Source organism: Sylvia atricapilla, chromosome 20 (genome assembly GCF_009819655.1).
Source record: "Sylvia atricapilla isolate bSylAtr1 chromosome 20, bSylAtr1.pri, whole genome shotgun sequence".
NCBI classification, from domain to species: Eukaryota; Metazoa; Chordata; class Aves; order Passeriformes; family Sylviidae; genus Sylvia; species Sylvia atricapilla.
The window spans coordinates 2,877,321-2,988,974 of record NC_089159.1 but is presented as its reverse complement, the minus strand read 5'-3'; the positions used below and the strand labels follow the sequence as shown (position 1 = coordinate 2,988,974).

Here is a 111,654-nt window from a genome sequence, read left to right as displayed (position 1 = left end):
AGACTGTAGTTACAGGGACTGACTCAAAATTTATTTTTGGAGTGGTCTACATGAACTCATGTGTGTGGAAAGAGGGAGCTATGAACTTCTCAGGGATCTCCTGTGAAACATAGAAAAATAATACAGAGATTGTTAGAAGGGAGGCAGGTACCTCAAAAGGTGGCAATAATGCATTGTAAAGCTCGTCAATTCAGGGAGACCCCCAGTAAATATTACAAATAGCCTGGCTGACAAATTGGCCAAGGAAGCTGCCAGTGGGGACATCCTGTTGTCCTCACCTAAGAAGTACCAGGATTTGGACAAGGAGGCTGCTGATTATCAGACTGAAGATGAGAAGTTGACAAAATTGTTAAGTTATGAAAAGAATCCTGAAGGATGGTGAATTACACCCAGCAAACATAATAATTCCCCAACACCTGATGATGAAAATGGTGGAGAAACAACAGGAGGTTGCTCACTGGGAAATAGAGTCTATGGTAGAAGTATTGAAACCTCAATTTCAAGCATAGGAATGATTAGTATTATAAAGGCATTGTTAAAAAGTGCCAAACCTGTTTAAAGAAGAAGGCACAATAAATTAGACAGCTTACACTTGGGACTGTGTCTAGAAAGGAAATAGTCCAGGGGACTATTGGCAAATAAACTTTGCAGAGCTTCCTCCACAAAACAGGTAGATACCAGTAGATACTTTTTCAGGATGGCCAGAAACTTTTCTTTGTTGCACCAACAGAGCTGGTCAAGGCGGTAAAGACTTTGTTCAAAGAAATTATCCTGAGGTCTGGACTGCCAGTAGGAATGTCATGACAGAGGTTCACATTTCATTGCTGAAATAGGGCAAAGGCCAAATCAAACAGTTGGACTGAAGTGAGACTTGCACATTCTATGGAGACCTAAGTGGAGCAGGAAAGCAGAAAGAATGAATCAAAGCTTAACAGTAACACTGTGACCCAGAAATGCTGACCTAATTTGAAAAAGATGACAGATTGCACATTGTTACTGGTTTCCCTCAGCTGTAATTCTCACAGCTTCCTTAAGCTTGATCCTGCAGGGGTGGGGTATCTCTACACATGGGTTTTGTGTATAAAGTGATTATACAGCCGCATCTGGACAGTGGGGAAAGACACAGGGACACTGGAAGTGGGACTGTCTGCAGAGACAGGTGGACCCTCTGGAGGAGGACGTGCAGAGGATATTGGAGATGGATTGCTAGGAGTGGATGGGGCTCCCATTACACCAGGGACCCACCTCTGTGGAGGCCTTGAGTCTGGGTTTGAAAAAAGGTGTCTGCTAGGGAAAGCAGGAGCCTCCCTTGGAATGGAGAATGTAAACCCCCTCTCTCCAAATTATCATAACTTTGAAATTAAGGGGCTTTCAGGCAGAGATATAGGAAAAGGAGTAACAATCCTTTACTAATAAGCAGGTGTATAACAAAGTAAACAACACCACTGGCAGCAACAAGAAATAAAAACAAACAAAAACCCCAAACAAAACCAAAAACAACAGTAACAACACAAAACCCCCCAGCACGAGGCGCAACCCAACCCCGGGCAGCGGAACCCCGGCGCTGTCGCTGTCCCTGTGTGCAGTGCCGGGCGCGGCCGGCAGGGGCGCTGGCGGCTCCCGGCGGCCACGGCCCGTGCCATGGTTCCCCCGCGGCCGCAGGGGGCGCTGTGGGCGGGCTCGGGCCGCGCGCGGCGATGGCGGCCGGGCTGAGGGGCCGCCGCGGGCGGCAGCGGAACCTCGGGGCGGCGGCGGGAGCGGCGGGGCGGGCGGGCCCGGGGCGGCGAGCCGCGGGCGGCGGGAGCTCGGCGGCTGCGGCCGGAGCCGTGCGCTGCCTCGGCGGGCGCGGGGGCTGTGGGCGGGCTCGGGCGGCCCGCGGCGGTGGCGGCCTTGGCCCAGGCGGGAGGGGTGAAGAGAGGCCTCGCTCCACAGAGCCCTGGGGATGTCGGTCCCGGCGCCCCGGCAGGACTCCTGGAAACAGCGGGCTGTGGGTCTATGGAAAACTTTAGGGGAAAATATTTTGTTATCCTTCCTTGGTTAGTTTGTTTGTCCCCTCGCTATCCTTAGGGTGAACTTGATGCAAAAAATTTGAATAGGGAGCAAATGGTTACTTAAAAAAAAGTGATTTGCTTTAGGTAATGGCATTGCTTGCTGCCAAACTCAATCGTGTCCAAAAGGAAAATCACTGAAACAAAATGATCAAATTGATAAGGCAAACTGCTCCAAGGCAAAAGGGAGACACCTGCCTCACAGACGGCAACTCTTGCAGAACTTTCTAAAAGCAGTGTTACTCTGTCTGCTGACGGTCTATCAGAGTGTCAGGAAAATTAATCCACAAACACCAGAGGTTTATGACCAAAAAGGAGACAGAGGAGTCCTACAATTTTCTTCGAATAAAGGGAGAGGCCATAGGGCATTTCACTATGTGGTCTCTCCAATTTTTGAAGGAGGAAGCCTCCTTTTATCCTAAGTTCTCTTTCCCCATTGGCTGAGGTACTTGAGAAGTACAGACTCCCTGAAAGCCTAAGACCCTCTTCTAATGTATAACCTCCCCCTTTGTGTCTTCCTTGTGTCAATCAGTGGAATTCCTTATAGAATTTATTGTTCTTCCCATTGTTTCTTTCATCTCTCAGTCTCCGTTTTTATTTGTCAGCAGACTTACAGTGTATTTGTAAAGACAAATCTCTCATTGCATTTATCAATCAGTGGAATCCTTCACATTGATTAGTTTCTCTCTCAGTAGGTAGCTTTATTTACCAGCATACCCACGGTTTGTTTCTAAAGACAAGTAGACTGAGATATTAATTTTTAAGAATTAAGGACTTTAGTTAAACTAGATATTGCTGTGTAGACTTCCCTTTGCTAACTAGATATTGTTGAGGTAAACTTCCCTTTTTTTAACATAAGCCGGATTTAAGGAACTGATAAATCAGGAGACCTGTCAACTTAATCAATAGACTCCAAGAACACAATGTGATCATAAATCAGATAGTCTTGAGAAAACAGGATCCAGGTGTCACCAACACTAAAAGGTTAAAAAGGCAAAGCGAAGAAGACACATCTTACTTCATCATTTTGAGACCCCCCTCCATAAGAAGGACCACCGAACCATTTCAAAGAACAAACTACGCATGCTTAATTGCTTTTTGGCTAATTACCATACGAGTGGGGAATGGGATGGACCAGAGTTATGAAATTGCATTTGTGTTTTGGGTGTTCAACACTTTTGTACATAAAAAGACCCTGTGATCATCTGTAAATTGTGGTGTGTATTCGGGAGCTATCCCGCACGCTGCCGGGCGTCGTAATAAACATACACTTTGTAACTTCAAACTGTTAGAGAGTCTTTGTCCGTCATAGTTGGATATCGGTATTAGATCAATATCCATATTTTTTTAACAAATCGAGACAAGTCCCTCATTCCTTTCAAGAGCAGACCTCACTGAAGACCTGTGGGGAACATCAGAAGTGGTGCAACAAGCACTTCATAGAATAAAAGCTAAAGCTCCACCTGAATAAGTTGCTGCAATTAACTGTTTCACTCAGGCATATTTTGCTGGGGAGTTTGTTTCTCTTCTCTTTTCCAGGAATGTCAAACATCCCTGCATCAACGAGAAGGAAAACAGTTTGAGAGCAGACACACTGCAAGCAGCAAAATCACACTTAATGTGATAACCATTCTTCATGAGGACTCTGTCACTTTGTGTTAGCCACAAGAGGTTCTTACTTCCTTTTAATAATCGTTCCAGTAGACCAAATTTTCACATTTCTTTTATAGTAACCTACCAATCCGTAAGATGGATCTGCATGAAAACAAATGAAATTTAAAGTGCCACCACAAGTGCTTGCAATTTCAGTTTGATAATGTTTGTAATTTGATTGTGTTTTCAGTTCGAGTGACTTGGTGGGAGATCAAATATTAGTTAAAGCATCCTACATATTACTGAGTTTGATTTTTGTCTTACTTGTTTTGTCTTTTTACTAAAAAATGCTGTGGCTAAAGGTCTTAGGGATGCATGTGGGGTAGTATGTGAGTTCGGAAAGGTGGGAGGAAAGAGGTTTTGTCAACTTGAAGGGAAAACTCTGTTTATGAGAGCTCAATTACTCACATCTTGGAGGTGGTGAATTTCCCAACGGAGGTAGAAAGAAGTAAGAGCTGTTAAGGGACATCAGGCAGAGGGCTCAGAAGAGACAATAGGTAATCAATTGGTCAATGGAGATGTTCAAAAAGCAGCACTTCTGCCAGAGTTCTCTGGTATCCTCCCTTTGCTCCCCGTGGGCCAGCTGTTGCCAGGGGAAAAGGGGGGAGTGATGGTGGTGTCTTTTCCACCAGAGGACTTGGAGATAATTAAAGGTGGTAGAGCTGTAGAAAGAGTGGAGAATTGATTTACAAAGGACAGTAAACAGTAGATGCCAAGAACTTTGAGCCTGCAAATACTGAGATAGCTCCATGGGGCAAGTCCTTGGGACTCTCAAAGGACTGCCTTGACATTTTTTTTTGTTTTAGCAAAACGAGCTAAAACTGAGGGCTGCCTGGCTAAAGTTAACAGCCAGCCTGCAGAGGACATTGCAATGCGGGGGAAATGACCTTGGGCTATGCTTCCTTTCCAAGGATGTCGAGTGTATTTTGCTGAGATGCCCTAGGTAAGAGGGCTTAGATAGTGTAGTGATAAGGCAGCTGGCAGGGTGGTCAGAGGAGTTTCTAGTCACTTCAGCAACCATTTTCTCAGTTAACAAATGATTTCTGAATATGGGATTGTGAAGGCAGTGGACTTGGACAAGGGAACTCATTTTGCAGAGTGGTACTTCAAGGGATTATGGCTGCTCTGATGTCCTCTTCAGTGGGATCTCCATACCCCCTGGCACCCTGAGAATTCAGGTCAAGTAGAACAGATGAAAGGAGAAATAAAGAAACACCTTTAGAAGCTAGCGATAGAAACCAAGATGCTATGGATGTGGCTTCTGACATTTGCTTTGGCAAGAATAAGGGCCAGACCCAGAGGAGATATTCAATTATCTCCCTTTGAATTGATGTTCATAACTCCTTACCCTTTTAATTCTCAGCATGGGGGGGGGGGGCACGTTGAGAAGTGATGTATATTTAAAACAATATGTGGCTGTGATACTGCCTCATGTGAAATCTCTTTGATAGAAAGCCCAGTTAGCAGAGACACTGCCTTTGGACTTTGCTGTCCACAACATCTGACCAGGAGATTGGCTCCTAGTTAAGGAGTAGAAAGAAGCATCATTGGTGCCAAAATGGACCTTTCCAAGTATTACTGACCACAGAAACAGCCATCAAGACAGCTGCACATGGGGGTGAGATATTAATTTTGAAGAATTAAGGACTTTAGTTAAACTAGATATTGCTGACGTAGACTTCCCTTTACATTTTGAAGAATTAAGGACTTTAGTTAAACTAGATATTGCTGTGTAGACTTCCCTTTGCTAACTAGACATTGTTGAGATAAACTTCTCTTTTTTTAACATAAGCCGGATTTAAGGAACTGATAAATCAGGAGACCTGTCAACTTAATCAATAGACTCCAAGAACACAATGTGATCATAAATCAGAGAGTCTTGAGAAAACAGGATCCAGGTGTCACCAACACTAAAAGGTTAAAAAGGCAAAGCAAAGAAGACCCATCTTACTTCATCATTTTGAGACCCCACCCCATAAGAAGGACCCACCGACCCATTTCAAAGGACAAACTACACATGCTTAATTGCTTTTTGGCTAATTACCATACAAAGCGGGGAATGGGATGGACCAGAGTTATGAATATGCATTTGTGTTTTGGGTGTTCAACACTTTTATACATAAAAAGACCCTGTAATCATCTGTAAATTGTGGTGTGTATTTGGGAGCTATCCCTCACGCTGCCCGGCGTCGTAATAAACATACACTTTCTAGCTTCAAACTGTTAGAGTGTCTTTGTCTGTCATAGTTGAATATCGGTATTAGATCAATATCCATATTTTTTTAATAAATCAGGGGACCCATCACACTTGGGTCAGGGTCCCTGAATCCCCAGGGATGTGGACATCTCAGCTGAAGGAGAAGGACAGGAGGCCGTGACTGGCACTCCACAGGAGTGGACAGGAGCAGCAGCCAGAGTGTTGATACCAGGTGAAGCTGCATGTGCCTACCCACAGACTGTTTGCTGGAATTGTCTGTATGGGCATTGTGATAAACGAGTTCCACTCTCTTTTTAAAAATTTACAAGTTTCATAAAAAAAATTAAAAATAGACAAATTAGGAGACAGAATGAGCAAAGCCTCTTGGCTGAGGGGGCTTGGCACAAGGTCAGCCCGTAGCCCACCTCATCCTTTTAGGACTTGTGTCTTTAAGGAGCACTGTGTTGAATATTTAATAGATGTTAATCAAACATTCTTCTTTTGATCAGTTTTAAGTATTCCCGACTATCTTATCTAATAGATGTATTTTGTGGGTGGCTCCACTCAGTCTGGTTACATGTGTGTAAATTTTCTTCTGAGGTTCTTTGGGTTTTTTTTCATTTGGATAAGAAACCAGAAAGTTAATGGGTTTTTTATAAAGGGTCACAAGGTTACCCCCCCTCCCATAACTTCTGGCTTGGTGGTTTAGAGGTTACAAAGAAGAGATAAAAAAACACAAAAAACCCCCCTCAGTCTTAACTCTCTGGTATAATCAGAAAATACACATTCATTACCCTTCTAAACTCTTATTAATAAAATATAGTACAGTGTAATTATACTTATAGTACTCATGTTAATATTTGCAAAAAGCCAATTATATAATATACATTTTTAACAATGCAGATCTTAATGCTTGAGCCATGTTTCTCATTTACTACTGTTCAAACTCTTGGTTTTTTGGAGGGGGTGGGGGGGTGGTGTTTATGTGTTTACAAATCCAATAACAATCCTCATTAAGAGTTGCAAAACATGAAGCCATTTTGATCCCAGGCAGATGGCAACTAAATGAAGTTTAATTAAAGAATGAGAGCTTTGATTCAAATAATTAAAAAAAAATATAGTGCACCGAGACACTAAAGAACAGCATAAACAGCATCTGTGCTTTTATTCAGAAGCCTGAATGCATTTTTGAGGAATCCCTTTGCGATGCCTTCCAGAGCAATCCCAGGTTGAGGGATGCAGCTCGGCAGGCAGAGGGTGCCTCCCCAGGATTCTACTTCCTCTGACCCTAGGGAAAGGCTGGGGAAGTAATTGTTATAAATGCCTATTATAAAGTTGGCTTTTCGTAAGACGTGTGCTATATGATTAATAACTTTGTGGTAAAGATACAAGTTTTTATTTCTGCTGTTAGTAAAGGAAATTAGGCATAGTGGTAGTAGTTGATATAGTACTTACCTAAACTGTCTGTTTGGCTGGGATAACATCCAGTGAACATGTAAAGAAGACTCTGCTATTGATACACCAACTATCAGCATCTCCCATCTGAAGAAAGCACGGACCAAGGCCCAATCTGGAGGTGATGATGAACACAGCCAATGAACACGCAGCTCTAAAAAGGCAGAGCCAAGGAGGGGCCATGCAAAACAGTCCCTGGAAAATGGAAACCAGTTTATGGAAAAATATGAATATTCAACAGACTGCTACAATAGAAAGGGCATTTAAAGAAAGCCTCTGAAATAGCAGGGTGTGGTCTTGGCTAAATGCCAAGTCACCCATCCAGCCATACTTTGTTTTTTTATCTCCTAATTGTCTTATTTTCTATTAAACCTATTTCTTAAAATTTATATAGAAAGCAAACCTTGTTTTTCACACCAGCCATTTCTATTTTGGAGAAGTAGAACTATGAAAGATGTAGTCTGGGGGTCTTTGAGGGTCTTTGGTATTTCCTACAAACCAATTCTGCTAATAAGGTGTTATTAGCAAGGTAATGAAATAAATCTACTCTCTGCATTTTAGCTGTGGTTTGAGGATTATCCTTGGTTACTTGTATGTGTTGATTGACACAGAGAGATACAGAACAGTAGAAAGGATCCCAACCTGGAGAAAAACCAAATTTCAATTCTTCTGAGGACCCATGTCATAGCAATAATGGTCTTAACCAGCAGAAAGCAACTGGCACATATATCACTCAAAATGAATGATTGTGATTTTGTGTAATCAAAAGGCACCTTCTCTGTCCCCAGAACAATCCATGCCTGCAGGGCAACAGTCTGGACACAGCTTCTGAATGGTGTCCTGGCAGTGAGCTTCCTTTCCCTAGGCAAGTAAACTCCTCTGGTCTTCCAGAAGGATTTGCTTCAGTAACTTTTAAGCAGAGTGTACTTATGACATCTAAATCTGTATGAAATGGTCAGTATTGGCTGTGTGTGCAGGAAGGTGCCAACTGGCAGATAGCAGTGTGCAGGTATGGTGGAGCATGAAGTTATGGATGTCTTCTATTGAAAATGCCACCTAAACAGCAAAGGGAACTGACAAATTGATATAGTAAATAGTTGTGGCTGCTTAGAGAGATTTGGTGTTCTTTGTGCTCAACTTCTTCACCAGTGGTTGTTCACCTGCACAGGGTCTGCAAAAAAGGAACTGTCCAAGTACCACAGGGTGAAATCCACTGGTTTTTAATCATTTGGGAATGATTTTTAATCTTTTAAGGGTTTTGAAGTGTTTTGGGGCTTGGGATTTGTCTTTCTAGGCTGCTGCAGAATGCTTCTGTCTCCCACAATGTAAATGATCAGGACAGTTATGTCCAACTGAACAGCTGCAAGGAGCCACAAGATCCATGATATCTTGAATCACTCAGATTATTTGTTTAGGCTACTCTGGTCAGGGTTTGCAGCTGGGTAATTGTTTTGCACAAGTCCACAGCCTTCCGTGATGGTACTAGAATGGCCAAAGCATATCCTGCAGGGCCCTTTTCCAGCTTCTGAGCTTTATTCCCTAGATGGATTTCTTGCTATTTATTACAACTAGGAGGAAGCTGAATGCTTGCATTTCTTTACAAATAAGATTTAAAGATGTAGTGTTTGGTGGCTAACTCTTGGCCAACTCTAAAACACAGTCCACATTTTGAAAATATATCAGCAGTTTTGGGAGTCTACACACCGTAAATAAAATGTTATTTATCAAAATGATAGTTTGATTTAACATATTTTGGTTTTAATTGCCGTACTTTTTATTTGGATCAAATTTTGAAATTATCATAGTCCTTCAAATGGAAAGCTTTCCATCCACATTTACTACACTGAACTTAAATTCGAAGGAAAGGAATAGTGATGTCAGACAAAACATTTCACTCTTTTTTCCCACGAAAAAAGATCTCATAGATAGCATTTATTACGCTTAACGCCTTTGAAAATGAAATAAAAAAACTGTTGTGCTACGAAGGTCCTAATTAACCCCAAGTAATGCTTTCTGCTGGCGGAGGCTGTTGCTGCCATGGTTGGTTCTGGAGAGCTGTTCAGAGTGCCGATGCGTACCAACACGGCGCTGGGTGACTCCCGGGACCCTCCCGGCTCCCGCAGCAGGAAGGGCCGTGCCCGGCCGGCGCCCTGGCGCGGTGCCCGGCGGGAGCACCGGCCCGAGACTGCGTCTCCCGGCGGCCCCTGCGAGCGCCTGCGCCGCGGCGGCTGCGCCAGGCACCATCCCCCGCCCGGCGCGGCGCTGGGGTCGGCCCGACACCGCGCACGAGGAGCGGGGCCGCGCAACGCCGCCGAGAGCCCGCGGAGAAACCGCCGCTGCCGCGGCCTTTCCCGCGTAGCCGCGGGACGTGTTCAGCAAGAGGGACCGGGCTGCCAGCCCTCCGCAGCGGGTGAGTGAGGGGGCAGTCGCGGGGCCGGCGGGTGGGGCGAGGGCCGGACGGCGGCGCGCGGTCCCGGGGGCTGCGGGGCCGTGAGGGGCCGATGGGGCCCGGCGGCCGGGGCCGCTCCCTCAGGGGGGTGCGCTCGCTGCTGCCGGCCCCGCCGCTGGCAGTGGGGGGCGCTGCCGCCGCGCCGCCGCAACGCCGCCTTCCCATTGGCTGGCGGGGCGGCGCGCGCGTGCGCGGGCCGTGCGCGTGGCGGCGGCCGTCGGGGCTCAGGGGCGGAGCGGCGCTGGAAAATGGCTGTGGGGGAGCCCGGGCCGGCCTCGGGGCCGCGCCTGCGGGCACAGCACCGGCTCGGTCCGGTCCGCTCCTGTGTGCCGCACCGCACGGCCGTGACGTGTGCAGTCCTCAACCTGTCCTGCGCCCAAGGCAGGGACTGGCACCCAGGCTCCATTCCGCTGGGTAGAAATGGTGGAATCGCATAAAGCTTTGGATTGGAAAGTATTTAAAAAGTCATGTGGTTCTGACACCTTCCACTAGACTAGGTCGCTCCTAGCACTGCCCAGCTTGATGAGGAACACTTCCAGAATGGGGCAGCCACAGCTTCTCCGGGCAGCCTGTGCCAGGGCCTTACCACTGATGCCCAAAAGATAGGCCAGAAATATATCCCCATGGACCGATGTCTGTAGAGCAGGTATTTGTTTATTGCAGCGCTGGTGCTGAGGAGGATATCTCCACCTAACTCAAGTGGAGATATCTCTCCACCCATGTCAAGTGCTGTGGTATATTTGTACAGTAAGTATTGCTTAGTGTTCACTATGTCACTATTACATCATGTTTTTGCCAGAACTAATTTACATGCTGTGATCTCATGGTTATCAGATAGTTCTTTTGCACTGCGCTTGTACCTCCCCAGTTTGGGGGTCACCGGTGGTCTTTGATGGAGGCTTCCGAGGTCTTCTTCATATCTCTGAACTTCTCAACTTTGTCTTCAGAGCATGCACCGTTACAGTGTTCTTGGGCCTATCTGGTCCTAACCAGTCTAAAGGCTTTATTTTGTGGGAAATTTGCTTTACATTTGGCAATTTCTCATTAGTGCTATACTTATATATCTCTAAAGCTATCCACCTATATTTTTTAGTTATTTTTTGTCTATTCAGCATTAAGCAACTAGTTAGCTATATAAACGCCATTACATTGTATGGAAAGTTATTTATATCAGGTTATACAGGTATAAAAAGCTGTGATTCAGGTTATATTGATGTCAGGTTACATAGATATATAAAAAGTCACTATTTTAGTTATACTGATATCAGGTTATGTAGATATATCAGGTTATATTGGTATCTTGTAACTCAAGCGACTTATATAGGCATCACCACCTCAAATATCCAGTCTAACCCTGCCTTCTGTCAGTGTGAAAGCCCTTCCCCCTAGTCCTGTCTCTCCAGGCCCTTGTTCAAAGTCTCTGTCCAGCTCTTTTGTAGGCTACCTTCATGTTCTGGAAAGCCACAGTTAGGTCATCTTGGGGCTTCTTTTCTTCAGGCTGAACAATCCCAATTCTCTCAGCCTTTCCTCGTATGTGTGTTGTTCCATCCCTCCAGTCATCCTAATGGCCCTGTGTGTGACATTAGAGCCACCAGCAAAGAGCAACTCCAGCTGACAACAAAGAATGGCTGCAGAAGCCTGTCAGCCTGGTGTTAAAGAGAGGTTGGCCTATAACTGTACATCTGTATGGACATATAACCTTATTAGCCTCTCTTGGCTTCACGACAGAGTTTTTAAATGCAAAATATTTTTGGTATCACCTGTTGTGTTGCCATTTCTTTGTTTGCAGACTTCTTTTACCAAAGATTTGGTATCTAAGGGGCTTGAGCGAAACATCTGCATGGTGACTATTTCATGAATGCAGCTGCCCCTGTAAGTTAATCATGTAGCTAGCTGAGTTGTTGGTGTACAAGTCTTTCAGTCAGTATCTCACAATAATGAACAGACTCCTTTTGTAAATATTATTTTTTTCTGCTTGTTTAACTCTGCATTTAAGATAACAAAATCCAATAAAGCATTTTAAAGGAAAGAAAACAGTAACTAAACTAAAAAAAAATAGACTTATTATTCTGCTGTGTAAATTAGATGGCATAAAAATTTGTCTTCTAAACAAACTGGAATTGGGGACCCTAGGGACTAGTGAGGTGCCACTACTGGTAACCTTTTTCCATATCCATCAGGATGTGAGAACTTTTTCATAGAAATTTGATGGAAGCTTGCGTTCCTCTGAAAAGATTGTGTATTTGTAATTTTCTGACACATTCCCAAACGCCGGCTTGTCGAGTTGACTTTTATTTCTGGTCTCTGGACTTTTTATTCTGGATGAGGAGACCCTCATAATACAATTGAGCAATGTTCTTCCTTTAATGCAAGGAAGAGCACATGTAATTCATTCCATGGAAATCAGTGTTCTGATTCATTTGGTTAAATGTAATAATAAGAACAAGGGGTAGAGCTGCAGGAGGAATGAAGTGACCAAATGGAGGGGACTTGTGGGATGATTGAAGAGATGGAATTTCCATGGTTTGCATCAGTGAAGCAAATTTTTTGATCCAGAAGAATGAAAAAGGTTTTGGTTGTCCTTAAACCTATGTTAATCTTATGTTTGCTGTTTGTGACCCTTGTAGTATAGAAATACAAAAGACCATCTTGCACTAGTGAGGACAGCAATTTCTGTCTCTGAAAAATGTGTCAACAGCAATGCTGTTATAATTAAAGAAATACCAACAGAGTTTAGATTAATTAACTTCTCAAATATTCTGTTTGTTGATGGATACACAGAACTAAAGTAATTATTGGTGAACCTGGTCATCATGTTGACTAAGTAAATAAAATTACACTGGTAAAGACAGGAATTATCAGATGGTCAGGTGTGCTGTGATCAATTTTTCATTTTCTTTACATGATTCCAGTGTAATTTATGAATGCCTAGATGCTGCAGTAGAACGCTTCAAATAGCAGCCCCCTGTTCCATGGTTGTTTTGCTTTTGGTTTTTGTGTGTCAGACAAAGCAATTCTAGAGAGGGTATCTGTTATGTCTGGGTTTCTCAAGGTTGGTGCGTCTGCCTTGTGTGAGTTCAGGAGTGATGGAAAGTTTTTCCTCTATCTTGTCCCAAGTATTGCAAGTGTTCTTGTTCTGAACAGTAGAAGCCATCAAGAAGGAGTGCCATACATATTTGTATGTATGTTTGTTTGGAGTGACATGACATGATCTGGCATGAGAGACTGGAATTTTAAAAGTTAATGCATCAAACAACTGGCCATCTGCAAAAGCAGCAGGTGCTTTGCTGAGGCCTGGTTTTCACTTCCTAACCAAAGGGAAGGAGAGTTTTTGAGAGTGTGGTGATTAAACCTCGGATCTATATAAGAAAAGGTCAGGTGCAGAGAGAATGCACATCTGCCACAGGAGGCTGACTACAACAAATCAGCCGTGTTTAGCGACAAGCTGGATATTCATCCAGATGGGGAGAAGGCTGATAAGAGCCATCAGAGACCTTCAGAGTGCCCAGACTCATTTCTGAGGCCTTCCCACAATATAATTGTGCAGGACCAGCAGTGTTACAGCAGACGGAAAACGGGAAACCCCGGGATCCCCGAGGCCCTTCCCGCTCCCAGGAGCCTCTCCGGGCCCCGTTCGGGAGCCGCCCGGCGCCCACACGGGTTCGTGCCGCGGCCCGCGCCCGCCGAGGCAGCGCACGGCTCCGGCCGCAGCCGCCGAGCTCCCGCCGCCCGCGGCTCGCCGCCCCGGGCCCGCCCGCCCCGCCGCTCCCGCCGCCGCCCCGAGGTTCCGCTGCCGCCCGCGGCGGCCCCTCAGCCCGGCCGCCATCGCCGCGCGCGGCCCGAGCCCGCCCACAGCGCCCCCTGCGGCCGCGGGGGAACCATGGCACGGGCCGTGGCCGCCGGGAGCCGCCAGCGCCCCTGCCGGCCGCGCCCGGCACTGCACACAGGGAGCGCGCCGCTCGCTCGGCACAGGGGAGGGCGCGCCGCGCTTCTGCTGCTGCTGTTTGTGTGCGGGGTGCGGGCTGTAAGGGGCTGCTGTGCCCTCTGCCGCACTCTGCATGGAGCGCCCTGCACTGAAAAGTTATAACTCGGAGAGAATGGGGTCATACTCTCCATTCCAAGAGAGGTTTCTGCCTTCTTTGGCAGGCACCTGTCTTTATAACTAAGACATATAATATAATATAATATAATATAATATAATATAATATAATATAATATAATATAATATAATATAATATAATATAATATAATATAATGTAACCTGTCTTTATAACTAAGACATATAATATAATATAACGTAATGTAATGTAATATAATATAATGATGTATACTTTTATATATATGTGTGTGTGTGTGTATGTATATATACACACATACTGATCTTTCACTGTTGTTTCACTCTAAACTGCCTCAGGAGGTCTGTTAGCATAAAACTTTTACCCTGCCTTCAGTGGGTTGTAACATTTGGTCTTTTTGTCCCTTTAAAAGGAAAATTCAGGCATGTTTTTAGTGCTGTATCGTGGTGGTCTTCACCTTAGGTGGTATGCTGGTTGTAACTGAGATAGGTAGTTTTCTTAGTAGCTGGTCTAGGACCCTGTTTTGGATTTCTGCTGGAAACAGTGGTGATAACTCAGGGATGTTTTCATTTCCCCTGAGCAGTGTTTGTACAGAGCCAAGGCCTTTTCTGGTTTTCTCCCCAGCAGTGAGGAGGCCGGAGGGCACGAGGAGTTGGGGAGGACCCAGCTGGGACTGCTGACCCCGGGGCCACCCCAGACAGTGTGGTGTCATGCTCAGCATACAGAGCAGGGTGAAGAAGGGAAGTGTAGGTCTGAGAGATTTTTAGTCTGCTAGCAGCTGCTAACATTTTCCAAGGAAAAGTTTCTCAAGAAACCTTTTTCTCAAAACAATCTTGGTAAACAACTGTCCTTTCTCAAAACAATCTTTGTCCAGCTGGTGTTTGCTGTTTTTCTGGTTTAACCAATAGCATTAGAGAGGTGTCGTTCCTATTCACCAACCATGTTAAGTCTGTATTGGAACACCTTATAAAAGGTAGTAAGAATTTAAACAGTAAAGCCTTCTTTTCTATGCACTTTGCCTTCTGAAAATATCTGGGGTCTTCTGTGTCCTACAGGGACAGGGAAGGATGGATATTCAGAGTGATGGCCTTTGTTTTTCCAAGTCACTGTTAGATGGCATTGAGCCATGTGCAGCCCTGGTTCATGCCTGAGATGTTTTGGTTTTCTGAAATTCTTTTCCCAGGGAATTTTCTGTAAACAAGAGAAATGTTTTTGTAGCTGTAAACTTTGTTTACATTCTTTCCCTAGGAGGGACTTCTCCTGATGTCCCTCTGGTCTGACCAGTGTGATTTAAGAAGTTTGTCTTTGTTTCAACAATCAAATTCGTCTGCGTAAAAAAGTATAAGGGAGACACATCCCAAAAATAAAGGAGTAATTTTCAGCCTTCAGGTTGGAGTCTTGTGTTGTTGTAGTGTACAGCAGCATCAGCCGTGCTGTCCTGGTGTCTTGGTTCAAGACAATTTTAAGAGATAGACAGTCTAAATGAGTTACCTCCACTTAGTTTTGGTCAATCCCTTTTACCAATTAAGAGAAAATGAATATGAGCAGAGATAAGTGAAAAAACAACCGTGTACTAATAAGCAACAGGCAAAAAAAAACCAGTAAATAATCATTAGCTACAAAATTGCTAAATATCACTAATTCCTGGGAAACAAAGAGACACCCAAAGTGGCAGAAATACCCTTTCCAAGATGGTGCCTGCCACAGGTGACCACGTGTAGGGAGACAAAGGGAAAATGGTATCTGACCCTCCCCCAAGAAGGTGGCCTTCACAGGTGACTCTGTGATCTGGGAGGCAAAGGGAAAGGGTGGTGGCAAACCCTACAGGGAAGGTGAGAGCTTACAGAGCAGTTCTAGTGGCAGATAAGAGTTGCTCGGGGTGTGTGAGATCAGTGTGTGTTGCTGCTCACTAAACCTGCTAGACTCTGCCAGTGTTGGTTCTGCTGCCTCAGGTCCCTGCTCCGATGGTAGGGGGAGAACTGACTCTCCACGCTGAAAAGCAGTGCCTCACCTTGGATCAGCTTAGGTTCATGCTGCTGACAGGTATTGCAAAATCCATTTGGAAATGGTTTCTGATTGCTCAGTGCAATCAGAACTGAGTGCAGTTTATAAACTCAGAGCAGTTTATCTGAGTTACTGCTGTTGGGAGCCCAGAAAAACTCAAGGGAAACAACCCCCTCATAAGCAAAGCTTCCACTTTGAGCAAATGGTACCAGGCAAGAGAGAGCTCTTTACCTGAGCCAGAAACCACAGACACTACACTCCAAGGTTCAAGTGACAGTAGCAATCTTTGTTGTTCACAGCTCACATTTATATAGTTTTCAAAAACTGTGCATTCGATTCCAGTTGGGTAACAACTTGTTACCATCCTGTTCACTGGCCAGCAGCTGCCTGTGTCTGTGCTCGCCAAAGATTGGCCAGCACCTGGTCCTTGCAGTTAAGTCCTTCTGCTTTTCAGTGCTCTTTACTAAGAATGTTGACTTCCTTTCTTTCATGGGTACAGGCTGATGCAGTCAAGGTCAGGGTTACTTGTGTCTGTGAGGCCTTCAGGCCAGCTGTTAGCTGTTACAGTTCTCACTTTTTTTTTATTACAAAGGCAGTTTCTGTTGTCCTCTGTAGAGCCCTTTGCAGACAGGATAACAAACACAATGAGCGAAATAATTATGATAGTACAAAAATGATAAGCCCAGTTTGACTGGGGTTTTTTACCCAGCTTGATGAACCTAACCCTTCTAGTAATCTATCCCAGAAAATCTTTCAGACAACACATGCCATCAAATTTTTCACAGCCATGTCCATGAGCTAACAAAACAAAATGAACAGCAGCACGATTTTGCAAAGTAGCATGTTTTGTGCTATTTATATCTAGCCAAAGCACTCAAAATTAAGAAAGTTTCATTTATCTTTTTTTGCTACAAAAGAAGCCAATGTATTTAATTCAGAAATTATCAGAGGTTAAATTCTGCTTTCCTGTTTCAATTTGGTCTCACATATCAGGTCCTGGTGTATAAAAAATACACATCTTTCAGTTGACAATGTCCCTAAAATGTCTAACTGTTGGGGATTAAGCGAAGCAACAGGTAAATTGTCCTCCCAACAATCCCGTAGTTTATACAGTGGGTTGTGGTATTACAACTGTTCTGGCAAGAGTGTTGCATTTTGACAACATTTTAATTACTTTTGTACTTTATGTGCCATTCAAGGGTACACCTGCTAAGCAGATGCAAAAAGGTTGTTTTGATTATGCCATAGATGCACAAAATCACGCTGATTCAATGAATGGAACAACGATACCCAAACATTGTTACTGTTCCACAGTGTTGGCTGGTGGGCCATCAGGGAGGTGTTACTGGTTGTGATCCAGAGCAGAACACAGAGCAGGGTGCACAGATGGGGAAGGTACCCATCAAATGCTGGCATCTGTAGGAATACAAGCATACCAGCAGCCCCAAGTGACAAGGTCCCAAAGACCTTCCTGCTTGCTGGTAATGAGGTCCCATACTGCAGGGTTGGGCAACTGGATGTCACTAGAGGTTTGCAGTGACAGAAGATAACTTAACAGGGGTTTAGGAATCTGGCAATATCACCAGATGCTTTAGCGTATACAGGGATTTGGCCACCCTACTCTGCGTGGTTTCACCACACATTCCCCTGTTGGTTTTTCAAGGATGCGCTTCCACGTTCCATGGGCATGCTCAACAGTGGCAAAAGGATCCATTCTAAAATGTAGAGTGGGTCAGACCACTGAGTGTGCCACTGACCAGTGATACCGTAGGGTACAAATCAATAATAACAATAACAATAAACACTCTAATACAAACTTCAGGACATATCTGATGAACTTGTCAGTTTGTTATGGCCCACTCTACTGTTTCAAGGGTGGTTTTTGTTTCCAGAGTTAATTTCCTTGAAGAAGTTAACTCAAGGTCACCTTTAAGAATATTAAACAAGGTTGGTAGTTGTGGGGCGCTTTACCCTAAATAGAGCCGTACCCGGTTGACATACATATTTGTCAAAAGTTTTTGTGCATCATTCAGTGTTTGAACCTTGGAGCAAGGGTCCTGACTATTAGGAGGTCAGACAGAACAGATGACACATCTGAACCAATACGGCTTCCATGTCAAATTCCTCTTTATTCTCACAGCGAGTTATATAGGTTCACCACATAGTTTACAGTTACAGGCTATACAAAGAATCCAACAACCCTTATTATATCTAAGTCTTAAGGTGGCTAAAGTGTTAGAACTACAATTCTACGTTTAGAAACCCATTACTTCCCAGAACACTTTAATACAAACTGTGAATTTCTAACTGCGTCACTGTGGCCTATGGGCTCGGGCCCACAGGCTCTGCAGGTCAAAGGGCCCAGTCTGAAATTGCTCACCCTCAATCAATCCAAATATAACACTCTAAAAACATCCCAACACCCACTCACAACTGCCATTAATTTAATATGTTTCCAAAAAGTGACAGGATCATATGCTGAGATAGTAACTGATATTGGTTGCATGGTAAAAATACCCTCTTTAAGGGTATCTCCACTCCTCTCCTTGCAGTTGGTTATTACCTATCACGTCGGGGTCACCACATAGTGCAGTAGAGACAGACACAACACTCCAAGGTTCAAGTGACAATGGCAATCTTCATTGTTCACAGCTCACATTAACAGAATTAACAGCAGATATCCCCGTGGGGGTAGTGGAAGAGTGAACAGAGAACACCAACAGTGCTCCCCTGAGCGGAGAGAAGAAACACTGCTCCACCTGGTTTTTAACAGCTGGTTTGTTATCAGAGAAAGCAGTTACCCCCTCCCTTCTGGACTCACAACTGATAAAGAAAAATCACTCCAGCCAGGTTTTAGTAGATGGAATAGAATAAATTTGTTTGTTTTGGGTTGGTTTTTTTTTGGTTACAAAACCCAAGGCACTGCAGCTTTGGATGAAATAGCAGGAAACATGAATGACTAGAAGAGCAAGCACTTTCTCCTGTTAATTTGCCTATTTGTAGAGGGCTGTGTTCTATAGGATTTTGAATTTATTATTTCTTTGCTTCCGTAAGAGGGGCTTTCATTTTTTTGCACTGTTGTATGTATCTGAAAAAAGTTTTTCCTTTCATTTTACAGGAGCAAAATGGCTCAAACTATTGCACCAGCAACATCCATCCATGATGAGGAATCCTTGGAAAGCAGAGTGGTGGTTAATTTTCTCATGTCAGGACTTGAGTCAGTGGTATGTAGAGAAGTTAAATTTCTGCATCATAAATCTGTCTTGGTATTTCCAGGATTATATCAGTATAATGCTTCCCACTGGGCAGCAGGGAAGGTGGATTGTTGTGTCTGTATCATATTGTGCTATCAGTAATGTTGTTTCTTCTTGTGATGTGGTTGTTTTAAAAATTATTTTGTCAAACAATCAGGAAATATTTATTGATAGATTAGGTACAACGTGGTTGAAAGGCAAGAGTTCTGCTTTTTTGTCTATACAAGTCTATATAATTTTGCTAATGCATCTACAATGCTTTTAAGATTTCTGATGAATAGTGTTCCAGAGGTGTAAATTTTGCTTTGCTACTGGCTGGTATCATGTTGCTCACAGTACCTTCTGAAGGGTGGATGCTGGCAGCAGTACAGTAATTGTTTTACATCATATCACATACATTTTTATTAACTATATCTTAACTACAATAACAAAAGCTTTTTCTTTTTCTTTTTTATAGTGTAAAGAACTTGCCAAGTCCAAGGCAGAAATTGCCTGTATTGGTATATATGCAAGAAATATTTTTGTAGTTGGAACTGAGAGAGGAAAAGCCTTTGTCAACTCTAGGGAAGATATTAAGATGGATTTTACAGAATACTGTAAGTTTCATGTTTTATTTTTGTATGTCACAAGCTGCATAATGTATATTGCATAATATTGGTAACTTTGGGAGCAAAATTCTGTCTATCATGGCTGCATGCTGTAATTATATTGGCTATGGCAAATCTAGCTGTTTAGGAACATTAAATGAACAGTAACAGTGGTCTTTTCTGGAGTGTTATTTCTACAGTGGTTGGAAATGTTCATTTTCCCCCTTGTACCTTGTTCCTTCAGTTCAGTATTGTAATGGTTTTAGTTTGCCAATTTGAGTTTCCTGGCCAATGCACTAAATAATGTGGTGGGTTAAGTGCCCTCTAGAATTACTTACTCATTCTCTGTTGTGCAATAAGAATTAATAGGAGAGCAAAGCAGGCTCAAAACAGAACTAAAAAAAAAAATCAGAATAAAACTTCCAGAGCACTTCTCCCCCCACAACCTTCTTTTTTTTTTTTTTTTTTTCTACTGACAATGTTCAGAGACAAAACCTTAGGACTTAGGTCAGTTGACCACCTCTAAACTAGTCTTTCATCAGTTCTCTTAGGGAGAGGAGTCTTTATTGCCATGTCGTGGAGACTTCAGAACAAAAGTGTTCTCTCATGGCTTCAATTCTCACAAACAGCAGCCACCCAGAAATCTGCATTCGTGAAGTCCCTCCCTTCTCATGGAGCCTTCCCACAGCTACGTTCATGGGCTGTGTCAAACTCATGGAGTACTATTTTAAGGAAACGTTCTCTTCATCTGTCTCTGAGATCATCTTTGTCTCTAGAAACAAAGGTCTTCTTTCCCTGGGGGCAGAGGGTCTTTCATCACTCTCATCTCTCTCTCTGTTCAGGCTTCTCATGAGATCACAGCTGCTTCAACATCTACTTGTTTCAGAACAAACGCCTTTGCTCATGTCTGCAATTTGAGCTCTCCATCTCCCCATACTGTTTCCATGAATTAAAGGGATGTTTTAGTGTATCAAGTCCATCACCATGACCTTGCAAAAGAATTTCAGCCTAAGACTAAGGCATCTCCTCATTCTCCTCCAATCTGGGACTTGACTCTTTCTTCACTGACGTTGGTGTCTTCATGTTATTTCTTTACATGTCTTCACTCTGTCCTTTTTTCTCACTTGACAGAGGATTAATGTCCTGCAAGTTTCATCTGTGCAATGAAAGAATTAATATCTCACCCAGGGCCTGTAGATGGTCAAGATGGTGAGTGGTGGCCAAATGCTGATGGATTTTAGGCCACACAGGAGGCTGTGCCAGGATCTCAGGGGCCCAGCCAGAATGGCCACAGCTGCCCATGGCTCAGTTACCTTGCTACCTTAAGAAAATGTGTTAGGAGTTAATAACAACAATGCTTTTTAAAATTTTAGTATGATTGTGTAGCAAGTGTTGAAAAACCAGTCAACAGGCATTAATTATTTAAAACCGAGTCACATAGTGTATTCTTCTGGGCTCTGCTTAATGAAGATGGCTGTGAGCCCTATGTTACAGTGAAATAGACTGTTTCAATCAGAGTAGAACTGCATGTGCTTGTATCCAGAGCATGTGGCTTGGGTAACCTGCAGTATCAGATATTCTAGGCCTGTGTAAATTTGTACTGCATATAGGAAGAGCATGTTCTTTGAGCACCTGCTCATATTGAGCATATGGACATGTGTAGATACTTCTGCACTGTAAACAATCAAGATCACATTGATCTTGCTCTAACAGTACCTTTTCATTTGAGTTTCTGTCCCCTGCTAAAGTGTATTGTGTGTTCAGTTGCTCTTGCATGGTCTTGGCAAGATGAAGTGCTTCTGGATTGTCATCTCTGGATTGCTGTGAAGTTTTGGGTTATCAGCTATCCTGAACAGGTGACTTACTCCTGGAAAAATGCTGTTCCCTTCATGTGTTCATCATCTTGGCAGTTTCCCTTGGGCTCTGTGGAATTCATTCTCATTTGAATGCGAGCTGGAGATAAATCATATGACAACCAAAGAAACACAAAACCCAGAAGAAGCCTTATTTTCCCCAGGCTGTATTTCCTTATCAGAAGGAAACTTTCAGAAGAGCATCCTGACTCATGTGAAAAACGAGTTCCACTCTCTTTTTTAAAAATTTATAAGTTTAATAAAAAATTTAGAAAATGGACAAATTAGGAGAGAGATTAAGTGAAGCTTTTCTTCTGAGAGGGCTTGGCACAAGGTCAGCCCATAGCCCACCTCACCCTTTTAGGACTTCTGTCTTTAAGGAGCGCTGGGTTGACTATTCAATAGATGTTAATCAAACATTCTTCTTCTGTTTGATCTGTTTTAAGTATCTCTGATCATCTTATGTAATGGATTTATTTTGTGGGTGGCTCCACTTAGTCTGGTAACAAGGGTGTAAATTTTCTTCTGAGGTTTTCTGGTTCTTTCCATTTGGATAAGAAAACATAAAGTTAACAGTTCTTTTAATGAAGGGTCACAAGGTTACCCCCCATCCCAAAACTTCTGGCTTGGTGGTTTAGACGTTACAAAGAAGAGATAAAAAAACTCCCCAGTCTTAACCCTCTGGTATAATCAGAAAATACACATTCATTGCCCTTCTAAACTCTTATTCATAAAACATAATACAGTATAATTATACATATAGCAGTCATGTTAATATTTGCCAAAAGCCAACTATATAATATGCATTTATATCACTCAGAAGCACCTTTTTGGTCACCTGTTCTGGACTAAAAGATATTTACTCAGCACCCTGTGTTCCATCCCATCTCCCAAAGAGACAATTCTTCTCCAAGAGTCCCAATGGCCTCTGCTAGCATTTGCACTGGTACTGGCTGCTGCACCATTAATAGGTGGGTTGCAGGGAAACTTAATTCTGCTAGTTCTGCAACTTCTGGCATGTCTCCCAGTCATGTTGCTTTTTTATCTGGTGGTGTCAGGGCTTTAGGCTCACTTGCCTGAGATGGGGTCATCTTGCACCTGTAGGTGATTCATCTTGGATAGGTCCTTTATTTTTGGAGCCTTCATTTCTCTTCTGATGGCCTTGGGTTTCCAGACTGATCTTAACAATGGAGCTGGTATGGGCCAGAGTTTGAGTTGAAGTCTTGCTAGAGACTTTGAGCCAGGGTCTTTCACTCTTCTTACCTGTACCTTCATGTCCACCCAGCCACAGGTTGTGAGAACTTCATTGTGGTTTCAGGAATGCTCAAAATCTGAGTGTTTTTAATGAACACTGCCATTCCTCCTGCTCAGGAAAAATGAATGGAATGCAGTTCTTCACAGCCTTTATGGGAAAGATTGCTCAGCTTTGACTCCTCAGTATGTTTCTTTGGTATGAGAATTACTGTTTCCTCTTGGGTGTACTCCATCATCTGCAGGCAAGTAAAGGAGTAGTCTCTGGCCAGCAGACTGCTGTGTTTTTTATGCTCCTGAAGCTACAGAATAATTTGGAAGGTGAAGAAAGCGTTAAATTGTAGACATAAATAGTAAATTAAAGAAAAACTATAAGACCCATCAGAGGATTAACATTGAGAAAACACTGGTGGATTTGCATGTAGGATGTCACTGGTCCTATTTTAAATGCAGATGGGGACTGTATCTGTAATGTTTGCTTTAGCTTTGGTCTTCCAGTGCACTTCAAAATGAGTTACATTTTACAGAATACTAGCAGGAGAAAAAGAAGTCACTGAATAGTTGCGTTTTAAAGGTGTGACTGTCAAGACATTTTCCTATTGTCCAGTCAGAGGTGTTTTACACCTCTGTAACTCTCAAGTTTTCATCCTACCTGTTTAGTGATGTGTTAATGCTAACCTACCTGTCTCTACTTGGGGTAAATTAGAGAACAGTTTCCTAATGTTTTTTGTAGGGAGAGGTGTGGGCAAGCTGTATAAGGGTATCTTTGTTTATTTAATAAAATAACCCTCAATGATCTCAAAGGTCTTTTCCAAACTAGTTAATCCTGTGATTCTGTGAAAAAACATGAAGCTTCACATGTTCTTGCTGGAAAGTGGGGACACTTTTCTACATTGTGTCTGCCACCAACACTTCAGGATAGTGTTTTCTCCATCTTATGTATCTTATACTCTTTATTTGAAGCAGTAGTTCAAAGTTCAAATCTGTTTCTGCCCCACTCCTAGCTTTTGTGGGAGTTCTTCTGTTGCAGCTGTAATTGCTTGATAAATAAGCTGTGCTGTGTTAACCTAAACATTTTTGGATTAAGTTTAAGTCACTTTCTATTTTGTATTTGCAGAAATGCTGCTATGAGTTAAATCAACTACAATTTAAGACTTGCCCAGTTTATTCATTTATTTATTTATTTATTTAATAAATCATGTGCTTAGGAGCTAGTTTAAAGATAACATTTCTAGCATTCACCAAACAGCTGCAAGTAATAAAAATAAAATCTAAAGAAATCATCTTTCTTACTGGAGGAGCTGGGTGGTTTTTTGCCATTGTCTCCATATCAGCTCACTTAAATGATTCAACTTGCAATCCTCTTTTGCCTAACTTTTGCAGTGCAAATAATGTAGTTTTTGTGCTGCATATTTTTCACATATTATATATTTATTATCTGAATTCAGCATTAATAGGCTAGATCTTCATGAAGGACATGAAAAGAATTTTCCTGTCTTTTAGCAGTGCCTTGTGACCCATGATACTCTCCCTTTTCTACCACTTACTTTTCCCCAACTTCCTGGATTGATTACAGGGTTTTACCTAAAGTGGATGGTGGCCAGCCCAGCTAGCCATGCATTTTTATAGTCTCATTTGCAAGCCCTTTCTCATGGTATTAGGGTTGAATTAATCTGCTTTTCTGAAGTTTTACATTATTGGCAGTTTCTCTTGATTTATGAGTCAGTTCACTCCTTTTCCCAAGTTCTCAAAATAAAAAGAAACTTGTATTTTCAAAACTTGTGCTACCTAGTTAGACACAAGTTATTTTGCCTCTGGTAGATAACACAGACAATAGAAACTTTCAGTTCCCCTGAAGTTGCCAGATAGAGCTTAAAGACTATCTAGCAGAAAGAGATAAAAGAATGTAAAAGTATCCATGCAAGATGATAAACACAGCTGGAACCAGTGGGAAACAGATAATGGGGATCATAGTGGCTTTTTTGGACTGAATTATATAACAAGAAGCAACAGGAAATGCCTAAAGAAAAACTCAAGGCAAGGTCATCATTGAGGGCACTCAGTGAGTACGACCACCAGAGACCACTTTGGATGACCCTGTAGGTGCATAAAAAAACTTCCCATAGGGAGGCAGATGCATGCAAATTAGTTCTAGAAAAAGTGATGGTATTATCTAGAAAATACATTGTAATACATATGTTTGAACATGATGGAATAAATACCCTGTTGTAAAGTTTTAGGACACACATTTGATTGGGGGATATACCCTCTGAGTGTGTCCAGCGCTGTAATAAAAAATGCCTGCTTTCTGATACTTCAATTTATGTTAGAAAGTTCATTTTCCATCTGGTTTTGGTGTCACCTCCCTTCCTTTGAGGTGCTTTCTCTGCTTTCATCATCTGCCTCTCTTCCCTGTAGATGTGTTGCATGTGGTGTGCCAGTTGGGATGCCTTTTCCAGCACTGTTAGCTCTAGCCATGCCCTTGCTCTTAAGTTGCCTCTCTGAGTGCCTGCACCGGGGTCACATTCATATTCTTAAAATTACTTCTTGTTTTTCTCTCCATGTGAGATTGAATGCTACTGGATGAAAAATCTTCTGATGTTCTAAGATGCTTTAACTGTCCTGGGACTGACAGTTCTTTTGTTAGATGAGTCCTGAGCTCTTTCAGTGTCAGATACCCAGTTGTGCCAGCTTTTCTCTGTTGAGCATCTCATCTTCAGGTCTTTTTTGGGGGAAGTTTCAGTTAAGTAAATGGTTTTTCTGATAAAGCTTGATTTTTTTGCTTCTTATTCTTTGGTGAGATGAAGACAGTGCTGGATTTGTTGCTTGTCTGTGGTGTGGCCCAGCAGGGCATTCTCTTCTCTGCAGGAGAAATGCAGCTTACCTCCTCCCAACACAGCTCTGTGTTTTGTAGGAGTGGGGACAGCTGGGAGATTCCTTTTCCAGCTGAGTGGTGTGCTGGACTGTCAGGCCTGGAGGGAAGGATATTCTGAAGAACTAAAACACCTGAACAGTCGAAGAAGATAAGAGACACTTCAGCGTATATTGACTCTTCTTGCAAAATGAGGGTTGGCAGTTGTGTAGTTGTAATCCTGCTGGATCCAGAAGAGTAGCCAAACGAATTCTGCAGGATGCTCACAACTGTGCAGAATACTGTTCTTTTACCACATAACCATTCCTCCCCCTTTGTGTGCCATTTACCCTGTAAATACAGCCACCTCATCTGTCTTCTGCACCAGATCTTGTTGCGTATGTCCTAGGCATCCCTTTCCAAATGTAGCCCAAATCCTGCTCGGGGCTCCAGTAATTGTGGCAAGGGCTTTGGAAGGGCCTGTGAAGTTGTGTAACCTCCAAGGGTTCGTGTGTCCATTGGTAGTGGCAGGAGGAGTGAATGCCTGCTAGGCTGGATCAGTTGTGCAGAGCTGTTAAAAATCTTGCTGTGTTTGAAACTTAATCTTGTTTGTGAGCCTTGATTAAAATGGGCCAACAGTTGTTGGAGGGATTAGGGAGGCAGATGCATAATGTGATCTTAAGAAAATGTGTAAAAATCATGTAATAAAAAAATCCCGTAACTGTTTGTCTTCTAGTTAAGAAAGAAAATTTCTCTACCTTCTCTATCTACTTTTCATTTTCATACAGATTAGGCAGTGTTGTCATCTTAATTTTGGTTTGTTTATTATTTTTAGAAAGTGTGGGTATACACTTTCTGAAGCTGCTGGCAGTAAAGTCATTTTTAGTGAATCAGTTTCTTACATGGGAAAAACGCCCACTCAAAAAGCTACATTAGATGTAGCTGTAAGTGGAAACGGATGTCTTATCCCAAGTCCACAGGCAAATCCTAGAAGCAGTCATTGATTAAGTACCTGTGTTGCAGGTATATAACAATATCCCAGTTTTGCATTATTTTTCATGTTCTGATAGGCTCTGTCATACTTCAGAGAAGGCCAAAGTTTCAGGCCTGAAGAGCTGGCAAACTAAATGTCACATCGAGGTGGGTTTCCAGGGCATGAAGCAGGTGTATGATCTGCAGAGGAAGGATGAGATTCTCTTTGAAATGAAGATACGAGTTTTTAAGATGATTAATGTGGTTTTGCTAAAAGCACTGCTGCTTCAGCTCATTTCACAGCCCATTTGTAATCAGTTGTTCAAACCGATGTTTGTTTTCTTGTGTCAGTGTAGAATTCTGATGCCAGCAGTCCTGGTGATGCACACCGCAGTGTTTCAGGCTTACTGCTGTGCTGGCTCCTGGGGAAGTCATGACACAGCTTCAGCACTGATCATGCTCTTGCACAAAGGAACACAGATCCCCCTTGCCTTTCCTTCCAGGTAGGCAAGCATATCGCTGTTGTTAGCCTCTGGTTTTGCTGGATGATTCTCAGTAAATCTTAGCAAGAATTGAATTGTAAGAAAGGAAAGCTGTCACCCAAAACCATCACTTCGGTTTGCATTTAAATACTGGAAGTGTTCTTGCTGCTTCACTCCTTTTGCAGTGACTTTGGCTCAGAGACTAGAGCAAGATGTAGGGCTGAAATCTTCTCTGTTTTGCCTGATGATAGCTTGTTTGTAGCTCCTCTTACTCAGCAGCAAGAGGTTTGTACTTAAAATGTCTTTGAAAGAGATGTCCTGTCATGGCAAAAATCAGATCCCTTCTGTAGAATGTTCTGTGAAGCACATACAGAATAAATAAACAGGGACATGAGAGAACTGCTACGTGAGATTTCATACACAGCACTAGAGAGCTATGGGACCCTTCACACTGGCATTTTTCCTTTTCCTTGGTGATTCTATTGATCCTTCTTTTCTTGGCAGTTTAGCATTTTATTTTTACTGTATTATCCTCTTGTGAGATTAACAGTGTTTTCTACCTCTTCATGCCAAAAAAAGCCTTTTTGGACTTGTCTCTTAATTTGTCATTCATATTCTTCAGAGGGTTATATTTGCAAATATTGTAGGGAGGATGTAATAATTCTGGTGTAAATTTATATCAGCTCATTGCTTATATACATGGATATGTGCATTTGCTTCTAATACAAGTAAATCCTTAAAGTTTCCTGGCAGGATTCCTTCTTGAGAATCTCTAGTCTAAAGTGGAGGGACTAGGCACTTCTAATAATTTAGGATTTTATTTTATGTTTGTCTTATTTTTATGAATAACTGCCAGGTGTTACAGAAGAGGACAGGCCTCCAGAACTGCAGAAAAGGAATGCTACACCACCTGTGAACAGACAGACAGTGGACACTAAGGAGCTAGAAGCTCTTAGAAAGTCTGTGGAGGACTTCTTCTGCATTTGCTATGGTGGGTGCTTTAAATTCTTCTGAAAAGCTGTTCTGGATTTTTAAGTTTTTATTCCATTTGGGAGGAAAAAATCTGCATGATCTTAGCCTTCCAATTGCACTGCTATTTTTAGAAACTTTTAGTAGCCATTTCTAAAACAATCCACATTGATATGTTTTGTGGAATGTGATTGAGATTATTGCACAGTGCATATTAGTGCCAGCAGTATTTGGTTTTCTGAGAAGATTTGCATCCACACTTTACTCTTGCTCCAATCCTGTCCAAAGTTACAAAGTTTTATGAGGGACTCATCCTTTTGCTAACTTCAGCAGTTTCGACATCAAAACAATCTCCTCTTTTTTTTTTCTAGGTAAAGCTTTAGGAAAGTCAGTGATGGTACCTGTGCCATATGAAGAGATTCAGATGAGCCAGTCTGTTGTGACAGTACAGGGCCTCCCTGAAGGACTCACGTTTAAACATCCATCAAATTATGATGTTTCTGCCCTGAAAAGGATTTTGGAAAACAAATCAGAGATCTCATTTAGTATCAACAGGTTATTTGCTCTCTTTCTTGTGCTGGTCTGTCCAATTTGGTTTTGTACTTAAGTAAAATTAATTGTAATTTTTAATTAAATACATTGCAGAATGTTTCTCTTACATGGAAATTTTCTCTGTAATGTACACTACCAAGTAATTAACAATGTCTTTGTTAAAACTGAGTTTTTCTTCCCATGTTTCCACAGGCCTTTCCTAGAACCAAAGATACACTTAGGTAAGTTAATGCTTATTCAGACTAAACAGAAAAAGATTGTAATTTGAGTGTAGATAGCAATATATATAGAACATTTGGTCATGTCAATAAAGTGGCAAACTGCAGAATTTCTGGACTGTGAGATGCCTTACTTACGGATCTATAACCTTTTCCTCTATGTGTTTGCAAGGGGCAGCTCATTAGAGATGAAATTCATTCTGTTTCATTCTTTGTCTTGACTGAGTTCATCCTATTTCATTCTTTGTTCTTATACTGAATTTAAATTTAATGTGAATTGTATAGTATCCTAGGACAAGGAGATGTGAACTTATGAAGGACTGTTTTCAGTTTTTAGAAGATGCCAAGACTTTCTAGTGCTTGTGTTCCACTACCCAGCTGATTTTGGCATTTATATTTGATTTTAAAAAGTAATTTAATCTTCTGAAGTGGCTAGGAAGTAGCTCCTATGAAAACCTTTATATGTTAGAAATTCTGAGCTAGAGTGAGTTTTGTAAAACTCTAGAGAGATTCACTTCCAGCTCAGGAGAAATCCCTTCTGTTCCATTTCTGGTATCACGTTGCTTTACGTGATAAATGCATAAGTGTGAGGATTTGTTCTATGAAAATGATGAAGCAATCTCTGTAGGAATGTAGTCAAAAAGGAAAAGTTTAATTTCTTAACTGGAAGAGCCAGAAGTTGATGCTTGATTAGTAAAATTAGAGATGTGCTGCCTATGCTCAGGTTGAGGACTAGAGATAGAATATTATGGAGATTCTGGTAATAATCCAGTTCTATCAGAAATAGGAGGTAGGTTTTCAGTGTGCTCAGTGCTGTGATGGTTTCAGTTTAACCATGTGGAAACACAAATGAAGTGCAGTGGGTTTGGTTCCCCAATCCAAGTTTCCTGGCCAACACACCAATTACCTGTTCAAAGGCCGGAAGCAAGAGGGTTTTTCCCAGGGTTTGTTCATTTTTAAATGTGATTTCACAGAGGCGTGTTCAGCTTTCTTAAGTGGTTTAACAGGATGTCAATATTCAAAACTGGCCAGCTGATTGGTTCTGTTGGGTCAAGAGGAAATTGTCAGCAGTCCTCCCAGAGAATCACTTCCATAACTGATGGACTTTTGTCTTTAACTGAAAACCAAGCTGTGTTAAACCATGACAGTCCCCACCCCTTGTCTCTGTGAATATACATTTAAAAATTTTTATCAAAATTACATTCAACATGCAACTTCTTCCTAGAACAATAAAAACTACTAAACTAAACAGCAGGAAATTTTTACACCAATTTCCACCTCTAGACATTTCATTGCAATTGCAATATAAAATTTCCACTATCATTGTACTTAACTTTATGACCTAAATACTTGCTTTGCTCATTATTTCTTCCAAGTAATCTTTATCTCAAAGCTATTATCAATTGCCGACATTCTCCACCAAAAGATTCCAAATGCTGCAAGCATTTTGTGTTTAGGTACATAGATCTCTTTCATTATCTGTGAATAAGGAAAATATGCACATATGCTTGTAAAATGTGAACAGGCTTTTGCTTTGTGAAATCAATGTTACAGTGTTTTCAATTTGTGTTTAAAGTTAATGGAGTACAGGAAATTCAAATATTGTTTTTTAACTTCCAGGAGCTGATATGACAGATCCTTCACATACAATTATACCTCCATCTGGAAGGTGAATTTAAAATAATGTAGATTCTTTTAATCAACTATTTATTTTCATGTTGTTATCTTTGTTTTAATGTGCCTTTTCTGCCCAGCTGGCCTTTGAATAACTTTTGCTTACTTGGCATTATAAAAAGCATGAAACTCAATCTTCTCTTTCTTTTGATCATGATTTGTGAGGAAACTGTTACAAGTTAAACAAATGGCAAAGTTTCTCCTCAGTTTAATTAGCCCAATAGGTGTTCTTAATTCACAATCTGTTAGTCAGGGATAAGTTTGCCACGATTTATGGTACAGCAGTGAGGGAGAACAGATGTAGTGTTGCTTCCTTCCCCCTCCTCAATTTGAAAAAAGTGATTTTATTTTTATTAGTAAATGAAGTTACTGTATCTGTAATACATCAAAAATTTGTTAATGTGAAAACAGGGATCAGTTTTCTATGCTTCTGTTTGCCTCTCATTAAATGCTAAACATGATTTGAATATTCTGTATGCCTCAGAAAAATGTAGGAATAAGAGATTGCTGGCAATTGACTTGTGAAAAATCAGATAAGCTAATATGCAGAGTTTTTAAATTTTATGTTCTTGTTAGAAAAAATTCTGAGAGATTGATTTTACTTAACAAGCTGTAAAGCTTGAAGATGTTCCAAGAAATCTGAGGGGGTTTTTAAAATAATATCATTCTGTTTGATTTGTTTATTTTTATAGTTGTCCTCCTGTTAAAGTGAAAACGGAATCAAGCAAGGATTCTGGTACGTTCAAACTTTTACCTTAGTTTGCAGAGAAAAAAAAAGCCAGATTCTGTTCAGAAGACTGAACTCAGGCAAAGATAGAAAGCTCAAAAAAAAAAGAGAAAGGTATCAAAAAGACATCCTTGGTGAGATGGAAAAACTTTTCTTTCCTTGAAACTGCCCATTTTTCAGTTGGAGTTTTTATCAAATATTGAACCCTAGCCAAAGGCTTCCATTTCAGGAGGGAGGAAATTTGTAAGCTTCTTCCCACAGACGAGTGAGCAGGAGCTTTTCCAGGACTTTCAGCACAATGAGTGATAAAATGTATTTTTTTCCTGTGGTAGCATGCAAAGAGGAAGGAGCTTGTTTTAAAAATATTCTTCAGATCTGAGGTCACATGTGCAGGGAAGCCTAGTTTGTAGGGAGGTATTTAATCCTACATCCTTTCTGGGGGTTACCAAACTGAAACATAAAAAACCAGCAGGTCACTTTGATACCATTGTTTTAGCTCAACAAGTGTGTAATGCTTTCTTTTCTCTTTTCTTTCTTTTCTTTTTTTCTTTTTTTCTTTTTTATTAGAGATCAACGTGGATCTTGGTGGGTGCTTTTCATTGTTTTCTTCTAAGAATCTGCTTATTACTACATTCCATATTTGATTCCTGTGTTGCTTCTACAGGAATTTCCTCCAAAACGCTGTCAGTAACAATAAAGCAGGAAAGAGATGATCCTAGCTACTATCAAGTTAATACTCCAGGTAGTGATACCACTTTTCATATGTGTTTATCTCATGAAAGGATTGGTTGCCCAAGTGTTGATTTCCCCATGCCTCTATTTTTACTAATTTTTGGTCATCAAACATTCAATTACTTAGCTCTGTTAGGGTACAGCATTTCCATGCTGCCTGTCATTTGAGTTTTCATGAAGAATACCAAAAGACCTAAAGAACAACTTTGACCCAAACCCATATGTGTGTGTTTGGTCTGAAGACATTCCAGGAATCTTTTGAGCTGCCTGATGTATTTCTCTGGGAGTACATTGTGCAGACTTTATAACTCCAGTGACTTTGTTAAACAGGAAATAAACCTTTATAGTGATGCTTTCTAGAGCACTGCTTGATTTTTTTCGTGGTCATACAGTCAGCCATTCTATGATTCTATGATTGGAAGTGTATCAATCACTTCTCTTGTATGGAATGACCAATATGTGTCAAAATTGTATTGAAAGGTTTATTTATGTGCACAAAGCATAACAATATGAGGCCCATGGCTCAGCCTCCATGTATATTTTGTCTCCCACTGGCTTTGCCTCACCTCTGTTATCCAGTTATTCACCTTGGCTAGGAGGAAACAGAAATAGTTTTATCTTTATGTTGACATGAACTGTAATAAAGAAACTATGATTATAAATATCAATATAAAGTAACACACCCCTTAAATTTGTAATTTCAACCTTTGTGTATTTGTTGATAGTTTGAATAATACTAAGAAACATGGGCACACTTGCCCATGAAGCTGCCTCACATCTCTCAATGACAGTCACCTGTTCAGCAGTGAAGTGCAAAACAGCACATCCTTTCATTTGGTAATATTATATATTATTGAGATAATATTTTGTGTGTGTTCAGTCATGACGAGTCTTGAGACTGTTTTCTAATGTGCTTTAAAAACTAACTGTGGAGTTGTGGAATCAATATTTTCATCCTGGCATATTTCAAGTAACAGACAAGCATCATTCAGAGGGGTCTCAACCATGGCATAGCCAAGTGTCACCCTTTGAGTGCAGAAGCAGAAAAGTGTTAGGATTATCTGCTCTTTGTATGTGTACCTTGCCCAGCCTTGCAGGCTTACAGGCTGGGCAAATGAGTGGTTTACCAGCATGATTTAATGTAGTGAAAGTAGATACTGGTGTGAAGACAACCTAATCATTGTTCCTTCCAATCCCAAGTCTCCTCATTCTTTTGCTTTTCATCCCCATTGTGTTTTCCATTTCATGCGTGTAAATGATGTCAGAATTTGGCCAATAGCCCACAGTGTAACTCAATGCCATCTGAAGAGAGTCTGCACTTCAGAAAAATTGCTTCTTTACAAAATAGGATCTATTGCACTCCAGTGTTTGTCTGAGCTGAAAAATCCAAGTTATGCAATATGCTTCCAGAGTGAAATCTAAGCACATTTGACAGGGGGGATTTCTGTTGCCTTTCACAGAACTCTAAGTCTTCTGATTGATGAAGAGAAATATATATCTCTGATAAAGTGGTGCTCGATTAATAACTCCCCCTCTTCACCTGCAGTGTAGTTGTCCAAAATGGCATTTAAAACAGGACAGAACTGAGTATATTGGTAGAAGTGATGGGGTGCTGTGAGATAAAAGAGGTGTTTTCTCTTTCATATCAAAGTCCCATATTAGGTCATACTGACTTAACAAGTAAAGCAGCTTTCCCTTCATTCTTTGAGTAGCTACTATTCTGATTCAAGCCAAATCAGAGAGCTAAAAATTCTGGAGGCACACAGGTGTTTGTGTGTGGGTGGTTCACAAGAAGTGAACCATACATAAGTGAGGTTATTCTGAGGGGTGTTCCTGAGAAATGACATATTCTGCCCCAGCATTGCCTTTGGAGTGATGTGCTACAAAATAAAGAAAATGGATAAGGTAATAAATTTTGCTAAAATAACCTACAGCAAAAGCCAGGCTTGTCCATTTCCAAGAAGAAATTAACTTAAGTGTTAAGAGAACAGCAATCTGCTTCAGGCTTCCTGGAGAAAATGATTCACTGATAAAATTTCATGGTTATATTTTTTCTCTAAGTGCTTCCTCTCAAAGATCTGTAATGCTGATCAAAGTACTGCATGCCTGGGTGGCACACTAACTCTTCCTGCTTATCAAAGAGGGAAAATTATATCTGTAGGTGGTTGTTCTTCCCATCTTGGTAGAAGGTTGCACCATTTGAATGTTACCATGAGTTAATACTGAATTACTAAATGTAGAATTGTTTTAGCAGTACACTAAGACAACTGAGAAATAGGGACTTCAGCCATCTAAAACTTCATGTGGGTGTATTGACAGAGAATAGGGGCAGTTTTCTGTCAGTGGGCACTAACACTGTCTTAGGTTATAATGTAAGATGTAACCCAACGGATGTATTCTGTGACCATCTTCATAAGCTGTTAAAACTGGTGGAGCAGTTTTCCTTATCTCTGCTCCATGACATATCCCTGATAACTCTGGGGCCTGTCTCTGCTCCTGGGTCATCAAGTCTCACTGCATGACTGATAAAACTGCATCACCCCATTGTGAGATGCTCCACCCAGGGGGAGGAGCAAGCATTCCTACTTGCATATAATCTGAGGTTTGGAACACTGTGTTGCTGTCACAACATGTATTTGGCACAAAGATAATGCAATACAGAGAATACTGCAGAATATATGGGTAGAACAATCCTGTCAGGATTTCTGAATTAAGGAATAAACCCAAAACTATGTGCATATTTTGGGATATTTGGTTATAGTGGGATGCGTACTTCTGTGTGTCAGTGCCTTAAGAATGATAATAATTGCATGTTCACAGGAGTCCTTAGGAAATGACAGATCTGACTGGGTGCATCTGCTGACTATGCTAATTTAAATAAAAGCAAATTTAGTCCATGGAGACATTTGCAGCACACCCAGGGGGGTTGTGTTTATTCTCACTCACCCCTAACAGTTGCAGATCACACTGTTGGTATGAGCATTCTTTCTGGTGAGGCTTGGAGGGCCAGCAGTGTCTCTGACTGTGCCTCACTCCTTTTCCTCCCTGTTTTTTCCCCATCTTTGGACTACGGTCTCACTGTGCCAACACCAGTCTTTGTGGAGCTCTATCTTGGACAAAATCAGGGAGCCCCTCTAAGTAAACAAATAAATATTAAAAAAAGAAAAAAAAAAAAAAAAAAAGAAGGAGGAGGTGGAGGGAAACACCTTCCCCCAGCAAAGAAAAGTGGCAGGAGCAGATCTAAGCAGCCCTTGCTGAAAGAAATGTGTGCCAAGCAAAGAACCTGGCATAGGTTCCTTTTGAAATGCTGTTCATTTTAAATCTCTTTGAAAATCTGAATAATCAAATTAGGCAGAACTGTTGAAGTTAGCATTTTTGAAACCACCTAATTATCATTATTTTAATACTTAAATATTCACTTATTTGATACTGCATATGTTCTTTCAGTTGACTGAAATACTTAAAAAGTCTGATTGTGACAATAATCTTTTCTGTATTTTCTTTCTTACTGTGAAGGTGAAATAGAGTTTAGAATGTTTCATTGCCTTATTAATTAACAGTAACTTTTCTGTTGTGGAATTATTAATACTCTTGCTGATACACTTATGAACATCTCTCTAAGCAAGTAGAATTTCTGGTCAGCTGTATGAGTGTCTGCAGATTGCTTTTGCACATGAACACAGAAATTACCGGATTTGCACAGAACAATTAGTTCAAATTGGTCAGTTCCAGTTATTCCTGTTTGTCACACAGAGGCAAGTTTTCCTTGTGCTGTGTCTGTGGTATAGAATGGCCTCTTGCTCAGTGTGGTGTTGTCTGTGCTGTAAGCTGCTCACCCTTGTAGCATAGCTGCAGGAAAGCCACAGCAGTAAGCAGCAGGATTTTAATATGTTAATTTAATCTGTTAAATGTAGTTTCTGTGCTGGTTTCTCCACCAGTCTTCTTTAACTGATCGGTCTGTAGTCTTCAAAAGAACTGTTGTAATGAAAAGTAAACAGCCTTGGAGTGTCATAAATTACTTTAATCTCTGTGAATATATGTATTTAATGAAGGTAGGAATTTTGAAGTCAAGAAATACTCCTTAGAAATATAAACTTCAATGAACAGGAAAAAGATCTAGCTGATTCACGGAGGAAAGGCAGAAGCATCAACATTTCTTTTAAGAAATTAGTTTTTTAGTTGAAAGCCTGCTGTTCAGCATGAGTCTCTTGACTGTTCAATAGTCCAAGAAATGTGCAATGCTGCCACTAACCCCATTTTTATTCTGTTGAACCAAGTAAGTAAGGATTTATCAATATTTAATATTTAACACAGTCTTTCCAAAATTGAACATCACAGAAAGTATGAAGTGAGTACATACTATATGAAATGAAAAGTTAACGGTAAATTCTTGTATGTGCTGGAAATACATGTTTGTTGTGAGACATCCTTAAAAACTGTTCTCTCTGTTCTCCAGCAGGTCCTTCCAAAACATCAGAGCTAGATGACAGAATTGACCCTGGAAAAAGTTACAGAGGTAGATCTTTTGCTTGTATTTTTCCTCACATCTGTTTTAGAAATTAAATATGTGAGTTTTGCTTTTCACAGCTTTGCTACTTGATTTGCCATAAAAGTGAGGGTATTGGAACTTAAACATGAACAGAAATTAAAATTATGGTTGCTTTAATTTCCAGCTGTCCAAGTAGAGAGACATGTAGACAGGAACTTCATTTCTTCCTTTTTATCACACTAAAGCACTAGTTATTTGGATGAATTGGTATGTTTCTCAGGTAATTCAGTCTGTTTCATGATGGCTTACAAAGTTTAACAAAACTCTGTTTTATAAATTGTGAGTACAATTGAAGTATTTTTTCAGTTCGGTGTGAAGTGAATGAGCACATAAGGAAAAAAATAAATGGAAAGTCTGTGTTAGGGGAAGCAATTCCTTACTGAAACTCCATCGAAAAACTCCTTTTCAAAAAAATTGTGCAATTTTTTTCAACTGTTTACAGTTTATATTAAAAATACTAGTTTTGCCATTTGCAAAGACTAGGAAATATTAACTTGAATTTTACACCATGAATTTTGTTGTAAATCAGAATGTTCCAGGTACCATGTGAAAACAGCCTTCTGAGTGTTGTTCATGTAAACAAAAAAAAATCTGGAATTTCTCCTGTGAAAATTCTTGCTTTTTATAGTAGGGATTAAAAATAGTGAATTTTTTTTACATATTTTACTGTGGTAAATTTTTACATTATATTTGTAAAAGAAACCACCAGCTTGGTAAAATACTCAAGCATAGAGTGATTTGAATGAAGATACTTTCCAAAATGCAAAAACACAGCTTTACTCTGCAGGAATAACTAAAATCTGTTTCTTCACACACAACTATTTAATTTTGATAAACTTTCTGATATCATTAGCTTCACTTTGTTTAACTGTAGTGCAAATAAATTTAAACTGGTCTTTCTCACACCGAATGTTGATCAGCTAATCCTGTTTATATTGTTGGTGCACTCTCCAAAAACAAAAGCATTGTGATCATGAATTTCTCTCCCATGTTTCATTGTTGGCCTTGCAGCCTGTTATAAAAATCATCACAGCACAGCAACCATGAGTGTGTACAGATGTAAAATTGACATGTGGACACACAGCCTTTGTTTATATTTCCAGTAATCCTGAGTAAGAGAGGGGAAAATAGTTATGATTGTATTAACCCTAGAAAGCCCAGACAATGGAATTTCCTTCTGTCATAGGACCAAGTGTGCACTGCTGCATGTGCAGGTTAGCAAGTGTAATGCTCACCTCCTTGCCTTAGTCTGGAATTGCTGAAAGGCCCATGGTAACATCTCTTTGGTTCTATTTGTTGCATGTTGTGAGTGCAAGGGGCTTCTTGGACAGTGTTGGATTAAATGCAAAGGCATGTAGTGTTTGTTTGAAAATCTTGTCCATCATTCAAAAGTCCTGTTTTTCTCTTTCAGATTCCCCCCAGCCTGAGTCAACAGAAACAAGTGAAGATTCTGAGGCTGAGTTCAGTAACGGAGGTCAGTTCTCCAGGTCAATGATTTTAGTTAACATTTTTATATCCAAAATGTGTTTTCCAAAGCCTACATTATCTGACGTTGAATGAAGAGTATTGTGTGCTGGTGTTGACTGTCGTTTGGATTGTGCACTCCTTTGTAAAGAAACTTGGTGGAGAAGTAATGGAAAACCACAATATACTGGAGCATATTTGACTTATTGAGCTGGTTTTGAGATGATGGCAGACAGAAATTTGTATCTCTGGTGTAATTTTTAAGCATTGGTAATGAGATCTCCCAGTGGAATGCTGTTACTTCCAGTTAGCTAACGAAGGTAGTCCCTCTCTGCACAATTTATTTTGTGCTTTTTTTTGCTGTTGCGTGGTCTTTTTGCAATCATGCAATGTCCAGTCATGTTTCAGAAGACAATGTTGTTTTCCTTAGGAAGTAGAGAAGCATCTTTGCATTTTGCTGTCTTGTGCTTTGCACAGGCCCTTTTGAAGGAGCAAGCTGTTCCTTCACAGGTAGGAACAGGAGCTTTCTGAAGTTACTCAGGTAATTTATTGCAGAATTTGGTGTCCTGATAATCAGAGTTCCTTCAATCTGTTAGAGTTTTTTAAAACTCAGAACAGTTCCAGTGCTGCCCAGGAGTTTCCTGGGAAAAAAAAACAGTGATTTTTTGTGGTTGTTTCTTAAAGATGATGATGATGAATTCATGCCCCCTGACAAGCAACTGGAGAGCACTGAGTCAGCTAATGCAGCTGCCAATACTGCGAGAAGAAAAGCAGGAGAGTCCAGTTTTGGTAAGATGAAAATAAAGATGATTTTACCACACTGATTTTTTTTATGAAAATGTTTTGGGTAATTTTGTGATGCAAAAAAATGTGTAAAAACGTGTAAAGTAGAGTAATTTATTTTAAAATCCAGGCCTTTTTAAGCAGTTAAGCATTATCTGTTACATTCCATTGAAGTTTATCAGATTTAATTCAGTGAACCACCATAAACCACAATGTGAGCATGTCATGGTTATATAACGATTTTCTACCTCCCATTCAGCTGAGTCACTTTCCCATAGTCCTCTTCTGCTTAGGTGAAGTAACAGGCCTAATCCATGATTTTAAAAGGGTCAGGGAAGCCCTTATTTCATAAGACATTACCTAAATGTAACAATAAATTACCAGAATTGACCTTTTTTTCAACAGAAATATTTTGAAAGATGTTGCCTAGTTGAAATTGTACATCTTCTCCAACCATTCTCTTTTCATATTTCTGTGTTGGCTTTTATGATTTTTGTTTTGGTTTGGTTTTAATCTCCCAAATCACATTACTCTGGGGCTTGCTGTATGCAAATTGTGATGGGAATGGTCATTATTTTAAGTCATGAAAGGCATTTGTAAGGTGCTGGTCCCCCAGAGTTTATTGGTTTGATGGGATGTGAAAAGTCCATCATTGTGCAGGTGACTTTGCTCTGAGCACGAGGCTCTGCAGCCTGAGTCGTGTGTTTTTGAAGGCAGCTGTTGCAAGCAGCAATGCTCCTCCTTGCAAATCCCATTAGTTTTGCTTTGAAGGTAGCTATCACTATAGTTAAAGGTACCAGTACATGAAACTCAGCAGCATTTCTCATGCACTACACATGCTGACTGCAGTATTAACAGAACTCACTTGAGCAGAGAAATCTACGTAGTTTTGTTTTCATCAGCATAATGCCATGTGCTTGATACCTGATCATGAAGAAGGAGCATGAGGAAGGGGGAGTGTGATAAGAAATGACTGAGATTCAGGCTCTGCCTTGGTTTATCTGGAATTTTATAGCTTCAGATGCTGAGTGTGGTCGTTTGAGTCAGACTGAGGTTTGGCAACACACCTTTTTCTCAGACCTGTTGTTCTTCACAAGTTTCTGTAAGAAAGGTGTGGAAAGTTGCACCTAGTTTTGCTGAATGTAATAAATCTGTTGTGCATGAAGGCTGGTATTTGTGTTAATGTGTAGAGGCAGTGGCTAAAAATTAACAGTAAGGTAACAGTCTAACTTAAATTTCATTTCTGGTTTAAAAAGGCATAGAGAATAGGCAGCCTTGTGTGGATTCTGTAAAATGAAATTATTTTTTGTCAATCCTCACAAAAACAAGTCAGACCAACAAATGAGGGCAGTGTTTGGATTTTACAGAGTCTTGGGTTTAATCTGTGTCTAAGTATAGAAATATATAGAAGAAGCTTTTAAAGCTGTTCCAGAGGTTTGCCTGAAAGCTACAGCCAGTGATGCAGATTTGCACAAGTGATTGTTTCCTGGAAAGAAAACCATCAGAGGTCTGACATTTTGGTTTATGTTGCTGGGGATTTTCAGTGTTTTTTCCCTCCAGTAACCTTGGCAAGATGGTGAAAAAGGGAAGAGGCAAAGCTATAGTGTGCCTGGAATCTGACAGGTTAGCTGTAGCTGATGAAGGTGTCTGAGGTGGTCTTAATGAGATTGGATGAGTGTGTTAGTGTGGGAGACACATAATCACGGAATGATTACATGTGGTGCTTTATTGAGGAGCTCTGGGAGTCGGGGTAGAGACCCAAATCCAACTCCAACAAGGGCTCAAATGCTATACAATCTTATACCCTTTTGTTATACAACTCTAGGTTAATGATTAAGCCTCCCATTGTTTTATTGTATACACCCAAGCATGAATTTTGGTAAATATCTTCCCTTGTGATTCTCACAATTCTGGTTTAAGGTAATAATCAAGTTCAGCTCCCAACAATCGTTACAATTATATCATCTATCATATGATGATTAGGTACAGTTTCACCCAACCTAGTAGAGAATAGATTTATTTCTAAGATACACAGGCCTAAGTACAGATCATCCTAATCCTCCTTCCCCCTGATTACCCAGGCAAAGTCATACTTGATTTGGTTAAAACAATAGCATGAAAGCCCCATCCTGGTTGCAGTGAACCTGAGGTTCTATTCCCCAGCTTTGCTGCTACAGAAATCATTTTAATTTTAACCCTATACACTATCAAGTGGGCAGCACAGTATGATTGTAATTCAGCAATCAGAAAGTTGAGGTTATGTGTGTCAGAAGAAATTGTTTGAAAGGGCACAAAATCATGATTGAGAAACAGGAGACAATGCTAGTGAATGACATTTAGAAATGGGAAGAAGGCTTCTTACGTAGGAGCTATGTCTATTTACCAAAGATCAGTAGAGACCTAGAGATGATAATGGGTTGGTAAAAAACACTTCATTGTTTAACATCATTGGTTTACTGTGTCTTAAGAGGAAATGTCACATTAGAGTTTTCTTCCAAAACTTTGTTGCCGGCTGTTTCAGGTTATTTGCATGAGTCCCTTAACTATGAGTGTTTGTTTGTCAGGGGTTTGGTGCTGGACTGTGTGGACCACCTTCCAATCTTGTGGCTATAAGAATGTATATCCTTATATAGACTGTAAACTGCTGTATATTTTAAACTTTTAAAAATCTTTTCTAAACCTGTCAAAAAGGTTCGAAGTGATCAGTTAATGTGACTGGCATTTTTATGACTGTACATTAGGTTCATGTTTACTAAAAAAACTCCTAATTCTTTCCTTTTGTAGTACTTCGCATTTGCTAGTTATGTGCCCAGCACTCACTTGGAATTGGAACAAAACACGATACTGTTTTCCATGAAGAGGATGATGTATTTGACATAGTTCAGATATGCTCTGGTTAAGGTGTCCCAGTAGATAAAGCTGAATTTCTGCTACACACCACACACATCATGTGAAGAAAAACCTTTGAAGCAAAGATTCCTTTAAATTTGCTCCCAAAGTGATACCAAAATTCAGCTTACAGAGATCTGAAAGAAGATACTCTTGAAAATGCACTGGCACAGCTTTACTCTGCAGGAATCACTGAAATATTTTCCTTCACATACTGCTACTTAATTTTGATACAGTTTCTGAACCAATTACCTTGATTTTCTTTAATTGTAGTGGAGTTAAATTTCTTTTTCTCACACCTAGTGTTGATCAGCTAATCCTGCTTGTCTTGGTGCACTCTGCCCTGACAATAGAATTGTGATCATGAATTTCTCTCCCATGTTTCATTGTTGGCCTTGCAGCCTGTTATGGAAATCATCACAGCACAGCAACCATGAGTGTGTAGAGATGTAAAAAGACACATTATCTGTGTGGACACACAGCCTTTGTTTATATTTCCAGTAATCCTGAGTAAGAGAGGGGAAAATAGTTATGATTGTATTAACCCTAGAAAGCCCAGACAATGGAATTTCCTTCTGTCATAGGACCAAGTGTGCACTGCTGCATGTGCAGGTTAGCAAGTGTAATGCTCACCTCCTTGCCTTAGTCTGGAATTGCTGAAAGGCCCATGGTAACATCTCTTTGGTTCTATTTTGTTGCATGTTGTGAGTGCAAGGGGCTTCTTGGAGAGTGTTGGTTTAAATGCAAAGGTATGTAGTGTTTGTTTGAAAATCTTCTCTGTGATCGTCATTCAGCAGTCCTGTTTTTCTCTTCTAGATTCCCCCCAGCATAACAATTTGGAAACAACTGAGAACCCTGAAGTTGAGGTGACCATTGAAGGTCAGTTCTCCAGATCATTGATTTCAGTTGACATTTTTATATCCAAAATGTTTTCCAAAGGCTACATTACTTGGCCCTGAATGAGGAGAATTGTGTGCTGGTGTTGACTGTCGTTTGGATTGTGCACTGCTTGCACAAACCCAATAAGTACAGTTCATTATTTCTTTTGGAGTTTTGAAATTTAGGGCAGTTCCAGCGCTGTCCATGAGTTCCATGCCAGAAAACCTGATTTTTTGTTGTTGTTGTTTCTTAAAGATGACGATGACGACTACCTGCCCTCTGACAAGAGACGGAGCAGCACCAAGTCGGCCAATGATGCTGCCAATACTGGGAGAAGAAAAAGAGAAACGTCCCATTCTGGTAAGATAAAAATTAAAGATGATTTTATCTCCCTGCTTTGTTTTATGAAAATGTTTTGGATAGATTTTGATTGAAACAATTCAGTATGGTTGTAAATTAACTCACTTCTGGTAATTTTTTTGGTCCTTTTTGAGATAATTTGAGAAGCTAACAAAATTTAAAATACACCACAGTTTTGGAATTTCATTTAAGAGGCATGGGCTGTGTGTAGATTTATTGCTGCAGTGTAATCCTGATCATGGACTATGTCTGTTTTTTGTTATTTGATGTGATGATGTAGGTAGACACACAGGAAACTGAGATATTTTGGTTGTGTTCTTTCATGATCCCTTGTGTTGGGTTCTCCACAGAAACTCATCTGTACGCTTCAGTTTACTGATTAAAGCTGCTTTACCCGTGGTATTTTGTGGTCCTTTACCTCTCCTTTATTCTGTGGTTCAGTTTGGTTTATTGACACTTTAATTTGTTTGCTTTTGTAAGATTCTGTGAAGTCTGGAATATGTTTTTTACTTTATATTTTTGAAGGCAGCCATACTGTTTGGCATGAAGGGAATGATGTATTTGACATAGTTCAGATATGTTCCAGTTAAGGTGTCCCAGTAGATACAGCTGAATTTCTGCTATACACCACACACATCATGTGAAGAAAAACCTTTGAAACAAAGATTCGTTTAAACTTGCTCCCAAAGTGATACCAAAATTCAGCTTACAGAGATCTGAAAGAAGGCACTCAGATACTCTTGAAAATGCACAGGCACAACTTTACTCTACCAGAACAACTTAAATATGTTCCTTCCTGCGCTGCTACTTAACTTTGATATAGTTTCTGAAACAATTAGCTTCACTTGTTTTAACTGTACTTCAGTTAGGTATAATTTGCTCTTTCTCACACCGGATGTTGATCAGCTAATCCTGTTTGTATTGTTGGTGCACTCTCCAAAAACAAAAGCATTGTGATCATGAATTTCTCTCCCATGTTTCATTGTTGGCCTTGCAGCCTGTTATGGAAATCATCACAGCACAGCAACCATGAGTGTGTAGAGATGTAAAAAGACACATTATCTGTGTGGACACACAGCCTTTGTTTATATTTCCAGTAATCCTGAGTAAGAGAGGGGAAAATAGTTATGATTGTATTAACCCTAGAAAGCCCAGACAATGGAATTTCCTTCTGTCATAGGACCAAGTGTGCACTGCTGCATGTGCAGGTTAGCAAGTGTAATGCTCACCTCCTTGCCTTAGTCTGGAATTGCTGAAAGGCCCATGGTAACATCTCTTTGGTTCTATTTTGTTGCATGTTGTGAGTGCAAGGGGCTTCTTGGAGAGTGTTGGATTAAATGCAAAGGCATGTAGTGTTTGTTTGAAAATCTTCTCTGTGACCATCATTCAGCAGTCTTGTTCTTAATTTTCAGATTCCTCCCAGCACGACTCTTCAGAATCAAGTGAAGATTCTGAGGCTGAACTCAGTAGCGAAGGTCAGTTCTCCAGGTCATTGATTTCAATTTCTTGGCCATTTTTATATCCAAAATGTGTTTTCCAAAGGCTACATTACTTGGCACTGATTGAGGAGAATTGTGTGCTGGTGTTGACTGTCATTTGGATTGTGCACTGCTTGGTAAACGCAGTGGAGAAATGTTAGAAAACCTGGTGGAGAAATGGTAGACAACCACAATATACTGAACCATACTGGACTTACTGAGCTGGTTTTGAAATGACGGCAGACAGGCAGTTTGAATCTTCTGCATATTTTTCAAGTGTTGGTAATGAAAAATAGTCATTGAACTGAGAAGATGTTCTAGCATTCATATATTCTGGAGAACACATTGCTTTATAAACACACTGTAGTTCTGTGTAACATTTGCAATTAACACTAGCTTCTGGGATGAATGATACTGGAACAGAAAGGCTGTGTTTCAGGTGATATAAGTGAAGCCTCGATGTTTCTGTGTAATTTGTCCATTTCACTACAAAACATGGATACTGTCTTTAGATATCTCCTAGTAGAATGATACTACTTCCCGTTAGCCAAAAAGGGTATTGCCTATCACACAATTTATTTTGTGCTTTCTTCTGCTGTTCCATGGTTGTTTTATGATCATGCAATGTCCAGTCATGTTTCAGAAGACAACATTGTTTTCCTTAAGAAGTAGAGAAGCAGCTTTGTTTTTTGCTGTCTTGTGCTCTGCACAGGCCCTTTTGAAGGAACAAGTTGTTCCTTCACAGGTAGGAACAGGAGCTTTCTGAAGTTACTCCGGTAAGTAATTTATTGCAGGATTTGATGTCCTGATAAGTATTGTTCCTTATTTCTGTTAAGAGTTTTGAAATTTAAAGCAATTCCAGTGCTGCACATGAGTTCCTTGGATAAAATAATCAGATTTGTTTTTTTTTGTTCTTGTTTCTTAAAGAGGATGATGATGAGGAGTACATACCCCCTAGCAAGAGACGGAGGAGGAGGTCCGCTAATCCAACTGCCAATAGTCGGAGGAGAAAAGCAAAATGGTCCAATATTAGTAAGACAAAAATTAAAGATGATTTTATTTCCCTGCTTTGATTTTTGAAAATGTTTTGGGTGATTTTGTGCTGCAGGAGTGAGCTGTTAGTTCAAGCCTTCATTTCAGAGCCATGGACTCGGTGTAGATATATTGCAGTAGTATAGTCATCATCATCACTGGTTACCTCTGTTGTTTTTCTTACTTGACTTGACAACGCAAATAGTCACACAGGAATTTGGTATTTTCTGATTGTGTTCTTTTGTGATCCTTTTTGTTGACTTCTCCACAAAAATGCATCCATGGGCTTCAGTTTACTCTGGCTAAAGGTGCTGTCCCTGGAATATTTTTCCATCCTTTACCTCTCCTTTATTCTGTGGTTTCGTTTATGGACACATTAATCTGTCTGCTTTTATAAAGTTCTGTGCAGTCAGAAATAAGTTTTTCCTTTATGTTTTTGAAGGCAGCCACCAGATTTCATATGGCAGTGAAGGAAGAGATGTGGAGAGCATTTGTTAGAGCATTTGAGATGGGAAATGTGTTTTGTGAGGACAAATTAACATCATTGGATATTTTTCCACAGAAATATTTGGAAAAATGTTGATTAATTGAAATTGTACATCTTATCCAACCATTCCATTTTCATATTTCCATATTGGCTTTTATGATTTTTGTTTTGGTTTGGTTTTAATCTCCCAAATCACACCACTCTGGGGCTTGCTATATGCAAATTGTGATGGGAATGGTCATTATTTTAAGTCATGAAAGGCATTTGTAAGGTGCTGGTCCCCCAGAGTTTAGTGGTTTGATGGGATGTGAAAAGTCCATCATTGTGCAGGTGACTTTGCTCTGAGCACGAGGCTCTGCAGCCTGAGTCGTGTGTTTCTGAAGGCAGCTTTTGCAAGCAGCAATGCTCCTCCTTGCAAATCCCATTAGTTTTGCTTTGAAGGTATCTATCACTATAGTTAAAGGTACCAGTACATGAAACTCAGCTGCAATTCTACTGATATAGAAGAATGAATTGTTGAAATAACTTCTGATACAATTAGCTTCACTTGTTTTAACTATAGTGCAGTTAAATATTAATTGCTCTTTCTCACACTGAATGTTGATCAGCTAATCCTGTTTGTGTTGTTGGTGCACTCTCCAAAAACAAAAGCATTGTGATCATGAATTTCCCTCCCATGTTTCATTGTTGGCCTTGCAGCCTGTTATAAAAATCATCACAGCACAGCAACCATGAGTGTGTACAGATGTAAAATTGACATGTGGACACACAGCCTTTGTTTATATTTCCAGTAATCCTGAGTAAGAGAGGGGAAAATAGTTATGATTGTATTAACCCGAGAAAGCCCAGACAATGGAATTTCCTTCTGTCATAGGACCAAGTGTGCACTGCTGCATGTGCAGGTTAGCAAGTGTAGTGCTCACCTCCTTGCCTTAGTCTGGAATTGCTGAAAGGCCCATGGTAACATCTCTTTGGTTCTATTTTGTTGCATGTTGTGAGTGCAAGGGGCTTCTTGGAGAGTGTTGGATTAAATGCAAAGGCATGTAGTGTTTGTTTGAAAATCTTCTCTGTGACCATCATTCAGCAGTCTTGTTCTTAATTTTCAGATTCCTTCCAGCATAGCATGTCAGTAACAACTGAGAACCCTGAGGTTGAGGTGACCATTGAAGGTCAGTTCCCCACTTTATGGATTTCAATTTGTTGGACATTTTTATATCCAAAATGTGTTTTCCAAAGGCTACATTACTTGGCCCTGAATGAGGAGAATTGTGTGCTGGTGTTGACTGTCGTTTGGATGGTGCACTGCTTGGTAAACGAACCTGGTGGAGAAGTATTAGAAAACCACATTATACTGGAGCCTACTGGACTTACTGGTCTGGTTTTGAATTGAATCCTGACAAGCAGGTTTTATCTTTCCCGTATTTTTCAAACGTTGGTAATGAAAAATTCTCATAGAAGGGACAAGATGTTCTAGCATTCATATATCCTGGAGAACACATTGCTTTATAAACACACTGTAGTTCTGTGTGACATTTGTAGTTAACACTTTCTGTGTTCTTTCTGTACTTTCTGGGAAGAATGGTACTGGAAGAGAAAGGATGTTGCAGGTGTTTTGGAGTGATGCCTCCAGGTGTCTGTCTACTATTGATAAGGATGAGATACAAACCTTTGAACTTAGCACCTCCCTTTCTCATCTGAATGGCTCTGGAGCTGCTAACCAGTGTCCCTGGTGTTCCCAGGCTGGGATCTTGGTAGGAGATCAGCTGTGTTTCTTGTATTTTTGAGTTAGTGTTCTGTAACTGCTTCAAAAGACTGCTGAGAGTGGCTTTTGTAGTGATTGCTTGTCGAATCGATGAAGACCACCCAATCAGCAATTTGGAAAGTAGGCAGGGCAAGGTGGGACTTCTGGCATTTGGGACCAAGTGGACACTTGTGCCCTTACCTTCAGCATTTTACAATGCAGCATGGAAATAACTCCAACACTACTTGAACAAAAAAGTTTATATGTGAAGAGTCATTAAGTTGAGCATATATGTGGAGGCCTTTTCCCCAGAAGTAAAAGTGCTCTGTAAAGGTTTTCTGTGACTGAGTATAACAGAACTCTATAGGTACAAGGTATGTCAATATGTGATATTATCCTTGCTAAGTGACCCATACCGTTGGTGACATGGGTACATGTTTTTCTGTATGTGAAATTAGTTTTCTTTGTCTGCTCTCACCATTTGTTTCCTCTGAGGTTGGAGGTATTGGTAATTGGCAGTCTGAGAAGGTCATTAACCGTAATTAAGACAGGGCTGGATTGGGGAGTGACTGACTGTGTAGCAGCTGTCTGACAAGTGGCTCAGTTTGCTGTTCTGTCTGTCCACTTGTGTGTGTTTTAAGGCAGAGTTGACCCGTTTGATGAATTTCATTGGCCCCCATTAGTTTTACTCTGGTTTGAAAGTGGGTTGAGAACATTTGAGTTCTTTCAGCCAAAACCTATTTTCTGTGTTTTAAGATATACTTGTGCAATAATATTGCCTTCAGTTAGCTTTCTCAGGTAAGTAATATTTTGCAGAATCTGGTGTTCTGATAAGCACAGTTAATTATTTCTATTGAATATTTCTATTATTTCAGTTAGAACATTGAAATTCAAAGCAGTTCCAGTGCTGTATATGAGTTCCCTGGATAAAAAAACCTATTTTGTCTTGTCTTTCTTACTTAAAGCTGATAATGATGGCTACCTACCCTGTGATGAGAGACTTAAGAGCTCTGAGTCAGCTGATTCAGCTTCCAATACCGAGAGCAGAAAAGCAGAAGAGTTCAGTTTTGGTAAGCTGAAAACTAAAGATGACTTTATCTTAGTGCTTTGTTTTATGGAAATGTTCTGGGTAATTTTACGCTGTGACATGTTGTGAGTGCAAGGGGCTTCTTTGACAATGTTGGTTTAAATAGAAATGCATCAAGTGTTTGGTTGAAAATCTTGTCTGTGGCTGTCATTCAGCAGTCCTGTTTTTTCTCAGATTCCTCCCAGCATAAGGTGTCAGAAACAAGTGAGGGTTTTGAGCTTGATGTCACTTTTGAAGGTCAGTAGCCCAGGTTATGGATTTCAGTTTGTTGGACGTTTTTGTATCTAAAATGTGTTTTCCAAAGCCTATATTACTTGGCATTGAATGAAGAGAATTGTGTGCCTGTGTCAACTCCTGTTTGGATTGTGCACGCTTGGTAAATGAACCTGGTGGAGAGGTATTAAAAAACCACAGTATACTGGAGCATACTGGACTGGTTTTGAAATTGTGCCTGACTGAAATTTGTATCTCTGGAGTAATTTTTAAGCATTGGTAATGAGATCTCCCAGTGGAATGCTATTACTTCCAGTTAGCTAACGAAGGTAGTCCCTCTCTGCACAATTTATTTTGTGCTTCCTTTTGCTGTTGCATGGTCATTTTATGACCATGCAATGTCCAGTCATGTTTCAGAAGACAATGTTGTTTTCCTTAGGAAGTAGAGAAGCATCTTTGTTTTTTGCTGTCTTGTGCTTTGCACAGGCCCTTTTGAAGGAACAAGTTGTTCCTTCACAGGTAGGAACAGGAGCTTTCTGAAGTTACTCCAGTAAGTAATTTATTGCAGAATTTGGTGTCCTGATAATCAGAATTCCTTCAATCTGTTAGAGTTTTTTAAAATTCAGAGCAGTTCCAGTGCTGCCCAGGAGTTCCCTGGAGAAAAACCCTATTTTGTTTTTTCTTTCTTACTGAAAGATGATGGTGATGACTCCCCAACCCCTGATGAGAGACCGAAGAGCTCTGAGTCAGCTAATGAAGCTGCTGATAATGGGAGTCAAAAAGCAGAAGAGCTCAGTTTCGGTAAGATGAAAAATAAAGAGGATTTTATTTCCCTGCTTTGTTTCATGAAAATATTTTGGGTAATTTTGTGCTGCAGGAGTGAGACGTGTTAGTTCAAGCCTTCATTTCAGAGCCATGGAGTCTGTGTTGGTGAATTGCTGCAATATAATCATCATAGGCTACCTGTGTTGATTTTTGTTATTTGACATGACAACATAAATAGACATACAGGAATTTGATATTTTCTGATTGTGATCTTTCCTGATCCCTTATGTTGGGTTCTCCACTGAAATGCATCCATGGGCTTCAGTTTAGTGTGGTTAAAGATGTTTCGCCTGAGATTTTTTGTGGTCCTTTACCTCTCCTTTATTCTGTGGTTTGGTTTAGTTTGGTTTGTGGACACATTAATCTGTCTGCTTTTGTAAAGTTCTGTGCAGTCAAAAATATGTTTTTTGCTTTATATTTTTGATGGCAGCTACCAGAGTTCATATTGCAGTGAAGGAAGAGATGTGGGGATACAGTCAGAGCATTTGAGATGAGGAATGTGTTTTGTGAGGATAAATTAACAATATTGGATATTTTTCCACAGAAATGTTGGGAAAGACGTTGTGTAATATAACTTATACATCTTCTCCAACCACTACCTTTTCATATTTATACCAGTTTTTTGGGAATTTTTCGATATTATTACGCGATTTAAAGTGTACAAGGCTTTGGCCACCCTACTCTGCAGGCTTTCAGTACCTTTGGTTTAAATGCAAAAGCATGTAGTGTTTGTTTGAAAATCTTGTCTGTGACGATCATTCAGCAGTCCTGTTTTTCTCTTTCAGATTCCTCTCAACATAATGTTTCAGAAACAACTGAGAACCCTGAGGTTGAGGTGACTGTCGAAGGTCAGTTCTCCAGGTCATTGATTTCAATTTGTTGGACATTTTTTATATCCAAAATGTGTTTTCCAAAGGCTACATTACTTGGCCCTGAATGAGGAGAATTGTGTGCTGGTGTTGACTGTCGTTTGGATGGTGCACTGCTTGGTAAACGAACCTGGTGGAGAAGTAATAGAAAACCACATTATACTGGAGCCTACTGGACTTACTGGTCTGGTTTTGAATTGATCCCTGACAAGCAGTGTTTATCTTTTGTGAGTTTTTTAAGTGTTGATAATGAAAAATTCTCATTGAAGTGACAAGATGTTCTAGCATTCATATATCCTGGAGAACACATTGCGTTATAAACACACTGTAGTTCTGTGTAACATTTGTAGTTAACACTTTCTGTGTTCTTTCTGTACTTTCTGGAAAGAATGGTACAGGAAGAGAAAGGATGTTGCAGGTGTTTTGGAGTGATGCCTCCAGGTGTCTGTCTACTATTGATAAGGATGAGATACAAACCTTTGAACTTAGCACCTCCCTTTCTCATCTAAATGGCTCTGGAGCTGCTAACCAGTGTCCCTGGTGTTCCCAGGCTGGGATCTTGGTAGGAGATCAGCTGTGTTTCTTGTATTTTTGAGTTAGTGTTCTGTAACTGCTTCAAAAGACTGCTGAGAGTGGCTTTTGTCGTGATTGCTTGTGGAATAGATGAAGACCACCCAATCAGCAATTTGGAAAGTAGGCAGGGCAAGGTGGGACTTCTGGCATTTGGGACCAAGTGGACACTTGTGCCCTTACCTTCAGCATTTTACAATGCAGCATGGAAATAACTCCAACACTACCTCAGCAAAAAAAGTTTATATGTGAAGAGTCTTTAAGTTGAGCATATATGTGGAGGCCTTTTCCCCAGAAGTAAAAGTGCTCTGTAAAGGTTTTCTGTGACTGAGTATAACAGAACTCTATAGGTACAAGGTATGTCAATATGTGATATTATCCTTGCTAAGTGACCCATACCGTTGGTGACATGGGTACATGTTTTTCTGTATGTGAAATTAGTTTTCTTTGTCTGCTCTCACCATTTGTTTCCTCTGAGGTTGGAGGTATTGGTAATTGGCAGTCTGAGAAGGTCATTAACCGTAATTAAGACAGGGCTGGATTGGGGAGTGACTGACTGTGTAGCAGCTGTCTGACAAGTGGCTCAGTTTGCTGTTCTGTCTGTCCACTTGTGTGTTTTAAGGCAGAGTTGACCCGTTTGATGAATTTCATTGGCCCCCATTAGTTTTACTCTGGTTTGAAAGTGGCTTGAGAACATTTGATTGCTTCCAGCCAAAACTTATGTTCTGTCTTTTGTCATCTACTAGTGGAATGATCTTCCAGTTATCTAAAGAAGGTAGTCCCTCTCTGCACAATTTATTTTGTGCTTCCTTTTGCTGTTGCACGGTTGTTTTATGTTCATGCAATGTCCAGTCATGTATGAGGAGGCAACATTTTTTTCCTTAGGAAGTAGAGAAGCATCTTTGCATTTTGCTGTCTTGTGCTTTGCACAGGCCCTTTTGAAGGAACAAGCTGTTCCTTCACAGGTGGGAACAGGAGCTTTCTGAAGTTACTCAGGTAAGAAATTGATTGCAGAATTTGATGACCTGCTTAGTAATGTTCCTTATTTCTGTTAGAGTTTTGAAATTCAGAGCAGTTCCAGTGTTGTCCATTAGTTTCCTGGACCAATAACCATCGATATTTCTTTTCAAATTTTTTTCTTTAATATTTTTTTTTTTCAGGTGATGATGATGAGTACATACCCCCTGATGAGAGACTGAGGAGCAGCAAGTCGAGTAATGAAGCTGCCAATACTGAGAGAAGTAAACCAAAAGATTCAAATTGCGGTAAGATGAAAATTAAAGATTATTTTATCTCCCTGCTTGGTTTAATGAGAAAGTTTTGGGTAATTTTGTGCTGCAGGAGTGAGACATATTAGTTCAAACCTTCATTTCAGAGCATTGGACTTTGTGTAGGTGAATTTCTGCAGTATAATCATAATCATAGGCAACCTGTGTTTGTTTTTGTTATTTGATGTGACTAGGTAGATAGTCACACAGGAATTCAGTGTTTTCTGGTGGTGTTTTTTCGTGATCCCTTATGTTGTGTTCTCCACAGAAACTCATCCATGGGCTTCAGTTCTGTCTGGTTAAAGATGTTTTGCCTGGGATTTTTTGTGGTCCTTTACCTCTCCTTTATTCTGTGATTTGGTTTAGTTTGTTTTATAGCTTTAGATGCTGAGTGTGGCCCTTTGAGTCTGACTAAGGTTTTGTTATACGCCTTTTTCTCAGACCTGATGTTCTTCACAGGTTTCTGTAAGAGAGGTGTGGAAAGTCGCACCTGGTTTTGCTGAATATTGTGAGGTGAGGGTCTGCAGTGACACAAGGTCCCCAGGCAGGTGCAGAGGACAGCTGCTTATTGTAAAAACCCAGCCTTTTAAAGCAGATAGGGGGTTATCAGTTTCATACTTCTAAATCATAGCAAACATAAATCAACCAACCACACCACTCAGGATGTGAACACGCTATGGCAACATAAAATGTTTTTCTACATCTAATTCAGCTGAGTCACTTTCTCCTAGTCCTTTTCTGCTTAGCCAAAGTAGCAGGCCTGAGCCATGACTTTATAAGGCCTTCCCTTTGTAAGGTTTTACTTAGAGACAACAAAATGGAATAAATCTGTTGTGCATGAAGGCCGGTATTTCTGAGAAGGTCTAGAGGCAGTGGCTAAAAATTGCAGGTCCTGTTTTTCCCTTTCAGACTCCTCCCAGCATGACTCTGCAGAATCAAGTGAGGATTCTGACGCTGAATCCTCTAGTGAAGGTCAGTTCCCAAGCCACTGGTTTCAGTTAGTTGGGCATTTTAAAATCCAAAATGTGTTTTCCAAAGCCTACGTTACCTGACACTGCGTGAAGAGAATTGTGTGCCAGTGTGGTCTGTAGTTTGGACTGTGCACTCCTTGGTAAATGAACCTGTTGGAGAGGTATTAAAAAACCACAATATACTGGAGCATACTGGACTTAATGGGCTGGTTTTGAAATGATGCCTGACTGAAATTTATATCTCTGGAGTAATTTTTAAGCATTGGTAATGAGATCTCCCAGTGGAATGCTGTTACTTCCAGTTAGCTAACGAAGGTAGTCCCTCTCTGCACAATTTATTTTGTGCTTCCTTTTGCTGTTGCATGGTCATTTTATGATCATGCAATGTCCAGTCATTTTTCAGAAGACAATGTTGTTTTCCTTAGGAAGTAGAGAAGCATCTTTGCTTTTTGCTGTCTTGTGCTTTGCACAGGCCCTTTTGAAGGAACAAGTTGTTCCTTCACAGGTAGGAACAGGAGCTTTCTGAAGTTACTCAGGTAATTTATTGCAGAATTTGGTTACCTGATAAGCAGAATTCCTTCAATCTGTTTAGAGTTTGTTAAAATTCAGAGCAGTTCCAGTGCTGCCCACAAGTTGCCCAGACAAAAAAAACAGTGATTTTTTTTAATTTTTTTTTTTGTGTTCTCAAGATAATGACCATGACTACGTACCCCGTCACAAGAGACAGGACAGCACCAAGTCAGCTAATGCAGTTGCCAATGCTGGGAGCAGAAAAACAAAAGAGTTCGATTTTGGTAAGATGAAAATTAAAGATTATTTTACCTCCCTTCTCTGTTTTATGAAAAGGTTTTGGGTAATTTTGTGCTGCAGGAGTGAGACATGTTGATACAAACCTTCATTTAAGATCCATGAACTCTATAGATTATTGCTGTAGCATAATCATCATCATAGGCTTTCCCTGTTGTTTTTTGTTATCTGATGTGACAACCTAAGTAGACACAGAGGAAGTTGGGATCTTTTGACTGTGTTCTTTCATGATCCCTTCTGTTGAGTTCTCCACTGAAACGCATCCATGGGCTTCAGTTTACTCTGGGTAAAGGTGCTTCACCTGGAATGGTTTGTGGTCCCCTACATTTCCTTTATTCTGTAGTTTGGTTTATTGACACATTTTCTATCTTCTTTTATAAGGTTCCATAATGTCAGAAATACGTCTTTTAGCACAGTGTTTGTGTTTGTATTGAGAATTCTGGAAATTTAGGTCAATATAAAAATTCTTTTGGATCTCCTTGTAATGTGTTTTTCATGACAGATGTCAATTTTAGTGAAACTCACTGAAATTTTTAGAGTTGTTCTTAAGAGATCATTAATGCCTGTAGGCTGAATATGTATCATTCTTTTTTGTCTGATCAGGAGAACATCAGTACAGCATTACTAGAGGAAACTATTGAGTTAGTGCTGCAGAAGCTTTTGTTAGATATGTTCTCTCAGTAGAAAATCACCTAAGCTTTGTTTGCCAGCAGTGTAGAAGTGAAGAAGCATTGAGCTTGAGTTCAGCTGGAGAGGAAAGGGAATAAAATATTAGAATAATAGAAGTTCTAGTTGAGGTTGCAATATATAATCTCCAGTTTTAGATCATCTCAGGGCTTACCTGCTCAGTGTTGCTCTGAGTTGACTTAGGGTATCTTCTCTGTGCTATTTTGAAGAAAATTTCATTTTGAGATAGCCAGTGTGCAGTTAGATTACAGTGATTTGCATCTCACAGATTATTCAGATACCTTTACTTCTGATAAAGATAGTACTTCAGATACTTCCTAAACTGTATTGTAGATATTGTGTCTTATGTTCACTTTGAGGTTCACATACAGAAAGTGGCATGTCTCTGTGGTATTGCAGGACTTGGTTAAAACACAAAATGAATGTGAGAAGTTGGGGGAAAGACCCTTCATTTGCTCTAATGAAGAAAGAGCAGCTTCTGGTAGTTGTAGTGGTGCTGTTCAGGCATTTCAGAAGACTTTGAACTTTTAGTATTGAAGTCAAATATTAGATAATGGGATTGGAGAAAGGAGGTGGGTAATCTGTCATGAGTAGCTGCAGAATGACAAAGATTCATGCACTCAGAAAACAGAATAGACACTTGTGTGAGAAATCTGTCTCACAAGGACTTCCAGTATTTTACATAACCGTGGTAATATTTAGATGTTTGAGTTGGAGGTCCTTCCTGTATGTCTTGACTGAACAGGTATCTGAAGTGGCGTGAAAATAATAAGCTGTGTTCTTAGTTTTTGGAAACAGGAAAATAAAGTGGAAAGCAAAATAATTTTAACCAGCCTCTGGTAAAATGTTTGCTAGATATTCTTAATCTCTGGAATAACTGGAAGTGTAATAGCTTGAATGGCCTAATTTTTTTACCATTGTATTTACTAGATTCAAGTCTTTGGAGTAAGAAATATGTTGTAAGCACACTTGCTTGACCCTTTCTTAGAACACCTGTTCTTAGAACACCAGCTGTTGCTGGTACCATCTACAAAAGAGTTGTGGGATTTTCCTAAAAGCATGGAGATAGTACAAAAAACAGTCAAAATGTGTGCTCTGTTAGAGGCAGAAAATTAGATGTTAAAATTCCGTTACTTGATCCAGCTCTCCATGGAACACAGGTTTGGATTTGGATAACTTCTGTCTTGAAGCTGTATTTTCTTTCACAAATAGGATTTATGGGGGTATTGTGCAACACCACGACTTGGAGAAATACTGGGTTAAGGTGAAGGATGGCAGATGCCTCCTGATCCATGTAGTTGTACAGATTTGCACCAAAACAACTCCATGCACTTTCTGTAAGCTTTATCAAGCTTTACTTATTAAGCTTTTCAGCACCCAAATTTAGATAACTATCAACAGCAGCTATAAACTGCCTTTACCCCTGCTGGCAGCAAGAGCTGTTGACTGAGCCATCAAAGAGAGAAATCATTTTTGGAAGGTACTTTAACATGGTTTGTGTTGTGGTTTTTTAAACTTCTTTTAAGATACAAGTTTGGGTCTTAAACATTTTATTCTGTACTTTTCTTTTTTTCTGAATGTATCAGTGCATTTTAAGGTGTAGTCTGTACTGTACTCAGCAGGCACCTCTTTGCAAGTGAGCAGTAAAAGTACATGCTTCATATTTCCTTTAGTGGTAACACAGATTTTACAGGAGATTCCCAGTTTTGTTTGTAGTCTGAGACGTCCTTCTCTTTTCTTTGCAGACAAGTGGAATACACGAATTACAGACTTGAGAAAGGAAGTTGAAGACCTGTTTGAAAAACGATATGGTATGTGTGATGTTACACACCTTTCCAAGCCATTGCCTGTAGTCCTTTGTCACAGCAAGTGACTGACTGCTCTTTGGCATGCATCTTGTTGGCTCAGGAGCACGCCAGAACTGACAGCACCAAAGGGCTAAATAAATACTGTTAGAAGACATAAAATTGAGGAAAGTAGCTTTTTTGATGAGCAGAGTCATTTCAGTATGGAATATCTGTATTTGGCACCAAAGTGCGAAACTTGATTTTATTTTTCAGTTGTGTTTAGTCTCCTGGAGCACCTGCATGCTCACGTATCTTGGGCATCCACATTTGAGAGAGCTGTCCTTTTCTCTGCAGTTATACTGAGTCCTTACACGAAAGAATCACTTTAGAATGGCACTGAAGAAATTGATTCATTGATTGTTCATTTTTGATTATGATTGTTTTGCAGTGAAGCAAAAATTACATATGTTAATGGCTCTTGGAAATAAAAAGCAGCAGATGTGTTAGACTTTGGAATTTGTCTCTAAATGCTGCACTTAGATATCTTTTGTGTCCATATATCACAAACTAAAACAGCATCAGCAAAAATTTAAAAGTAAACGCTGGTGTGCCTCTGCCACAGAAAGTGGAAGTGCTTTCAGAATAGATCTTGTGATTGGGAGTTACTACATGTTTGGGATGTGACTGTCATCTGACATTTGAACAGCCCGCTGAAAACAACTTCCACCAAGGTAATACAGTTCAGAATCTGATTCACTGTATTTTAATTGCTCTAGAAAGGAGCATAATTTGTAGTGAATTGCTTTAATTTTGATTCTGTTGTTTGCATGTAGCAAAGTTGGTTTAAGAAAATTAAGTCTGTTTAAGACAATTTAAAAGGTAAACACTATGGAATGAGTTACCTCCCTTATGATATTAACCAACCCCTTTCCAGCAATACTACACTTACTAGTCGGTGTGAGTGAAAAAATAAGTCTAAAACAAGCAAAACAGCAACAGGGAAAAAGCAAGAGTAAATAATGATTAAATACAAAATTGCTATATGTCTGGAAGTCCATGGCAGCAATAGGAAATCCTGAAGGTGGGGTATGCCCTCCATTTCTCAAGATGACAGCCACCATAAGGAACCTCATGGCTTGAAACACAGAGGGATAATGGCAGCAAATCCTCCAGGGAAGAGAGGAGCTCATGAAGCAGTTCTAGTGGCAGGTGGGAATCCTGGGTTATCTGGGGAGCTCCTGCCCTCAGTGTCAACCTCCAGTTCCTTGGGAGTCCTTCTGCCACCCTCTGAGCTGTGCAGTGTTGGTGCTGCTGTTTGTGAGCTGCAGCAGGGACATCAGCCTCCTGGCCCAGCCGGCTGTAGCTCCCTGCTGCTTCCAGGAGTTACAAAATCCACAATGAAACAGTTCTGCAGTACTGTTTCTGAGTTGCTACTGTTGCCAGCAGCAATAAAACAAAGTCTAGGGGCCCAAGGACAAATGGCAGGAGAGAGCTGCTCTGCCTGAGGCAAAGAGCAAGAGGCCAGAGAGTTGCCATGACAAAAAGAGCCTGACCAACCAGCCCAAGGCCTGTGTTGTTTTCTGGCTGCAGGGTCTAAAAGAGACAGTAACAATCTTGGGGCACAGATTCATATGGAATGCAATAACATTTTGGGTTACCCACAACACCAGGCTAAAAATCTCTTGTGGAGAGTGTTGAACGCTGAGCTATTCCTGACTTTCCATAGCAGACCATATCATACTAAAAAATTATCTCCTTTTCCTTGTGGATGACAACATTTCATTGATTCACAAAACAATTCCTTATCACACTGTCTCTTTCTCTCTGCATGGGCATGCAGTCTCCCATTTATGGAAATGAGTTGTGGATGTCCAGAATTCCCAAAACAGTTTGCAAATTTGTTGGCTTCTGTAGCTCCAAAGTGTTCTAGCATTATCAGCTACTGTAATCCATTACAACAACATGTCTGAAAACATAGCTTTGTGTTTTAGGTGACAACTAAATGAGATTTCCTTTTAGTGACTCACAAAAATGAAGCCTACATTCAGTAGGATTTCTATGTACATTCAGTAGGATTTCAAATCAAAGAAACCTCACAGCCGACTGTGATGCTGATGGTGTTCTTAGGCTCTCTAAATAGTATTGGCTAAAACATTTGCTGATTTAAGAGAAATAGAGACTCTCACATGTAAAAACTTACTTGTTGTTAGTTACTTAATTAAACAGGCAGAATTTTTGTTACTCTGAAGCTGTTCTTGCTTTATGCTGGGTAAGAATCTGGATTTTAGTGACATTCTTGATCTGTTGCCCTGAGGCTTGTCTGCTGGATTTGTTGAGCTTTTCACCACATGCCACAGCAACCTCCAGGACTGAGAAAAATTTTTGTTAATTTGTTGAAAGAGGCACATGACTGGAATAAAAATCTGTGTTGATGAAGGACTGGTGTGATACACAACAGAGCCGTTGGTGATTGCTCTGGGGCTCCTTTGGCACAGGTTTGAAAAGGGTTTCATTAGTGTATTTGTTAAAAGCCATCATCGGGGTCATGTCCATCTCTACAAATTTGTTCTCTAGCTCCAGTTTTGGCCATCTTATATTTGCCAGTTGAAACCAAGTCTAGTTGAAACACCATTCTTCTTAAAATTTTCTAAGATTTTTGATACTTGATTCTGATCAAAATAGAAGACCAAGATGTTTTTTAAAAAAAAAAAAAAAAGTGTTTTCAAAGCTTCCTGTTTTTGTGATAAAAATTCCTAGAAATATTCTGGTTTCAGGTGGTTGAAAGGGTGTGTTACCCAAATACCTTTAACACCTAAATTGTTTTATTTCATTTAAGAATTTGAAAGTTAATTAGAGCATTTTGCATAGACAATATCTTAACCATGGGCCACTTGGATACTACATTAAGTTGCTTGTAAAGGTGCCCTGAATGTTTCCAGAGCATCACTGTACTCTAATTTGGCCTTAGGTTGGTTTTTCTTACCTCAAATAATTTTTTGCAGTTGATTTTTCGTATCAAAACAGCAGAATGTACCAAAATATGTGGACTAGTTGCATGGTAATGATTCTTGTTGCATGGCTTACAAAATTAATGTACCTTGTGCATATAAAGAAATCAGCCCTTTTGGTATTTGCAAACTCTTGTGTCATTCTCCAGTATTTGCCAGCCTGGCAGGTGCTTTGATGATAGTGGATCGTCATAACTTAAAGAAAAGTTGAAGGTATTTTCCAGGTGTGGCTGAGTCTGTTGAAGTTGAGTCTGTGGCTGAGTGAGTCACACTGTTTCCAGTGTGGTACTTGCTTTTCATTTGGTTCAAAGATTTCGTTATTAGGGTCATGCTTTTTTCAGCAGTGTTAGAAGTGTATTTTTTATTTCACTACTGGTTCTTTGGATTTCTAAAATGGAAACTTGAGGAATTCACCAAAAAGAATGGATGTGTGCCCGTACTCCAAGGCACTAATGACTTGTAAGCCAATAGTGGTAACAAATAATAACAGAGCTAGTGAACTGAAACATGTCTGGTTTATTTTTAAATCTAGATAACTTAATCTTTCAAAATGCTCTATTAAGCAAAACCAGAATAGTGTTAATCTTCACTCTGAGAAGTACAGTCACTGTTGTTAAATGTTTACATCAAGGGAAAACAGGATGATGTGCATATGTGTGCAGGGCTGCAGCTTGTTTACTGTGAATCAAAGGGCTTTTGCTGTTAAACAAAGTTCCTCACACCATGAATGCTTGCATGTTTAAATGTGCTGAGGGGTTATTGCCTGTATGCCAATTAAAATGTTTATCCGAGTGATATCAAACGGGTAATTGAGTAGAGCCACAAGCTAGCCTAATGTTTTTATTCTCCTTTTTCCTTAAAGCTGAAGCTATAAAAGCAGAAGGTCCAGTGTCCATCCCCTACACACACTTCCAGTCACATTCAGAAGACCTGTATGTGGAAGGGCTGCCAGAAGGGATTCCCTTCAGACGCCCGACCACCTACGGCATTCCCCGGCTGGAGAGGATCCTTCTGTCAAAGGCACAGATCCGGTTTGTCATTAAAAAGTAAGGGCTTTTGTATTTGTGTCTCTGCATTACTCGTGGTTTTCTGCTGCTTCCACTTTGCTTCAGTCTTCTTCAAGGAATTCCAGACTGGTTTCTATTGGCGTATCAATTTACTGTACTAAGGAGTAGTTTGTAGCTGATGTTCACTGATAAATTCTGTTTATCAGACCAATGGAACACTTACAGGGGTGGTGGAGAGTTCTCTGGACAGATCTTGTCAATGTTAGAGACTTCTTGTCAGGGGCAGATCTCTTTGTACTGTTGAGCTCTCTGCAGCTGCAATACATGTTGAAGGCCATTGACTTTGGGATATTTGAGCCTGTTTGAGGATCCTGGCTTAATTTCATCTTGTGCTTTTTTTTTAATTTGCTGGAATGTTGTATCAAGGTTTCTATGGCTGTATTTGTATAAAGCATTTCCCAGGGCAAGCTTGAGGCCAACACATAGCTACTGGTTCCTAAGGTTTAGTTGGATGTGTGTCCTTGGTGTGTCTGGAGGTAGATCATGTAGTGTACACGAAGGAGACCTCAGATGGAGACTGAAGTTTAAAGGAAACTTCAATGACTAACAGCTGATGTTTTCCTGTGTTCAGTGGTGTAGGGCCTCATCCCAGAGTTTTTTAAATGGACAGGAATCTGCAGACTGCAATGGGCAGGCTCAGAATTTGGGATAGTGGCAGCCCCTGCCTCTGTGCATGCTGCCTTTACCATGGGTGCTAGTTACTTACATTTGAGAGGAACATGGTCAGTTACTACCATCCTAATGCTTGCAGATAACTAGAAGAGAGGAAGAAGTGTAGATCTACCTTTTGTCTCACTTAAATTCAAATATACAGAGATTTAATTATTTATGCAATGCTGGCACCTGCTTTTGTCAAATATATCATAGTTTTTAACAGAAATTAATTTATTGTTCATTGATTTTGAAATGTGTAACCTGAGCAGCTAAAAAACTTGTTTGACTCTGTGAGAAACATCAAAATGTTTAATTTTTTGTTTGTTCAACTCTGGATAAAATCAGTTATATTTTTGGAAACAGAAGCATCTGCTTTCAAGTTTATTGTTTTAGAGATTAAAATTTTAATTTGGATTTTTGTTTCTGATTAAGTGTATCTTAGAACTCAGAGGTAAGTTTAATGGAACCTGTATGTTACCATGAAATGTTACAGCTCCAGCAGATACAGGTATTGGGCATGAAAAATGTTTTGTCAGTTGAGTTCCAGCAGCTCTTACAATACTTCAGTGTTAGTTGGAATTTAGTGCTGGGGATTGTGATGTCCCCTCTGAGGTTTTTTGGTTTTGATCCTTCAGTGAGTAGTCACTTGAGGCTGTAGCTGGAGTCTAGTTTCTCAAAGTATCTGCTACTATTGAAACATGTATCTTAAATCTTTCAGGCCTGAACTTCTGAAATCAGATGTTCCAGTGAACAGGACAACTTCAGCAGGTAAGTTTTCAAATATGTGAGTTGTACAAGCAGAGTATGATATTCCTATTTGTCAGTCTTAGTGGTGGCTACAATTTGCTCTTACTAATAATACATAAAATGATATAAATTGCAAGAAATTGCTCTGATTTTAAATTTTCTTTAGCTTCTTTGGCTTTTCTTTACAGTGTTACTGTCAATGGATTTGATTCAGCTTGGCAGAAAGATAAAACAATGAGCTAGCTAGGTGTTAGTCTTGAGATATAGAGAAAAGGCAAGTGGAATCTTCATTTTGGAGGTGGATGATGAAGGTATTGCAGTTCTGCAGGCCAATGCACCATGTAATTTGTAGGAAGAGTGATGTCACTTGTGCAGTGGAGTTTGGTCAGTGGAGTTTTAATATTCTGTCATTATTTTATGATCATTTTTTCTAGTTCCTCATTGAATCCATATTTCTTACACACAGCATTTATGTGTTACCTGAAAATGAAGGATGATAATGCATCATATAAACTGAACAACTGAAAATATAACTAAAATAATTAGGGAATGTTGTTTCTTTCTGTGTCAGCCTCAAATACAGGGAAAGAAGAGTGGTATGTCAAAGTCACCAAACTGAGAAGGACAGTAGATCAAATTTTCTGTAAAAAGTTTGGTAAGTACAGTATTATTATTTTCTTTTTTTTATCGCTTTGTATTTCTTGAAAGTTGCTTTCATTCCTTCCTTTGAACATCTATGTGAATGAGACCTTTGCTCAGATTTTTTTTTCAAGTATTTAAAATTCTGGAAGTTGAGTGAAAAAGAATATTTTTGTTTACTGCTTATACAAGCTTAAGTAATAATTTAAATATTTAAATAGAATTATAAATCTTATATATACAGCTCTTGTGATTGCTCTTGATTCCTTCCTATTTAGATTTGTTCCTTTGGTGGTGAATAAAACAGCTGTTCACTTATATCCACTGCAATATCATCATAATTAGTATTAAACCATTTCTGGGTGAAGTTTTATGTTATATCCAGTATGGAAAAAGAGTCAACTTCATAAGTGCTAGAATAAAATTTTTCATGATACTCTATAACAAATCAACAGCTTTGAATAAAACAAATGTATTATGCTCCAGTGAGCAGTCCAGTCTGGTATTGTGACTGCCCACTAGCAACCTCATACAATATGGCAATTTTTTTACATTTTTACGTGCAGACTTGGGTTCTGTTGGATTTAAATGTCCACATTCTGTTGGACTTAAATGTCCACATTGTTTCACATTTTAAGATCACAATTGCCACAGCCTGAGGCATTGATATCAGCTAGCTTTTAATGAAGGTTGATTGGCCAGTTTCTCCAGTTACTGGATGTATTTTGTTCCAACAGCTAAGGCTTTGGGGTGCGATGAGCCCAAAGCTGTTCCATACAAGAAATTTGAAGCTCATCCAATGGACCTCTGTGTTGAAGGGCTGCCAGACAATATCCCCTTTAGGAGTCCTTCCTGGTACGGAATCCCTTGCCTTGAACAAATAATTCAAGCGGCCAACAGAATAAAATTTGTGATCAAAAGGTAAGTCTAAACATGGAGGGTTTTTTAAGAAAGGGTCCAAACAAACACCCTGTGTGTTATCAAGCACTTAGTTTCATTAAGTCGTGAAACATTTGGTCTCTAGTTACCAAACAGGCAAATTAAATGTTCTGCATCACAAAGTGGGCATTTGCAATCCAAATACTTCAGAATATATTTTGCATATCTGTTAGCATGTTGGCAAGTGTGAAAAACATAACAGAAAAATTCAAACTGTTCAATTCATGTCATGATGGTTAGTAGTATTTAGTTTATGTCAGGAGTAAGCAGATTATTTGTGTCCTGGTTGCAGGCCAGAGCTGCTAACTCACACTTCAACTGAAGTCATTCATCCCGGGTCGAGCACTCAAGGTAAGACAGGTGCTGTCTCCAAGTGGGAATGGAAGTGTTTGATGGGGAAATGCACCTAGATCAGTGCAGCATTTTTCAAGAAGTGACCCATGTGTGATGACATATTCTTGATGAAGGTTTTAAGGAATAAAGTGAGCACTGTGAACATGGATGGCTTCCTGGATGGTGAAATCCTGGCACAGTCGCAGCTGCCTTTGAATAACTAGACTGGGTCACCTTCAAAACCCCAGAGAACTGGAGTTTCTGTCCTGGCCTGAATCAAAGGTTGGGAGTCCCTTGGGATTTCACACCTGACTCTGGGCTCTTTCAGGTCTCTGTTGGTAAGGAATTGTAGGGACTTCCTGAAAGCATGACGTGCCTTTAACAGGGAGAGGAATCAGTTTGGGGTTTATTTCTGAATGCCCTGAATTAAAGTGTCTTGGTGCTTTCTTACTACAGGAATGTGCAATCCAGACCTCACTGGGGTTTTTAGGAGTCTGAACCTGCATGTAGTGAGAACACAAGACAAGATTCATAGTATTTTTCACTAATTTATATGTGATTCTGGAATTACCAGTGCCCACCATACTTGCTGGGGTCCAGAGTCTAATGTCAGAGAGATTAACACAGCAAATGTTCTCCTGGACTTAAAGCCCAGTGAAAACCACTTTCCTTGACAAAGGCCAAGGATCATCTTACTGCAGACACAAACTTAATGTTGCTAAAGAATATTAGACTTTTTCAAGCAAAATCTTATTATTTTGGAAAATAGTAATCCTGTGCCATCAACAGACAGTTTGTGAATAAGTTTTTTAAAGTTAATTAGTCAGTCTTATTCCTTTGTCACTAGGACTAAAACATGTGAAACCTTATAAACACACATGCAGGTGTTCAATGCCTGTGAAATCTATCAAATAAATATGCCAGACTGAAAAAAAAATATTGCATCTTGCCATGGAAGTATAAGACACTAGAAATAAGCAAAATAGGTAATATATGAATCAAAAATATTATTTGGGAACAAAAAAATTCTGTATAGCTTCCTTCCTGCATGCTTTTCACAGCTCGGAATTGGTTTGGCTCAGTAGTTAAATGTTATTTGTCAGTTGTAATGAAAAGTAATGAAGTATGGTGCCATGGGTTGACATTGGCCAGATGCCAGGCACCCACTGCTCACTCACTCCCTTCTGTTGCTGAGGAGAGCAAATATGATGAAGGGTTCATGGGTTGAGATAAAGACTTGGAGAGACCCCTCATCAAATACCACCACAGGCAAAAGAGGCTCAGCTTAGAGACATAAGGTGAATTTATTGCTAACAAAATCAGAGCAGGGTAATGAGGAGTAAAAATAACCCTTAGGAGCACCTTCCCCCCAGCCCTCTCCTGGCAGCTGTACCTCATATCCCAGCTGTGCAGGGGAATGGGAGTCATGGGCAGTCCATCAGCCATGGCTTCTCCTGCTGCTCAGGGAGAGAAGTCATTGCCCTGCTGCACCTTCCACAGGAGACTGTTCTCTGCAAACTTCTCTGACACGGATCCATCCCATGAGCACCAGTCCTCCCCCAGACTGCTGCAACACAAGTTTATCCCACAGGCAACAGCCCCCCTCAAACGGCTGCAGCATGGGTCACTTTTCCACAGGGTTCAGTCCTTCAAGGACAGGCTTGGGAGCAGGGCCCCACTCTGTATGGGTCTGCCACGGGCTCAGCCTCTTTCAGGCATCCACCTCCATGGGCTCAGGGGCATCTCTGCCCCCCATGCCCTCCATGGCTGCAGGGACACAAGTGCCTCCCCATGGGCTGCACCACGGGCTGCAGGGGAACCCTGCCTTTGGTACCTGGCCTTCTTCTGCACTGACCTCTGTGTCTGCACAGTTGTTCCTCTCACGTGTTCTCACCCTGCTTTTCTCTGGCAGCAGCTACAACTGCGCCACCACTTCGTTTGTTCATCTTCTTAAATCTTCCATCACAGAGGCATTACCACCATTTCTAATTGGCCCACCCTTGACCTGTGGCTTGTCCATCTTTGGAGCCAACAGGGCATGGAAGAAGCTTCTGGCAGCTTCTCACAGAAGCCACCCCTGTAACCCCCCTGCTACCAAAAACCAGGCCATGCAAAACCCCTACAATGCTGTTTGTTAGAAAACAGAAGTGGTTTTTGTTGGACATCCTTTTCTTGCTTCCCTATCTAAGCTACAAATTGTCTGCACTGGCTAGCACTCCTATAATTGGCTTTTATTTACAACAGAGAATGGGATTGAAGATGATTTTTTAAATGCTAATCAAAATGTTTAACAAAACATTCTTTAAATCGTCATGTTCTACTCTAAAGAATGTTATTATATACTATGATTAATTTGTCGAATTCTGGTTTTGTAAGAACCACTAAAATATTTTCTTCCTGCATCTGAAGGCTCTGAAGAACAAGTTGTTCTGCTAGGGTTGGTGCTTGAAATTTGTAACTACATTTAACCAGATTTTTGATTATGTAGAGGTAATTACATGTATCATTTAAGCTGCTATTAATAATCATTACTCATTGTGTGTACCTGTCTAATCAGATGTAAATGTGTTGTTAGTTTTCATGGTCTTATGTTGAAAGACGTATGTTCAAATGTTTGTCTGTATCTAGAGCTGGGTGATCCTCTGATACCTATTTCTGGTTTTCAGTGAAAGATGCTTGGAATGCCAAGATCACAAAGCTAAGAAACCAAGTAGAAGATATATTTCGTGTGAAGTTTGGTAAGTTAAATGCTAAATGAACTGTTCTGTAATGCTGCTGCATTTTAAAACTTCTCTGTTTAAATGTTACTGTATTTATTTAAGCTTCATAAGTATAACAAATATGGACAAATATGGAAATCTTGAGACCTCTTACCTATGTTTTACTTACTCTTTCCTATAACTGATGTAAATGTTTCTGTAACAGCATCCTAGGCTGTAATTTTTCCAGTTGTGTGACGAGATGATTGTACAAAAGCTTTGGATGAAGTTCACAAAATAAAACATTAGGCACTGTATGCTTATATTAGATATTATCTGTAACAAGATGAGCCAAGTTCCCATTTGGAGTTACTCCACAGAAACTAACAGGGAATCTGTTTAAATGCATTTAAATATTTTTATTTTTTTTGCAGGGGGCTTGGTAGCTTTGAGTAGCAGAGCTTCTGTAAGATTCTTAAAATCACATGAGATAAAATTCCACCTATTTAAGTTTGTAATCTATCATTTAATCTTTATTTTCAGCTGAAGCTCTGGGGCTTTCAGAGGCTACAAAAGTGAACATTCCCTATTCAGTATTTGAATCACACCCCAGCTCCTTGGTCGTTGAAGGCTTGCCAGACGGAGTCCCCTTCCGGAGTCCCACGTGGTTTGGAATTCCACGCCTTGAAAGGATCGTCCGTGGGAGTGACAACATCAAATTTATTATTAAGAAGTAAGTTTGTGATCCAGTTACTTTTCCCTCTGATTTTGAAGTTATTTGACTTCATTCCCAGCAACTCTAGGCTTTAAATGCTACCTAAACTCTGATTCCATGAAACACGAAGAGTATTTTGCACGTATGTTTGATCTCATACATTCTTCATTAAATTTCTGTAGATGCATAAATTGTGCACTTTGTGCATCAAGAATTGAGGGAGGAAAATGGTCTTATTACCTGGAAGCTTTGTTGCTTCTTTTTCTTTCCTTTTTCTGTTGGTTTTGTTGTGTTGTTGTTGTTCTGTTTTGTTTTGTTGTGTTTTTGGGGTTTTTCTTTTTGCTTGAAAATTGCAGAATAGAAAATACAGCTTTATGTTTTCTATTTTTTTGTGGTTATAGTAGATGGAGAGTCATCCATGCTTCTAACAGAATTTCATTGTAGAGAGCTGATGTTATGTGGATTGGAACTCAACTGAATTCCAAGAAATTGGTAACATTTTGCTGTATGACTTGTCTTGCAATTGATTGGATTTGTTTTGTTCAATTTCTAGGCCTGAGCTTATCATTTCCCATTTGCCTCTAAGACTGGCTAGTAAACTAAAGGCAAAAGGTAAACAATTAAATATTATTTGCTGCCATCCTTTTGTAAGTACTTCCCTTCTGCTTCCCTAGCAGGCTGAGAGATCTTTGTGGTTGAAAAATACAGGTGTTGTAAATAAAAGGCATTATTTAGGATGATCTAGTGTAGTGGCCTCTATATCTGCTATTATTTGAGAAAGACACTCAAATCATAAATGTATCCACTTTTTTATTTGACTATTCTAGTACATAAAATGGCATTTACTCAATTTTGACAACTTTTATTTCACTTTCAATGGCTTCAGTAATTTTTAACTGGGAGTTGTGAACTGTGGTAAATAATAATGGTGTTTTATAAGAAAAGAATAAAAGAATCTTTTGTCTGTAGAAAATTCAGATGTTAGTATTTTGGGGGGGTTTTAGACAATAAAAAGTACCAAAACTATCCTTCACACTTAGAAAAAACCTACTTTTTAAGATTGGGAACATCACTGTACTATTCAGGTTTTACTGTGCAGACTCTGCTTAGTTCAGTCTGTTAGAATTCATAGAATACAGCTGTTCCTTGGTTAGGTGTGCAAGATTTGTGCTTACACCTTGTGTTCTCTTGGCTTCCAGGAACTATTCCAAGGAGTCCCAGAACGTCACTAAGTTCTTCAGAAAGTTCAAGTGTTCCAGAGATTGAAGTTACTCTTGATGACAGTATGGAAGAAATATCTTTAAATATTCTTCTGATGTTCCTTTGTTATACCCTTCTGATATTTTCTGTTCTTCTAAGCTTTCATAGCCATTAAGTAACATACAACTCATGTAGCAAACTTAGTTACATTTCAAGGCTTCAGATGCACTACAATATAAAACAACTTTATTTTTCATTTCTGAAACAAACTGGATATGTGTAGATGATGCTTAGGTAAAATGTTGCACTTTCGCAGCTTGCTTGGGCCATTATTCCAAGTGGAGATGTGAGAACTGATCTAGTCTTGAGCAGAGAAATGACAGTTGTGGTCAGTAAGTAATTTAAATGCTTAAATACAACTCTAGAACTTCCTAAAGGCTGTTTTTTAAAATTCTACTCTTGTTTCAGAATTGAAGATTTTTCTAGTAATCAAGTTTGATGCATTGTTCTTTTTGTGTGATGTCTTGCTTCTGCCCTCTGAGTTATACCTGTCATGTCTCTTCATAGGTCCTAAAAAGGCACAGACAACAGGTGCTCAAACTAATTCTCAAACCAATAGCCCCAGTACAAATGCAAGGCAACAGGGAAGAGAGTTTTCTTTTGGTAAGTGTTGGGGGAATTAGCACACATGCATTCCTGTAATGTTGGTATGGAACATCTAGATTACATACCAGATATTTTGAGTTCATGTTCTGATGTACAATTAGTGAATGACTGAAGTTCTCACTTTTGTGTGTTGCCTCAAGTTTGCCTGCTTTTCACTGTTTGCATTTTGTTCTCACACAGCTTCAAGTAAACTATTTATGTTTTCAGAAATTATATCTTTGTTTATATTCTTCTCCTCTGGGAGAAAAAAAAATAATTGATGATGATGGTCACCAACAAGGTCGAAGAAGTGACTATCTGTGTAGCCAATCTTAGCCTGTTTGTAAAACTGTATAAATATATGAAGTCAAAAAAATAAAGTAAAAAGCTTTCCTGTTTAACCTCCTGCTACCTGCTTCTTCCTTTCGTGCACCTAACAGCAGTCACATTTGTGTACATTCAGTTCTTCATTATGTGGAGTAATCTGCATTAGAGAAGTCCTGGATGATATGCTGAGTGTGCTGATCCATTAAATCTTAGTGATTCAGGTGCAGAGTCAGTTTTAGATTTTTCCTGGTCTGTTACTGTACAATGCTGCAGACCCTTAAAGGACTTTTCCTGGTGCAAAGTACCACCAAGTGCATAAACCCAGCTGAGATGTGATAATGTGCATAAATTTCATAAGCTCTCCACAGACTTGAAATATTGACATCACTGTGCAGAGATACCAATGTAGGGTGTAGGGACCAGGAAGGATTTGAATTAACATTTGTAAGCTGTGACCTGTCAGAGCTGATTATGCGTGATTGCCATGACTGACCTCTCCAGTTCTGGAAAATGAGTAAAGGAAAAGCTGGACAGGACTGAAAGTCATGTAGTTGTGTCCATGGATGTAGGCCAGAGCTTTTTGCCCATGGAGGCCCAGGTCTGTTAGTGCAGTGGTCTGGAACAGAAAGATCTAATTGAAATCAGGGTCAATTTGCAATCCAGAAAAATTCTTCATTGTCAAGTGAATTGAGTGACTGCATTCAAAGTAACTGTAAGTAGTTCTATGTCTCAGTAAACCTTTTTCTCAGCAAACTTACATTCTGAGTTTATTTGCTTATGTTTGTGTAGGAATTTGTTGTTATTTGCTTTATCCTTTTTGTCTCCTATGCTTTCTTTTTAGCTGTATGGTCAAAAAATGTCTAAGAAAGGAATTATTTGCTCCTACCAGTAGCCAATTGAGAATGAATGAGATACTGATTTGGCACAGGTGGTATTCATATTCAGAGTTGCATACAGTTTTCTTGGACTTCCCTGGTGCTGTTAGACCTAGGTTTTTGCTTTTAATCTGCACCTTTTTTAAACTTTAGACTGAGGTTTTTGTAGACCAGCCAATGCCCACATAGTGCAGCCACAAGTAAACCAGTTTAGTAATTGCTCTGATGGCTGTCAGAAACAAAATGCCCATCTAGATGGACATGTAATTTCACCACCAAAATAGAAATTGTGCTAGAAATTAAATTTCTCAGGAGAGAGGCATGTGTTTCAGGGCTGCATCACTGAACATATGAAGAACTTTCTGCCACTGTTTTGGGTGCTGGTTCAAATGAGTAAATTTTATGCTATCTGATAGGAAATTTGGCTCACTCTTGGATTAATTTCACTTTTAATCACCTTTCCTTTATCTAGTGGCAGTATCTTTCAAAGCTTCAGGAAAACAAGGATTGATGTGAATATAGTTTTGTAGAATGAAAGCCATTTTGCACATTTTTACTGCCATAGTAAATTGGTTATCAAGCATAGTAATTTATTAAACATTTATTAAAATGTTATTCAAAGACTGATTCATTGTATGAGTGTTGTTCTAATTCTTCCAATTTCTTCCTGGCAGAGGCGTGGAATGCCAAAATCAATGACTTGAAGCAGAAAGTTGAAAATCTTTTTAGTGAAAAATGTGGTATGTTTATTGATTCTTTTTTACTGAGATGCCTTTCTTATGAACATACATGATGTATGAGAGGTGCTTATATGTTTATTCCAGAGGTCCTGCAATCCTTGTGTACCTTACAGTTTCCCATCTGAGTTCATTCTCATGCACTTGTAATCCAGTGTCACATTTAGTTATTTTACTTGGGTTTGAAAACGAAGAACTTGTCATTGGATTACAGTTCTTTAAATGATCCACAGACAGAGTGATTCCACATACTGGCACATCATTTTAAATTTTCATCACTCTGCTTATAAATGGGACTTTGTGTGACTCTGAATGACTCAAAACAGGTTATGGGTTATGGGTGGCATCTGGAGAAATGTGCTCCATTGTATTCCAGCACTACTTCTAGTGCAGGCTCTTTGGAAAGTCGTGACTTTTGGAAGTAATGTAACTTCTCATTACTCTTCTGAGTGCAAGATTTTCAACAAGAGCACTAATCTCACCTGCCCTTGGTGCTGCTCTCTAGAAGAGAAAGAGGCAGAATGCATTGCCTTCAACACAGTGGCATACAAATAGGATAGTCTTGGATGCAGACCAAGCCAGTGGCATGAGCTGGCTGCAAATTACTAATTTTCAGCAAGTTATGGTGAGATTTACTGCAACAGAATGAGTTACGTTTGAAACCGTTCATTTTCTTCCTGCATCCTCATAGCTGTCACCAAAAAAGGCAAAGCCTGCTGAGTCTACCTAATAGAATATGCATGTGCCAACTACTCTATTTCATTTATCCCAGAGATATGCTATTTCTATGCACATCAGTGTCCCACCTGGGGCCTTCCCTGCTCTGTTGTGTTTCAGGGGAGGCGCTGGGAATCAGCGAGCCGGTGAAGGTGCCCTACGCACTGTTTGAGTCCTCCCCTGGCGATTTCTACGTGGAAGGATTACCTGAGGGCGTGCCCTTCCGCCAGCCTTCCACTTTTGGGATTCCAAGGCTAGAGAAGATCCTGAGAAATAGATCCAAAATAAGGTTTATTATTAAAAAGTAAGGCTCCTGCATGTCTTTGATAATCTGTTCTATGAGAATTGAAATGCGGACTAAAAAATGAAATTGTGTTGCCAAGTTGCTAAATTACTCTATAAAATACGTGCTGGAATATTTTTAGTACTTTAGGAAATGGTTGGAAAGCTCTTGTGCAGGTGGAACAAGATACAATAATCTCTTTGTTCTGAAAGACTCTGAGACTTTGAGTGGAAGAGCAAGTCCATATTTCTTAATCCATCACAATTATCACATCCCTGGTTTAGTTCCTACTGCAAGGAGCACTTATGGGCTACTCATAAAGCTTGCTGGTTGTGTGCTGAGAGCTGAGAAGTGGAGGTTATTTTAATGAGGGCTGTAAGAATTTTCTTTCCTTTGCCTAGAATAGGTATAGATACTCCTGAGCCAGTGCAGAAACAGTGGCAAGAGAAGTTACAAGGACATGTAGTGACAGAACAAGGGATAAAGGCTTTAAACTGACAGAGAGCAGGGTTAAATTAGATACTTGGAAGAAATTCTCACTGGGAGGGTGGTGAGGCCTGACCCAGGTTGCCCAGAGAAGCTGTGGCTGCCCCATGCCTGGACATCCAAGCCCAGGTTGGATGGGGTTTTGAGCAACCTGGTCTAGTAAGAAACTGTATGGGCTTTGGGCTCCTTCCAACCCAAACCAGTCTAAGATTCTGTGATTGTATGAAGTTATGGAGCCTCTCAGTCATTGCATTCTTGACTGTTTGGCTGAGAGGATATCACTTAGTTACCTTTTATAGAAAATGGGATTTTCTTTAATGTTGATGTTATAATTTTATTATTGTATGTCAAATGTTCAATCTGTTTGCAGGCCTGAGAAATTTGAGGAAGCTGTCAAAGAAAGTTCTGATACAAGCTCCCAAAGTGAGTTTTGCAACTGCTTAACTTTCTAGATAACAGTTTATTTCAAGAGTTAAATATTAATTTTGAGAGTAGCATGGTGTTAATAAATTCCTGAAAGATTTATTCCACATTGCAATTGCTTGGTTTGTTTGCTTGTTAGTTTGTTTTTAAGATGGGAAAAGCACTTATGGTTCCAGTTTAAATATAGCTCTAACAAGGGAGTATTAATTTTTCTAAGTTATTGCAAATAATTGTGCCTCTAATGTGTTCTTTACTACATTCTATCAAAATGTAGCCAGTAATGAAGGATTCACAGGACTTACTCAGGTCTAGAGATAAATTATTTGCTCCTAGATCATCTAAATGACACATGCACCAGAGACAGGAGTGCAGATAGTCAGTAGAAAATTGTGTCAGGTAGGTGAGTCATGGAATAAATGCTCCCATTTTGAAGCTGAAACTAGGTCCTCTTTGAAAACTTTGCCAGTATGTGTTGTTTTGCAATATTTTCTTTATAGATGAGATGGAAGATTTTGAGCTCTCTATAAATGTTTTCTAAATTAATCCTCTTAGGGAAAAATAATTCCTCCAGTAAAGCCAATACAGCGAGGACCTCAAAAAACACAGTAGTGAGCAAAGCTGAAAAGGTTGAAGACCTAAACGTCGTTCAGGTAACCATACCAGGTGTGTATACTGGCTGGTTTCACATCATACTACTTGTGCTTATATTCCTCATGGTATCTGTTTAGTTTGATAAAGTTTTTTCCTAGTCAAGCTGGTTTGCTGAAATACAATAAAGAACGAACATAAAGTAACCTTTTGGTTTTGCTTAGATGTTAAATATTATCTAACACTCATTAATGTCTCATCAGTGACATCTCTAGAATATTCTTAGTCCAACCACCTGTTAAGAAGAATCCACATTTTTATGGTGCAATAAATGAAATATTGATTTGCAGTTCTTGGCAACTTCAGATGTCAGTACTTGAACTGAACTGGATGACCATGCAGGCTGAACTGCTTTGTCTTAACACCAGTTACTGCTTTTTTTGTTGCCTGCTGTGGCCATCTACAGAATGATCACTTTGCTTTTACCTTTATGTACCATTCTGTGTTCCATAAGAAAGTAAAATACAATTCACTGGTTTAATTTACCTTAAAAAATCATCTGTGGACATCTCTAGATTCAACCCTGGAAATGTTCAGGGCCAGATTGAATGGGGCTTGGGGCAACTTGATCTGGTGGAAGGTGTCCCTGCCCATGGCAGGGGATTGGAACTGGATGATCTTTATGGTCTCTTCCAAATGAAACCATTCTAGGATTCTGTAATTTCTTAGCAACCATCTATTTTTGTGTGTTTCTGCAGTTTGGTGTTATTATTAAAAAGAGGAACAAAGACAGTGTCTGTTTAGAAGCTCTTGGGTATACCTGCTTTGAGTAAACATGCAGGGATAAACAGTCTTCAGGGGGGGAAATTTGTGCCTAATTTTCATGCTGTTCTAACAATTTCTTCCAGGTGATGCAAGTGAGCGACTGTCAAGAGTAGAAAATGCCAGACAATTGAGAGAGCAAGTAAATGATCTTTTTAGCCAAAAATTTGGTAATTGCTTCTTACTCCTCATTTTTATATAGGTGTGAGTGCAATTACTGTCGTTCATACTGAAGTTACTGAATGAATATTCCCTCACAGTGAATTATATATATGATCATTAAAATGAACAAATTTGAGAACTGTGTATGAATGTTGTGCTTTGACTCCAGAAAGAATTTTTTGTAAGTGATGTAGGCAGTTTGGTGTTTTAAACAAAGTCCCTAGAGTCTGGATTGCTTCATGGTTACCTTTCCCTTTTCCTGTTTTCTGTGTCAACATGGATGAAGTATCTCTTCTGCTGGCAGTCCATGGTTCTTCTCAGGGCTTCCTAATCTGACCTGTTAATACCTGGGATTAGAGTAATTTTTAAAATGCAAATTAACCTTTTTGCTGTGTAGAATTTTGTTTGGTTTTTTTACTTTGCATTGTACAGTACTAATGACTTGGGTTTCCTTATCTGAAATTCCTTCACTTGTGCTGTGTTGAATTGCTTTTGATAGCATTGCAGGAAATGCTTTGTTTTCCTTCATGTAGCTATCTCCTTTTATGTCCTGATCTATACCATTCTCTGAGAGCAGAATCTGTGTTCTTCATGTCAAACTGTCAGAGTTGGAGTTGTGACTAATGCTCTCACAGTAATGTTCATGAGTGTAATCCAAAACCTCATTATAACACTGTAATCATTTCATTGTCGAGTGAATTTTCACCGTTTCAGATCTGATAGAAAGCATGGCTTGAATTTTGTTTCTTCATCATCTGAGGGCTTTTTTCTTCAGTGTAATCATAAATACTGTAGGTTTGAAAATAATCATGACCTCTCTCACTTAGGTGAAGCCATTGGTATGAATTTTCCTGTGAAAGTTCCCTACAGAAAAATCACTAACAACCCTGGCAGTGTGTTGGTGGATGGAATGCCTCCAGGTGTGTCATTTAAAGCACCCAGTTATCTGGAAATGAGCTCAATGAGGAAGATTTTGGAATCAGGAGAGTCTATCAAGTTTACCATCATTAGGTATGTAGCTGCCATTATAGATTGTGAATACAGCCCCATAGCTGGAATAAATGTGAGAGAATAGAAGTTGTAGTACATCTTTAAATAGTTGTTGGCTCTTTTTGGATAATAATATATCAGGTCAAATGAAGCCCAGATGTTTCTAGCATGATTGAAGTAGGACATGTCCAATTTAGTATGACAAAAGACATATTACTAATACTGCATATTACAGCAAGATGTCTTTTGAGTTAAAATCTAATCATAATGTGTACAAAAGTCCTATCATTTCCTGGGCCTTACTCTCCCAGTTGTGATACCAAGTTTTGAGACAAGTCCAGAGCTCATTGGTTTCTATTCAATATTTAAAAATAGAATATTGTCCAATTACAGTACAAGGGAATTTCATTTGTATGTGTATCTCTCCATAGGCATATATAGACACACACTCACATCTCCAATGTTAATTTTTATGTATGAAGCAGAACAGCTCAAACCTTGGAATCATTCTAAGGAGGAGTTGAAAATAAAAATTGATCAGTTTGGGTAACTTCTCAAATCACAGATGACTTCACAAGAGCTTAAAAGTTTATCTTTAGAGAGAGAGAAAATTCTTAAATAGATTTTACTAAGAGACCTGAATTCCCAATCCTTAATCATGGCATATTCTAACCAAAAGGACTTTGTGTTTTTGAATTGAACCCTGAAAAGAGGTGACCCCTTGCTAAGTGGCAGTGCCTGAGGGAAGGCTTTGGCTCTTCCCATATATGTTATTTATCAAAATGCTAGTTTTGAAGTGCCCAAGAGGTGTTATTCTTTCTGTTTTACTTAACTTTCTTTTAATTTTTTGGCATGACCTCTGTTATAGAAGAGGCTGTTCCAATGTTCAAACACTGTGGGGAGGTTACATTGGGAGGAAATGCCATGCAGTGCATTTTAGAATCAGTATTATTTTATTTTTTTCAGACCGTTTCCAGGACTTGTGATTAACGATCGTAAGTATTTATGAGACACTGGTGACAAATGTGTTTTTGTAACCTACCAAGATTCATTTTCTACATTGTGTCTTAGTGGCAGAGGCCCCAAATTGTTAAGGTCTCTGTATAACTCTTGACTGTGTAATTCTCATTAGAGTTTCCTGACTAAACATATTTGTACAGTTAACTTGAGGGCAGGGGAATAAACTGACATTTAAACAGCATAAGATTAGCATTGATTTGATATGAAAATGCAAGACTCTGATTTTGTGTTTTTCAGCTGCAGAGCCCCAGAGAAATTTAGGATCCTTACTGAGCAACACACTTACATGAGAAGTCCTATGTTGTAGGTTTAAATCCATCACCATAGCAGTTAGTAAGCAACAGCTTTCCAGTAGCTGCACAACCCTGTTCCAGTGAAAAATTCTGCATTCTACTGAAAGTGTAACTTTTTAAAGAAGCAGACTGTAGTTAGCTGAAGTGCCATGGCAAATTTTGCCCTGACAATGAAATTGTTTGGGGTAGTGGGAGGGAAAGGTAGAGTATTTTGGTTGCTAAAATAATTGTGGCCTGGTTGTTCGATGTAATTTAGGAGGAAAAGCAAACGACAGACTGTCACTGCAGTGTCCCTTGTGTCATGTTCTTTGTAAACCAATGTCAGAAATTCAGAGGCCAAATAGCCTGTCATAAATTGGCCTTACGCAGCTTGAGCCTTGGCAACTCAGTGTTTGTTCAAATACATTCAGCCACCAGTGTATTCCAGCTAACAAGCTGAGGTCTCTGCACTGCAAGTATGATATGTTGTCAAGGAGATATTGTAGCCAGTGACTCCCACTGACCTGCTCACAGACCTAGGTGCACTTCTGAGGTGGGAGAGAGGTCCCTTTGCAAGGGGGAGCCTTCCAGGCTAGTAAATGTGTAATAGTATTTCCAGGGAATTCAGTTAGAAATGAAAGAATCCATTGAACTGTTGTCAGTTCAGCTAAGTTGTCAATGTGTGTTGGGACTGGGGGAGCAGATTGGTCATGGACCACATGAGTTTTTGGCATTATCTGTGCCCACTAATTGTAATCAAAATTATCTTATTCTGATGGATACCAAGGTGAACAGCTGAAAGGCTCTGAGCTAACTGCTTATAAGTGTGATGTTTTACTCTTCATCTGAAGAATATGTGGAAACTTAAGAGAAAATTTTTGGTGCTCACAGGCAAGACAGGGAATGTTTTTCCTGTAACAGAAAAAATGAACTGCATCTCAATCAGTGTTATTAACCTGTTCATGTGACAAGTTTCAGGATTTGCAGATTCAAACGTTTTCCTTGTGTTGCATGTGAGCCATTTTCATTGTGAAGTAAAACAATGATCATGTCTATTCTTAGAGCTGCTAGGAGAAGTTGAAGCAGAAGCAGCAGCATCAGCACCAGCAGCAGCCACAGCACTACCAGGTGATGCAGAGTGTGACTGGTGTCCTTGCAGGAGGGGTGGGGTATGGAGTTCTGCATCTTATTGGCAGATGTCACTAGCAGTCATGTCCTAGGTGTACGGTGCTCATGATGAGCCATTTCATTCTGAGATGGGTGTGCAACACTTTAATAGCTGTTAAACATTTGTGGAAGGTGCCTCTGCTTTCTTGAAGCTGTGTCATTGGTGTGTTCCTTGATTTGATTTTTACAGATGAGTGAGTGGGAAGAAAGATTAATGGGGGCAATGTGTAAAGGCAATTCAGTGTCCCTTTATTAATGTCTGCTTAACTCCAATGTGTGCATGTCTGCATGTACAGCCAAGTAAACTTTGCCTGCATAGCTGGCAGTGGGGTCTGCATGGAATTTCTGCCTGAGAGAAGCAGTCCTACTAATGCCAATTTTATTTCCATTCATAAAGAATAAGTGTGCTTTAAGATCCTAAGCTGCTTGACATTGCAGTGGAAATGGTAATTTCCACAGAATCGGATTGCAGTGAATACACTTTTATTTATTATTATTAAAATTTAAAAAGGTATTTAAAAAGGTAATGAATGCTTTTCAGGTTTTTATAAATTTTTACTTAAATACAACAGTAACAAAATTGGTGGGGAAGTTCCACTTTTTTCACTCACTACTACTTTTTATTAACAGATAACACAAAAACAGAAGAAAATCCCGAAATAAAGCAAGATCCAGACCTGCCATCATAGACCTCATGAATACGGGGTAAAAGAATTTAGTGTTTCTTGAAGTCAACACCTGTCAGGTGGAATAAAAGTTGCAGGAGCTGACAAGCCAGCAGCCCAACTGTCTGTGCCCTGAGCACTCCAGGCACAGCAACAGTGGTCTTACTAAGTCAGTGAAGTCTGTGTTGGAGGTACTTGTCATAAAACTGACTCTGGCAGGATAAAATACACTAAAGGAAAAACTTTGATTTGTCATGGGATGCACTGCAGCCAGTGAGATATAAAAAACCATCTCAGTTGTCAATTAAAGGTCACAGAAATGTTGTCTGAGCAATGGCTGCACAACTTGATGCTGCAGTGGTTCAGAGTTTTGGATGCTTTAGGCATCTGAGTTTATACTAAAATAAATATTTGTTCTAAATTCTGACAGAGACCACTTGAGCACACATTTAATCTTGTATTTATTGAGAGCAATATTCACCTTCTGCATGCTTGCTGAATCTAGGCCTAAGGAACAGGAAAACAGAATACAAACTGCTCATAATTGTAATATGATACAAGGCTTCAATGAAACTAACTTACTTTTTTTTAATTTCTCTTACCTAGTCAGAAGCTTCCAGTTCTGAGAAGAGTCTGCTCGGCCTGTCTAGAGCTGTGTAATATAAGTGTATAAGAGAATATCTTCTATACAAACCCTTTTATACTATTATATAGGAATGTCTACTTTTTCAGCAGTTCTGTGAATTGACCTAAAGCAACCAATGACTGTAGATTTATAATGTCTGAGCCTACTTTGGAATATATTTTAAGGACTAAATTTAATGCAGCAATGCTGGGGAGATGACAGGGATTAAAATCGACAGGGACTTAAGTGAGGCTGCTACATTTTCCAATAAATCAATTTCACTGTACCTGAATGCATCCTAACTTTTGTAATGAAAAATTCCTGCAAAGATTTGCATTTGTTTACTTCGGAGGAAAAACCTTCCACCACTTCAGCTATGACTTTAATGGTGCATTGGACAATAGTATCTGTATATTTGAGCTAATTTTTCCTATTATATCTATGAAAATTCATATGTTTTTCCTAAATAAAAGATGAACTGATTCACTTGATGGTTAGTATGCATTAATGAGATAAACTGAAATGGTCGGTGTGGATTAGGAGCCAAATGAAATTGAACCCCATCATAGTTTGTTCTGTTAATTCAAAGAAGGAATTACATGTTATATCAGAGTATCACACAGTTCATATCTGATGGGTTTGGTCTTGCAGTCCTGCCACAGGCAATAGTTGTATGGACTTGTGTGAGAGCTTTTCAGCTGGAGGCTCTGGGGGATGCTCTTCTGTTCATCTAGAACTAGTTATGCAAACATACTGCAGCCTGCTCTAAGTCCCATCATGTCAAAACCTCAGAATATTCTGTGAATACAACCAGTAAATTAAGTCTCCCATGGTCCTGGTTATGCACCACAACATGTAAGAATCACATACATCTTTTTATTCCAAATTTCACAAACCATAAGAGATGTATAGTTCTGGCTATATGATAATCTCTAAAAATGCAGATTATTTGTAAAGGTTTCTCTTTTACTGGCATGAGTTTGAGATGATTATGCACCCCTGATGAAGAAATAAAGACATTTCTGATGTTTTTCATGACTGTCCATGCATATACAGTTACGTCTTTTACAACAAATCAATTCTTAGCAGTAATTCTGTAGGTAGGGAGAACATGCTGCAGCATTGTTATGTCCTGCCAGCAGAGAAGTAAGGTCCAGTCATGCCTTTGAGACTGAAATCCAGCTCTGGGTGGGTGAGGTGGTTCTATCTTCAGGGAAAATTTTTGAAGCCTTAAATTCAATTGAGTGCAGTGGCTGTTCCCTGGGAGCAACATGAAATTCAGCAGGTAAATTCAGAGCAGCACATTCCTGTCATTCTGGAGATCAGGGAGACCTCTAGGACACCTGCTTGTGTTTCACAACATGCAGATCCGGGTCCTCTCAATTCAATACCTTGTGCTGGTGATGTCGGCAGCGGCAGGGTTAGCTCCATGCTGAGGCATTTTGAAAAAGCTCATGCTGGTCCTGCCTGCCTTCTCTCCAGAGAGGAGCTGGTGGTGACTGGTGCCATGCTGAGCTGAGCCTTCCTGCCTCAGCAGACAGCCGTTCCCAGCCCTGTGGAATGAGTCCACCTGCTCATTGCCTATTGACCCAGCCATGTGGGCACTGTCCACATTATAACCACCAACACTTTGCCTGCTGCTCACTTGAACAGACATGCTGAGACTGTGAACCTCCAGCAGCAGTTCAGGACCAGGTTTCACACTTGTTTCTGGGTATGTTTAGAACGGGGAAATGAGATAACGCAGCTTTCCCCAGGTTTCAGCTGGCTTGACTTCCCCTTCTGCAAAAGCAGGATGGTTCATCCCTTCTTTACTCACAGCACTCATCAGGAGGCACTTCTAGCACAGCTTCCAGCTGTCTATTGCTGGAGTCATCAGTGCTCACTGAAAATGAGGGCACTGTCAGAGCAAAGGAACTGGGAAAATAAATAATTCCAGGGTATTGCCTTGTCAAGTGTGTAACAGCAAAGGGGCTCTACTGAAACTCTGTATGCAGGAGCTGAAAGAAAAATGAAGTAAAAGTGGTTGCAATGGTTTTGCTGAAAGGACTGGAGGCTTTTCATGGTGTGCATGGTGAATGGCCTTCTGCTGGCGGGCAGTAATGCTGATTTGGCAGTGAGTTGGCACTCAGTGCTGAGGGCTCTTTTTGGTCTCAGACATTTTGACTTGTATCTAGTTGAGATAAATTAGTCTGAAAATAATTATACCAATATTTATACCTCCCAAATATCAATTCTATATTAAGAAATTACTTATAGTCCTAACAGCAGACATTTTAAGATGCTGACCATGTATGAAAATCTCACTCATTTTCAAACTAGTAGTACATGAGATATGCCCTAAAAAGACTTGGTTTTACTAATAAATAAATGAATACATGAAATTCCATCAACTTTTAAGAGCTCTGACTAGTTTTTGTCCCAGAAAGGGAAGATTTGTGGTGATGAAGAAGCAGACAAGTATTTTTTCCCTGTGTTTTACTGAACTTTAAAATCTGTCCTGTGCAGTGGACTGGGTCCTTTCTCTTAAATGGGAATTTTGGATCCAAGTAGTGTAGGACTCGGGGTGTCTGTCCATGGTGGAACTGGGCACTCCTTGGATACGGCACCCTGACTTTTCTCACAGTATAACCACCAGCTGAGATTCAAAATGTCTGTGATGCAGTTGCTGGCCAATGATTTTCTCTTGGGAGTTTATATGTGGAAGGTTTCCACATATAAAATTTGAACATCATCTTCTTTGTTGCTTTTCATGTCTGTCCTGTCAGAGACCCACAGCCAAGGAAGAGGCCGGGCTCTCATTTCTGTGATTGTGTAACAGCTGTCTGCTATCAGTGACATAAGAAAGGCCTCCCTTGGCTCTGTAATGAATTAAGCTGAAATTTAAACTACCAAAAATCAAAAATTCAATTTTGAACAAAGGTTAGGGCGGCATTCCTTCCATCTGCTCTTACATTCTGAGAGGTTTTGGTACTAGTTTTAGGTGGAGCAGTGCCAAAAAAGAGGATAATCCATTTGCCTAAGAAACTCTTAACCTTCAGCACTCCATCTTCAACAACCTTGGCTGAAATCCATCGTCTGAAGTTCTGTGTGTGCTGTTCCCACTCCAGAGCAGTGGGGCCTTGCTGAGAGCACTGCTACCAGCTTGGTCTGGAGGACATGGATCTTCTCCATCTCTAAAAATGGGATCCTGTGTTCAGATCCCAGCCTTGTTTCCCGAAACATGAATCAGTTAATGAACTCAGTAAACTTACATTGTGGTTTGCCACTGGCCAGATGCCAGGCACCCACAAAAGTCGCTCACTTGCCCTCCCCTGCCACAGCTGGACGGAGGAGAGAGAAAAATTTAATGAATGCTTCATGAGTTAAGGATTGGGAGAAAACACTCCAAGGGCAAAACAGGCTTGGCTTAGAGATACAAAGTGAATTTGTTACTAACAAAATCAGAGGAGGATAATGAGAAGTAATAAGTCCTTAAAAACACCTTTTTCACCACAACCTCTCCATCCTTCCCACTGACAGCACAGGGAGACAGGGCGTGGGGGTCTTGGTCAGTTCATCATTGAGATGTTCTTCAACTGCCCCGGGAGAGGAGTAAGGAGAGAGAGTCCTCTGAGAACAACTCCAACGTGGTTCCAATCTCAGAAGCAGCAGCCCTCCCAAAACTGCTGCAATGTGAATTCCCCCCACGGGCACACAATCTTCCCAAAACTGCTGTGGGTGGATCTCTGCATCCCTGTGCATCCCCAGGGGCTGTGGGTGGATCTCTGCATCCCTGTGGATCCCCAGGGGCTGTGGGTGGATCTCTGCATCCCTGTGAATCCCCATGGGCTGTGGGTGGATCTCTGCATCCCTGTGGATCCCCAGGGGCTGTGGGTGGAAGTCTGCATCCCTGTGGATCCCCAGGGGCTGCAGGGGCACAGCTGCTTCACCATGGTCATCACCATGGCCTGCAGAGGAATCTTGGCTCTGACACCTGGAGCACTTTGTCCCCCTCCTTCCCCACTGACTCTGGTGTCTCCATGTTGTTTTCCTCACATGTTCTCACCTCCTCCTCTGGCTAGGTAAAACTGTGCATGCCCCACTTCGTTGGGAATTTCTTCTTAAATATGTTATCACCGAGGTGTTACCATCACCTCTAATTGGCCCAGCTTTGGCCAGCAGCAGGTCCATCTCCAGAGCCATCACGGATTGTCTCTGCCAGGCATGGTGGAAGCTTCCAGCAGCTTCTCACAGAAGCCACCTCCATAACCCCCCTGCTACCAAAAACCAGACTGTGCAAAACCAACAGAGCTTGTTCAGATGGGATGTTCCTCTTCTGAGAATTTTCTTCTAAAATCGTGCTTCTGGACACGTATTAGCTGTGAGACATTTGCTGGAACGCCCAGCAGTGTATCACACAGAGTTATGGGTGATGTTTCACTGTGAACTAATCCTTCACGGACAGCAGCATCTAAAACCTCTCACTTCTCACATCACAAGATGGGGAAACAGGAAGGAACATGTGAATTAAGTGGCTTCCTGTAATGTACTGTCTGTAATGCAGTTTTAAATTTAGTACGAACAATTGTAATTTTGAAATTAGCTTTTATGACAAAGTTTATGGTGTTTTGTGTAAGCAGCAGTTATCTGGTGACTAACAGAGCAGAATCCAAGCAGCCCTAAATGGATCTTTTTTAATATCTGTGGTTGTATCATTTTGCCTTCCGTATAGGGAAGTCCTCGTGTTAAAATACAAGAAACAGAATGTAAATGACCTTTTACTATAGCACAGCTGCGAGTACCACACCCAGGTTCCAGGGGAGGGCTATGGTTAGTGTTTGATGCTTTTAATACAGCCAGAGCAAGGTTTTGTCTTCAGAAGCTAACAAGGGCATTGGGCTGATCCTGTGCCAGGGTTTGCTGCTCCTGGTCAGTGGGAACTTGCCACGGGAAACACCGACCTGGTACAAACCACAGCGAGTAAACGGGTGCGATTGCAGCGGGGGTTCCGCTTCCCCGGGGCTTTAAGACGAAGCAGAGCAGTGCGAGGGCAGAGGGGAGGGGACAGCACCCAGGCAGGCAGGAGCAGGGCCCGGAGTGGAGCGCTGCAGGCGGGAGCAGCAATGGGGGATGCCTTCATCCGGCACATCGAACTGCTGGGCTACGAGAAAAGGTTTTTCCCCAGCCAGCACTATGTGAGTACTCGGCAGCGTTCTGGCATGTGAGGACTGAGGACTGGCCAGGGTTAAAAGCCTGGCCAACAAATTTCCTTAGATAAATGTGACTGACAGCCTAAATGCTTTCTTTTAAGGGGGTCATGGCTGATAACATGAGATGGTGTCAGCCAGAGACTAAAATGTCCTGAACACACAAGACTTCAGGCACCTCCTTTGCAAGCCCTGGGTTACATTGCAGTCTTGGAAAGGGCTTTTTCCTCTTTGTTTCCCATCCACCTGCATCTTTCTGTCCCCTCTCCGTCCATTCCAAGCTCCACTAGTGCCCAGTTTATTTGCTGGCAAGGCAGAACTACTTGCAATGGGGTGGTATTTTAACTGAAACTGGACCATCCACAGGGCTCCCCGGGCACAGTGGGGTGTGGTGTCCCACTTGCCTGCAGAACTGCAGGCAACTCAGCTTTGTTCCTCAGGTCTACATGTTCCTGGTGAAGTGGAATGACCTGACCGAGAAGGTCGTCTACCGCCGCTTTACTGAGATATACGAGTTCCACGTGAGTCCTCCCGGGACACACAGGCTTGGGGTGGGGAAAAAGGAGGGTGAAAGCCATCTGAAATTTCCTCAAAGGAAACCTGGTTCAAAAGAGACTCCTGAGTCCAGTCCTTCAATCTGTTTTGTCCCTCGAAGGTGGGAGCCATTGGCTCTGTGTCCCTGGGCACAGAGTGCCGAGGTGTGGGATCCAGCCAGCACATGCTAGTGGCAGCAGGGCGAGCACCAGGAAAGGAGTCAAGCGAGGGGCAGAGGAGTGGGTGTCACAGAATGTTCCCCTGGTGCTGTCCTCACTGTTGTGCCTGGCTCTGCTCTGCAGAAAGCGCTGAAGGAGATGTTCCCCATTGAATCCGGGGACATCAACATAGAGAACCGGATCATCCCGCACTTGCCAGGTGAGGGGCAAACACCATGGCTGGGGGGTGAATAGAAATTGCAGCTAGCTGGGGAATTCCCTGGTGGGTTGAGCTGTGCTGGCTGCCTCCCAGACAGGTGCGTGGTGCAGTATTTTGTGTGCACCAGGCTTGAAATCAAAACCCCAGAAAGATCTGAGCAATGGCAGACGGTTCTTTCCAACACTCAGCAGCCCTGCAGACTACCTCCTTCCTCTCTGAAGGCTGGGCACATCCAGAAGGATCAGTTGTCACCCCTGTGAAACTGAATGATGTAAAGTGTCTGGCACTGGGGGGCTGAACTGAGTGGAGCTCAGCTGAGCCCTCTTTTGGTGACACCATCACTGGTGTTGGCTTAATGCCCTTATGACAACACAGATACTTTGTAAGAGGAAATAATGCAATATGTCTTCACTGACAGAGAATGAACTCCTGATCCTAACAGCTGATGCTTTGTCTCCAAGCAAGGTGCACGTCAGAAAACTTCCCCATTTTATTTGTTTTCCCGCTTTAAAGGAGGCAGAAGGGAGTCTGAAAAAGAGCTGCAGTTGTGGTCAACATCTCTGGGGGGGGGAGTGAGCCTGCACTGTGCAGCAGTGTGGGCACCAGTCGGGGCGGAGGGACTAACACCACCGTGCTGGGCTGTTCAAAGCATCCTTATTCCATCTGGAGAACTGAGAGCACTGAGGACCAGACAAGTGTCAGACTGCAGGGGGATCATGGGGTGCCACTGACCGCACAAAAGCACCCCCCTTCATGCAGTTCAACACTGCTCAGGGTTGGGATTGCCAGCAGTGGTTTAGAGCTCTGGACTCAAGAACACCATAACCAGTGGGATAGCAGGATAAATATATCTCCTCTGACTGCAGGTTGGTCCCCTGAGCCCCTCCTGGTGCCCCGGTGCATCTGCTGTATTTGTGGCCCAGCAGTTGGGCTTAGTCTAACACACATGTAGGAGTTACTCTAAAACTGAAATAGGGTCAAAAGGATCATTTCTGGGCTTGCATGAGCTGTGCTCTCACAAAGCTTCACCTTATTGGCAAAATGCAGCCTTGTAGCACCTCAGGGCCAGACCCACTTGTTTGCAGGGCAAAATTAATGATTCAGAGCAGTATGCTTGGGCAAGTATTAAAAACGAGGCATTCTGTCTGCTTTTTCTGAGCCTTTTTTCCTCTCCCCCAGCCCCAAAGTGGTTTGATGGGCAGCGCTCAACTGAGAACAGGCAGGGCACACTGGCTGAGTACTGCTATGCACTGGTCAACCTACCCCACAAGATCTCCCGGTGCCTGCACGTGGTCAACTTCTTCAAGGTCCGTCATGATGACATGAACCCTGTCACAGACAGCCAGTGAGTCCAGCTGCCTGTTATTTGGAGGCAAATCCTGCATTTCTGGCCTTGGGTGCTGGCAGTAGCCTGCAGGGAGGGTGTCGCTGCTGACAGATAGGGATGGTTGGCACTGAGCTGCCTTTGTTCTGACCTGTCTAGGATCAAGAAGCCTGAGGTCTTCCTCCTGCCAAAGGATTCCAAGAAAAACCCCACTGGTAAGAGGTTTCAGAGGGCTGCAAGTGGCTGCCTCAGCAGCAGCAAAGCCTGCTGGGGATAGAGGTTGTCATTCATTCCATGGCAGATGCCCTCACCAAGAGCATGGTTGCTGTACCAGAGCTGAAGCTGTGGGGAAGCCAGAAATCTAATCATTGTCCTGAAATCCAGCTGGTTTGGGGCTGAAAGAGGCTGGGAGGGCACTTTGGGCCATCCTGGGGCTGCTTTTGGCCTGCCTGAAATAGGGTGTTTCTGAGTTTGGGGAACATCCATCATTTCTCTCATGCAGATATCACAGGCCCCATTGTGCTGCAAACGTACCGAGCCATCGCTGACTATGAGAAGAGCTCCACGTCTGAGATGGCTCTCAAAGCTGGGGATATGGTGGATATTGTGGAGAAGAGTGAGAATGGTATGTGTCCATCCCCCTGGAGAGCCCCTGAGGACCAGCCCACTCCCTGCCACAATTTCATCAGGAATGAGTACTGCCCATGCATCTTGTGTCCAAACACAGCATGTCATGTTATGGCAGGGAAGGCTAAAGGGTGAGGGGCAGTTCTAGAAAACTGTGCAACATCCTGGCCATGCCTCAGCCTGTGAGGCTTCCTGCCCAGCAGGGACAGGATGAACTGGTCAAGTTCTCTGGTTGCACTATGTCAACAGAGACTGGGTGCAGCACTGTCCCTCTGTCCAAGACATGGAGATGCCTGCATGGCCCTGGCCAGGACAGGCCTGGTGACAGTCCCCACAACACTCTCTGCTCTTGCCCATGGTTGCTTTCTTTCAGGCTGGTGGTTTTGTCAGTTGAAGAATAAACGAGGCTGGGTACCTGCTGCCTATCTGGAGCCAATGGATGGTCCTGATGAGTCTGAAGAGCAGGAGCCTAACTATGCAGGTAAAATGCTGGGGTGACCAGTGGGGGGTTTTGTGTGTGTCAGAGCACAGCCCACTGCAGCTCTCCACTGAGATGGCTCACTGCAAAGCTGAGCAATTCAGACTGAGCAGGGAGATGTTGCTGTAGGAGCTGCCAGGAGGGATAAATCTCATGGCTTGTTGTCTCAGTGTCAGCCATGATCTGCAACTCAGCATTAGATTTGTGTTTTGGCTGACCTTTACCCAGTGGCCATGCTGAGCTGGCTGAGTGAAGGCTGAGGTGCTGGGTTACCAGAACAGCATGGTGCAGCATCCAAATGAGGCACAGGTGTTCACAGTGCTTCACCTCTGTGCTGTCCTCATCAGGGCCTGGCCCTGCTCCCTGCCCTCTGCATTGCCCTGCCGTGACAGCAAGGCTTTATCACGTGGAGCAGAGGGAGGATCCTGCAGACTCCTGCCAATTGGTCAACAGGCTTCAGCTTTGTGGGTTTCACAACACTGAAACAGGCTGTATTAGCACAACACTTCCTTCTGCCTTATTTCACCACCCAAATTCTAAACACACTTTTGATCAGAGATAGGTGTGCTTCCTCTGCTTGCACCAAAAAGCTTTCTTCTGGAGAGATGGTAATGGGGGCCAGGATGAGCCATGGGCAATGACAAGGCTGGGGGAAGTCTGAATCCAAGCCTGAAGCACCCTGAATCTTGCCTAAAATGTAGGGTCCTTCCTAATTCTCTGGTGCCTCCTCTTCTCAGTGGCTGGGGAGGTTGGGCCCCCGTCTCTGAGGTGTCAGCACATGATCCACCATCCCCATTTTGTGTGTAGGTGAAGCGTACGTGGTCCAGAAAAGCTACACTGCTGTGGAAGAGGATGAGCTGACCCTCAAGGAGGGTGATACCATTGAAGTCATCCACAAACTCCTTGATGGCTGGTGGGTTGTCAGGTGAGACATGCCATGACCAGGTCAGGCAAGGAGCACTCAGGCAGAGGAAGGGAGCATCCATGGTTCTCCATGGTGTCTTTGGTGCCACTGCCCAGCACTTCCTTTTGCAGGGCTGCTTCTCAGAGTCTGTTCTTTGCCAAATATTAAATATTGCAGCAGGAGATTCCTCTGCTGAGGACTTCAGAAATACCCAAGAAGGAGGCGGATGGAAAAAAAAAAAAAAAGTGTCAGTTATTTTGCCTCTAATTGTTCCGGCACATTTTGCTTTGCAAAAGCTCAACTTCCATCCCAGCTCCAAGGAACATGAGAGGCAACCTACTTGGCACCAGTGGGGGACACGCATGAACCATGACTGTCCTGATGAATGTCCTGAGCTGGAAGAGTTCAAGGCTAGTTTGGATAGGGCTTGGAATAACCTATTCTAGGGGAAGGTGTCACTGCCTGTGGCAAGAGGTTGGAATGAAGTCCTTTAAGGTCCATGCTAACCAACCCATTCTGGGACTCTGTGACCACCCACAAGAATGATCAAATCTCTCTCCTGGACTGAGGAGGTGGTTGCAGAGCCTTGACTGCGAGTGATGGTTTTTTTGTGTTGCACTGCAGGAAGGATGAAACCACAGGTTATTACCCCTCCATGTACCTGCAGAAAGCTGGGGAAGTGAACACCTCTGTGAAGAGTGAGCTGAGGAACCGGGGTGCTCCTCCACGGAGGTAGGAGAAGCTCTGTGTAGAGGGCAGAAGGACATCTTCCTCTTCCTTGAGGGAGATGAAATTAAACCAGACAGGGTGTTGTGGTGTCACGTACCCTGTAGTCAGGAACTGCCTGGAGAAAAGTAAGCAGGACACACACCACGGCTGTCCTCCCACCAGCTCTGTGCTCCCCAGCTACCACAGGCACCCCAGAATTTCTGATGCAGAGCTCCAAGATTCTTGCTCCAACAGGCCCTCCCATCAGCTGTATTTCTCCTTGTTCTTCTGCAAAGTTTCTTTTCTGGGCTAATCTTGTTTAATTTTCAAATTGCCCATTTTCTTCCTTCCTAAGTGTATGCACTGCATCTTTCAGAGGCAAGGAGAGATTTGACTAGAGCTGCCAAGTGGCCTAATCTAATGGGAAGATTTCAGCTAATGCAAGGGATTTTATTTTGATTGAAAAGATAAAAAGCAGTAACAACTCAGGAATTCTAATGCAAAGAGAATGGCTAAAAAGGGCAGAACTTGCTGCTATATCTTTTTTTTGCAAGATGACACATTAGACCTGCTACAAAATCTCTCCAAATCCAGTGTTGGTGGAGCATGGATTGAATGTGAGACAGTGTAAAATGGTCCAGATCCACATATTTGAACACAGTGATGTTTGCTGGTACCCCTGGGGGTTTGCTGGGGGAGATGAGGTGGTCTGTTCCAAGGACAGTGGCTTGTCCTCCTGCCACTGTGATTGCTGCTTCCATGGCACTGGCAGTCAGGCCAAGCCCTGTTGCAAAGGTGCTGTTATGGGCAAGAGCTTTGCTATGACATGGGGTATGTGCTCAGATCAGGAAGGAGCTGAAGGCAGAGGCCCATTTCTTTGAGAAGAGCAGGAGGACAATGCCATGGGGGGGACATCATGAGCCACCTCACTTCTGTCTCAATACTGAAGACAAGGCAGAGGCCTCTGTCTGCCTGCCTGAGGACAGCCCCCAGTGCTGAGGGCTCCCCTGTAGCAGCCCTCTGCTGCTCAGCCTTTCACTACTCTCAGTAGTTTCTCTCCTGTGGTGCACACTGACACATGCCCCATACTCCATTCCCCTGTAGCTGACCCTTGAGCATTGACCCTTGAGCCATGCCAATTCTGTGGCCAGGATAGGTGCTGTATGTTCATTCATCAAAGAGCTACAGATCACTTCTGGGGCTTTCTTGGATAAAGCTCATGCCCATCACATCCTTCCAGCCTTATGCCCAATCTTTCTCACCAATCCCTATCATTACTTTCCACACTTGTGCTCAGGGTTCACCCTTCAGTGTTTACTTGCAAAGCACTCCCCAGCTGCCTCTGAACATACTGAAGACTGTGTCTCACTGATGGCTGCCCTCAAGGGCTGGCATCCACCAGGCAAAACCCAAAAGCAGAAACTGGGGTTTGCGTGAAGCAGAGGAGGAAGTGTGAGGAAAGAAGTGTGCGGTGTGAGGGCTGCCAGCATGAAAACTGAAAGTTCTGTTTCTCACTCCTTGCAGATCCACCATCCGAAATGCAAAGAGCATCCACAGGCAGGGCAGGAAGAAAATCAGCCAGGAGACCTATAGGAGGAACAGTAAGAAGTACATCCAGAACCAGCGGAACATGAGGGAAATTTCCCAGAACAAGGCCGACGTCATCAGTAAGTCTCAATGGAACAGGAATCCTGCAGGCATGACCCGTAGTGCTGGCAGCTGGAGCACAATGGCACACTGAGGTCACACTATGCCCATCTGCCCTTTTTGCATGGGCAAAGTCTGTGCAGGGAGGTGTTTCTTTCCATGAGTTTCCTTACTCCTGGTTATAGCTCAGACAGAGCAGAATATGGTGCTGGAAGGAGGTCAGCAAACATTTGGGACGTGTGGTTTCCTTTGTGCACCTGACCTCTTTCCCATGCTGACATTATCACTGCAATCACCATTTATGTTAACTGTCAGCAGAGCCTCCAGAAGGAGGTGTTGCTTGAAGAATGATAGAATTATAGAATTTAGTTTTTTGGTAGGAAGGAACCTTAAAAACCAATTCCTTCCAAGCTTCCACTTGATCAGGTTGCTCCAAGCCTCATCCAACCCAGCCTTGAACACTTCCTGGCACAGGGGAGCCACAGTTTCTTTCTGCAACCTTTGCCTCACTACCTTCACAGGAAAGATTTTTTTTTCCCTAATATTTAATCTAACCCTGGCCTCTGACAATGTGAAGCCACTCCCCCTTGTCCTACCAGTTCAGGCCGCTGTAAAAAGCCTCTCTTCATGAAGAAGGAGAGAGGTAGACATTGAGGTATACCTTTTAGATCTGGTAGTCTCCATGCAGTATCCATGACCTTTCCAGAGCCAAAGATGGGCAGACCTCATGCAGACCTAAAGACAGGCCTCCCCTGAGCACAGTTCCAGCTGGGCACTGGTGGGCACATCCTGGCACCATGACCTACAGGAAGACCACTACATGCAGCAGGACAGGAGGAGAGGCAGGAGCTTTGGTGGCCATTATGTAGGAAGCTGCTGAATATTCATGAGGGTGGAGAGCTCTGGCCCATCTGTGCATCTTTTTTACTTGCAGTTGAGAAAAATGAGCCAGAGGACAACAAGCCCAAGGCTCAGCCTGCTGTTCCTCCCCGTCCCAGCAAAGACCTCATCCTGAACCGCTGCACTGAGAGCACGTGGAGGAAGATCCTGTGAGGATCCTCTGAGCCCCCAACCAGCCACCCAAAGCCTCATCTCCTCCAGCTCCTGTGCAGCTAGGGCTTGGAGCCAAACCAGGGATCCAGGTGGTTCTGGCAGCCAGCACAGGCCAGGGAGGCTTCTGGCCATATCAGCCCAGCTCAGTCACCATCCTCATCCTCCATCACAGCCAGCCCAAGGTGTCCTGACAGCACTTTGAGGAGGGACCAGCCCTGCTCTACCAGCTCCTTATAAGCACCAAAAGGCCTCATCTCTAGATGCCCTTCTATTATCCCTTTGTATTTTGAATTATTTTTGTGGTTTTCATCAATAAAGAAGAGACACTTGATAGACCCTGAGAAGCAGTGTGGGCATGGCGGCAGGAAAAGTGTTCCTCCTGGGTGGATATTGGGTCTCTTGCAAAAGATGCAGGCCCTGAGGAAATTTAGCTGGGGGGATGAAAGCACAGCAGCTTCTTCCTGGAAAGTGGCTTCTTGGCTCCCTCGAGGGGAAAGCGAGGGCTCAGTGTTGACACAGGCCTGCTTCCCACATGGAGAGTGGTGGGACAGCGGCACTTGGTCACCACCACAGGCATTCCTGTCATCGCTGCGCTGGGTTTGGGATCATCTCCATTTGGGTTTGGGGTGGCTCTGGGCCCACGCGTTGGTTTCGGCCTCAGTTTCAGTTTTGATCTTTCTTTGGGTAGGGGTCTAAGTCCACATTGGGCTCTGGAGGTGTGTTTAGATTTAGGTCTAGGTCTGGGTGTAGGTTTGGATTTGAGTTTGGGCCGGTGTGAATTTTCTAGGTCTGGCTGTAGGTTCAGCCGCAACTCCGGGCGCGGGCGGGCGCGGACCGTCCCTCAGGGCGGGAATCGGACCCTCCCTCAGGGCAGGAAGGGGACCGTCCCTCGGAGCGGGAAGCGGACCCTCCCTCGGAGCGGGAAGCGGACCGTCCCTCAGAGGCGCGGACCCTCCCTCAGGGCGGGAAGCGGACCATCCCTCAGGGCAGGAAGGGGACCCTCCCTCAGAGGCGCGGACCGTCCCTCAGAGCGGGAATCGGACCGTCCCTCAGAGGCGCGGACCGTCCCTCAGAGGCGCGGACCCTCCCTCAGGGCGGGAAGCGGACCCTCCCTCAGAGCGGGAAGCGGACCGTCCCTCAGAGGCGCGGACCCTCCCTCAGGGCGGGAAGGGGACCCTCCCTCGGAGCGGGAAGCGGACCGTCCCTCAGAGGCGCGGACCCTCCCTCAGGGCGGGAAGGGGACCGTCCCTCAGAGGCGCGGACCGTCCCTCAGAGGCGCGGACCCTCCCTCGGAGCGGGAAGCGGACCGTCCCTCAGAGGCGCGGACCGTCCCTCAGAGCCGGGCGCGGCCCCTTTAAGGGCAGCGCGTGCGCGCGGGGGCGGTGACGCTGCGCGGGCCCGCGTGTGAGGGAGCCAAGATGGCGGCGGCCTGAGGGGAGCCATGGCGGGGGCGGCGCGGCGGCTGCTCCGCAGGGGCTTGGGCGTGGCGGCGGGGCCGCCGAGCACCCGCCAGCTGCGGGAGGCTGAGGAGGCAGCCCCGGTGTTCCAGTACGCCGGGAAGGCGGCCAAGCGCAAGGACCGCGTGTTCGTGTGGGGCTTCAGCTACTCGGGCGCCCTGGGCGTCCCCAGCTTCGTGAAGCCGGACGAGGGCTGGAAGAAGCCGCGGCGCATCCAACCCACGCCGTACCGCCTGGAGACGGAGGAGAAGGTGCGCCCGGTCACCGTGTCTCCCCCGGCCTCCGGAGCCTGGTCAGGGCTTGGCACGGCCGAGAACGGCGTTACTGAATCGGGTGTAAAGGCTTTGCCGTGATTCAGTGGTTTTTATCACTGATATAGTGGTATTGGTTGGAATGATTACTGTTTTAACTGCAGCGGCATATAGTTCAAAAAATATGTGTTTGTAATTTTGTCAGAGGCATTAGAGAGCCGGGGTGTGAAGAGCATTTGCCAGATTAAATGGGCCTCTTCCAAGTGGCGCCGTGGCTGCTCCCACCTGACAAATGGGAAGCTTGTGTTGAAAATCACGTTATTCTTTAGCCTACATGTTTCACTCCTGCTCTGCTGCCTACTGCAGAGAAAGTCAGAGCATTCATAGAATACCCTGTGTTGGAAGGGGCCCAGAAGGATGATGGGGTGCAGCTCCTGGCCGTGCGCAGGACAGCCCAGCAGTCCCACCCTGCACCGGAGAGAGTTATCCAAAGGCTCCTTGATTCTCCGACCATTCCCTGCGAGCCTCTTCAGTGCCCGGCCACCCTCTGGGGGAAGAACCTTTTCCTGAAATCCAGTCTAAAACTCCCCTGGCACAGCTCCGGTGGTTCCCTCGGGTCCTGTCCCTGCTCCCAGAGCAGAGCTCGGAGCTGCCTCTCTGCAGCCCTCAGTGAGAGTCTCCATTTCTCCAGGCCGAACAAACCAAGTGGCCACAGTTGCTCCTCATGTGGCTCTTACGCCGGGCTTGTTTTGTCAAAAGGAGTAAAACATGTTATTCTCTTAGTATCTCTGTATCTTTCTTTGGTTTGGTTGTTTGTTTGGTAAGGTTTTTTTTCTTTTTTTTTCCCTCTCTTTCCCTCCCCCTCCCCCCCCTCCTTTTTTCACCTTTCCTCCCCCTTTTCTTCCCCTCCTTTTGGACCTGAGTTTTCACCATTCTGCTTATCACAGAAGAATCTTTTTGACAATTTTTGGAAGAGCATGCATGCTATGAGTTTGGGCTGCATGTGGATGTGGCTTAATGAAGAATGAGTGCTGATGAACAAGCAGCTTGGAATGAAACTTGATTTTCTAAGCCACAGTTTCTAACTGAACGGTGTGGGTTTTGTCTGTCTTCAAAGATATCATCTGCTGCCTGCGGGTATGGATTCACACTGCTGGCTTCTAATACCAGAGACATCACCAAAGTGTGGGGCATGGGGCTCAACAAGGATTCCCAGCTTGGATTCCAGAGAAGCAGAAGAGATCAAAGTAAGAATTTAAGTATTTTAAAGACTCACAGGGTGACACTGCAGTATGCCTGTGGTGCAGGAATCTTCATGTCTTTGGAGCTCTGAAAAAACATCAGGAGGCTTTGATGCAGTCCCAGGCTGTGCTTTATTTTTTAAACAGGTCTGTTTCTGAAATTTGTCTGGTTTTGTGTGCATTGTAATCGGTCAGTGTCTGCTTCTGTTCTGTTCACTGCACTTCATTACTTTCATCTAGACGGGAATGTAGCTGTTTATTCTGCAAAGTGTGATGTTGGTTAATGTGTGGCTTTGAATGTGTAGTTTGGTAGTAGGCACAGTGTAGTTAATAAAATCATTTTAGCAGGTCAGTTTGCTTGCTTCTGTTGGCTTTGCACTTAAAAACTAAAGTCCTTTAGTCCTTCTTCCCTCCCCAGTTAGAGTTTTTTTAATACAGTCTGTGGATTTTTTGTGAAGCTGTAGGGGATCTTTTAGAAATATTTTAATAGCAAGTTGCATTTTGATGGAAAAACATGCTTTTCAGTCATTTTGTCTTACACCAGGCTCTCAAACTTATTTAAGAAGACTATTTCTGTGCAGAACATTGCCACCTACCACCAAAGACAGGAAAAACACAATTTTTCCTCATAGAATGGCTGTGTAGACATTCCTCCATAAACAGCTGAGGAAAATCATGATAAGAGCAGTTTTTGTCATTATGGTGCATAAGAGTGCAATCCATCAAGGTGGGATGTGTCTGATACGGGCAGAAGATTAAACCTGGTGGAGAAGCAAAAGAAAATTGCAGCTGCAGTGCAGCGTGTTGAGGTTTGCAATGGTGCTGCTTTGTGGTGGCACACTGGGTAGTTCTGTAAGTGTCTGCTGGAACAGCAGGTGTCTGCTGGAACAGCAGCTGCAAAAGGGGGCTGCAGAAGTCTCTGCTCACTCCTGCTTTTAAAGGTTTCAGCTCTTGCTGGGTATTAGCTCTGTATGTGCTGATGTCTCAGGAGTGCCTTGAAATTACCTTGTTTTTCATCTGACCTGGAAATTGTTTTTGTCAGAGAATCCAGAAGTAGGATAAATAGTTTTGCAGTTCAAGCCCTGCTAAGTAAGAGAGTGTGTTTGGCAAGATCAGTTGAAAATGTGGTGAATGTCAGTGGGGTTGCTGCTGCTCCATGTTTAATGTCCCCCCGACAAGTTTTCCTTTGGGATGTGTTGCTCATTGCTGTTTTACAGACTGACTTTGGTGCCTGCTGCTTCCTACACGGTGTTGCTGTAGATGCATCATTTCCAAGGGAATTTGCAGCCTTCTGACTTTTAGATGGTTGTATCTAAACTACTAATATTTCACACCCTGTTCCATAGCCACCTCGTTGTCTCTTTTCTCCGCATCCCCTCAGTGATGGTTACTACAGATCCCAGTAGCATTTGTCTTTCTGCTGGAGGGAACAGAGAGAGGAAAAGGGTTTTTTTTGCTTTGTAACTCCCAAGTGTTTCTAGATGGATAGAGAGTTGGTTGCCTTTAAGTTGCTGCTCTATTGCATGGCAGATGGGCCACCAAGCTGCCAGTTGTGCTGCCTGTCCTCACATCCAGTAGTGTCTTACTGCAAAAGACCATGTGTAGATTTTTTAAATTTATACTTTTTTTAATTTTAGGTGTGTTTTGTGTTGTTTTTTATTGAAGGCAGTGAGACCCAGTAAAGCACTGCTGCCTGTGTGCAATATTGCTTTGGGTCCCCCAGGATTTAACTTATTACAGTTGACCTTGATTTCAAGGCTTTTTATCTGCCCTTAACCTTTTCCCTGGTACTGATTTGTGGTTTGCTATTCTTCCCCCCACCCCTCTCCCTGTTGACTGTAACTGATTACATGTTCTTCAAGTTGCTAAATCTTTATAAAGTACACCATGTCATTTTTCATAAATGTAAGATGTCTTATTCCCTGTGGACCTAACCTAGCTACTCCTTCTTTCATTCCTTATTTCTGAAAGTGCCTGTAATCTACTTCTCTTTAAATATGAAGAACTAAGACTTTTTTGTTCACCTTTCCTGATACATTTTTGTGATTGTTGCTCTTGTGCCTTGTTTGCAATATCCCCAGTTGCACAGAATGGTTGTGCATATTAAGCTCTAGTAATCCAGCTGTATTCATCAAAGTGATTGAGCATGTGTGTGAAGGCCTCAGTTCCACACTTCTGCCACCTGAAGCCTCAATAACATTCACCTTCTAGTTATGGTGGACTTCTGTTTAGATTATTGGCTTCAGTTATCTCCATGGCTTTTACCTTCTCCCTCCCTCTGTGATAAATCCCTGTCAACCTCTTTGGTTAATATCTTGGCTTTCTAAAATGTATTTGCTTTTATAACAAAGCAGAAGTGAGTGTGTTAATGTACAATAGGATCAGCAAATATGTGTTGAATTTACTTTGTGAAAGCTACTGACTTAAAATTGTTCTCTCTTCCTTAAGCTAAGGCCTATGAATATGTCTTGGAGCCATCTCCAATTCCATTACCACTGGAGAAGCCACAGCAAACTCGAGTCTTGCAAGTGTCCTGTGGGAGAGCCCATTCCCTGGTCCTGACAGATAGTGAAGGAGGTACAGTGTTGCTTGTGCTGGTGATGTCAAGGGGTGCCTGGCTATGCTTTTACTAAAAGCTGGAAAAAATTGTCTTCTGTCCTTTAGAACTGTATCCCAGGTGGGCTGTTTGCACTCTAAATGGGATGCAGGCAGCTGTTGGCCTTTGTGGGATTGCTCTGTGAGGGAAAGCCATGAGCTTCACTTGGCTCAAGTTGTAAATGTGTTTGGAGCTTTTAACAAGGTTTGTTTCTCTAACCCCAGGCTGGCTGAGTGCAGCCTGTTTGTCTTGTTTGCTCAAATGTGTTTTTGAACAGAGATTTGGGTGACTGTGCCAGTACTCCTGTGTTATTTCCCCTTGAAGCCCCAGAGTGCTATGTTTATAAGAGCAATTAATGAATTAATAATAGTCCTTTATAGAGAAGATCCTGTTTGTGAATTCTCTCCACATCTCTGGGAACTCTCTGGTACAGTGGCTACAGTGCTGCACCAAGTGATCCAGTGCAGCTTCTTAGTGAGTGAGCTGCTTCATCCATTGATTCCCACTCATGTGGGAATGCTGATCTATTTCTGAGTCTCTTTGGCAATGGCAGGATGAGCTAGGCAATTCCCAGCTGTGACAGTGAGCTCCAGGTACTGCTGCTGTGCCTGCAACAGTACTGCTGGGTGTTGTTGGTGAAAATGGATTCAGTCACTTTAATTCAAGTGGAGTTACTTTGAAAAAAGCCTATGCCAATTTTTACATTGCTGTGCTCCACCTTTCAGACTTAACTGTGTGAAAATATTTTGTGGACCTGAAAAGAGGCTTTTCAGGGGATTGGGCAGTAATAAAATTAGTGTGTTTTATCATTGTTTTTCAGTTTTCACAATGGGAAACAATTCTTATGGACAGTGTGGCCGGAAGGTTGTTGAAGATGAAATTTACAGGTGAGAATTCAAAGATCCTGAACTTTCTTAATGCTGGAAACGTAATTGCATGAAAACAACCCTGCAGAAAAGCCTGAAGGTGGAAAAGGTCTGGTAGTATAAGCATGCCATTTAAGATTAAGGAGTCCTAGAACAGGCTTTTGTGCTGCTGGCTTTTAATGCAGGCTGGGCACTAGCAATCTGCTGACTATATTCACAAGAGACAAAAGAATGTCAGCATGGGACAGTTCTTGCAGGGCTTAGGGAGAGAACCCAGCCTTCTTTATAAACTGCTTGGGGTAATTTGTGTTAGTAGCTGGGCTTTCTCCCTTTAGCTGCTCAGAGTACATGTGCTGCCCTGAGGATGTTAGAAGTGCATTTCATTATGAAAGTGGCATCTTCTTGTTAAGTCTCTGTAGCTGCCTCTGAGTCTGTAGTGCTTTTCTTCCATTGGGTTTTTTGTGGGTTGCACCAAAGCATATGCATATTATACTCTGTATAATGGAGTAAGTGAATAGTGGGAATACGTTGAGTTTCTGATTCCCTAGTAGACCAAAAAAAAAAACATCTTGTTCATTGCTCTGTCCGTGATCCACAGCACTTGGTCTGTAAAGTTTGACAAAATAGCTGCAATTAGCTTTTGTTAATCGTGATACTGGAAGTCAGTCGTTGGATTGTTCAAAATTCCTGGTATTGTGAAAAAATGTCAGGGATGTTAGCACTACACTGTGCTCTGGGATATCTGGTTTAGCTAAGTCTAGTTGTTTATATGGGTACTGCAGTATTACATAGTGTCTCTACTCATTCTAGACTAGGGACTGTCTTAGGGTTGCTCCTACCCCCAGTTATCACAAGAGCTGATATTTAAAAAGTGACAGTTCTTAAATAAGAGAATGTAGAATTATGTTCCTTCTTTGTGCAGGTATTTTGCTGTGAAACAGCATGCAAACAAATTTCTCTACTTGTGCTAATGAAGTGGCTTTCAGTAGAGGCAGGTTTACCTTTGTGTTTTTCAGTTGCAGTCTTCTGAAATCCTCTGTATTGCCTTTTCTCTTCTTGGTGGTTGTTTGGTGTCCAGTGGAAGCCATCTCATTCATCAGCTGAAGGAATTTGACAGCAGAGTTGTTCAGGTAAGAGGATCACCTGAACTGAGTCCTGAAAATGGATTTGAAACCAGCTGGAGAGCCAAGCTCAGAGGATGGCAATCATTGGCTCAAAGCTGAGCTGAAACCAGTAACAACTGTGGGATCTGGGCTCCAGTCCTGCTTACATTTTCACTTGTGATCTGGGTCACAGAGTGTTCCCTCAGCAGGGAGCAGGTGGTGTAAAACTCTGAGGAGTGACTGATAAACCAGAGGGTGGTGCTGCCATCCAGAGGCTGAAGAAATAGGCCCTACATGAACCTCCCCAAGTTCAGCACTGGAAATGGCCAAGTCCTCTTGCTGGTGAAGACCAATTTCAGACACCACCATGGGCTGGGGGTGACTGGGAGGCAGCTGTGCAGAAAAGGCCCTGGGCTACACCAGGCTGACCATGAATCAGCAATGTGCCTTGCTGTAGAAAAGGCTAATGATACCCTGGGCTGCATTAGGAGGAGTATTACCTGCAGGTCAAAGAGACTCTTCTTTTCTACTCAGCCACATTCAGAGTACTGTGTCTCCTTCTGGGCCCTCAGTCCTCATTTTCTGTTGTGATTTCTTATTCCCTTTTGTCACTTTTTTATTGCTTAAGAGTTCTAAATTCTGTGTTTGCCTTTTCAAAAATGAGCTGTGAAACCATCCACTTAGACTAGCCATCATTTCCCTAGATCAGGTTCCTAGGGGAGCAAGGGACTGCAGGGCAGCTGAAACACCTGCCATGGCTGCAGTATTCCCAGGCACAGCAGCAGTTTGTTGGTGTGTCTGTGCCCCTGTAGCCACACTCTGTGGGCATTGCTCCTGTTCCAAGGAAGGGTCATTAATTGATGCCCACCTGATGAGACTGTGCTGTGGTTCATCCTAAAACTGTTCTGAATTAGGCTTGTAAAACTTTTGTTTGAATTTTAATGGTTTTATTCTGGGGGGTTGAATACTTGGTACCTTTTTGTGCTTTGATAACAGCAGTTATGTGCTTAGTATTGGGATTCATTCTCTTAACCTTTGATTAATTCCCTTTAATCTTTGTTTAATTTTCAATGTCTGCTTTTGAATAGCTTTTTCCTTGGCTTTAATTCATGCCAAGCCTGTGGCAGACATGATGGTTAGTTCAACATAAATAGAGATTTGAGAACAGCTGTGTGCCTAAAGCGCTTACATGGCAAAGAATTCGCAGCAGTTTGAATACACAGCAGAATTCATTGCTGGCATCAAGAATCATGTGCTTAGCATCCTGTGAAGGGAGAGCCCATATTTACTCTTTGCTGTTTTATTGTGTTGTACTGCTGAATCCAGCTTTCTTTCCTTGTTTTGGATCTTAGAACAAATCAGCTGCAGCATCACTTTCCATAAAGAAAATTCTGCTGTTTCCTGTGTTGCATCTTGTGGTTCTTGGCCTTCTCTTTCTCTAGAGCCATGTGATCAGGAGAGAAAAGTCAAAATATGAACTGATGGACATCATAGAGGTTCATTGCTCAATTTATCTGTCAGTAATGCTTCACTAAATCAAGTCTGAACATGTGACCTTTCCTGACCAGCTCTGACTTCTTGTTTATGTGCAGGTTGTGTGTGGGCAGGACCACAGTCTATTTAGAACCAAGAAGGGTACAGTCTATGCATGTGGATGGGGAGCTGATGGACAAACAGGTAGGAAGTCAGCTTGCATTTCAGGGAATTGATGAATATAGCAAGCTGTCCTAATTGAGAAATTGTGATGTGTATTTGTCATGAATGTGTGGACAGAAATGGGTACTCCTGTGTAACCAAACTGAGACAATGCAGTTCATTTTTTGAGGACCTTTAGGATACTGTCCTGGCAGTCCAAGCATGCAGTCAGAGGAGAGTGTATCTGCTGTTTAAAGCTTCTGAGGGGGTGTGGAAGTGACATGGGCAGCTTTGCTCTTCAATTTGCTGGTGGCTTTGCCTTCCTGGTTCTTGTTTTGGGGTCTGTTCTGCTCTTTTGAACTGATGAGTGCTTTGGTAACTGTTGCGTGTTTTAGCATGGGCTAAATCCTTGGACAAGCCCTTTTTGTGGTGGCTTTTGCTGCAGAGAACTTCCTCCTCACAGTCATTCCTGCTTTATTTGTTTTGCTGCTCCCAAAGCTGAGTTCTTCCCATGATTCTTCTGTGCCAATATAGTGTAACCCAGCTTTCTGTCATCTGCATTCTGGTCTCTTTTCCAGGCAGCAGTTTGTCATGTGAAGTGTTTCCTTCCCAGCCTCTTTGGCCATTTCCCCTGCTGTTTTCTAACTGATTGCAGTGTGCTGTCACTCGTGGCTTTCCTTGCAGAAGACAGATGCAGCCAGTTTGTGAAATTTCATCTCTGTTGGGATATCTGCCTAGCCTGGTTATTGTTTTCCAGCACTTTGGTCCATGCAGACAAGAGATATGAGGCTCTTCAGGGTGTGATTGTACAAAGTTGTGTACTCCAGAGAGGTGGCTTTGGCTAGTGAAAGTGTTTGTGGCTGCTTGTCTGTTGCAGCTGGTAATTAAGCAGTATGGACAGAAAGATCTATTTCAGAGGAAGGGTGATTTTGTTAAAGCCTGAAAAAAATGGTCCCATGCAGGCATTAAAAGTGTCTGGAAAAAAATTCTTCATAATTTCTTCTTTTTTTTCCTTTCAGGTCTTGGACACTATAATATCACCAGCGTTCCTACTAAATTGCATGGTGACATTGCTGGAGTAAACATTATCCAGGTCTCTTCCTATGGGGACTGTTGTCTGGCTGTCTCAGATGAAGGGGATGTCTTTGGCTGGGGAAATTCAGAATACTTGCAGTTGGCATCTGTCACAGAAACCACACAGGTCAGTTGACCTGAGGGTGTGTTTGTATGTGTTTCAGTTCAGCTGCTGCGTACAGAGTTAAAAATTACATTTCTCCCTGTTTTGAGTTCTTTTGACAGCAGTTACAAATATCACTAGCAGACTGCTTTCACATAAGCTTACAAAGTAAACCTGACATGTTTGTGTAGCTTTAGCAGGCAGTGTATTTCCCCTTTTTGATAGGCAAAGGATGGTGCCACCTCATCCCAGTTTGTTAGTGTAAGAACGCCATATTATTCTTTCTCCATCCCATGGACTTACACCAAATTGAGACCCAGCTCAAATGCTTTTGCTAATTTCAGGACAGTAATTAGTTTTTTGACTGGCTAATCTAAGATTTCAGGTGATGCTACTTTGAGCATAGTGCTAATCCAGATGGCCCTTGGGAGTCCCTTCCAGTCAACCTGTATGCTGGTGAACTTTTCATGGACATCCTTAGTGAGTTTATAACTGAGTCCTAAACAAATTCCTGTGTCAGACAGATTAAAGGGTTTTTTGAGCAAACTTCCATGGGGCATTGGTGGAGTGCTGACTTCACACAAGTCACACACAATACACATGGTATTAAGCAGTTGGTCTCCTGTTATAGCTACATTAGGAAATAGAGTCAGGAAATTAATCAATGCTCAGGCTATCTTGGCAGAAGGCTAAGAGCAGACAATTGTATTAGAAAGCTTTAGCAGAATTTTAGAAAGCTTTGTTTCCTGTGCCTCTTCTGATGTAACCCTAATGTAGGCTAAATGCTGAGATCCATGAGGCCTGAGGATAAGGATCAGATTTTGCAGGGTGGCAGTTCTCTGGGCTGGGTGTGCAGTGGAGGTCTGTGACATCTGAAATGGATGAGTGGCACATTTGCCAAAAATGAGAGTCTTAACTCAGCTGCATCTATAGATGTAGCCCAAAGTGTAGAATGGCAGAGCTATGAAATCAAAGATTGCTCTTTACAAATGTCAAGCTGTGTATATATGTTGTGTTGGACTGTACCAAGTAAGTGCAGTTTTCTTTAAGTAATTTTCCCCTGGTATGTTCAAAAATGCCACTGCAGACTGAATTTTAGTGGTCTTAATCCAGTCTGAAGACTTGAAGACGTGCTCACCTTTTGACTTCTCTTTTGTGTCTGACATTAAAAACCAGGGATAAGAAGGAGTTACTAGTCATTCTCAGCCTTGTTGCCATGCATGTAAGCTTTCCAGTAGGTAACCTTTTCCACCCTGTCCTCACTTGAATGAATTTCATGTAGTTCTTTTTTTAATTTTGGGACTTGGACTCAATTTATTATTCAGGCAGTAAAGGTTGTATCAGGAATCCAGTGTATGTAAGCTCTAATCAGAACTAGAGAACAAGTTAAAATGTCTGCCTGGCTTGCAGTTTACCTTGTCCCTAACAGCTCTTCTGCAATCTTGTACAGGTGAACGTTCCCAGGCATTTGCCATTCAAGATTGGGAAGGTAAAGGAGGCTGCCTGTGGAGGGACTGGCAACATTGTGCTGACAGGTGAGTTCACTTCTAGAAACATTCACTTTGTTGCAAGGCTGCACTGTAGGTGGATTGTAACATTATGAAACAAGTATCTTGTTTTCTGGAAGCAGGGAAATACTGTATGTTATGAGGAAAGCTGGGAGACTGAGAAACTTGATTTAAGAGTGTACTGGAGGAGCTGTTTTCACTAGTGCAGGGCATTGCTTCCAGTATGTGCTGTTGTGAGTGCTTCTGCAGACTAGAGCAAGAGCATGGCAGCTGTTTGCTCTTCTGATCTCTTTGCTGGTCATACTGAGTATGGGCTATATAGGGAGTTTAATTGCTAATAAGGCAATACTTGAGGGGAAGTAAAACCCTTCAGACTCCAGTGAACCTGACATATTTATATATCATGCACTAGGATGGAAAGAAGAGTTCTGAGAAGAGTGGAACTGTGCAGCAGGTCCTTAGTGATTGTTCTTTGGGCTCTCAGTGACTGGGGAGCATAGCTGGAGGGTTGCTGCATGAAGGAATGAGGGAGGGGATTGTATTACTTTCTTGAAGGATCATCTCAAGGAAGGTGCTCATATTTCTAATGGGAGTATTGTGATGGCCAGACATTTGAGCTTCTTAAATGAAGAGAACAGAACTAGCTGACATGGAGACTTACTGTGTTCTATGCTGTCCAACTGTTGCCTTTCCCAGGCACCCAGCTTAAGGCAGAATGCCAGACAGTGACATCCAACTGCTGTTTTGGGCATGCATCAAAGAAGAAAGCCATGATAATAAACTCTCAACCTCTGTCCCGTTAGTAAGATGAAGTATTTTATCCAACTCAGTCTTGTGTTGGCATTCTTTCCCCATGAAAGTTTTGCCTAGGAGGTTTGATTTGCTTGCACAGCTTAAGAAAAGATTGAGGCATTTGGATGGGAATGCATTATTTGCAGATTTTAAATAATCAAAAAGCGCTAGACTGAGCTGGAAGAAAGGAAAATATCCCTTTGGCTCTGATTAACTCTTGGTTGTGGCATGAATTTCACAAGCACAGACTTTCTTACAGAATGTGTTCTTATTGTAATACAGAAGAAGGAAATGTTTTTGTCTGGGGATATGGAATTCTTGGGAAAGGACCAAACCTAATAGAGACAGCAGTGCCAGAGATGATCCCACCCAGCCTTTTTGGCTGGTCAGACTTCAGTCCAGACACCCGTGTTGCTCATGTTCGCTGTGGACTCAGCCAATTTGCAGCACTTACAAGTAAGTTTCTCATCCCACTGCCATGGAGAGATCATGTTTGCTGTGTTATTGGCAAAAGAGAAAAAAAGCAAAAGAGCCACCAACCAAAAAAACCCCCAAAACCAAACCAAAAATAAGCTTATACTCCAAAAAGTGCACTCGTCTTTCTTGAAACTGAAGACACACTGGAATGCAGCAGCAGGGAGGCAGCACGTTTACAGGTGTCAGCATGATTCCTGGCATAGCATTTTGTGCCAACTTATGTTTTAATTAAAAAGCATTTTTTTGTCTTAACACAAAAAACTTTTCTCATACAGGAAATCCAAAAGATGTTTTTCATTTTCCTGTATAGAATGAGTCAGTCTGCTGCACTTTAGCAGTTTAGAAAATTACTGTGATAAATGAACATACTAAAATTTAATCTGCAATTTAATTTACTCTAAATGAAGCTAGATATTAAAGTTACTTGGCATTTCTGGCCAACTGAGCTAGCAGCCTGAGGTGGGCAGACCCCACCATTTAATATGCAAAGGTTATGATACTGTGCTCTGTGCAGCCTATGTGGGTTCCCAGCCTTTCAAATTTGAAAGTCATTTAAGATCAGGCAGCAGTTCAGAGATCCAGCTGCCAGCAGGAAAAAATGCCAGGGCTGAGTCCTTTGGGACAAGTAGTGTCCGTGACACTGTCAGTTTGGTTGCAGGGTGCTTGTAAGTGGGCTCCCCTTGGTATTCAGAAAGAGTTATAAACAGTGTTCTGATTAAGTTGTACTTAGGTTATAGATTATGTTTTGGCCGTTTCTGCGGTGCAGCTGATCCAAACACTTCTGAGATCTGTGTGTTTTCCTGAGAAACTCAAAACTTCGACTCTGAACACAAATTTTAGCTTTTCCCTGGCTGTCATTAGAAGGTCACTTCTTTCAGACAGTCAAATAAGCAATCTCCAGGCGATGGCTTGGGACAGATCTCACTGCCTTGCTTACTGGATTTGCTCTGATGATAGCTGCTACAGATCAACTGCAGTTGTCTAACTTTCAGCACAAATTATTCACTTCACAAATGATTCCCTGGAATTTCTGCTGCTGCACTCTTCCTTCTAATAAAATTCCAAAGCATGTGGCATATAAGAGGGGGAAACAAAACTTGTGCGCAGAACTTGTTTCTTGTACTGCTCATTGGACATAATTTTCTCCAAATGCAAGTCCATTTATTGTACCTTTAAGTAAATTGGTAGCTGTCATTCTGTGTGTATAACTCTGTATACTTCCAGAAACACTGTAGCCATATTTGCTACCATCACAAATAGAATTCTTCCTTTTTAATGACTCTGCTCTTTTCTATTTTTTTTTCTCCTGTGTAGACAGAGGAGAACTGTTTGTGTGGGGGAAGAATCTAAGAGGGTGCCTTGGAACTGGAAGAATGGAAGACCAGTATTTCCCATGGAGAGTAAGGATGGTGGTATTAAGGCCACGAGTATATTCTTTGGCTAGTTTTTGTTATCCTGAGGGCAAGGACTATCATTTGCTGTGTGGTTTTGTTGAGTAATTCTGAAAGGAGTAGAAGCCTAAAATGACTGTAGAAGTGCTTTGTTTTCCAGAGGTCCTTGTGTAGCCTGCTTGGGAATGGAGGTATTCAGTAAACCTTTTAGTCTGCTATGACAGTAATGATTTCAAATCCTAAAACAGCATCTGGTGCTATGACAGCACATCTGAACAGTTCTCATCTTCTTCCTGTCCACCATCATCTGCTTGCTACCCTTACTGCCCCTTCCTTCCCCTTCTAACCTGCATTTCTATTTGTATGTGCTGCAAAGAAAACCATCAGTGTTGGTCATCTGTCCAAATCATTACTCACCTAAATTAGGTGAACAGTGTGGTCTGTAGTGGCTACAGTCCACATAGTGGTGGTGGGTCAGTGGACTGACTGTCAGGTTACAGCAGCAGGTCCTTACTCAGCTGTATTCATAGCTGTTTCAAAGTGCTTCCAGTTCCACTGCTTCCTCCCAGATGGCTCTGAGAGCCAGACTCAGTGGATGGAGAAGACTCCTTGGTTCTGAGTTCAGCACTCAGCCTAACAGATGCTCCTGACCTCCATGAAGGCCAAGCAGGAGATGAGGGAGGCAATCAGCTGGACCACCCTGGAGTCCCTGTCTGTGTGTCTGAACTTGCAGTAAATGTGTTTCTGTAGTTTGCTTTTTTCTTTGTTTAAAAATGAACAAAACCAGACCAGCTCTGGAACATTTGCCTAAAATCACACTGCTGTGGCCAAGTGGAATTTCTGAATTCACTTCCCCAGATGTGGACATTGGGGTTATGCTCTTTCAGCCAGCCAGCTCCTGTCTGACAGTACCGTGGCAATGTGCCAGGATCCTTGTGACTGCCAGCCCTAAAACTAGCTGCTGTCCTCTCTCTTGGATCTGAGGAAAAACTTGCTGGTTTAGACTCTGCTTTCCTCAAGTTTGCAGTCGGTTTTAAGTGAATAAGCTTCAGCAGTGTGGAGCTGGTCTCTTAGCATAAAAGCACAAACTGCCTTAGGCTGAGTTGAGCCTTTGCCTTTTTCCAGTTCTTGCTGGTGAAAGTAAGAGACAAATCCCTGTGGTCTTTGGGCAGATCCTCTTCCTAATGTCTAGATTATGCTCTGTTCAGTCATGCTGCTTCTGCTGCTGAACAGATGGGCTGAGGCTACAGTCTCACTGTCTGCTAGTGAGCCTGCTCTTCTTTCTCCTTCCAAAGCTTTATGTGCCTCTGTGAAGGAAAAAGAGGAGTATTTTACAGCTCAGTGCACAAACCTGCCTGGTGCTGAATCTTGCTCTTTCTGCGCTTTCAAATTGGCACTTGCATTGGTACAAATCCCTGTGAAACCAGCTGGCATGTTGAGCAGGAGGAGGAAGAGAAATAGGAAATTGCCAGATGCAAAGTACCAGCTTGATGAATAACCCGCTCCGCTGTGTTTCATGCAGGTGACGGTGCCCGGTGAGGTGGTGGATGTGGCCTGTGGAGTTGATCACATGGTGAGCATGGTCAGGTCTTTTACCTAGAGATGCTGCTGGGTCTCAGCACTGCACCAGGGAGGTGCAGGGACTTGGTGATCAGCTTCTTGGAAAGGAAAATTGATTTTATGAAACCAAGTGACTGTGAGCAGAGAGCCATAGCAGTGTCTGGCTGCATCACTGAAGTGCTCTGGCCTGGCTGCAGGAAGGAAGCACGTTCCCTGAGGAGTGTGGAAATGCAAGGAGTGCTCTGGCTCCTTTGTGATGAGCTCCCAGAGAACCCGAGGCCCAGCCCCAAGTTGGTGAGCCTCTCTGTCCTGAAGATGAAGAGCACCTCCCTTAAGGAAGACTGGCATGGGACGAAATCTACAGCACAGGACATTGATATACGGACATTTCCTGTCACCAGGTCTGGAGTGTCGGTGTTGGGCAGACTCAAACTATTTCTCAAGGGAGAAGTTGGGTGTTTTTTATTACTGGTATGTGGAAGAGAGGTCATGCTAGGTCTTGAAGCCCAGCACAGCTGTCCTGGGTGGCCATCCTCAGCAGCACTGTGCCTAGTTTCTTGTGCAGAAACTGGATGCACAGCCCTTGCCTGGAGGCAGTAATGTGTCTCTGGGCTGTTGAAGGCTTTCTGTGTTAGTACTAAAGAGGGAACACCAAAGGAATACATTCAAAGAGTGAGAACCTGTTTGCAGGGGTGAGTACTATTAAATAAGACAGCAGGCTGTGTGCTGCAGGAGGACAGATGGATGGTGACAGAAGCCAATGTAGCTTGTTGAGGGAGGCTGGAAACAAAGCCCCTGATCAGCTGCCTGCAAAATCAGTGCTCAGGCATGGATGTGAGCAATGCTCACTGCCCCTCAGGTGCCTTCGTCTCCTTGTGCTCATCACACATCACTGCCTTTGATTTGATCTCTTTAATTTATTCCCTACATTCTTTCTGTTTTCAGGGGTACAGTGGCTCTCAGTTGAAATTAGCTGGGGATTTTAGGATTGCCTAACAGGGGAAGGAGTCTTAATGGGTAAGAGGCAGAGCTTCATTTCTTTGTACCTTAGCAGTAAGCTGTTAGAGATGGGATGCAACAGTGTGTCTGTAGCAGGCACTTACCCAAACTCACAGGCAGGTGTGGGGAACTGTCTCCTGTGAAACACTTCAAACATCAGGCAGAGTTGTGTCTTTTCTCTCTGTGTGGGATACTTCAAGTGTGCCAGCTATTTTGGTGGAATCCAAGCTAGTAGGTTTTCAATAAAGTGATTATAATATCTTTATCAGTACTAACAGGAATATTCTTGAGCATAATCTGCTTATGCATTGATTGGATCTGCATTTGAGCTGCAGCATTTTGGTTCACAGCTACGTGACAGGAAACCACTTCTGTCAGCTGAGCCAGCTTCATACCTGCAGGACTGATAGTGTTGTAGTCAGGCCCCATGGGACACCACATGTACTGGCTTCATTAGATGAAATTCTGTGCTGAAACTTCGTGTGTAAACTTCACCTTGATTAAATAACTTTTAAAGAGTTTGCATAAAATATAGGAACGGTGAACCAAAGCACATGGAAATAGAGGCACATCTCTTGAGTTGTTGTTGGCATTCCTCTGTGACAGGTGTTTCTGGGTGGGTGAAGCAGAACAGAAAGCTGCTGTGAAACTGGCAGACCTTCACTATGAACTCCCATTTGGTTGGCTTTAATTTATACCTGATTCTACATGCAAGTTGGACAACTTGTGGTGCCCAAGCATGTCTTGTTGGCCTCATGGGAGTAGGTATGCCCTTTCAACTTGAGTAGGCTTGTTAAACCATGGAAAACACACACAAAAACTCTGGTAAGAAAGGTGTGACAATTCCCTTTGTGGATGTTGCTGTTGAGGTGGGCTGGTTAGTGCTGGCTTCTCAGCTGCTCTCATTCACAGCTGTTTCCCAGTGCACCTTCGGGCTGGGCTGAGTCCTTGTGTTGCATTCTTGCTGTAGAACAAATTGCTAATTCTCTGTGTTAGTGAGATGCCAGTGAAGTCTTCAGCCCTACATAGAAGTGCTGTGTGGCTTAATGCAGTGGGGGTGTTTGTGCCTGCATTGCAGTGGTTGTGGGCATTCTCAGACAGGTTGCTTGGTGGGAAGGTCAGTGGCAGTGAGGGCAGGCTGGCGAGCCCCAGCACTCATGTTTTGGTTACTGTGTGCAGGGAGCATTTTGACCTTAGGCAGGTGCCCTCCAACCTGCTCTGTCATCCCTCCCCCATCAACAGGACAGGGAGAGAGAATCTGAAGGAAAACGTGGGTTGGAACAAGGACAGGGGACCTGTTACCATCCTGGGCACAGCAGACTCAACGTTGGGGAAGTTATTTTATTGCCAATGAAACATGATATGAGCTAATGAGGAATTAGTATGTCTAAACAGAACTGTAACAGTGCCTTTCCCACACCTCTCCCCTCTCCCTTCTTCCCAGGGTCAGCCCTGCTCCTGACTTTTCTGCTTCCTTCATCTCCTCTGCTGACTTTTGTATCTACATGTTTGTCTCTCACAGATTCTTACTCCTTTTGGCTGCTGCTGTTGCAGCAGTTTTTCCCCTTTCTAAAGTACAGTTCTTCGAGAGCTGCTCCTGCTGTTGCTGATGGGCTCAGTCTTGGCTCAGGAAGTGAAAATACCCTGTTCCCCACCACACCCCTTGTCTGCTGAAGGCAGACCCAACCTGTGTGGCTTATGCTGCCCCTGCAGGACCAGGGCCATACAGGAGCCCAGCTGTGCTGGGGGAGCTTCAAGTCACAGCACCATTGGGATCTGCAGAGCAACTTTGCATCATTTTGTCCTTCAAAGTATAGTACAGTAGACAGCCTAAAATATACCAGCATCCCTAAATATACCTGCCGTGAGGGAGTGTATGGGCCACGGGTGCACATGGGGAGCAGCTCCAATTAGAACTAGAATAACCTACTTGATTTGGTGTTGATTACACAAGTGATTTGTCCTCAGATCAGCACTGTGCTGGCTTTAAAACAGCCCAGATGGGCTTCAGGACAGTCCTGTGGTGCAGAGCCCTGTGCACAAACAGCTCCAAGCAGCAGCTGAACAGGATTGCCACAGCAGCTGAGGACTGGAGGAGCTGCAGGAAGGAGGGTGAGAGGTTCAGGCCTGAGTGTACCCTCACAAGTTCAGGCCTCCACACCCCATCATCCCAAGGGTTCCTGGCAATTCCCTGCTGGAGAGTT

The 111,654-nt window shown here is 41.9% G+C and overlaps 3 protein-coding genes across 4 annotated transcripts; all 3 read left to right on the top strand.

Annotated features, from left to right (window-relative positions):
* Positions 1–9,570: 9,570 nt before the first annotated feature.
* GTF2I (general transcription factor IIi) lies at positions 9,571–80,590 on the top strand. The gene is made up of 46 exons (XM_066333148.1): positions 9,571–9,763; positions 19,001–19,106; positions 19,594–19,732; positions 27,989–28,123; positions 28,473–28,656; positions 28,846–28,874; positions 30,492–30,540; positions 31,238–31,281; positions 31,840–31,857; positions 31,937–32,014; positions 36,461–36,520; positions 37,965–38,027; positions 38,702–38,806; positions 42,506–42,568; positions 42,824–42,928; positions 44,341–44,403; positions 45,334–45,438; positions 47,032–47,094; positions 48,632–48,736; positions 48,928–48,990; positions 49,663–49,767; positions 50,577–50,639; positions 52,391–52,495; positions 53,408–53,470; positions 54,159–54,263; positions 56,709–56,774; positions 60,621–60,804; positions 62,198–62,247; positions 62,798–62,881; positions 63,603–63,786; positions 64,097–64,155; positions 66,804–66,875; positions 67,380–67,569; positions 68,105–68,163; positions 68,751–68,834; positions 69,319–69,414; positions 71,273–71,338; positions 72,173–72,356; positions 73,192–73,244; positions 73,797–73,907; positions 74,741–74,824; positions 75,644–75,827; positions 76,773–76,801; positions 78,161–78,226; positions 78,896–78,970; positions 79,537–80,590. Exons 2-45 carry the CDS (start codon positions 19,008–19,010, stop codon positions 78,952–78,954), a joined length of 3,975 nt encoding a protein of 1,324 aa, XP_066189245.1. The 5' UTR covers positions 9,571–9,763; positions 19,001–19,007; the 3' UTR covers positions 78,955–78,970; positions 79,537–80,590.
* A 3,817-nt stretch (positions 80,591–84,407) lies between these two features.
* Positions 84,408–92,741, top strand: NCF1 (neutrophil cytosolic factor 1). Its single transcript, XM_066333147.1, has 11 exons — positions 84,408–84,732; positions 85,185–85,265; positions 85,581–85,656; positions 86,836–87,001; positions 87,140–87,195; positions 87,483–87,605; positions 87,981–88,088; positions 88,893–89,010; positions 89,614–89,721; positions 91,222–91,364; positions 92,279–92,741. Exons 1-11 carry the CDS (start codon positions 84,661–84,663, stop codon positions 92,395–92,397), a joined length of 1,170 nt encoding a protein of 389 aa, XP_066189244.1. The 5' UTR covers positions 84,408–84,660; the 3' UTR covers positions 92,398–92,741.
* A 1,060-nt stretch (positions 92,742–93,801) lies between these two features.
* Positions 93,802–109,715, top strand: RCC1L (RCC1 like). 2 transcript variants are annotated; one of them, XM_066333146.1, is made up of 11 exons: positions 93,802–94,105; positions 95,223–95,352; positions 97,795–97,923; positions 98,763–98,829; positions 99,887–99,938; positions 101,504–101,588; positions 102,566–102,747; positions 104,174–104,258; positions 105,306–105,479; positions 106,815–106,900; positions 108,414–109,715. In XM_066333146.1, exons 1-11 carry the CDS (start codon positions 93,839–93,841, stop codon positions 108,489–108,491), a joined length of 1,335 nt encoding a protein of 444 aa, XP_066189243.1. In that variant the 5' UTR covers positions 93,802–93,838; the 3' UTR covers positions 108,492–109,715. The 2 variants fall into 2 exon arrangements, with proteins under 2 accessions (XP_066189243.1, XP_066189242.1); XM_066333145.1 differs by lacking the exon at positions 108,414–109,715 and having other exon boundaries at positions 106,815–107,114.
* Positions 109,716–111,654: the final 1,939 nt, after the last annotated feature.

Bases quoted from the DNA above. Each gene is read 5' to 3' on its own strand.
- GTF2I (XM_066333148.1), top strand. From the start codon at position 19,008: ATGGCTCAAACTATTGCACCAGCAACATCCATCCATGATGAGGAATCC. The intron at 28,657-28,845 runs GTTATTTGCTCT...ATGTTTCCACAG, and splicing joins ATCTCATTTAGTATCAACAG to GCCTTTCCTAGAACCAAAGA. The intron at 44,404-45,333 runs GTCAGTTCTCCA...TGTTTCTTAAAG, and splicing joins GGCTGAACTCAGTAGCGAAG to AGGATGATGATGAGGAGTAC.
- RCC1L (XM_066333145.1), top strand. From the start codon at position 93,839: ATGGCGGGGGCGGCGCGGCGGCTGCTCCGCAGGGGCTTGGGCGTGGCG. The intron at 95,353-97,794 runs GTAAGAATTTAA...CTCTTCCTTAAG, and splicing joins GAGAAGCAGAAGAGATCAAA to CTAAGGCCTATGAATATGTC. The intron at 97,924-98,762 runs GTACAGTGTTGC...ATTGTTTTTCAG, and splicing joins CCTGACAGATAGTGAAGGAG to TTTTCACAATGGGAAACAAT.
- NCF1 (XM_066333147.1), top strand. From the start codon at position 84,661: ATGGGGGATGCCTTCATCCGGCACATCGAACTGCTGGGCTACGAGAAA. The intron at 84,733-85,184 runs GTGAGTACTCGG...TTTGTTCCTCAG, and splicing joins TTTTCCCCAGCCAGCACTAT to GTCTACATGTTCCTGGTGAA. The intron at 87,196-87,482 runs GTAAGAGGTTTC...TCTCTCATGCAG, and splicing joins TTCCAAGAAAAACCCCACTG to ATATCACAGGCCCCATTGTG.